Source organism: Oryctolagus cuniculus, chromosome 20 (assembly GCF_051225735.1).
Source record: "Oryctolagus cuniculus isolate XC-2025 breed Fujian yellow rabbit chromosome 20, ASM5122573v1, whole genome shotgun sequence".
Taxonomy (NCBI): Eukaryota; Metazoa; Chordata; class Mammalia; order Lagomorpha; family Leporidae; genus Oryctolagus; species Oryctolagus cuniculus.
Genome location: NC_142886.1, coordinates 19,612,825 through 19,734,720, shown reverse-complemented (window position 1 = coordinate 19,734,720; position 121,896 = coordinate 19,612,825). Strand labels below are relative to the sequence as shown.

Below are 121,896 nucleotides of genomic sequence, written 5' to 3'. Positions count from 1 at the left end.
GGGTGCAGGGCCCAAGCACCTGGGCCATCCTCCACTGCACTCCCTGGCCATAGCAGAGAGCTGGCCTGGAAGAGGGGCAACCAGGACAGAATCCGGCGCCCCAACCGGGACTAGAACCCGGTGTGCCGGCGCCGCAAGGTGGAGGATTAGCCTATTGAGCCACGGCGCCGGCAAAAATAAAATTTAAAAAGGATAGCACACATGTCCCATGAGCCCTTTGAAGCCCCCTTGTATGATCACTAACAAAAGCAAAAATCCCACCTCATCAGGGGAGGTGACACCTGTCAGTTTCCAGCGGAGATTCTAGAACTAGCAGGTCATAGGTGTCCTTTGAGCTCTGTCCTGTGGTCCGTGCCCTCCTCAGAAGAAATTCCAGCTGACTGTCCTCGCTACGTGGGAACAGCCAGGACCTCAGGGCGGGAGCGCAGATTTTTCAGTTAATTAAAGAAGCCGCGTACAGGCGGTGTCTCGGTGGGGAGTCCCCTCTGCGGAGCAGGCAGGCTGGGCAGTGCAGCCGGCGAGGCAACAATCCCACATTTAGCCTGCAGGGGGCAGCAGCTCTCTAGCAATAACTGCACTGCGTACTAACAAAATACTGCAGGAAACATTTAATTGGCTAAGAAATAAGAGTTTATTTAACAAATTTAAAAAGAAAATCAGGCGCATATATTTCCAGGAAGCAATCTCCACCCCTACCTATTTTCACATAGAGGTGCTGCTATTTTTCTATTCACTGTGCTACATATTTAGTAAGCTTTTAACAAATAAACACTTCTGGATTGAGCCATTGGCTGACGGTAACCCAGATTTGCGTGAGGTATGGAAAGTGCAGGGTGAGAATAGGAGGAAGGAGAGGAAGGGGGAACTGGTGCATCCGCATGGAACTGTACCGCTATGGTTTGAATGCTTGTCCGCTCCCAAACTCGTGTTAAGATCGAACTGTCATTATAATAGCATTAAGAGGTGGGACTGTGTAAGGAGTGATGAGGACTCTGCCCTCATCAGTGGGTTAGTGCTGTTAGCACAGGAGTGGGTCCATTATTGCAGGAATGGGTCCTCTCACAGCCTTTGCCTTCCCGCTGTGCGGTGATGAGGCAAGAAGGCCCTCCCAGGGCCCACGCTATGGCTTAGCAGGTAAAGCTGCCACCTGTGGTGCCGGCATCCCCTATGGGTGCCAGTTCAAGTCCCAGCTGCTCCACTTCCGATCCAGCTCTCTGCAATGGCCTGGGAAAGCAGTGGAGGATGGCCCAAGTGCTTGGGCCCCTGCACCCATGTAGGAGACGTGGAATAAGCTCCTGGCTTCAGATCGGTCCAGCTCCAGCTGTTGTGGCTATTTGGGGAGTGGACCAGTAGATGGAGGTTCTCTCTCTCTCTGCCTCTGCTTGTCTGTAACTCTGCTTGTCACATGAATAAATAAATCTTTAAACAAACAGACAGACAGAACGGCCCTCCTTAGATGCCAGCACCTCGGTCTTGGATGTCCCAGCTTCCACAGCCATGAGCCAGTGCATTCCTGTCCTCCACAAGTGACCCAGTGTCAGGTGCAGCAGCACCAACCAGACCAAGATGTGCACTTTCCCTTCCCGGCAAAACACATGCATTGGAAACATTTCCCGAAAGGTCTTTCTCCAGGGGCGAGCCACCATTCATATAATTCTTTGGAAACAAACAAAAACAGGAGCTTGGGTTTGTGAATCTTCCCCCTAGTAGATAAAGTATTCCAGGTTTCTATGTGTTTAAAGCTTTTACATCCAGACAGAGCCCTTTCAAATGCACTGCTGCCCAGGCACCCCAACCCTGCCCCCACCTCGATCCGGCACACTGGCTGAAGCTACCCCTGAGAAGGGGACCTTGGAGCCGAGTGTCACCAAGGAGCCTTGAGCCGGAGCAGGACAGCGTGGCCCGGCCTTGGCGCGTGCACTCTCCCAGGCAGCAGGCACTGCTCTTGCTGCAGGCTCCCCTGGGTGCCTGCTCCTTCCCCTGGGCCCTCCCTGCTGCCACCACCTGTCTATCTCTCAGAACGTCCTGCTTTTCCAAGCGGCGGAGAGTTAGCACCTCAAATGCCACCAGTGTCCCGGAGTGCCCTGGTCCCCAGTGGATCCCTCTTCTGTGAGCCCAGCAGACCCTGGCTTGTCACTGGTCCATCTGCTGGGGTCCGTGGCCTCACCGCTTCAGCAGGGTAAGGCTCGGAGGGACAGGAGGCAGCAAAGCCTCCAAGGAGGGCGCCATCTGCTAGGTCACGCCCAGCAGTGGCCAGAGTGGAGAACGCAGGAGCCAGGGCCGCCTTCTTCCCTCTGAGCTTGTGACTTGTCTTCCAGGCGAGAGACCCCAGTATCCCTGCTGGCCCCAGGGCTCCAGGTGAGTCATCCCACGGCCAGGGCCCAACTCCAGGGAAGGGAGACTGTGGCGAGCCTTGGGGTGTGTGTGTGTGTGCGCCATGAGCCCGAGGCTGCTGCCCCAAGGTCTTCCCCCTACCCTAGCATGTGGTATAAGGGAAGCCCTTGGCTGGGGTGGGGGGAGAGGAGGAATGTCTTTGTGAGGTTAGAGGTCAGAAGCAAAAGGGGAGGGCGTGTCCCAGAAGGTGTGTAGGACCCTCCCTGGGTAAGGGATGCCTTGACCCGTGAGGACCAGGGACCAGGAGGAGCCACAGAGAGCGGCAGGCCCTGCCTGTCGCTGGGATGGACAAACCCAAACCCTGGCCAGCGATATCACTCCACTCCCCCTGCTTGGGCCTGCAAGGGTCCAGTGGAGAAGCCAGGGTAGTGAGCAAGGGTGAGGCTGGCCCCAGGCCAGAGTGGAGAGAAGCCAGGTGGAGCCGGGCCTCCCTCCCTGGGCCACCCCTTCCCCTTCCCCTTCCCCCGAGGCAGGAGAAGAGCCCCAGTCACTTGCCGCCACCACGGGGCACTGAGGGGGCTCCGGGCTGGGTGGCCATGATGTGGTAGATGGATTCCCGGAAGCGCTGGTCCCGGCTGAGCCGCTTGGCCACCTCCTTTAGCTCCTCTATGTTGTTGGCTTCTAGCTGGGACGTCATGAAGGACTGGGACGGCTTCACTGGGGAGACAGGGCCGGGCCAGCCACGTGATGGCCCTCCTTCTGCCCAGGCTGGCCCCGTCCCCACCCCGCCTAGGGGCAGCTGGGCTTCTCCCAGCCTCTCCTTGTCGCACAGGCCTCTGGTCTCTGGGATGCCCCCCTGTCTGCCCAAGGCTGCTTGAGTCAAGTTCACGGCCATGCTCTCCAGCCTTGGAGCTGGGCCTGCTCCTCTCGCTCACCACCTGCCCTCTCCCTGCCTGGTCCCCTTGCCCTCTTCCTGCCTGGTCACCACCAGGCTGGACGGCCCCGCCCCACCAGGCCACCCAGACGGCCGCACTCACTGTCGTTCCAGGACGTGCTGGAGCGGCGCCGGTGGAAGCGGCAGCTCTTGATGCGGCGCGTGGCCGCCTTGTGGATGTACACGGAGTTCTTCATGATGACGGGCATCTTGGCCTCCAGCTCTGCGTTCCGGATGCACTCCTCAAAGAACCCTGCGGGCGAGGCCGGGGAGGCGCGAGTGCCGCCACCTCCTTCGCTCGCTCTCCGCCCATCCCTCCCCTCCCAGAAACCCTGGTGGGGTTGACCCCACCCCTCGAGAGACCAGAGCCACCTGCTGAAGGGGCCCCCTTTGCTCCTTCAGCCATCTCGGGGGGGCCGGGTCTGCCGAGGCCAGAGCTCTGAGCCTTTGCAGGCTACCCCCTCCCACGACCCCGACCACCAGCGAAAAGGAAGCAGTGCCAAATGCCCGTAGGCAGGGTCTGCGGGAGACATCCCATCAAGACCCATGGATGCCGCCTGCATCCCCGGGCCCAGCGTGGAGCTCTGGGCCTCGGCTCCAGCCGGAGCGGAGCTGCCGGGCTGGGGCGTCTCCAGGGCCAGTCCAGGAGGGCGGGGCTTACTCTTCAGATGGCTCACGTCTGCCCGCATCCTCTCCTCCTTCTCCTTGTTCCGCACCTTGGAGTTGAGCCCCTGTTCCAGGCTCCGCAAGGCGCCCTCCGCCTCCCGCAGGCGCTTCTCCAGGTCCATACGGACCTTCACCTCCGCCTGAGTGCACAGCGAGGCAACGGGGAGGGTTGGGTCCCTGGAAGCCTCCCTCGATCACCCCTGGCTCAGTGGGGTTGGATGGAAGTTACTAGAACCATCCTCTGTGTCTGAGCCCTGAACCGGCAGCACTGGGCAGCAGATTGACTGGCTGGCTGTCCCCCACCCCCACCCCGTGGCTCCATCTCCTGGATCTGAGCCTCCGGCCAGGTGAGCCCAGGTGGTTCGGGCAGCCCACCTGTGAGGTGCAAGTCCCCGGGGAGGGCAGGGCCCTGCACGCACCCTCAGCTCCTGCTCTGCCTGCTGCTTCTCGGCCGTGAGCTCCTGCAGTGAGTTCTGCAGCGCCTGGGACTGGCTCGAGTAGAACTCCCGCTCCTCCTCCAGGGCCCGCGAGCGCGCCTCGTTCTCCTTCATCCTGCGGGGGCGGACCAGGCGCTGACCGGAAGCTCACTCCCCGCAGCGGGAGGCCGACGGGAGGGCGGCCCCTCCCAGACAACCGGCTGCCGAGCCACCCCGAGGCCTTTCTGGGCTGTCACCCAGGTGAGGGGAGGGATGGCAGGGCCCGTGATCGGGAGCCCTCGGGGTAGCCTGAGGGCCCAGGCCTTGCCATCTCGGACCTCAGAAAAGCTCTCTGGGGCTGTTCCCTCCTAGGCACCAGGGGCTGGGAGACCCCGCCCCGCCTGCCAGGGTAACGAAGTGACCCGTGTGGACAGTGAGAACCCGAGCGCAGAGGGCCGCTCCCGGCCCCGGAGCTGGCCGCGGCCCGGGGCTGCGGGCTCCTCACCGCTTCTCGGCCAGGAGCTTCTCCTCCCAGAGCTGCCGCATCTTCTCCTCGATCTGCCGCAGGTTGTTCTGAAGCCCCGCGCTGGGCGGCGGCGGCTGGTTCTCGGTCTCCTCCAGCATCTCCAGCGTCTTCTTCTTCTCTATGGACAGCTCCTGCACGGAGGACGGAGAAGGGCAGGAGAAGGAGCGCGAGTGAGAGTCTCCGACCCCCGCACGCCGCGGCTGCCCCCACCTTCCTCCCGCGCCCTGCTTCCTGGGAGGGGCCGTCTCCTCTCCATCTCCCTGATGGGCACCTAAAATGTTTCCTCCTCCTGAGGTACAAGGTCAAGGGCTTCCTCACCAGGAGACACGGCTCCTCCTCCATCACAAGTGTCAGGGAGGTCACTCTTCACTCTTGTGTCCAGCTTCCGGCAAGATGGCACTGCTACGTTCTCATAGTGTTGTTGTTTTTTTTTTTAATTGTGTGTGTTTTAGATTTATTTATTTATTTGAAAGGCAGAGTTACAGAGAGAAAGGGAGAAACAGAGATATTCCATCAGCTGGTTCATTCCTCAAATGGCCGCAACAGCCAGACCAAACTGAAGCCAGGAGCCAGGAGCTTCTTCTGGGTCTCCCATGCAGGTGCAAGGGCCCAAGGACTTGGGCCAACTTCTGCTGCTTTCCCAGGTGCATTAGTAGGGAGCTGAATTGGAAGAGGAGCAGCTGGGACTTGAACCGGCGCCCATATGGGATGCTGGCGCTGCTGCAGGCGGCAGCTTTACAGGCTGTGCCACAGAGCCGGCCCCAGTCTCAGATGGCTTGAGTGTCTGCCAAGGTTTCACGTGTTGAAATCGAATCCCCGCTCCTCATTGTCATAAGGTATTAATAGGATGGGTCCTGTATGGGAGTGCCTGGGTTCAATCCCTGGCTCTGGCTCTACCTCCAGCTTCCTACCAGTGTAGACCCTGGAGGCAGCAGTTACAGCTCAAGTAGTTGGGTTCCTGCCACCCACGTGGGAGATCTGGGTTGAGTTCCTTGCTTCAGCCAGCCCAGCCTTGACTGTTGCAGTCATTTGAGGAGTAGGCCAATGAATGGAGGTTCTCTCTCTCTCTCTCCGTCTCTCAAATAAACAATTAATAAATATATTTTTAAAACGACAAGACTGGCACTGTGGAGAAAAAGAACCTACATAGTAGGTTAAGCCTCTGCCTGTGGCACCGGCATCCCATATGGGCACTGGTTCAAGTCCTGGCTGCTCCTCTTCTGATTCGGCTCTGTGCTATGGCCTGGGAAAGCAGTGGAAGATGGCCCAAGTACTTGGGCTCCTGTATCCATATGGGAGACCTAGAAGAAGCTCCTGGTTCCTGGCTTCGGATTCGTTCAGCTCCAGCCATTGCAGCCATTTGAGGAGTGAACCAGCGGATGGAAGATCTGTCTCTCCTTCTCTCTGTAACTCTGACTCTCAAATACATAAATAAATACTTTAAAAAAAAGAGGGTGGAGGGGCAGATGTTGTGGTGCAGTGGGTTAAGCTGCCTCTGGGGATGCATGCGTCCCCTATAGGAGTGCTGGTTCAAATCCCAGCTGCTCCACTTTCCATCCAGCTCCCTGCTAATGAAGCTTGGAAGGCAGCAGATGATGGCTCAAGTGCGTGGGCCTCTGCCACCCATGTGGGAGACCTGGATGGAGTTCTGAGCTCTTGGTTTCAGCTGTTGCAGATACTTGGAAGATTTTTCTGTTCTCTTTCTCTCTCTCTGTCTCTGTGTCTGTCTCTCTGTCACTTTGCTTTCCAAGTAGTTGAAAATAAATAATCTTACATTTAAGAAAATCAATAAAGTGGAAACTTAACTTGTGATGCTTAGAAGTGGGGCCTTTGGGATTAGATGGAGTGGTTAGGGTGGCACCCCCATGACCGAATCCTGGGGCTTTGTAAGAAGAGGGAGAGAGCAGACAGACACACATACGCATGTGTGCTCCCTGTTGCTTGCCATGCAATGCCTGGCACCACCTGGGGACTAAGCCGGCACCAAGGCCACCACTAGATGCAGCCCCAAGACCTTGCACCTCCACAATCATGAGCCACAGTAAACCTCTCTTCTTTATAATGTTTCCCAGCCTCAGTTGTTTTGTTGGAGTCACCAGAAAGTGGACTAATGTGGCCTCCTCCTAGGTCCCAAAGGCAGCGTGACTTTCTGAGGTCCTTGTTCCCCCAAGAGGGAGCCAGGTGTTTGTGAAGCCACCCAACAGGTGGCAGCCCCAGGCAGATTCTTGGGGACCACCTCCTATGACGTGAAGATAAGCACACAGAGGCACCCCACACAATGCTCCCATCAATCAAGCAAGGCTGGAAAGCTGCTTAGTCTTCAAGGCAATGGATGGGTTCAGTAACATGCACAGGTCACGTACCACGCCCCGGGCACTCTCCAGGTGCTGGGCTTAGAGAGAGCATCCAGATACAGTCTAGTCAAGTTCACCGACTGAACAACACAACCTAGACTGTGAAGTCTCACAACAGATGTACAAAATGCTGTGGCAGCCCTGAGCTCAGAGCAAACACCTGCACCCAACAACCAGAGAAGCTCGACGAAGGAGATATTTGAGCGGCCCTTAGAAGGATGAATAGGAGTTCTCCAGGCAGAGACGAGGTGGAAAGGATCTGATGCATAAAGCCACAGTATGAGCAAGGCTAGGGAGGCCGAAAGCGCTTGGCTTCCTCACGGCATGAGTTCTGTGGCTGGAGCAGGGTAGCATCGCTGCACAGGGAGAGGAGGGGGAGTGGGGCGGTAGGGGCAGAGCTGGGGCTGCGGTTTACACTTTGTCCTTGACACACGCCACCTCCTCTGCCCCTCCTGGTTTCTGGGGTATCAGAGGCAGGTGACCTGGCAGCTGATTTCCCATCATGCTCCATTTCACTCAACAGCAGCTAAAGTAAATGAGCCACAAGAAGGAAGCAGGTGGCTCCACAGCCTACCCTAACCAGTCCTCTGTCAGGTGTGCAAATATCAGCCCCGAAGAAGGTGGATTTCCTGAGGTCACGGTCACGGTGAGGGCAAGCTGAGATTTGCCCCCAGGGTCTGAGATCAACCAGTGCCTACTGGCTGGGATTCCCATGATCGATCGATTGATGGCAGAGGAGACAGCCTTTCGCTCAGCACCCCTTGGTGTCATCTGCCTTGCAGATAACCCTTGGGGAAGCACCGTTAGAAAACCAGCGGCACGCGGCCCAACCAAGCAGCCACACAGGCCTGGCGGCCGCTCTCACCTCCAGTGTGTGTTGCAAGGACTCCGTGAGCTGCCTCAGTTCCTTCTTCTCCTGCTCCACACCTTTGAGGCATCTTGCAGTCAGTTCTAGCTCCCTGTGGGGCAGAGGGCTGGGTAAAGCTGTGCCCACCTCCCTCCAACCTCCTCTGCTTCCATGTCTCCTCCCAACATGGCCCACAAGTGTCCTTGGATGGCCAGCCCCAACAACAGAAATGAGGAAGCCCCAGCCAGGTGGGGTTGGAGTCACTTGCTCCAGGTGTGCATACACCTGTCAGTGTGATAAACCTGAGGCTACTCCCTAGGCAGAGAGAGGCATTTGAGAACAAAGCGGGTCCCGGCCGCAGCCCCAAGTTCCCTGGACAGCACATGTAATATTCAGACACATTCTGACATTGGACATGGCCAAGGCCCCTCTCTTGGCTAACAAACCCCATGTTGCCTTCCTAACAAGCCTTGGTTATCTCAGCTTCTCACGCCAGTTTCCCGCCTTCTGCTTGGAAGGTTTTTCCTTTTCTTACCCAATTTTCCAAAGCCCTTTCAACTTTCCAGGCCCAGCTCAATCTAACATCTATTTATGGGCAGAGGGTCATGCACAAATCTTAATCCCTGCACCAGGGAGGAGCTGCACTGTGCCTTCGAGCACCTGTTACATAGTGTTGCACTGACATTTCCCGAGACAGCCTGGTTTCCCCAACCAGACCATGTGATCCTCAGGGGATTTATCATCTATTTCAGGGTCTGGCACGATTCTGAGAGCTATTTATGTAGGAAGATCCTCTGTGCTTTTCCCTCTCCAAAATACATGTCTAATTGACTCCCTTTTATGAGGCTGTTGCAAGAAAAATTTTCATCATTGATTGATGAAAAATAGTGATGATGATGATGATGGTGATGGTTTTAATGACATTGATGTGGTAATAGTAATGATGGTATGGTGATGATGGTGATGGTGATGATAGTGGTGATGGTGGTGATGGCAGTGATGGTGATGGTGATTATGGTGGTGATGGTGATGGTGGTGATGGTGGTGATGGCGGTGATGGCGGTGATGGTGGTGATGGTGATGATGGTGGTGATGGTGATGATGGTGGTGATGGTGATGAATGTGATGATGGTGGTGATGATGATGGTGGTGATGGCGGTGATGGTGATGATGGTGGTAATGGTGATGATGGTGGTGATAGTGATGTGGTGATGGTGATGAATGTGATGATGGTGGTGGTGATGATGGTGGTGATGATGATGGTGATGATGGTGATGCTGGTGGTGATGGTAATGATGGTGGTATGGTGATGGTGATGATGGTGGTGATGGTGATGATGGTGGTGATGGTGATGACCATCAATACCACCTAACGCAATATTCATTGAATTCCTGGGTAGACTGCCTCAGAATCACCTGGGATGCATTTTTAAAAATATTGATTACTGGGCACCATCTTCAAGAGGTTCAAATTCAGTAGATGATTATAACAGGTAGCCCCAAGGGGACTTCAAAAGTTCATGGAAAGTGCTTGTTATAGAGAAATGGAAAAAACATCTTTTAATTCCATTTTCCAAGAACTTTTTGAAGTACAGTTGCAGGCTTGCAAATGACAAGGTGTGAAAGACTGTGCAAGAAAAACAGAGAAGTAGGGGTTGGCTTGGCGAACGGCACCCCTGCGCCAGCCTGCTCCCATCTGGCCCCAGGAAGGTGCGAGGGGTTTGTCGCTCAGAGGGAAGGATGTCTGCACTCCCCCACGCCACAAGCTCTAGGGGGCAGTAATGACCCATTTGTTGGGGAGGGAGCCTATCCCTTCTTCTGGGCACCCCAAAAGCCCAAGCACTGGAAAGATAGACCCAATCTGGTGGTAACTCCTGGGTGGAAGCCTCTCCCGACTGGGGGCTCCAGGTGCCCTAACTCGGACACACCTCTCCCTGCACCCCTCCCAGGCACCACTGGCACCTCTTGATCTGCTCCTGTTCCATCCGCAGCTCCTGCACCACCTCCTCAAACTGCTGCTTCTCAGCCTCCAGCACCTGGTTCAGGCGCTCCAGCTCCTGCAGAGAACCAGAGAGGAAGAGTCACGGGCAGCCATGGCCCTGAGATCAGGACCCCCGGGACCCTCTGCACTCGATCACCATCTGGGGCACTGGCTGGCCCACACTGGCCATGAAGTCCTGAGGAGCCCAGGCACCACGCACAGACACAGTCTTCACAAACCCGAAGTCTGCAGTGAACTTGGCTGGCATAAAGGGCATGCAGCATGCTGAAGGCAGGACTTAGAAATGCTCCCCATGGTGTTTCCTGTGGCTGGATATGATTGCAATGCCAGATGTCTACTCTACTGCGGGCTCCGGTCTAACATCCTAGCAGCTAAGGCGGACTGGCTGGCCCTGCAGCCTACAGAAGAAAAAGAGGACAACCTGTATTTCCATGAAGCATCCCTCTGTTAGAAGTGGCAGACAAAAGGGGCCGGCGCTGTGGCTCAGCGGGTTAATGCCCTGGCCTGAAGTGCTGGCATCCCATATGGATGCCGGTTCTAGTCCCAGCTGCTTCTCTTCTGATCCAGCTCTCTGCTGTGGCCTGGGATAGCAGTAGAAGATGGCCCAAGTCCTTGGGCCCCTGTACCCGCATGGGAGACCTGGAAGAAGCTCTTGGCTCCTGGCTTTGGATCAGTGCAGCTCCGGCCTTTGCGGCCAATTGGGGAGTGAACCATTGGATGGAAGACTTCTCTCTCTGCCTCTCCTCTCTCTGTGTGTAATTCTGACTTTCAAATAAAAAATAAATAAATCCTAAAAAAAAAAAAAAAAAGAAGTGTCAGACAGAAACCATTCCCAACCTAGAAGTCGGAGAATAATGACTTTTTTCCCCAAGGCCTCTGGCAGGCAATGAGTGTGAGTGGTTGTACTTTTCCTCCGTTCAGTCCTAAGAGTGGGGAAGGGCCAGAAAGCCCAGGACAGGCCCCACGGCGCAAGCCCAGTGTTACCCAGCTGGGCTGTGCCCTTTTTTTTCTGGGCTTTGATAGGAGGTCCACTTCCTGGGAGGTTTGGCTTAAAGCATTTTTAGGACAACAGCTTTGTTTCTCCACATTTCACATGGGGAGGGGGGCACTGTTCCTACATCTGCTTTCTCACTTTGAGCTCCAAAATGCACTTTCATTCTCAGGGGGGCCTTTGTGCCCAAGTATAATGGAGACCAGCCAGGGAGCAGGGCTGCCATTGGCACGAGATGCAGAGGAGGCATAAAAAACGAAGGAGAGGAGAGTCTGATTTGAACCCCTTGCCCCTGACCTCCGCCCCTAAACTTCTTGCCCTAACAGCCACCATTCCCTTCCCTTCTGACCATTATTAGCATTTTGGGCATGGCTCATGCAGTATGAACTGGTCTCAGTTTGCCAAATGTGGTCATCACCAAAGATGCTCACTGGCATTTTGGAAATACCATACACAGATTTCGAATCCTTTTGTGCCAAGAAAAAAATACCTCATCTTTTCATTCCATTTTCCACAAACTTTCTGAAGTGTGTTCATAGCCGGAGGCTGTAGCTGGACGCACTGCATGGCCACCGTGCACCTGCTAATGTTGGGTGGGCCAGGGGACTGTCTGAGGCCAGTGGAATGTAAGCAGACGTGTAGTAGTCCCACTAGATGCCTTTAGAAGACAGTGAGTGGGACTGGTGCTGTGGTGTAGTGGGTAAAGCTGCCACCTGTGATGCCAGCATCCCCTATGGGCATGAGTTCAAGCCCCAGCTACTCCACTTCCACTCCAGGTCTCTGCAAATGCACCTGGGAAAGCAGCAAAAGATGGTCCAAGTCCTTGGGCCCCTGCACCCATGTGGGAGATCTGGAAGAAGCTCCTGGCTCCTGGCTCCAGATCGGCTTGGGCCACCGAATAGTGGAAGATCCAGGAGGGTGGCATTCTCGTATCTTTTCCCCACACCCTGCCCTCTGCATCTCTGCCCCTGTGTGCTCTGATGTCCTTGATAATACGCTGAGACGTGCATTTCCCTGAGGGCTATAAGCCACCCTGGCAAATTAATCACACCCAAGGAGGGGGTCAGGGATGCCCAAGTTTTGGCAGAATGTCTCAACACCCAGACCTGCTGCTGGGAGGTGGGGTGGCCTTGTAGAGCAGAGTCTGTGACCGTAACAAGTGCATCTCCCATTCCTTTTTGCACATTTGCACTAACAAAAGCTAGCCACCTCCTACCTGTGTCTTATGATGTATCCTGTGGCTGGTCTGGGGACGTAAGAGTTTGCCTAGAAATTTCAGGATGCACTGTCTTCCCTGAGCCCCCATGACTACCCTTTCTCCTTTAAGAGAAGTGTGAACAGGAGAGAGCATGTTTGGGACCTGGAGGCCCCTCTAACAAAGGTATTGTCTGCCTCCATCACCTCTCTTCTCTGTGTGTGGCCTGTCCAGCGTCCAGGTCAGCCTGGTCCTAGCTCAGTTCTGGTACCAAGCCCTCAAGCTGCAGGGCCCAGGTAGACTGTGCCAGAATGGATAGAACGCGGGACCACCCCGCTGCTGTCCTCTGCTGCAGCTTTGCTTGCTTCATGGGTGGGGAAGCCCACGTCACGGGTGTCAAAGGAGGTTGGGAGAGTTTCTCGCTTATGTGAGTCTGGTTCTTCCTGAGTCCTCAGAGTCGCCTTACTCCCCCTGGTGGCCTCTGCCTGCTGTGGCAGAGCTGTTTAGGGGCTTGCAAACCTCCCTAGGCTGGGACCTGGAAAACCACAAAGGCACCTGGTCTCAGAGGCCCCCAGGCTTCTGCTGCTTTTGAAACGAACACCCAGGAGCCAGCTGGAGGACCCCACCCACCTCCTCCGCTGCTGCCCCCCTGGGAAACGCCTACTCCAGTGCCCCAACTTGCAATCATTTCTCTCGGCTTAACAGGACCTTGGGCTATCTTTATGTGGACGAAGGTAGGAAAGAGTTAATGATGAATGTGCCTTCTCTGGCCAGCATTTATGAGGGTACTTCAAATAGTTTGTGGAAAAATGGAATTCAACAATAAGTTTATTTCAGTGCAAAAAATTTTTGGAATCCATGTATAGCTTTTTCATAATATGCATTTTTCATGAACTTTTAAAAGACTCCTCTTATGCATTGATTTAATTATTTGTCACCAAAATAAACTTCTTCAGTTCCATTTTCTACAAATTTTCTCTTCTTTTTATTTATTTCTCTTTCTGTGTTTTTTTTTTTTTTTAAAGAGATTGACTTATTTGAGGTGCTGGCGTCACTGTGTAGCAGGTAAAGCCACTGCCTGTGATTCTAGCATCTCGTGTGGACACAAGTTCATGTCCCAGCTGCTTCGCTTCTGATCCACCTCCCTGTTGATGGTCTGGAAAAAACAGCGAAAGATGGCCCAAATACTTGGGTCCCTACCGCTCATGTGAGACCTGGAAGAAGCTCCTGGCTCCTGGCTTTGGCCTGGTCCAGCCCCATCTGGTGCGGCTATCTGGGGAGTGAACCAGTAGATAAAAGATTCTCTCTCTCTCTCTCTTTCTCTCTCTCTGCCTCTCTCTCTCTGTAACTCTGACTTTCAAAATAAATAAATAAATCTTTTTAAAAATCTTAGCACTACTTAAAAAAAAAAAAAGGTTTACTCATTTGAAAGAATTAGAGAGAGAGAAAGAGAGAGACAGAGACAGAGAGAGAAATCTTCCATCTGCTGGTCACTCTCCAAACAGCAGCAACAGCCAGGGCTGGGCCAGGCTGAAGGCAGGAGCAGGAATTCTATTCAAGTCTCCCACATGGGTTACAGGGGCCCCAGCACCTGCCATCCCCTGCTGCCTTCCCAAGTACATTACCAGGGAGGTGCAGAAGAAGTGGAACAGCCGGGACTCTGAACTCCCACATGGGAAGCCGTGGTCGCAAGCAACAGCTTAATCCACTGCACCACAACGCCAGCCCCTTAAAGTCCCCTTCTGTGTGTTTCACGATGCCAGCAGGTCTCTACAAAGCCCCTAAGTACAAGAAAGGGAAGCCAGTCCACCTGGAAGCAATCAGATGGCCTCTCTTCTCCCCTCTCTCCCTCCAGCCAGGCGCATTCACAAAGGTGCATTTTCTGCCCAAGTCAGCAGCTGCGTGACGCCTGTTGCATGAAAGAGGCAGAGGAACAAGTGCCGGTGACTCAGAGCCCTCCATGGTCAAAGGCACTTGAAAGGCAATTCTGCCTTCATCAGACGCTTGCGCTCCCTGCGTGGTTTTCCTGCCAAGAGACTGCCCGAACTCTGCGTGAAAGGCTCTTGGGAAATTCTCTTAAGACAGCCCATTTCACTCTGAACAGCTGGTTACAAAACTGCCAGAGCAAGCACTTGGTGGGGGGTTAAGATGCCGCCTGGGACGCCTGCATCCCATTTCAGAGCGCCTGGTCCTCGGCCAGCTTTTCCACGTCAAATTCCAGCTTCCTGCTAACGTGCACCGGGGAGGCGGCGGGTGATGGCTCCCTCCGTCGCATCCCTGCCATCCACACGCGCGATTCCGATAGAGTTCTAGGCGCCTGGCTTTAGCCTGGGCCAGCCTTGATGGTGTGGAGAATTTGGAGAGCGAACCAGTGGATAGAAGATCTCGCTCTCTCTGTCTATCTGCCTTTCAAATAAAAATAAATAACAACAACAATGGAAGTCCCCCTTACAGGCTCAACGCCCTGCCAGGCTCAGCGCTGTCAGTCTCCGAAAGCCGTAAGTACAAACGCAGGGATGGGACGGAAGAGTGGGGTGAAGCTTGTGGGGCTCCCATCAGAGGGAGCAGCCCTCCCTTCCCAAGCCCGCTAAGACATCTCTGTCCTTTACTCAAACTTTCTCTCCCTTCAGCAGCTGCCTCTCGCCCCGGGCCTTTCTCTCAGTCTCGGCCACAACTTTCTGTGTAGCCCCCTCCTCAGCTGTGAAGCCTGTGCCACCCCCTCCCCCTGTCTGCAAAAGCAGAGCCAGAAAACAGCTCCTAGCCAGAGGGAAGACTGGCAAAGCCAAGACAGCAGCCCACACCTGGCCACTTCTCTCTCTCTCTATATATATATACATATATTTTATATATATATACATATATATATATTTGAGAGGCAGAGTCACAGACAGAGAGAGGCAGAGACAGAGAGAGAGCTTGTCCATCTGTTGGTTCACTCCCCAAGTGGCTGCAACAGCTGGAGTTGGGTCGATCTGAAGCCAGGAGCCAGGAGCTTGTTTAAGGTCTCCACGTGGGTGCAGGGGCCCAAGCACTTGGGCCATCCTCTACTGCTTTCCCAGGCCATCATTAGTCAGGGAGCAGGATCGGAAGTGGAGTGCCTGGAACCCAAACTGGCGCCCACACAGGATGCTGGCGCTGCAGGCGGAAGCTGAACCTATCACAGCCGCAACGCCAGCCCCTCTTCACATGCATTGCCTCATTTAATCCTTGCAACAACTTCAAGTACGGCCTCACTTTGCAGATGGGAAAACCACCGGTGTGTCAAGGGCAAGTCACTTGTTCAGGTCACATAGCCAGGAACGATGAAGGAGGGACTCAACACACAGACGGTGAGAGATAAACCAGGATGGAAAGCCCTGGGCACCGCTGGTGGGAGTGTCAACTGGTACAAGTATTCCGGAAAGCAATTCGGCAACTGGATCAGGCATCTGGAAAGTTCTTACTGAGTGAGGCGGGCCTTGGGGCAGCAGCTAAGTCGCTGTTTGAGACGCAAGCATCCCACGTTAGAGTGTCTGGTGCGAGTCCCTTCCAATTCAGCTTCCCGCTAATGTGCATCCTGGGATCCAGCAGATGGCGGATGGCTCCAGTGCTTGGGCCCCTGCCACCCATGTGGACAAGTCTGGGAGGTAACAACTCCGGGGGTCCCAGCCTTGGGGTGCTCCTCACACATGTGTGAGTTCTACCTTTAGGGGTCCTTTCGGGTTCTCCCAGTGAATATCAGAGAAAAGCCCCTCCCATTCTGGCTGGAGATGTAACCATTTTAAACACACAGGACACTCTGTTCTTAGCAAGCCTGCCATGACCAGAAACTGCTTGACCAGAGACTAGTCTACTTGGAAGAAGGAGGGTGCCCAACGCCAGCCCCCTCAAGCTATCCTGTCCCACCCAAGCCAGGGAGAACACTGACAAGCATTAGTGAAGTTCACAGTCAAGGGGCCAGGCTCAGGAAAAGACCGAGACAAGGGCGGCATCTGGCGCATTTGGTGCAGCCGTTAAAACACAGCTTGAGCCAGCGCCGTGGCTCACTAGGCTAATCCTCCACCTAGCGGCACCGGCACACCGGGTTCTAGTCCTGGTCGGGGCACCGGATTCTGTCCCGGTTGCCCCTCTTCTAGGCCAGCTCTCTGCTGTGGCCAGGGAGTGCAGTGGAGGATGGCCCAAGTGCTTGGGCCCTGCACCCCATGGGAGACCAGGAGAAGTACCTGGCTCCTGCCATCGGATCAGCGCGGTGCGCTAGCCACAGTGGCCACTGGGGAGTGAACCAACGGAAAAGGAAGACCTTTCTCTCTGTCTCTCTCACTGTCCACTCTGCCTGTAAAACAAACAAACAAACAAACAAAACCCACAGCTTGAGACACCCACATCCGATATCTGGGTGCCTGGCTGGAGTCCCAGCTGCACCCTCAATTCCACCTTCCCGCTAATGTGCACCCTGCAGGGAGAGGGTAGGAAAGAGATCACTCAGGTAGTTGTGTTGCTGCCACCCACGTGGGGACCAGGACTGAGTGCCTGCTCCTGGCTCCCACCTGGCCCATCCCTGGCTGTGCTGGGCATTTGGGAAGTGGGACTGCAGATGGAAGATCAGCCTGTCTGTCTGTCTCTATTTCTGTGCTTCTCAAATAAATGAAGTGCGTTTCTGTTTTTTGTTTGTTTGTTTGATTTTGTTTGTTTATTTTAGAGAGATGGAGAAATGTTAAAAGAAACTTCAGGGAGAAAAAAAAAAAGAATACAGGTCAGAAACTTAGATCCAGGGGCCAGCACCATGGCGCAGTAGGTTAATCCTCCGCCTGTGGAGCCAGCATCCCATATGGGCGCTGGTTCAAGACCTGGCTGCTCCACTTCCAACCCAGCTCTCTGCTATGGTCTGGGAAAGCAGTAGAAGATGGCCCATCTGCTGGTTCACTCCCCAGTTGGCCACAATGGCCGGAGCTGAGCTGCGCCGATCGGAAGCCAGGAGCCAGGAGCTTCCTCTGGGTCTCCCACGCAGGTGCAGGGGCCCAAGCACTGAGACCATCTTCTAATGCTTTCCCAGGCCATGGTGGCACAGTGGGATAAGCCACCGCTTGCAACATTGGTATTGGAGTATTGATTTGAGTCCCAGATGTTCTACTTTCAATCCAGCTCCCTGCTAATGCACCGGGGAGGCAGCAGAAAATGGTCCAAGTACTTGGGTCCCTGCCACCCATGTGGGAGATCAGGATGGAGTTCTTCGCTCATGGCTTTGCTTGACATGACCTGGCCATTGTAGGCATTCAGGGATGAACCAGCAGTTGAAAGAACTCTCTCTCTCCCTCTTTCTCCATCTCAATATCACTATCTCTCTCTCTCTGTCTAGTTCTGCCTTTCAAATAAATAATCTTTTTTTAAAAATACACAAAAGTCAGAAAATGTGAGGAAGACAAAAATTAAAAAAAGAACAAGTACAAGCATAGAAAACAGTAATAAATTGGTAGCAATCAACCCAACTATAGTTAAAATAGCCATTTTAAATGTCAATGATCTGGGGCGAGCGCTGTGGCACAGTGGGTAAAGCCACCGCCTGCAGTGCCGGCATCCCATATAGGAGCCAGTTCAAGTCTCTACTTCTGATCCAGCTCTCTGTTGTGGCCTGGGAAAGCAGTGGAAGATGGGCCAAGTGCTTGGGCCCCTTTACCCTCATGGGAGACCTGGAGGAAACTCCTGGATCCTGGCTTTGGATCGGTGTAGCCCCGGCCATTGCGGCCATCTAGGGAGTGAACCAGCAGATGGAAGACTTCTGTCTCTCTGTCTCTGTAACTCTGCCTTTCAAATAAATAATTAAATCTTAAAAAAAATAATTGGGTGGGGATACAAATATTTTTTTAAAAAGTCAATGGTCTAAAAAATACACCAATTAAAAGAGTTTAAAGGGGCCAGTGCTGTGGCGCAGTGGGTTAAAGCCCTGGCCTGAAGCGCCAGCATCCCATATGGGTGCCGGTTCTAGTCCCAGCTTCTCCTCTTCCAATCCAGCTCTCTGCTATGGCCTGGGAAAGCAGTAGAGATGGCCCAAGTCCTTGGGCCCCTGTACCCGCATGGGAGACACAGAAGAAGCTCCTGGCTTCTGACTTCAGATCGGCGCAGCTCTGGCCGTTGTGGCCAATTGGGGAGTGAACCAGCAGATGGAAGACCTCTCTCTCTATCTCTACCTCTCTCTGTAACTCTTTCAAGTAAATAAAATAAATCTAAAAAAAAAAAAAAAAAAGCTTATAGATCCAAAGCCAAGACCAGATCAAAGTGAATCAAAAAAATAAGACCTGTCCCGGTTGCCCCTCTTCCAGGCCAGCTCTCTGCTGTGGCCCGGGAGTGCAGTGGAGGATGGCCCAAGTGCTTGGGCCCTGCACCCCATGGGAGACCAGGAGAAGCACCTGGCTCCTGCCATCGGATCAGCGCGGTGCGCCGGCCGCAGCACGCAGGCCGCGGTGGCCATTGGAGGGTGAAGCAACGGCAAAGGAAGACCTTTCTCTCTGTCTCTCTCTCACTGTCCACTCTGCCTGTCAAAAAAAAAAAAAAAAAAAAAAGACCTAATTATGTGTTGTCTACAAGGGAACCACTTTAAATATAAAGATATTTAGATTAAAAGTAAAGAGGAAAGCAAGATGAGCCACACTGACACTGACGGAAAGAGGAGGTAGCTCTGTGAGTTTCAGAGGAGGCTGACTTTAGGTCAAAGTATGTTATCAGGGATGGAGAGAAGCATTACATTGGGATATAAATTGCATTGCCAAAAAAGGTATTTTCTAAAGATTTATTTTTATTTATTTGAAAGGCAGTTACAGAGGGGAAAAGAGAGAGAGAGAGAGAGAGAGAGAGAGAGAGAGAATGCGCTCTTCCATCCCCTGGTTCACCTTCCAAATGGCCCATGGGGGAGGTGAGAGATGAGGCCACAGTGGGGACCCTGGGTGCCCTGTACCTGAGGAAGGGCGCCCTGGGCGGATGAGTCCAGGACGGCTCGCCCCGTACCCTCTGCCCACGCCTGCAGAGGGCTGGCCCTTCCCTGCTCACAGGGAATGCCAGGGCTGCAGCATCGCAAGGCACACAGGCCTTGCCAGTGCCCCAAACGCTTCCCTGCGCTCTACGGCATTGAGCCGCACGGTAACCCAGGAGCAGGGCGGGAACAAGCTGGGCTTTGCTCACACACCACAGACGGAGAGACTGAGGCCCAGGGAAGTCAACCGCTATGACCAAGTTCACACCACCAGGGACAAGGCGGAAACACTGGCACAGGGGATGAGAGCCAGGGAGCAATTTTCTGCCCTCTGCCTACCCAGCAAGGCCTCCACTCCAGGCACCAGCTGGGCTGCAGCCTCACTCGTATTCTGTACCAAAAAAAAAAAAAAAAAAAAGAAAAGAGAAAGCTCACAACTGACGGCTTCCTCCTTCCACGGGCTGCGGCATTAAGTGAGGCCTGTGCGTAGTGGGTGTCCGCTGTCCTAATTTCCTGGCTAAAGACCTAGATAAAGTGTCTAAATTTTCCTCCAGCCGAACAGCTGCCCCAGATTTGGCCTCTCCGATGGATAAGCCTATCCGCCTCCTCACTGGTGCCCGGGTCTGCCACTCAGTCCACCCCCGGACTTCCAGGAGCACCTGTCTTTGGGTTGCTGAGCCTACAAAAGGAGTCCCACGGGAAATGCATAGCCTGCATGAAGAAAACCCCAGAACTGGGATGTGGGACCTGGATGACAGACAGGGAGGCTCACCCTGGGGCAGGGGGAGGACGACACTCCATGGCAGCTCAGTGCCAATCCTCAAATCCAGGCCTCCAAATACAAATCCTCAATATTTGTTTTTTTTTTTCCCCCTTCATAATCAACAGAAGGATTCAGAAGCCCAGCCAGAAGAATAAATGGGCACGAATCACTGACAGTATCTGGGAAGAAGGAAAATGAGGGTGGATCATTCCACCAGATTAAAACCAGGAGGTAATGTGTTACGAGAACCACACCTGTGTGCTGGGGCTGGCTTTTAGCCTAGCAATGAAGACGCCTGTCTCCTGGCTCAGGGTCCCGACTCCAGCTTCCTGCTAAATGCAGACCGAGGGAGGTAGTGGTGATGGCTCAAGTCATTGGGTCCCTACAACCCACATGGGACACCTGCATTGAGTCCCTGGCTCCCAGATTTGACCCTGCGCCTAGCCGCAGCCAATGTGAGCACTTGGGGATTGAACTAGGAGATGAGAGTTCTCTCTCTCACTCTCTCTCTCTTTCTCTTTACACACTGATTCATTCCACAAACATTGCTCAAGCATGCATCTTGGGTGCTGTGCCAGGCCCCAGAAGTGTTTGGGGTGTGGAGGGGACATGATGCCTCTTGGCTCTTCAGAGCCCAGTGAGGGGTGGATGGGAGGGTGAGGGGTTCTTGAGAGACAAAGTCACAGTCAGGCGCTGAGCCAAGGCTGGTAGCCCCTGCCCTGTGGCTAGCAATGAGGAGGACAAGGACAAGTGAGTGGGCAAAGAGCAGTAGACTGAATCAGGCCCTCCTTCTGTGCACTCCTCCAAACAGATCCATCATTAATGATAACAGGATCAGAACACTAACAAACGTATTCATTAAGCGCCATCCTGTGCCCCATGCACTTCTTATATGCAATGTCGCATGGATCCTGCACATCATTGGTTCCGTTTTCCAGATGAGAATATAGATCTTCAGAGAGGTTAAGTAACTTGCCCGAGGTTGAGGCTAGCATTGTGGTACAGTGGATGAAGTGGCAGCCTGTGACGCCAGCATCCCATATCAGACCACCAGTTCAAGTCCTAGCTGCTCTACTTCCAATCCAGCTCCCTGCTAATGTGCCTTGGAAAGTAGCAGAGGATGGCTCGAGTGCTTGGGACCCTACCACCCACATGGGAAACCCAGATGGAATTTCAGGCTCCTGACTTTGGCCTGGCCCAACCCTGGCTGTTTTGGCCATTTGGGGACTGACCAACAGATGAAGATCTCTTTGTCTCTCAGTATCTTCATCTCTCTGTCGCTCTGCCTATCAAATAAAGTCAATCGTTTTTTTAAAAAAAATATATATATATTATTCATTTGATAGGCAGAGCAACAGAGAAGCAGAGGCAAAAATACAGAGAGAGAGAGAGAGAGAGAGAGGGAGAGAGAGAGAGAGATCTTATATCCACTGGTTTACTCCCTAATTGGCCACAATGGCTGGGGTTGGGCCAGACGGAAACCAGGAACCAGGAGCTTCTTCCAGGTCTCCCACGTGGCTGCAGGGACCCCAGCACTTGGGTCACCCTCTGTTGCTTTCCCAGGTGCCTTAGTAGGGAGCTGGGTGGGAAGTGGAGCAACTGGGACTCCAACTGGTGCCCATACAGGATGCCGGCACTGCTGGTGGTGGCTTTACCCACTACATCACAGTGCTGGCCTAAGTCAATCTTTTTTTAACAATGCAAAAAAAAAAAAAAACCCACAAACCACACACACAAAACCTTGCCCAAGGTCACACAGTGAGAGGCGGTGAAGGTCAAACACAAACAGAGGCAGCCTTGCTGCAGAGCAGGAAGGCTAACCACTGCGGCCCCCTGCCCTTCAGGAGTGGCAATGATGCCTCAGGGCAGACAAGGCCACACTGTGCACAGATCCAAAGGGAAGAGCGCCACAGCGGTTCTCCACCTTCAGGGGAGGGAAGTCTCCTGACCCACACGGGCGCCCTAGGCCAACATGTGGCCTGCTCGGGACTTGCATTCCTGATGTTGACACCGACAGAAGCAAAGCATGTCTGAGATCATCAAACCAGATCAGCCACGCTTATGGTCCAGAAGCCCCTCCGTGGGCAAAGGCCAGCACAGCCCCCTGTGACCACCACTGACAACCAGCTCCCTGCCTCTTGACACCGCCGATGACATTTTTGGGTGGCTTTCTCTAAAAGGTAGTCATCCAACCTTTGTACTCTCTTCCCAGGGGCTGGCTTCTCTCCAGGAAGTGACAGGAAGTCCCAAGCAATGTCTGCTTCCTTGGTCCCCTGCTCTGTCCCATCTGATTTTCCAGCAAGTCCTCCAAAGCCCCAGCTCCCGCAAGCTCAACACCTGAATGCTAGGAACACAAGCAGGAACAGCATGGCCGTAACGAAAGGGCGCAGGCGGGGAGGCAGCCGTCCTGGGGGTTCACGGGGCACACCTACCTCTCTCTGCTCCCTCTGAAGGCACAGTTCTTCCGTCTCTTCCATCAGTTTGTCTGCCAAGGCAAGTGCACACACACGTTCATGAAGGGTTCGTTCCAGAGCTGGGGTCCTGAGATGGCAGGGGCAGCTCTGGGTGATAGGAGCAGCCTCGCTGGCCTCCTCTGCTTCCTTCCCTTCCCATCAGTGTGCCTGCTTTGGGTATTGGCAGGGTTTTGGCAGCCCCCGATACTGCAGCTGCTGGGCTGGTCCCCAGCTGTCTGCCAGCCAAACTCGTGTCTGGCCAGTGTGGGAAGGCAGAGTCCTGGAGTGGGGTGAGAGGTGCCCAGAGCTGGGCCCCAGGGGTCTAAGCAGGCAGAAGCAGAGAGGGTCCCAGGCAGAGGGGCACAGCCCAGCCTCAGCACCTTCTGTCCCCACCGAGAAGGTTTACCAGCCAGCCAGGGGCACAGGGACTTGTAGCCCTGGGGCCAGGTTGACGGTGGTCTGGGGGTGTGGCTGGAGGCAAGTGCAGGACCTGGGAGCCCAGGGCAGGATGACCTCAGCTCCATTTATGGAGCCCTTACTGTGTGCGGCACACAAGCTCTTACAGGGGTTTTCTCATTTAGCGGATCCCTGCACCACCTCTAAAAGCTATGGGCTATTTTTATCTCCATTTTAAGGAGGAGGAAATTTAGGCTTATAGACGCTGAGCTGCCTAAAGACACATACACACCCTGACACATCAGTGACCAGGCTGCGTCCAAAGCCCAGGCTCCTAACCACTGGGCTCTCCTGCCCCCAGCCACCCTGGCAGAAAAGGACATTTATGGCACCATAACGCCCTCCAGGCATTGCCCTGGTCCCTGGCTCTTTGCAGCTGGCTAGGCCCTGCCCCATCCCCACTGGGAACCTCCATCAAGCCCCTGGCTGCAGCCCCAGCCCCAGTCCAGTCCTCCAGCCAACCTAAATACTCCTGCTTTTCCTTAGCCAACTGCAGCCCCTGGGCCTCCAGGCTTTTGATCATGGCTTCTCCCAGCTGGGCGTTCTTCCAAGTCCTGGGGAGGGGAGACAGATGGGACAGAAGAGAGAAGAGGAAGAAACACAAAATCATTGAAATCAAAGGATGCACCTGCTCTGTACTCATCCATCCTTTTTTTAAGGCCTGAACCTCGGTTTGCACTGTCTCGGGCACTCAGGGGTCTGGGCACAGCACCAGCATCGATCACTTACGGTAACTGGAGGTTGGCCCTGGCTGCAAAGTGGGCCACGAGCACTTGCAGAGCAGGGAAGAGACGTCTGTCTGCACAGCTGAATGCCCCCACCTAGCACAAGGCCAGGCACAGGGCACAGAGCCAGCACGCAGTCTATTTGTTGGATGAACAGCATGACCCTGCTAGAATCTGCAGGTGTGGGGACAGGGCCAGGGTTTTCCGTGATCTGGACCCTAATTTGTAAAGTGTAGCTCAGGCCTCTGCTCCAGTTACTTTGGGGCCCTGGGCGGTGCCAAATCGAGCTTGTCACACTGGAGTCACCCCCAGTGGGGTCCACGTCTGCCACCTGTGGCTTTAGACGGTCCAGGTTCACTTAGGCGACCCTCGCAGATGCTCAAACCCTGGCTTCACTCTGTGCCCACCAGGATCCCAGGCAGGGGGCAGGGAGTTCAAGGGCAACCAAGCCCATCCCCCTTCCCTCTCCCCCCACCCCGCCCACATACTTACACCTTCCCAGATTCCTGCAGCATCTCCAGCCACTGCGTCTGCTCAAACTCGGACTCGGCCGCCAGCAGGATGTTCCCCTGCCAAGGAGAGGAGCCGTGGCCATGACTGAGCGGTCCAGCCCTGCTCTCCCAGCCACGGGCACTGCACCCCTCCCAGCCCAGGCTGCCCAGGGGGCTTTCCTAGGGCAACTCTGTGCCCACTGAACACAGCTCCACTCACGTGGAAGTCCTGATGGGAGATCTTCATGGCGTAGGGCATGCTGGGCTCCTCCTTGGCTTCCACCAGGCAGCCCCCCAGGGGGATGACACCCTGAGAAAGACCCAGAACACACAGTCCCCACCCCCATCCAGTCAGGTCACTCAGGGCAGAGCCAGGTCTTGTCAAGGGCCCCAGACCGGAAGTCAGCCTCTGCAGCCACAGAGAGCCCACACGTACCCAGTCCCCTGCCGTCCCCCAAAGGCCCCATCGGGCTCTCCCCACTGTGGCCCAGGGGAGGGCTGCCTCACCTTGGGGTGGATATTGAAGTATTTATTGCTCTCAAAGCTCTTCTTTTCACTCTCAGAGTAGTAGAGCAGAAAGCTCTCTTTGATGATGAAAAACCTACAGCGGGGGGTGGGGAAGGAGCGAGTGAGGTTTCTTCAGACAAGAAGGACACCCTCGGGGCCCTGGACTCTCGCTGGAGCCCACAGGGACACTGGTTCTTGCTTCTGCATCAGCTCACATCCCACAGCTGCAGCCAGCCGTGGCCTCACACCAGGTGGCGAAGTGGGAGACCCAGGGCCAGCTTCTGGGTCTGGCTGCCTCCTTCCCTCCCCACTGCCCCGGAGCTATCACCTTGGGCGCAGCTGGGCACGGGTGGCCCTCTTCTCGGGGACCTCCAGCCCCTCGAGCTAGCACCTTCAGTATCTTAGGGTCTCTCGCAGGTAGAAGGGGCAAGAAGCAGGACTGCAAGTGCGGTCTTTTTTAAGATTCTGTATTTATTTGAGAGGTAGAGTTACAGACAGTGAGAGAGGGAGACAGAGAGAAAGGTCTTTCGTCTGCTGGTTCACTCCCAAATGGGCTGAATGGCTAGAGCTAGGCTGATCCAAAGCCAGGAGTCAGGAGCTTCTTCCGAGTCTTCCATGCAGGTGTAGGGGCCCAAGCTTGGGCCATCTTCTACTGCTTTCCCAGGCCATAGCAGAGAGCCAGATCGGAAGCGGAGCAGCCGGGTCTCGAACCAGCGCCCATATGGGATGCCGGCGCTGCAGGTGGAGGATTAGCCTTCTGCAACGGCCCCTACAAATTGGGCCTTTTGGTGCAATCACGAAGGCTTTGCTACCAAAGAGCACTGGGTCCCAGGCTGGCGAGGTCAGGACTGCGGGGCGACAGGGTGACCCCGGAATCCTGCTGTGCCCCACAGTGCTTCACAGCCCTGGGACTCAGGTCTCTGCGACTTCAGGTTTGTGACATCCTTGATATCAACAGCTGGGGCACTTGGCCGGCTCTAGGGACTCTCACCAGGCTGATGACTGGTGCTGACCATGATGAGAAACCACACGGCCTCCGGGAGCGTCCACACCAGAGAGCTCAGGGAACACCTGGAGTGGCCGTCTCCTTCTTCCAGGGCCCCTGCTAGTGCCACACTGAGGAGGGGGCAGGGTGTGGAGTTCAAAGCAAGATGTTTTGGAGCCAGCCAGGGTGGGCTCACGAGGGCCAACGGTGTGAACCTCTCCCCTGCCCCGCCTTCAGTGCCAAGGCTCAGTAACTTGCTATTGGCCACGGTGGGAGGATTTTCCTCATGAAAATCAAATTCTACAAAACAAGGGCCAGTTGGCAAACGTTTGCCAGGATACTGCATTGAACGGCCCTCTTGGGAGGGGAAAAGTCCTGAAGCCAGAGACTCCCTAAAGACCCCCCACCCCCACGTCATCTTCCCCAAGGCCACAGCTGCAGGCCTGGGGCCCCGACAGCTGCCTTCTCTCCTCTGCTCAGCTCTGTGCTTTGGTCTGAGCCTCATGCCCACCTACTGTCTTCATTGGCCCCGACCCTCTCTGCCCAGGCACACAGCAAATGCAGCCCCGTGGACCCCACTTGGGGGTGACACCCTGCGAATGCGAACTCCTCTGCCGGCCTTTCGGCCCCAGGTGGTCAGAGCATTTGAAGTCCACCTGCTGCAGAGCTACCGTGGCATTCCAGGTCCTCGGGGACCTGTCCTCTGCCCACCCGCCAGGGTGGCCGCTCCCGCCCCTCAGTGTGTCTGAGCTCCAAGCATGTGCTGGGCTCGCTGCCTCCCCCCACCATGTATGCAGGGCCCAGCAAATGGAGACTGGGCTGCTCCATCTGCAACAGCCTCCCTCCCGCTCTCGGTCTGGCTGAACCCTGCTCGCCCTTGGCCACCAGCCCAGCCCCAGGACATCTGAGCTCCTCCTGCACAGGCCAGTGGGTCTGGACACTTGGCACCAGGCACCACTGCCACACCTTGTGTGCTTGTGTCCTCCTGAAGAGGTGCTAAGCTTCTAGGGGGCGGGGCCTGTGCCACTTCAGTGACGCGGGCTGAGCTGGGTGGCCCCTGCCTTCCCCGTGGAGCTATGGTAGAGCTCGGAGCACAGGCTTCGGTGCCAGGCAGACCTGCCATTTCTAGCGGAGGGGACCTTGGACCCGCCAGCTCACCTCTGTGTGCCTCGGTTTCTTCACCAGTGGAGGCGGGGGGGGTGACAGCACCCGCCGTCACTAGGCAGCGTGAGGACCAAGTACGACTTTCTCATCACTCCACCAGTTGCCAGACAGGGCTGCACAGGCCACTCCCACACCTTGCCCACGGGAAAGGGCTAGGGAACAAGGACGGGCATCACGGGGCTGCCTCCTGGGCCCTCCTCGGCCCCTCCGTGGCTTCTGAAATCCTGCTGTGGGCTGAACTGTGCCCCCCCGAATGCATACATACATCCATGCCTCATCCCCAAATGGGACTGTGCTGGAGAGAGGACTTTGGGGGGCCATGTTAGAGGGGAGCATCATCCGACAGGGCTGCGTCTCTCTACTTCTCTCCCTTCCCCTCCTTCTCTCTTCTGCTCTGTCTCCCCACCTCCCCCTGCCTCGTGAGGACATACCATGATGGCTGCTGTCTGCATGCTGGGAAGAGAGCCTGCACCAGAACAATCTCAGACTCCCAGCCTCAGAACTGGGAGAAATACACGTGTGCGGTATCCTGGCGCCTGAGACAGACACCTGCCTGGCTTCTTGCCACTTCTGGAGCCCCTCCACACTCAGCGGAGCAGCGGCGATCCGTACCCACACGGGCAGGGAGGAGCCCAGCCCCTCATGCTGCAGCTGCAGGTGCACGCCCAGGTTCGCAGAGCCTTCCCTTGCCTCTGTAAGACAGGGGCACCGATGACCTGGGAGGTGCTTTGATTGACTCCCCAAATCATCATGGAGCTGCCACTCTGCACCAGGCGCTGCTCTCGGTGCTGGAACGTGGGTGTGGGCATGAGATAAAAGCCCCAATCTGCATATAGCTGACACTGTAGTGTGTACTGGGGGTCGGAGAGTAAATGCATAAGAGTGAGAGGGCCTGTGCCAGGTGTTCATAGATGCCATGGAGGAAAACAAAGCAGGAGTGGGGATGGGGAGCAATGAGTTAGGGGTCTGACATGGGACAGGGTGGTCAGGGAGAGCCTGGTTAAGAAGATAGCCTTTGAAGAGAGGGGTGCTGTTCCAGGCAGAGGAGCCACAGGCGCAAAGGTCCTGGGGTAGGAAGTGTGCTTGTCTCTAGAAGGAACTGCAAAGCTGGCAGCTGCTGGCCCGGTCACGTCAGGCCCTGTGACGGTTGCAATACCAGTAACAACAAGGCTCACTTTTATCTAGCGCTGCCCACAAGCCATGCTTCATTCCATTAATGCAGCTAATGCATTTGACACTCACAAGGGACATTAAGGGCTCTCTACATTTTATACAGGCAAAATGAAGCAGGGCAGTGGCATGTCTTGCCCGAAGTCCCACTGCTAGTTGGTCGATGCTGGCTTCTTCTGAGTTAGGGAGGAGCCACAAGGGGCCGGCAGCAGGAGTGACATGACCTGACTTGCATTACAAAAGGCTCATCCTGGCCGCTGCAGTGAGAACAGATTGTCGGGTCAATGGCAAGGCAGAAGAGGCGATTCCTTGTGAGCTAGAGGAGCAAGAGACGAGCCGGTGGGTGGAGGCGTGTGAAGGCCTCAGCACTTGCCTGCACACAGGATGTGTCCCCAGATGCCACACCCTTGCATCTCCTCTTGTCCTCTGAAGGGCAGTACAGAGAGAGGCCAGGGGAGATGGACATCTGGGGGCAGTCTTGCTCTGTGCCAGCAGTAGGGACCACTGAGGGCTGCAGGGAGTGGATGGACCTGCCCGCCACACACAGCGTGCACACCACACCTGGACCCAGTTCCAGCTACACTCAGCTTGGCTTGGGTGAAGTGGGGGTGAACAGAGGGGGCTTGCACGGACCTGGAGGAGGGCCCAGAGGGCCAGTGTGGCTTAAAAACCTGTCTCTGTCTTCCTTGCAGTGGGGAACCCAGGACCAGAGACCCTGCCCAGAGCGAAACTTGTCTTCACACCCCTTCCTCCAAAGCTCCCTTCTCTCTCTCTCTCTCTCTTTTTAGAGAGACAGTGAGTTAGACAGTGAGAGAAAGAGAGACAGAGAGAAAGGTCTTCCTTCTGTTGGTTCACCCCCCAAGCAGCCGCTACGGCTGGCACGCTGCGCTGATCCGAAGCCAGGAGCCAGGTGCTTCCTCCTGGTCTCCCATCCGGGTGCAGGGCCCAAGCACTTGGGCCATCCTCCACAGCCTTCCCAGGCCACAGCAGAGAGCTGGACTGGAAGAGGAACAACAGGGACAGAATCCAGTGCCCCGACCGGGACTAGAACCTGGGGTGCCAGCGCCGCAGGCAGAGGATTAGCCTAGTGAGCTGCAGCACCGGCCCAAAGCTCCCTTCTTCCCAGCTACTCTCATTCTGACTATAAGCCAGGGGCCACTCCTTCTGAGCCCGGCACAGTTGGGCTGGATGTGCAAAGGGCTGGGATGGGTTTTTTCTTTTAATTTTTTCCTATTTCTCGGGGGAGGAAAATGAGGCATGGAGAGATTAAGCAGCTAGGAAGTGGTAAAGGGTGGAACTCAGCAATCTCCGCAGGCAAAGCCCAAGTTCTCAACAGCTGTGTGCCGGGCAGCCAATTGGAAAGCACCGGGATTCGGGGCAACGCTGCAGGGCACCACGGGCACGCACTGTGACGTTGTGAGGCACCAGCAAGTATTGGAATGTTGTGCATTTGTACGAGGCACCCGAAGGAATGACGGCGGGACGAGTGGTTTAGAGATCAGCCAAAGACATTCTCTGACAGGAGGGGACAGCTGAGTGAGGTTTTGAAGAATGGATAGGAGTATTTTGGGAATTTGGAAGGGAGTGGAAGGGAGAGATGTATTCCAGACAGTGGGAACAGCATATGTGAAGTATAGCATGTTCGAGATTATGAAGATACAACAGTTTACTGCTGACAAGTGCAAGAGGGGTGGTCAATATGCAGGGGGAGGGGGCATGAGGGGCGGGTTAAGGCCGGAGAGCAAAGCAGGGACCAGCGCAGGGCAGAGGGAGGTCTTTGCAAAGAGGCTGGGTTTCTTCTGGAGGGGTCAGGTGGGGTGGGGTGGGGGAGCTATTGGTGGGTTTTAAACAGGGCACGTGTGAGGTCAAATCATAGCTGTAGATGGGGGGAGGGGGAAGAAGGGCCTGAAGGGTCCATCAAACAAAGGGGCAAATTATAGCTATTGGGAGGTAAAAGTCAGCAGGCTTTATGGAATAATTAGACAAGGGCAAGGTGAGCAGTCTGGGATGACACGATGGCCAAGTCTCTGGCCTGGGTGACAGGATGGACACGAGTGGTCTCCAACAAGAGTTAAAGACCCCCTGGGATTCTTAACCTTGGCCCCCACATTTTTCTCTGCACCATTATTGTTGTGTGTGTGTGTGTGTTTAGAGATTTATTAATTTATTTGAAAGGCAGAGTGACACAGAGAGAAAGATATCGGCCATCTGCTAGTTCGAATGGCTGCAACAGCCAGAGCTGGGATAGCCTGAAGCCAGGAGCCAGGAATTCTCTCTGGTCTCCCACATGGGTGGCAAGGGTCCAGGCCATCTTGCCCTGTCTTCCCAGGTGCATTAGCAGGGAGCTGGATTGGGAGTAGAGCAGCCAGGACTCGAACTGGTACTCTGATATGGGATGTGGGCATCACAAGCGGCGGCTTAACCCACTGCACCACAATGCCAGTCCTCTCCCCCATTACTGTGCTGAAGGCAATGAGGGCTCAACCAGGGCTTGATGGTCGGCACTGGCCTCGTGACAGATCCAGCCCCAGGGAGATGCCACTGGGCTGTGGGCAGGTCGTGTTGGAGAAAGGCCTTTCATGTTTGCAGATGCAAATGCCGAACCTGGGAGTGGGAGCTGGGAAGGGCTTGGCATAACAGTGAGAGAAACTTGAAGTTGACGGAAATTCTGGAGGGCCATGGTGTGCAGAGGAGGGACGATGCTGGGAAGAGGTAAGAGTCTGGGTCCCGGGGCCGGCGCTGTGGTGTGGCAGGTAAAACCGCCACCGCCTGCGGTCCCAACATCCCATATGGGTGCTGGTTCGAGTCCTCGCTGTGCCTCTTCTGATCCAGCTCTCTGCTGTGGCCTAGGAAGGCAGTAGAAAATGGCCCAAGTGCTTGGGCCCCTGCACCCATGTGGAAGACCTGGAAGAAGCTCCAGGCTCCTGGCTTCGGATCAGACCAGCTCTGGCCGTTGCAGTCATATGGGGAGTGAACCAGCGAATGGAAGACTTATCTCATTCTTTCTCTCTACCTCTGCCTCTCTGTCACTCTGCTTTTCAAACAAATAAATCTTAAAAAAAAAAAAAAAGAGTCTAAGTCCCAACTGCATCATCATCTCCAGGGCCTGGAAAGCTTGGGAGGCCAGGGAGCTGAGGCTCAGTTTGAACGTGTTTGTGCACAACCTGCTGAGACTTGGCCATCTAAAGGCACCTCTGTGCCCCCTTTGCCCTCTTCCCTGGAGGTGAGCGATGGCGGTGAGCCCACCGGGGGCAGTGCAACAAGGCCGGCCTGCATGGACAGCAGGTCCATGCATAAAGGAGGCGCCAGAGCTCAGGACCGCCTGGGGACTGGCGGAAACCCCACGTTACCATCCAACTTTCTCGGGTAGGAGAACTGGTCTTGAGACTGAATGCCTCTCATCCCAGGAGGGCAGCAAGGACACAGAGGGTGTGTGAATTTCTCCCAGGTCACCCAGCCTGGCCCAGCTCAGCACCCCGTCTCCCGGATCTCTGAGTCCATCCTGTCAGGTGGTGAATGGGTGGGTGGGGTTGGTGCTGGGGCAGGACAGCTTATCAGATGTGTCCTTTTCAGTGGAGGCAGAAGGAAAGCAGAAACAATAGCCCACTGTGTTCCTGGAGCCCCAGTGTGTGTCCCCTTTTGTCAGTTCAGCCTGGCCCATGCTATGTGTCTGGCCCCAGGTCTGAAATGGGTAGGACAGCAGGATGGCCACCAGTGAAACACATGAGCTCACAGAGAGATTATCAAGCCCAAGAGGGTTAAAAAATTTTTTTTTGTTAGCAGAATTCCTCAAACAATATGGCAAAGACAACAGCACAGAAGTACTGGTAGACACACAGCTGAATCTCTTGGAGTTGCACAACCTGATGTCCACTGCCTGGTGGTACACTCAAGACCCTTCTAGAATTATCTGGTTAGAAACCACAATTCAATCCACATCAACCCTGTTTTGCAAGTGAGACTCCGCAAGCCAGTGAAGGGACCTGGTGTAACCTGGGTCCTGCAGCTGGCAGGGCCAGACCTTGGACTTGGAGCACCTGCCTGTAAGCCTAGGCTCATTTTGCCCATACCCACAGCTGCTCTCAAAAGATCGCTTACTTTTTAAAAAAAAAATTATTTGTTTTCAGTTTATTTGAAAGATAGATGGCCAGCACCGTGGCTCACTTGGCTAATCTTCCGCCTGTGGCACCGGCACCCCGGGTTCTAGTCCCAGTTGGGGCGCTGGATTCTGTCCTGGTTGCTCCTCTTCCAGTCCAGCTCTCTGCTGTGGCCCAGGAGTGCAGTGGAGGATGGCCCAAGTCCTTGGGTCCCTGCAAACGCATGGGAGACCAGGAGGAAGCAACTGGCTCCTGGCTTTGGATCAGCACAGCACGCCGGCCGTAGCGGCCATTTGGGGGGTGAACCAACGGAAGGAAGACCTTTCTCTGTCTCTCTCTCTCTCTCATTGTCTAAATCTGCCTGTCAAAAAAAATTTAAAAAAAAGAAAGATAAAAAGACAGAGATGGAGAAAAATCTTCGTTCCATTGATTCAAACCCTGAATGCCTGCTACAGCCGGGGCTGGCCCAGGCCAAAGCCAGGAGCTGAATCTGGGTCTCCCATGTGGGTGGCAGGGACCCAACACTTGAGCCATCACTTGCTACCTCCCAGGGTGCGCATTAGCAGGAAGCTGGAGTCAGGAGCAGAGCATCAGACCCAGGCCCTCTGGTGTGGGGCGCAGATATCTTAACTGTGAAGCCAAATGCCTGCCACAGGGGTTCTTTCTTTTGAGTCCTGGCCATGAGGAATCTGGACTGCTCACAAGCTTGAAGCCTGGGGCACACACGCAGCTGAGACTCATTTTCAAACAGGACGTGGACAGCTCTGGGGAAGGGGAGAGGAAAGACAAGTGGCTCGTTCGCACAGTTCACTCACTTGACTTTGGCAGACCTCGGTCTGGGCAAATCACCCTGTGAGCCTGATTTCATTTGGTGCCGGTGTGATCCAGACATCCTGGCCACCTCCTTTGCCCAAGGACTCCTGTGTAACCGGTGCCACCACCTCAGAGAGCAGAGGGCTCTGGGAAGACCCAGACAAGACCCTTCCCGCCTGCTTCTGTGCCCTGTTTTCTAGCATCTGGGTGCGTGGGGGAAGCTCTGGAACAGGAGAAGGTAGAGCTGGAGTGAGAAACACCACGCAATTTGCAGAGGTCAATTTGCAGAACAAAGTACCTTGGTCACTACTTATTTCCTGGGGGCAGAGACACTGGGCCCTGAATTCCTCCTGGAGTCACCGTGGAAAGAGTGTCCCCAACCCCACCTTCCCATACACACTCGCAGGACAGTCCCTGCCCCTGGGCTGCTACCTGGCCTACTGCCATTCTGGTAGAAGCGTGGGAAACACATTTCCCCAGTCTGGCAGGTGGGTGATTTAGCCACTGCCATGTCCGTGGGACACCTCATAAGCCAGCTGTGGGGATGCCACAGGAGCCAGAAAGGGAGACAACGCCCCCGCGTCACGAGGGCAAGGTTGAGCCTGGTGTCGGAGCTGATGTGCTAGGCTTCTCCCTGTGGGAAGCCTGGTGTAACCCATGATCTCTGAGAAGTGGTGTTCACAGCCTAAGACAAAACCCTGACCCCAAGCCCCTTTGGGAAGAAAGCCCTCCCACAACCCTTTCGGCACAGCGACAACCATCTGCACAGGCACTCAGCCTGTGCAGGTTGAGTTTGGGAGTACGTGGCTGCTGTCTCCATGGCTCTCTGGGCACCTGCTGGACATTGTGAATCTTAGGGACCCACCAGCATTCTGCAGGAAGGAACTGCTGCTGGGTGGAGCTCAGGGGCCAATGGCCATGGCACCTGGTGGGGAAGAGGGCGGGTAAGGACCTCAGGTGTCCTTGACGGAGGAAGGACTTGGCTGGGCCCCTGTTGTCAGGGGCTGTGACCTTGGAAGGTGTTCGGCAGTGGTTTTGGAAGTGGCTAGAGCCCAGAAAGTATTGGCCCTCAGGAGAGAGTTAGCCTGGCCCCGCTGGCTTCATCCCCTAAATGGCCGCTATGGCCAGCGCACTGTGCCGATCTGAAGCCAGGAACCAGGTGCTTCTCCTGGTCTACCATGCGGGTGCAGGGCCCAAGCACCTGGGCCATCCTCCACTGCCTTCCCGGGCCATAGCAGAGAGCTGGACTGGAAGAGGAGCAACCGGGACAGAATCCGGCGCCCCGACCAACCGGGACTAGAACCTGGGGTGCCGGTGCTGCAGGCAGAGGATTAGCCTAGTGAGCCGAGGTGCCGGCCTTGAATAGGGTTTTGCCAGGGCTTTGAACCTGCATCTCCATTGTTTTCAGAGGAGTCATCAACCCGGCCCCTGCATCCCTCTCCCCAGTTCTCTCACCTCTGCTAATCAATGCTTCCGATTCCCCTCCCCTTTGGCTGCCCTTGGTCAGAAATACTGCTCTGCTGGGAGCAGAAGCATCTTCAGCCTTCCCAGCCCTGGGCGGGGGGGGGGGGGGGGGGAAGGCTGGAGGCAGATGTCCTAAGACAGACCCTGAGGGGAGGAGGTTTTATGGAACCCAGCTGGCCGCAGTCGGTTCTATCCTGCCGGCTGGCTATTTATGCAGCACTGAGCGTTTCCTGGCCCCCTCGCCTGGGCCACCCCAGCCAGGCATCGATCGCCCTAATGGTGAGGCTCTGCAGTGGCGGGCCGGAGCTGTCCTGTCCCCAGGCTTTCCTGTGGCTCTCATTAGCTGAGGTCCAGAGACTCCTCTTCACAGATGGGCAACTGGGGCCCAGGGGGCCCTGCTGGGAAGCAAGAGGGGGCTGAACTGAGCATGGGTCTCCCTGCCACACCTGCCGGAGCCTCTCTGGCTTGCTCTGATGGTGTGTGTGTGTGTGTGCGCGCATGTGTGTGTTCCCAGAATTGGGGATATGGACACAGGCCTAGAGTGGCCATGTGTGATGTCACTTCTTTCCCGAGCCCCAGGGAACAGGGTGGGGGGAGTCACTGCCCAGGGACAGCTCCAGAGTCCCCATAAAGGAGGGGAAGTAGGAGACACAGTCTTTGGGAGGGGGCTGTGAGACTGGGCTTGCAGCTGTGTTTGCAAGCAAGCACACTGCTGATGCTGGATGGTTTCCGGGGTAACTGTGGGGACCCCTGATGGAGATTCCTGGGCTGGAGGGGGGTCCTAAAGCTCTCCAAACTCCCTCACCTCCACCTGTGTGCCTTCAGCTGGGAGGGGTTACCCTGACACTTCCCAGCCCTGGAATCAACGGTGGGTGCTGGGCCAGGTTCCCACTGTGCCTGCATGGTGGGGGAAGGCAGGAGGGGTACGCTGAGGGCCACTTAGCAATCAAGTGAAAATGCCTGGAAAGAGAAGCCTTTGAGGACAGGATCCAGAGGCGATGCCAGCGACGGCAGCCCGGCCCAGTGGAGAAGGAGCTCTGGCTGCCTGGGGCAGCCAGGGCAGGAGGAGGGCAGATATTCTGCTGGAGCTCCTCTAGCCTACAGGTCTAATGGCTGCCTTCCCACTCCTGCGGAGGGTCCTGATGATAGACAGAGGCGAGGCTGGCCCTGACAGACAGGGATGAGGCTGGCCCTGGCCCTGGAGGTTGCAGCTCTGCGAGCACAACCCCGCATGCCCCTCATGGGCTCCTCACGCTGCTCCGGCCTCCGTGGAAAAGGTCAGAGCCAAGCTTAACTTGGGAGGCACCCAGGGAATCTGTATCCCATTAAATCCCAGCGAGAAAGCTGTCGGAAGCAACAAAAGCACACGCGCCCGGCTGTGTAAAATCTGAAACGCAATCCACAGCTCCATTTGTCCTGCGGTCTCACAGAAATAGTCAATTATTCATCAGAACAGAAGTAACCGCTCCCACTCCCACATGATCTTAAGACCCCACCCCACCCCCACCCCCACTCAGGGCCAGACTCACGGTGTGGGTAGGACGGGGAACTTGGGGCATCTACCTGAATCCCTGGTTTCCTGGATGAGTTGGGAGGCAGGGACAGGGGCTGGGCTCCCGAGGCCAGCCTTTGAACAGCCAGGAGACGGCAGAGGGCCCCCGAAGCTGGCCTTGGCCGCTTCCCACAAGTCTGGGGTCTGTGTGCTCCCTCTCCTCCAACACCTTGCAGACTCAGCCCTTACTGACTGCTTGAGAGTCTCCGCAGAGTTGGGGACCAGGAAGCTGGTGGTGAACGGCGGGGGCTGCTCTGACTCCCCCCACCCCCACTCCCACCACCTTCCAAGGAGCCATCCTTGACAGGACCAGTGTGTCCCCTCCCCCACGCTCTCGGTATTCCTCCGCCCCAAGTGCTGAAATCTCTGTTCTCTTGGCCCACATTACAAGCATACATATAGGCAGGCACATTTGGGTGGCTGGGACACCCTCATCCCACACTGGAGTGTCAGGGCTCCAGTCCCAGCCCCACACCCAACCCCAGCTTCCTGCTCATGGGCACCCTAGGAGCCAGCAGGCCATGGCTCCAGTGCTGGGGTCCCTGCCACCCATGTGGGAGACGGGGATGAAAGTCCTGGCTTCAGTCTGTCCCAGCCCTGGCTGTTCAGGCTTTTGGGGAGTGAACCAGTAGATGGAAGACCTCTGCCATTCAACTAACATCAATAAGCCAGTAATTATACATATGGATTACATATAACCTGTAATTACATGTACATATACTTATTTATTTATATTATTTATTTCAGCGGAAGCATGGACCCTTCCTGGGCCCCGGGAACGGAGCCTTGCGAAAGGACAAGCCCAGGGCTGGCTCTGGGTGGGGAAGGAAGCCAGCTTCTGCGGTTGGGGGAGGGGGCCTTGGGAGAGGGTGCACTTGGCAGTGGGTGTCCCAGGAGGATCCCATCTTTGGAAGATGGGACTTCTCCCGCCGTGGCGGACTCTGGCCCGGCCTGGCCCGGGTGGGCCCCAGTCACAGCCACCCTCTTGTCTTCAGCTCTCCCGAGCTGCCCATGCAACCCAAGTTCATTCTCCAGGTCAGTGGCCTCCACCCCGCGCCTCCCAGCCCTCGAGCAAAGATGACCCCAGCCCAGACTAAGATCCACATCTTCAGGGACAGCCAGCCGGGAGCGAGGTCAAGGTCACGGGGGAAGGCAGAGGCAGCGCGAGGACCGGAGGGCGTTGGAGGGGTGCTCGGGCCCGGGCCCCTTCCCCGAGGCCCTCTCAGCAGCGGGGCGCACACTCACCGCCGGGACCACTTGGCCGACGGCCTCCCGAAGGGCCGCTTCCACAGCACCCCGTAGAGCTGCACTTTGGTGCTGATGTCCAGTGCGTCCGAGTCGGCCTGCTCCAGGGACGGCGACGGCGACACCGAGTTGGACTTGGAGGTGAACATCCTGCCTCAGCGGGGCTGCCCCCGGCGCCGCCCGCCCCCTCGCTAGGGCCGGCTGGTGGCAGTGGGAAGGCGGCTTCTGCAGGGGCTTCCGGGCGCCGTCGGGGGCGCGTCCCAGAGAGCTGAGGCGCCGCGCGGCCCCGGCCCGGAGCCGCTGCATCAAAGCGCGCGGGGCGGCGAGCGCGCTCGAGGGGGCGCGGGGCGCGCAGCCGGCGGCTCGGACTCAGGGTGGAGATTGCGGCGGGCCCGGCGGGAACTCGCAGGGGAGGGCGGCTCAGCCTCGGGCGGGCAGCATCTCTCCCTCCCTTCACTCCCCCACCCCCCATGACAGCCCCAATTCTGGTGGCCCCGATTGGCTGGGAGTGGCAGGTGAGCCGGCGGGAGGCCGGCCTCAAGCGCCAATCAGGGCGGGCGCCGGCTGCGGGGCCGGGCTCCGCGCGCCCGGAAGGTCCCGGCGGGTCCCCCCGGCCCGGGGATTTGGCCACAGGCCTCCCCGCCCCCACCCCGGGCGTCCCGCCCTACCCCCGGGTTCCTTCTGGTCGTGCGGCGCCCACTTGGGGACGGAGGACGCGTCTGCTGGGTCGTGGGCGGGAGTCATTCCTGCAGATCCCGACTCGCCGATGGGCCGGGGGTAGGAGGGCGCAAGGGTGTGGGGTCGGAGCACTAGGCTTGGAATCCCAGCTCGGTGCCCGCATAGCTCCTTGGTTTTCTCACCGGTGGAAGTGGAGCTGCCCTGTGGCCCCTGGAGCGGGCGGGGACCTCGGGTAGACTTGGGTAAGTGCCCATATGCCGCCCCAAGGAGAGGCTCCATCCGTCAAGGTAGCGGCCCCTCCCCGCGCCTGGCCGGGATCGGATTTCTTTTCCTGGAACTTGACTTGACTGTCGGCATTTGGCACTCGGTGCCAATCTGCAACTGTCACTGCGGTTTGTGCTCCTGATCTGTGCTCTGCGCGCCTGGGCCACGCTCCGCGGCGCTGGGGGCTTCGTCCCCTTCGGCTCCCTGCCTCTCTCTTGGGTTGGGGTCTGCCGACCGGCCCACGTTCAAATCCCTGGGGACCTCCCTCACCTCTGCAGTTTGGAAGCGCCAGGTTAGCCCCGCGGCGCTCGCCCGTTCCGGAGGCGAGAGACCGCCTACGGGAAGGGAGCACGCTGCAGTCACCCGGTTCCGAAGCCGGGAGCCGCAGGCGGTCGCTGGCTGCAGTGACGCACCTGTGCCCTTGGGGCAGCCACTTGAAATCAGACTGGCGCTGAAGCTGGCGAACAGGTAGCCCGGTCACTTTATTCTCTTGTCCCAAGTAAGAGAACTGAGGTGTACTTTCTACACTACTGCAAAAAGTTCCCGGAAAATAATTAAAAGTTACATTTATTTTGGTGCAAAAATGTTTTGAAAACATGCATACAAGGTTTTCTTCAATGCACGTATGAAAAATGCATGTTATGAACACACTGTGCGAGACAGCCTGCTGTCTAACCTGTCTGGCTCCTCCCCACAGGCCTTAGGGTTTGACCCCCTCCCTGGGGGCCACCCAAGGTCTCACAGTTATGAATGTAGTTAAGAAGGGGGCCTCCCCGGGGGCTTCCTTTGTCACCGCCCTGGCAGCCTTGCCTTCTGCTGGCTCCTCACCACTCAGAGGAGCCCACCTGCCTTCCCTGGGCTTCTAGAACACCTCAGGTCTCAGCTGTGCACAGGGCCCAGGGCCGGGAGCATCAGGTGGGAGGAGTCAGGAGCAGGAAGGTGATGATGATGAGGGCCCAGGGGTAGAATACAAAGAGGATATTGCATGTTTTTGCCTGTTTTTGACACATGTTCTAATGCTTAGAAAGTTCCCAGTCTTGCTTTTTCCAAGATGGAAGCTAAAATCTGTTAGAAGTGATGCAAAAACAATTCTCCAGGGTGGTGGGGAGGGGGGCAGGCCCTTGGCCTTGCAGGTAAATCCCTGCTGGGGACACCCACAGGCCACGTCGGAGTCCTGGATTCAGGTCCCAGCTCCACTCTGGATTCAGCTTCCTGCTCATGCACACCCTGGCAGGTGGCAGGCGATGGCTCAAGTGCTGGGGTTCCTGCCACCCACATGGGAGACCTGGATGGAGTTCCCAGCTCCTGGCTTTGGCCTGGCCCATGCCTGGCTGTCAGTGGTATCTGGGGAGTAACTCAGGGGGTGGGGAGATCTCTTGCTATCTCTCTGCCTCTCAAATAAATGTGTGTGTGTGTGTGTGTGTGTGTGTATTTGGATTCTGACTTGTGATGGAGAGGAAGACAGAGGATTTAATCAGTTTACAGCTGTGGGCCAAACCGGAAGAACTATTTCACATTTCTGAACGTATGCAGACACCAAACCCAGGCAGCCCCCACATCCCAGTTACAGTCCCAGTCAATCCAGAGTGCACGTGTTTCTCTAGGGACTGTACCCACCCCCACCCCCCAGCCCCCGCCTTCCCAGAGCCCCCTCTCACCATTCTAATCCAGAGCCAGTGTAGCATGAATGTAAACAGCTAATGCTTTCCTTACCCCGAGTTTCCTTATTATACACGCTCTTGGCTTATAGGGCACGTGCTGTAGCCTTGCTGCTCGTAGCTGCGGGAACTTGTCTGGGGACTTGGCCCTTAACTGGATAGCATCTCTGTGAGCTCAATAAACCCTTCTAGTTCAGAGCCCCTGGGTCTCCGGAGCTTGGGCCTGTGGGGTGGAGTTTTCTCATCATGGACACGGGGACAGTACTGAGTCCTAGGTGACAGCATGAGCAAAGCCCAGGTGCGAGCAGGTGCTTTCCAAGGGAAGGCGGTGGCAAAGGCATCCGACTTGCTTTGGGCCTCAGCCGAGGCTGCAAGGTTGTGTTCCTGGTGCAGTGGCAGCCCTGGCTCCGGCTGCGGTGTCGCCACACGGAGGCGGGCTCCCGCAGCCCAGGAACGGCAGCAGGAAGTGCCCGGTGGCAGCTGCCGCTTCCTGCTCAGGCCACCTCTGCAGCTTGCTCTTGGGCGTCATTGCTGGAAGCTTCATTGCAGGCCTGCACCCCCCCCCCCCCGCCGCCGCCCCATCCTTTTAAGTAAATTCATTCCTTTCCTGCTGAATCAGGTCAGTAGCAGCTTGGGCTGCTCGTGGTGAGAACTAGCAATGAGCATAGACCTGTGGGGAAAACGGGAGGAGAGGGAGGGTACCCGCCGTCATCCGTAAGAAGTCCTTGCCGGGGGGACGGAGCGAGTGAGCACACCTGACCCCAGGAAAGGCTGGGGGCCTCCAATGGCGGAAATGGGCAAGGGATTTTCTCCAGTGGCAATGAGGTCCCAATCCTTGCCTGCCCCCTCCACGTGCTGGACGCCTGAACAGACCCTGGTACCCGAGGTTAAGGCCGGCTGGAAAGACCGCCCTGGGGTCAGCAGTGCGAGTCTGATGGGCACTTGGGTGCCTTTTGTCCCCCTCTATGAAACATTCTGGGTGGCGCCAGGTCAGCCCTGGGAGAAGCCGCTTCTGCGTCCCCTGTGTTCTCCACCAGGCTGGTGGGAGTGCTGAATGTCTGGCTGATAGATCTGCAGGAGACCAAACAACAGGGCGCTAACCCAGGGCCCCGATCAAGTGGCTCAGCGCCACCCAGTCTTATGAGAGCAGTCAGCCCAGGCTGGAGCCACACTGGCAGCCCCTGCTATGGTGTGGCCCCCAGAGGCCCCTGGGTTTGAGTTTTCGTTCTCCATGTGGGGTGGGACCCTTAAGAGGTGGGCCTAGGAAGAGCTCCTTAGTTCACTGGGGGAGCTGCCCCAGGAAGGGATTCAGGCAGCTTTCGTGGGAACCCGGAGTCCTTGTGAGATCGAGCTGGTGCTCAAGCTTGAGCCTGAGCCCTGAGGTGGCGTGGCCTCCTGTCTGCTGGACATGATCCCTCCCTGTGATGCTCCTGCCCTTGTCACCTGCCACGAGGGACACAGCCGGGGGAGGGGCTTGCCAGGGCCTGCGCCATGCTGCTTGGATTTTCAGGATCCCAAACAGGGAGTTAAATGAACCCAGAAAGCTGGGCTGCCTCCAGCATTGTTACAGTAGCAAGAAATAGATCAATAAGGCCCCAGGTGAGACGGCTCTTCTCTCCACTTGGGCTCCCTTGCACTGGACTAGATACAAGGGGACTTCAAAAAGCGGGTGGAATAATGGAATTAAAAGACTTTATTTTGCTGCAAAATTTTGTTTAAATCCATGTCTAGTGTTTGCATAATATGCATTTCCCGTGAACTTTTGGAAGACCCCTACTAGGTTCTGTTCTCATCAGCAGGGTCAGCCTTTTGCTGGGCTTCTACCCTCTCCCTGCCCAACTGCTCACACCCAAGGCTGCAGGTGTTTCTGGGGCTGACAAGAGGACATTCCTGGCCTGCCACCTGCCAGCCACCAGCCACTTCACGGCACTGATGTGGGCTCTTGGTGTCCGCAAAGCTGTGAGCAGCCCAGGGCTCGGACACTCGGAAGGCTCTGTGCGCCCTCTTGTGGGGGATGCGTGCATTAAAACAGATACCTTAATTTGGCTTCTAGCAGCAAGTGCAGTTATCTATTTGGGGTGGGAGACAGAAGCGCTGAATCTGGCCCATAAAGCCATAGCCATTTATTGCTCCAGTGTCACACACCCTCCTACAACAGCTACTGGAGAGCCAGGGTGCTGGCCCTCACCCAGGACAGAAGTGCAATTCGTGGAATCAGGTGCCAAAGGCTGGGGATGAGCACTCTCTCCATTTCCGCTCAGTGAAAAGGCTATGGACTTTGAAACTCTTGTGGCTTCCAACTCTGTATTATTTTGGAATATTTCTTCCAGCCTCAATAGCACATTTTTGTTTTTATTTTTCTGGTTTTTTTTTTTTTTAATTTATTTGACAGCTAGAGTTAGACAGTGAGAGAGACAGAGAGAAAGGTCTTCCTTTTTCCGTTGGTTCACCCCCAAAGTGGTCGCTACGGCTGGCACTGCACCAATCTGAAGCCAGGAGCCAGGTGTTTCCTCCTGGTCTCCCACGCAGGTACAGGGACCCAAGCACTTGGGCCATCCTCCACTGCCTTCCTGGGCCACAGCAGAGAGCTGGCCTGGAAGAGGAGCAGCCGGGTCTAGAACCCGGCGCCCATATGGGATGCTGGCGCCACAGGTGGAGGATTAACCAAGTGAGCCACAGTGCCGGCCCTCTGGTTTTTCTAAGTACCGAGCAGGATGAACAAGAGCCAGAAGAGAAAATGTAACACAAGTTCTACTCCTGCTGCACCCTTGGCCCTGGGGCAAAATGCAATTCCGACAGAAGGAAACACAGGTGGGAGCGGAGGCTTTGGGGAGATAGTGGTGGAGGCCGAAGTGTCGGAAGGTGGTGGGCAGGGACACTTTCCCATTCCAAGGTGTGTTCCCTTAAGCCAGGGAGCAGAGGGTACAGGAATGCTGGGAGAGAGAACCAAAGGATGGGAGGTAGGGTGGGCACCTCTCCAGGCCGAGGCTGGTCCTCTGTACATAACAACACAGATGTCCAGGGTGGGATGAGGGGCCTCAGGCCCCAACCAAAAAGTGGGGGAGATAAGTGAGGTCACAACATCCTCCCCCAGGGCTGCCTCTATAATTCCTCCCGCAGGGGCCAGGAGGCCAGTGGTGTAGCGCAGTGGGTTAAACCACAGCTTGAGACATCTGCGTCCCACATTGGAGCGCCAGTTTGAGTCCCAGTTGCTCCACTTCCAATCCAGCTTCTGCAAATGTGCCTGGGAAAGCAGCAGTAGATGGCCCAGGTACTTTGGGCCTCTGCCACCCAGGTGGGAGACCAGGATGGAGTTCCTGGCTTCTAGTTTCAGCCCGGCCCAGGCTGGGCTGTTGCAGCCATTTGGGGTGTGAACCAGTGGATGCAGGTTCTCTTTTTCTCTGTTTCTCTCCCTCTGACACACTTTCAAACAAACAAATAATTTTTTTATTTTGAAAAATTTATTTATTTAAGTATTTATTTAAAGACTTATTTATTTATTTGAAAGGCAGAGTTACACAGAGAAGGAGAGGCAGAGAGAGTGAGGTCTTCCATTCATTGGTTCACTCCCCAGTTGGCCGCAATGGCCAGAGCTGCCAGGAGCCAGGAGCTTCTTCCAGGTCTCCCACACGGGTGCAGGGGCCCAAGCACTTGGGACATCTTCTAGTGCTTTCCCAGGACATAGCAGAGAGCTGGAGCTGGATGGGAAGTGGAGCAGCTGGGACTTGAACCAGCACCCATATGGGATGCTGGCACTGCAGGTGGCAGCTTTACCCACTATGCCACAGCACTGGCCCCTGTATTATTTATTTGAAAGGCAGAGTAACAGAGCGGCAGAGGCAGAGAGATCCTCCATCAACTGGCTCACCCCCCAAATGGTTGCAACAGCCAGAGCTGGGCTGATCTGAAGCCAGGAGCCAGGAGCTTCTTCCAGGTCTCCTGCATGGTTGCAGAGCTGGGCTGATCTGAAGCCAGGAGCCAGGAGCTTCTTCCAAGTCTCCTGCGTGGTTGCAGGGACCCAAGCACTTGGGCCATCTTCTACTGCTTTCCCAGGCCACAGCAGAGAGCTGGATCAGAAGTGGAGCAGCTGGATCCCAAACCTGTGCCCATATGAGATGCCAGCACTGCAGCGCCAGCCCCAAAATAAATAAATCTGTAAAAGAAAAACAAAAACACTCCTCCTCTTCCTCCCATGGCCAGCAACCTGAAAATTGCTATTGTAGCAAAACCACCTTTGGGAGGCACCAGCTGAAAATATCCGGCAAGGGTACTGACCACATCCTGTGATGACCTATATCCCACCATGATACCATTATAGCAAAATCACCATGGCTGACACTCCTACTCCCATCATGCACTTCCTACCATGACACTTCAGAGACTTCCTAAAAGGCCAGAAAATGGGAAGTCACCAAATTCCTGGAAACCCCACCCAAAGCAGCACCCATGCCTCCAGATCGCATAAAGGCATGACCCCAAGCTTCACAGGTGGCAGCCCACTTCTGAGCCTGCCTGCATTTCCTCTGTGTGTACTTTTGCTTTGCTAATAAATCTTACTCCCCTGCTACTGCTCACCTTTACATCTCATCCCTGAATTCTTTCATGTGCCAGAGAGAACCTGGAATCCTTGGCCCAACGAGCCAGCTCCACCTTAGGACTTGGAGCCTGCTGATCCTCATATCCTTGAGTCACCTGTGCTATGACAGAACTTGGGCCAGCCAGGACCATAGCTGAGAAGTGACGCTGGTCAGAGCTGCGGCAGGGATTACAAAGACCGTGGCTAGATCCAATGAGCTGAATCCGAAAGCTTAGAAGTCATCCAAGGAACTGACACGACTCATGTCTGCCTCTAGTCCACCTGCTGCAGCCAGCGGCATCGCCTGCGCAGAGCCCATGTTCCTGGGAGCCACTAGGCCTTAGCCCATGAAGGGTCTCCTGCCCACTGGGCTCAAAGCCCCCTGGACATGCATTGAGTCCCCTACCCCACACAGCCTGTGGGGCCCTGAGCTGGCCTGTCTTGGCGCTTTGCTCACTGGCGTGCACTGTGTTTTTCCTGTGAATCCTTGAGCCACCAGCTCCTTGAGGGCTGTTAGTGACTTACTCACCACCTGACAGCCGGGTCCCTAAAAGGACTCGCTGAGCCCTGCTGAATGAAACGGAGGAGGCACGGGACACAGCCTCCAGCCCCGACCACCCCTGGACAATGTGGGACCTCGGTTATCAAGTCCTGCCCCAGTCTTCCAGTCACAGGCAAGCAATCCAGTTCCTTCCAACCTCATTCACCCCCCTCGCCCTGGGGGCTTTCTCTTCTCAAGGCTTCTGAATTTGTCAGGATTCCCCTCTTGAGTGTGGCAGCCAGAGTGAGTTGAGACACATGTTTTCCTCACATTCCATCCAAAAACTGTAAAACTGGGCAATGCTAATGCTGCAACAGAAACCAGCAGCTGAGCCAAAAATGGGATCCAGGTCTTCCAATGCCCGAATCAGTCCAACACGACCTAAGGGCAGTTAATAGTAGATTAGGAACCTGAACCCAGTTAATTTCCCACCTGGACCTTCATTCCCCAGATGGCTGTGGTGGCTGGGGCAGGGCCAGGTGGCAGCCAGGAGCCTGGAACTCCCACATGGGTGCAGGAGCCCAGGCACTTGGGCCATCATCCACTGCTTTCCCAGGTGTATTAACAAGGAGCTGGGTCAGAAGCAGAGCAGCCGGGACCAAACTGACATCCTGACACGGGACGCCAGCATCGCCAGTGGTGACTGACCCGCTGTGCCACAGCACCGCCTCCCCCGTTGACTTCTCTGTTGTCCGTTTCCATAGCCAACTCGCGAGTGCGAGGCCAAGGCAGAGCTCCACGAGAGGCCAGCGGGCGTTTCTGCCGGGGGTCAGGGCAGCAGCTGAGGAAAGGCGAGGTAGAAATGAGAAAGTGCCCCGCAGAGCGGACCAAATCATTTAACAACATGGGTTCAGAACCTCTCTGCCTGCAGCTGATACCCTAGAGGGGAAGAGGAATAAAGTAAAAAACATGGGGCAAGTGGAGCAACTGACGGGGACACCCACACACCACTGCAGAGTGCCTGGTTCTAGCCTCAGCCACTCTGCACCGCTGATCCAGCTTCCTGATAATATGCCTGGGACGCAGCAGGTGATGGTTCACATCCTTGGGTTCCTGCTATCCCCATGGGAAACCTGGATGGAGTTCCTGGCCCTTGGCTTCGGCCCATCCTAGCTCTGACTGATGCAGGCATTTGGGGAGTGAATCAGTGGATGGAAGATCTTTCTGTCTCTGTCACTCTGCCTTTCAAGCAAAAAAAAAAAAAAAAAAAAAAAAAAAAAAAATTAAAGATGTATTTATTTATTTGAAAGGCAGAGTGACAGACAGGCAGAGGCAGAGAGAGAGAGAAAGAGAGGTCTTCCATCCGCTGGTTCACTCCCCAGATGGCTGAAATGGCCGAAGCTGCGCTGATCTGAAGCCAGGAGCCAGGAGCTTCTTCCGGGTCTCCCATGTGGGTGCAGGGGCCCAAGGACTTGGGCCATCTTCTACTGCTTTCCCAGGCCACAGCAGAGAGTTGATTAGAAGTGGAGCAGCCAGCACTCCAACTGGCACCCATATGAGATGCCGGCACTGCAGGTGGCAGCTTTACCTGCTACATCACAGCGCCGGCCCCTCAAATAAAATCTTAAATGAAAGTAATCAACACTACAGAAAAAGAACCACAACAGCGTAAGGAGCAGGAGGGTGGAGGTTACAGGATTAGAGTTTCAAGCAGGGTGGCCACAGCAGGCCTAACTCGAGCAGACCTTGGATCCAGACCTGAAGGAGGTGAGGAGGCAGCGGAAGAGCAAGCCAGATACAGGGACAACGCAGACACAGGGCTGCTTGCGTCTAACGCTACAAAAGCAACACAAAGTGAAGAACCGCTGCAACCCTAGTGAAGCCCTTTCTCCCACCCCTATTAAATGTTTCCACATTATTTGAAAAAGGCAAAGATCTTCCACTCACCTGTTCACTCCCCACATGTCTGCAGAAGCTGGGGCTGGGTCAGGAGGAAGCCAGAGCCGGGAAGTCAATCCGGGTGTCCCATGAGGGTGGCAGGGACCCTCTAGTTGAGTCATCACCTGTTTCCTAGTGTGTGCATTAGCAGGAAGCTGGAATTGGAAGAGGAGCGGGTACTCGAACCCAGAACCTCTGGGCTGAATGCCCGTGATCACTCTGATCTCAGGGCAGCAGTGTGAACAGGCACAATGTGGACTTCCTGAGATGTCAGAGCCCACTGCTCCAGGCAGAAGAGGGAGGCAGCATTTTGCTGGAAGGCTTCTGAGGAGATGGCAGGAATCATACATACCATTACTCCTTTGCTGGTTTGCTCCATGAAGCGAGGTTTTCAAGCAAGATGTAATGCCCAGGGCAGGATATATAACCAACTGTAGCATGTGTGTTGACATACAGAAAAGTGGCATAAAGCAGGCCAGTAATAATTCATGAAATCTAATGACTGAGGGGCCGGCACTGTGGCATAGTGGGTAAAACTGCTGTCTGAGTGCCGGCATCCCATATGGGCGCCAGTTCAAGTCCTGGCTGCTCCACTTCCGATCCAGCTCTCTGCTATGGCCTGGGAAAACAGTAGAAGATGGCCCAAGCCCTTGGGCCCCTGCACCCGCATGGGAAGACCTGGAGAAAGTTCCTGGCTCCTGATTCCAACCGTTGCAGCCAACTGGGGAGTCAAACAGCGGATGGAAGACTCTCTCTCTGACTCTGCTCTCTCTGTGTAACTCTTTCAAGTAAATAAATAAATCTTTTAAAAAAATCTGATGACTGAACCTAAAAATTACCTGTTTCTATGACACACTGTCACATCTAGCATGTATTATATTTAAGTAGAAAGGGGCCCCAGCACTAAAGTCCACACTGGGAGAAAACATTTATCAAATTCACAACTTATACTTCTATTTAAATCTCTGTGTCCAAGGTCGGCTGTTCACAGCATTTATAAAGACATAGATAGCTCTGCCCTTTCAAGTGAACCCACTTTGATTGGCATATGCTGCTTGTCTTTTCTGGGGGAGCTACTTTCATAAATAGTATGTGCTAACAACAATGGCCAGGGGGCAGGCATCACGGTGCAGCAGGTTAAGCTGCCACCCGGGACACACGCATACCGTGTCAGAGTGCCTGGCTCAAGTCCCAGCTACTCTGTGCTGGAAGCGTCCTGCTTACACGCCCGAGAGGCAGCAGATGGTTCCTGCCAACCACATGGCAGACCTACCTGGAGTCCCTGGCTCCTGGTTTTGACCTGGCCCAGCTCTGGCTGTTGCAGCCATTTGTGGAGTGAACTAGCAGATGGAACTCTCTCTCTCTCTCTGCCTTCCAGTTAATAATTATTGTTTTAAAATGGCAAGGTAGGGGGCTGGCACTGTGGCATAGTGGGTAAAGCTGCTGCCTCTATATAACATCCCATATGGGCTCCAGTTCAAGTCCCGGCTGCTCCACTTCTGATCCAGCTCTCTGCTATGGCCTGGGAAAGCAGTAGAAGATGGCCCAAGTCCTTGGGCCCCTGCACCCACGTGGGAGACCTGGAAGAGGCTCCTGGTTTCAGATCAGTGCAGCTCCGGCCATTGTAGCCATCTGGGGAGTAAACCAGCAGATGAAAGATCTCTCTCTCTCTACATAACTCTGCCTGTCAAATAAATAAACCTTTAAAAAAATATGCCAAGGTAAAACCCAAGACAATGACCTGTGTCTTCTGGGGACAGATGCTGTATTGCATCCTTAAATTTTCCTTCCCTGCTTCCCTCCTCTCTCCCCGAAGGATGTGCGTGTAGTAGAAACATCTTTTCGCCTCCACAGCGTTTCACTACCTTGTATAATGTTCAAAGGTAGGTCCAGTCTGGTCTTCAAACAGAAAAACTGGATAAGTAATACGCCAGTCACATAAGGTATGCACTAATAAAAATTTAATATCATAAAACAAATCAGAAAACAGCAATTTTTTTAACCATTCACAATTAAAGTGGAAAGAGACAAAATTATAAGGCAGCCATCCATGGAATGATTTCATGTTTACAAAGGATCCAGAAAAAGGGACATTTAGAACCACTGCCCAGGCCACTGAGCCAGGGGAACTGCAGTGTTATCCCGCTATCCCACGAGACTCCAACTTGTTGGAAGATGCCATCAGAAAAAAGGCCAATGCGTCTCCCGTGTGAGCAACTGCGTTAGGCTAAGCCCACGCAGAGATCTCCTAATGCTTGTCTAGTCCTTTCTCACAAGCCACAACTTCCCGTCAGGTCTCCCAGGTAACTCTGGGAGTCTCTGGTAAAAACAGGTTACATCCTGAGTCTTCATTTCACAGCAACTCCACCAGTGCTTGTGGGTGACGTGGGCCATTCTATACTGAGCAGAAAGTTTGTGACGTGAGGAAGCTCCCCCCGCAGAGCATCTGAGGAGGGCTCTCTCCTCGAACTGCAGCAGTGGAGGGTGAATCTGGTCATTATTCTCAGTCTCTCCAAGGGGTCCGAAAGGCAGAACATTCTTTGGGGGCTTGTGCTGTTGACATAGAGTTCCCATGTTCAGTACCTAGCTACCGTGTGTCAGGGGCTTAATACACTCCAGTGCTGGTGTGTCCTCCTAGTTCTACACCTTGAAAAGGAGAAAAATTGGATAGAAAACACTAAGAAGTAGGCTGCTACCAAAAAATTACACTTTCCTTTCTACAAAGAAATGGCACCTCCAAACAGCCCCTCTCTTTTTCTAATGATTCACAATGCTCCAACAGGGCGGACTCAGCTACTCTGAACTGGGAAATAAAAAGGCGAGGGAGGGGGAGAACACACAGCCTCTCAGGTAGTACCATTCCCAACATTATGTTTTGGTGCAGAAACTTTGCCTACAACACAGAAAGCTGACAACAGCATGCACAGGAAAACCGAATCAAACCTGGAACATCACTGCTTTGCTGAGACGGAGACCGAGCTGCAGCGAGGGGAACGGGTTAACACGGCTCTACTTCATTCGCCTGCAGGAGAGCACTCGGAACCTGAAAACTCTCTACCAGGAAGAGGGAGCGGAACTGCAACTCATTAACTTTGGTTCTGAGGAAGGACCATGCTTTTCACCACCAACTGCGATTCTTTGGTAGCCAATAATTCCTTCTGTAATCACGGCAGCGACTTCTGTTTTGCCAGTGTCTTCCAGTGTGTTGGGACGTTAAGGCATCCACATCTCAGGAGGCAGTTTGAAACCGGAGGAAGGAACCGGAACGTGCCCGAGTGAACACGGATGTGGCCTCTTGTGCACGAGCGGGTGCTCCCTCCAGGAAGGCGGCCTCGGCCGTGCTGCTGGCCTCCTGGCTGCCTGCAGCTGCATGTGAGCCCTGTAGATTTATATGGCTATTTCTGCCTGCTGCCCAGGACAGAAAATGAGTAGTTCCTGGGGCAGCAGCTACAAAATCGGGGAAAGCCCATAGCTTCTGAGAGCTGAAAGGGCCTTGAAAGGTTTGCTTGTTAATAGTAAGGTCCACAGGGGAAGGCAAATTTGTAAGTCAGATGTTTTAATTCTTGCAAGATACTCTAGCCAAACTTTTAAGCAGGATGGCAAGGCACTGCTGCGGGAGGCTTTGGCCAGCAGAACAAACTTCTGACCATTGCACACGTCAATATTATAGAAAACACTACTATTCGAACCAAACCAGACACTAAAATTTGCGATTATGTGACAAAGTCAGTTTCCAGAGAGAATCAAGGCACCCGTGGCGGAACCTAGATGGGACCCCAAGCCTCTCATAAGCCAGCTGTGGCCATCTACACAGGAGAGTCACTGAGACTTTCCACACTGTCCCTCTTGATTTGAAAACTTTGTGCAGTGGTTGCCAGACACTAGGTAGAACCACAACCTATTTATGCTGCTTCCTCCACTGCAGCCAGCAGGGGGCTCACAAGTTTTATTTCCACAGCTGCTGACTCAGTGACAAATCTACAAAAGAACAAAAAGCAATCACAGGCATGCTGGCTTCTGCATCACATTTTATAAAACATTTTTACAAATGACTAAATTCACTGCCCTGAAGAAATTAGTCTTGGTTCCCTCTTGATGCGATGTGTTTTGAAATGGTACAGAAAATCAAAATAAATTAATAATACAATATTATACACTTATTTGACAAAACAGAGCTTAGGCATATTTTGGCAAATATGAAAAAAATCACCCTAGCTTGTTAAACATTTTTGCTATCTCAGCTGTTTGAATAGGTGACTGAGTCAACTCACACACCAGGGGGTGATATCTTAAGGGGTTAACAAAGCTGCACTTGACACAAAGGTAACTTCTTTGAACGGAACAGAGATAGAGACACTGTTATCTTCATCATCACAGTTCAAGAAGTGGTTGTCCTCAGAGAACTCCTCTCACACAAGTATTAACATCACCACCGCCAATAAGCAGCAAAGTGTGAGGAGGAGGGGCTGGAGGGAAAAGTCAGGAGAGAAGCACGAAGAGAAGAAGGGACAAGAGACATGATTTCAACAAGCTTTAAATCAACAGGCCAACACTTCCCACTATGACACACAGAGACCTGCTTCACTGCTACAGGTGCTGATGTGAGCAGACACAGCGCACCCCAAGCTGACCAAGTATTTAGCCAGAGGGAAAAACATGTAAAAGAAACAGCCACAGCAAAAATCCCACGAATTTTGGTAGTCTTATTTTAAAAAGATTACTACAAAGATGTCAATAACCACCCAAGTTCACTTAAAATTTATCCCTTCATTTCCAAAGATACTTTGTGATCTAACTGTTGAAAGGAAGCCTAGGCCTGAGCCTACTAGAACTTGGCTCCTCTAAGAATGTGTTGGGGGCAGGTATTCTGCGAAGGAAAACTTGAATAGAAATGCTACAAAGGCCTCCTCACCTCCTCAGAAGCTGGTCCTACCCGTTTGGAGGCCAGCTGCTCCCGCACCGGAATGGCAGGCCGTGAGAAGCCCATGCAGAGAGAGCTCTTTCTGTCCCTGCAGACGTCCCTTTCCAGGGCACAAAGTCACCGTCAGTGTGGCCTGCATAATTTTCCCGACTCCAGCCCCCAGTGGACTGCAGTCACTGTGAGCATCGAGGAAGAGTGGGTGCTGTGACCTTCTATCAAGGCATGTGGCACGGATGCTAGAGCACCAGGCTTACATGGCGAGAGCCATGTCACACACCAATGGGCAAGGTGCCAGAGCCTCTACACTAACAACGAGGGTCAGTTCAATTACAGAATACTGTATTTTCATAATTACTATTTCATTGTGAGTATGACGTTCTCCACTTTTCTTTAAAACTAAATTCCATCTTCCCTGAGAATAGGGTTAAGAGAAACATCAAAACTCAAAATGCCAAGGGCCCTTTAAAAGACAACACAGTGGAATGTCTACACCTAATTGTAATGTGTTGTTTCTACTCTAAAAGCATTCCCATGTCTCCAGGTTTTCATCTCACCTCCCTCTGGACTCTAGGAATACAGGTGGAGATGGGCAAGGCCAGACAAGACTGAGGAGGCGAGCAGCTGTCACGTGCCGGGCTGTTCTCACTGGACGGCAAGGAACCCCTGGCCGGGGCTGCCGCCTGAACACTTAGTGCTGGTGTCCTACTGACAGGATGAGTGGGATGAGGCAACCCAGAACCAGGGCTGCCACTTCCAGGCGGCTGAGGCCTCTCCCTCCGCTGGTGTCCGGTTTGTGGCTGTGCCCCATTCCGCCCACTTCGGGGAGGACGTGTACTGTGGCCACGTAAAGAAAGGTCCCGGCAGAGAAAAGCATGGCCACTCCAGTGGCATTGACCTCTGAAAGGGCTTCTTTACTGCTCTGTGAATTACAAGAGAGAAAGAGACACACTGAATCAATGAGTTCAGGGAGGAAGTCTCAATGAAACACACCCGACACTCACACCTGGGGCGCCTGGGACACTGTGGGGCTCCTGGATTCACAGTGATTTTATGTTACTGGTAAGAAGCTTCCAAATAAGGGTTGGAGAATATTAGTGCTTTTTAACATTTTGCATGTAAACTGACAATGTATCATTGTGTATATGGGGTATTTATGGGGTATACAAAGTAATATTATGACTTGTGAATACAATGTAGAATTAAATCAACCTAATTAACAAACCTATCACCTCAAATATGTACCCTTTTTTTGTGATGAAAACATTTGAAATTTATTCTTTCTGCAATTTTGAAGTGTGTAATAATATACCATTATGAACCATTTTTACCGCAACTGTCTTTTAAAACAAACTTCAAGGGCTAGTCGAACAGGTTTGGCCTGCATGACGCTGGAGAGGGAATCAGCAACATACTAATGTGGATGTTATATTTCAGACACGAATTCATTCATGCTTACAGTTAACGAACATTCCCTACGCACCAGCCTCTAGGCCAGGTGCTTGAGACACAGCGGCAACCAAGACATAGTAACTGCTCTCACACAGCTGAAATGTACTTCATAGGGTAATCTTCATCCAACTAATTTCAACTTTTCCTCTTAAATAAGTGGACTTATGGATATGATGACTGATTAAAATTTAAGAGAAGAACATGCAAAAAGGTTGTTTAGCCTAGAGGTTAAGGACTCCTGTGAGCAACATTGGACTGTGTGGGTTCAACCCAGCTCTGGCTCCTGATTCCAGCTTCCTACTACTATGCAGATCCCAGGAGGCAGCAGTGATGGCTCAACTAACTGGGTCCATTCCCCACCTCCCAAGCTTCGGGCTTCTAACCACTATGGGCATTTGGGGAGTGAACCAGTAGATGGGACCTGTCTCTCCTTGACTGCCTTTCAGAAAGTAGAGGGGCGTGGGTGGGTGGGTGTGCTGGCACTGTGGTATAGTGGGTTAAGCTGCTGCCAGTGACTGGTTTGTCCTGGCTGCTCCACTTCTGATCCAGCTCCCTGATAATGTGCCTGGGAAAGCACTGGAGGACGGCTCAAGTGCTTGGGGCCCTGCACCCATGTGGGGGACCTGGAAGACACTCCTGGCTTTGGCCTGGCCTTGTCCTGGCTGTTGCAGCCAAATTTGGGAGTGAACCAACAGATGGAAGATCTCTCTCTGTTAACTGTCTTTCAAGTAAATAAATAAATATTTAAAAAAAAGTTCTAAAAACTTACATTGATCTATGAAATGATAGAGTAATACATTTTTAAAATCATCTTTTTTTTTTCCTAAAAGGATTTATTTATTTGAAAGATAGTCACAGAGAGGGAGAAAGTCTTCTCTTTGCTGGTTCACTCCCCAAATGGTCACAATGGTTGGGGCTGTGCAATGGGTACCCTAGGGGTCCAAAGACTTGAGCCATCTTCCTTTGCTTTCCCAGGTACATTAGCAGGGAGCTGGATTGGAAGTGGCATAGCTGGGACTCAAACAGGCACCCATGTGGAATGCCCAGCACTGAAGGCAGCAGCTTAACCCACTACACCATAACGCCAGGCCCCAGGGTAATATTTTACACTTGATCTTAGCCAAAGGGCTGAGAAGCAATGACAGTAATATTTTATTTTAAAGATTTATTGATTTATTTATTTGAAAGGCAGATTATAGAGAGGCAGAGGCCGAGGCAGGGAGAAGAGAGAGGTGGTTCACTCCCAAGTTGGCTGCAATGGCTGGAGCTGCACCGATCCAAAGCCAGGAGCCAGGAGCTTCTTTCAGGTCTCCCATGTGGGTGCAGGGGCCCAAGGACTTGGCCTATTATTCATTGCTTTCCCAAGCCATAGCAGAGAGCAGCTTTACCCACCACGCCACAGCACCAGCCCCAGAAGTTTTTTTTTCTTTTATTTATTTATTTGACAGGTAGAGTTATAGACAGTGAGAGAGAGAGAGACAGAAAGGTCTTCCCTCTGTTGGTTCACTCCCCAAATGGCCGCTACGGCCGGTGCTGCGCCGATCCGAAGCCAGGAGCCAGGTGCAGGGGCCCAAGCACTTGGGCCATCCTCCACTGCCCTCCTGGGCCACAGCAGAGAGCTGGACTGGAAGAGGAGCAACTGGGACGGAATCAGGCACCCATATGGGATGCCAGCGCCGCAGGCGGAGGATTAACCATGGCACTGGTCCCCTCCCTAGTAATATTTTAAAAGGAACTATATAATGCTCTTTGATTGACAGATGGCAGAGCACTTGTGAATGGAAACGGGTTTCATCGCAACTCATTTGTTAGCAACTGAGATCAACAACCCCTTGATTAACAGGAAATTAACCATCTCCTGTGTCATATATCCTTTTTAATGCAAGTTTTATTTTATCAAATACTGAACTGCTTTGACACTCAGAGGTCGATGACCTTCAGAAAGGACATGTGGAAATACAGTTCTCAGTGTGGTTCTAAGATTTTCCTGCCAGGTGACCTTAAGGCAAAAATGGGCAGGGCTACTGCTACACAGCAGCCCAGGTAGACAGAATTACCGGACATGGAAAGGCCCTTCTTAGAAACAACAGATCACCCAGCCTCTGTGCTGTCAAATGACACAGGTCACACCAGGTCTGCAGCTAGGTTCAGGACAATGATAAAGAACTGCACATTTGATGTTCAACGATGGGAGAGCTGGCAGAGCAACCTGGGTCTTAGCTGAATGCCACCGTCTGCTCATGCCCGACCTCCTGCCACTCACGCTTTATGTGCCCACCTCAATCAGCAATAAGCATGGATGGTTGTGACTTACACATGTGTCAAATAAAATGAACAAAACTGGATAAGTTATGTATTAAGTACTGAAATATTATCACGTATTTGTATATTCTTGGAAATGATAAGGAAGAAATTTTCTAATAAAAAATAAGGAAATGCTAAATTTTAATCAAAAGAATTGACTTGGAATGAAAACACATACCTCACAGAGGTTTCACTTTGATGCTTTAAGAGGGTAATTTTGTTCAAAAAGTCCACACTCAGAGATCACAGGCCTAGCAGTTAAGACACCTTTGTTGTCCCTCACTGGAATGCCTGGACTCAATTCCTGGTTTCAGCTCTCCACTCCAGCTTCCCACCAGTGCAGACCCTGGGAGGCAGGACTGACAGCTTCAATTAACCAGGTTCCTGCCTCCCACATGGGAAACCCGGATTAGGTTCTTGGTTCCTAGTTCTGGCCCCACCCCAGCCCTTGCTGTTGTGGGTATTGAGGGAGTGACCCAGCGGATGGGAGGTCTCTGTCTACTCTCTCTGCCCTACAAATAAATAATTTAAAGGAAATCATCAAGTTCCCATAGACCACAGAATGAAGCAGAAGCTCGCCTAGAAAGGCTGGGGATGCTCAGGCTTACCTTACTGAGTCCTAAGTACGTCACCATGGACATGACCGGCGCTGCCAGCGCGAAGACCAGCAGGTGCTTTCTGATTCGATTCCGCTCCAGGCCAGCATGCATTAAGAAGGAAACCAGCCCAAAAGCAGCTGGTGCCTGGAAATTAAAAAGAAAGAAAGAAATTATCCCTTATTATCATCCTAGAAATATGGGTTGTTTCTATATCAAGAGGAACATGTCGGGGCTGGTGTTGTGGCGTAGTGCCGGTTTGAGTTCAGGCTGCTCCATTTCCGATCCAGCTCTCTGCTATGGCCTGGAAAACCGTGGAAGATGGCCCAAGTGCTTGGGCCCCTGCACCCACTTGAGAGACCTGGGAGAAGCTCCTGGCTCTGGCCTGTCCCAGCCCTGGCGGCTGCGGCCATTTGGGGAGTGAACCAGCAGATGGAAGATCTCTGTCTTTCTCTCTCTCTCTCTCTGTATCTCTGTCTTTCAAATAAATAAATCTTACAAAAAAGGGAAAAAAAAGAAATCCTGTCATCTAGCTAGAAGACATTACAAATGAGTAGAGTGAGTAGCATATCCAAGGAAGAAATTCAATTTCACAAACAGTAAGTTACAAAAAAAAAAGGGGGGGGGGGGAGGGAGTGCTGGCACTGTGGTGTACAAGGTTAAACATCTGCCTGCAGTGTTGGCATCCCATATAGGCACTGGTTTGAGTCCCGGCTGCTCCACTTCTGGTCCAGCTCCCAGTTGAGGGCCTGGGAAAGCAGTAGAAGATGGCCCAAGTGGTTGGGCCCCTGCACCTGTGTGCGAGACCCAAAAGAAGCTCCTGGCTCCTGGCTTCGGCCCAGCTCCTGCAATTGCAGCCATTTGGGGAGTGAACCAGCAGATGGAAGACCTCTCTCTCTCTAACTCTACCTCTCAAGTAAATAAATAAATCTTTAAAAAAGAGAGGAACAGGGGCTGGCACTATGGTGTTAACAGGTAAAGCCACTGCCTGGAGTGCTGGCATCCCATATAGGCGCCGGTTTGAGACCTGGCTGCTTCACTTCTGATCCAGCTCTCTGCTGTGGCCTGGGAAAGCAGTAGAAGATGGCCCAAGCCCTTGGGCCCCTGCACCTGTGTAGGAGACCCGGAAGAGGCTCCTGGCTCCTGGCTCCAGATCAACCCAGCTCTGGCCGTTGCAGCCAACTGGGGAGTGAACCACTGGATAGAAGACCTCTCTCTCTCTCTCTCTGCCTCCCCTCTCTCTGTGTAACTCTGACTTTCAAATAAATAAATCTTAAAAAAAAAAAAAAAAAGAAGAGGTTTAGTCAGTTCACCAAAATGAAAGCAATTACAAAACTATTTTTCCCATCTAGAAAAACATTAAAGACCAAGAGAAGTTTTAATTATGAACAAATTAATTTAATAAATTTTCCACCGAATTCTGCTTACCTTATGTAGCATTATTGCCACAAACACGATTAACTGGACACTAGTCTGTGAAGTAGAAGCTGCTGCTCCCAAAGCAACACCATCGGCTGAATTTAGAAAAAAAAGAAACATAAAATACTGTAAATAACAACAGTGTAGTGGCTGCATGTGCAGGCTTAGGGTCAGGTACAGCTGGATTTGACTCTGGAAAGCTGGGTTCAACAAAGCTATGAATTTCTTAGGGTTTTCATGAGGGTTAAATGAGGTCTCATATGTAAAGAGCTCAGCCCTGACCCAGAGTTTCCCATATGTTATTTTTGTGTCATTAACAGAAAAAGTATGATGCTCAAAAATCCATGGCTAAATTGTAATAACACAAATGCCAAAGAAGAATTTCAAAGGCAGCATCTCTTCATGATACAGATGAGACAAAATAAAAACTGAAGGACCCTACAAAGATGATCCCTACACAGTGAGTAGATACTGGTTGAATGGGAGAAGTTGACTGGGAAAGCGTGCTACTCTACAAGTCAGCACACCAGTGTGCCACCTTTCACACGCCTTTGCTTGTCACTCACTGAGACAGTCTTTCTCCTGGGACTAGGTTTCAAGTTAAATTCTGAATTGTGCCCCATCAGCGACGCTGAGACTTCTCCATTTTATAGACCTCATATGCTTAAACTGCAGCTTCAGGCATGCACTGGGCAGCAAGACTGCTCAGCACTGAAGTGCCAAGAATCTCGTCTCCATGAGGTTCTAGAGCAGAGTCAGCACACTTTTTCTTGAAGGGTCAGACAGTAAATATTTTAGGCTGTGTGAGGCTGCTTGGTCGCTTGCAGCTAACCTCTGCTGTTGCTGCACAAAAGCAGCCACAATGCAGACATTTGGCCTGTGGGTAAGTTCCTGCCACAAACCAGAGTGCCAGTGTTCAGTTCCCCTCTTGGGCTGCTGATGCCTACTATCCACATGGGAGACCTGGATCGACTTCTCAATTCCTGGTTTTGGCCCCAGCCCAGCCCCAGCCATCATGGACATTTGGGGATGAGCCAAAGAATACATTGTTTCTAAACAATACACAAACATGTGGACCTAGCTGCATTCCAATAAAACTAATTATTGAATTATGAAACAGTCTTTTTTTTTTTTTAAATTAACCATTAGAAATAATAGAAACCATTCTTAGCTTGCAAACTCTGACACTGAGTACACAGGGTTTGTGCTGGAGGACTTCATTAAGCAACCTTTCCCAAGGTCAGCCCAAGAGCATTCACTGCGGATCGTCCTTGTGACACAAACACAAGCCTTCTCCGGGTGACCAAAACCCACAAGGTTTCACTGTAATTCAACCCTACCTGCAGCATGGACGACCAGACCCAGAGTGGTGGTGATTTTGGAATTGCTAGGCCTTGGGGTTTCTGGATCTGGAGTGAAAATGAGAAGAACAGCAATAATGTGAGACAGAAACTGAACGTCGGTCTGGAAGGTGGAAGAATTTTCTGAAAGCTCTTAAAGTAGATTATTACTTTCCTTACTGCTGTCTCTTTCCTTTCTCTTTCAAACACTTAGATATCTCCCCTGCTCTGAAGAGGAGGGCAAGAGGAAACTCATTTGACCCAAACTTCCTTTAGCAAATAAACTCATGAGATGCATAACCCAGCTGCCAACTCCCTCACACCGTGGGTCTCCTCCCTCTCCAGTGAAGGTGCTCTGTGGCCTCAGACCACTTCTCGTCAACCAATCTAGTCGTCAGTCTACATCTTTGTCTTTTCCAGTCTCCCGAAACTTTTATTCTAAAATCTGTCATATTTGCCTTTCTTCTTGTGATTGCCACCATCCTAACCTAAATTTTCATCAACTCAAACCTAAATTAGCAGTAGGCTCCCCTGGGTTTCCTCTTATTTTTCCCTAATCTAATTCATCCTACATGTCCCTGTCACATGCATCTTTCAGAGCCCCACTCTTGTGATGTGTCAGTTAACTAGTTAAGAATCTGCTGCTGGGGCTGGCGCTGTGGCACAGCAAGTTAATGCCCTGGCCTGAAGCGCCAGCATCCCATATGGTTGCCGGTTCGAGTCCCGGCTGCTCCACTTCCTGTTCAGCTCTCTGCTATGGCCTGGGAAAGCAGTAGAGGATGGCCCAAATCCTTGGGCTCCTGCACCCACGTGGGAGACCCGGAAAAAGCTCCTGGCTCCTGGCTTTGGGCTGACGCAGCTCCGGCCGTTGTGGCCATCTGGGGAGTGAACCATCGAATGGAAGACCTCTCTCTTTCTGCCTCTCTTCTCTCTGTATAACTCTGACTTTCAAAGAAATAAATAAACCTTTAAAACAAACAAACAAACAAACAGCAGAATCTGCTGCTTTTCAAATTCAGTCCCAACTGCTCTACTAGGTAGGTTCTTAAGCCCTTTATCAATTCATTTCATCTTGCTTTTCACTACCCAGTCCAGTTAAACCAGTTTAACACCTTCTTAGAAAACAATCTCACTTTCCTTTTCCCAAATCGCCTCACCCCTAATTCTTGGCATTTACTCAGTGTTCCATCTGGTAGATCCAAAACCTAGACATTGTTCCCAGTCTAATCCTAGGACCACCATCCCTAAGACAGAATCAAAGATTAATCCCAACTCAGAACAACTCCCCTTGAGATGATGGTTCAGTGTAGCACTTAAGATGCTGCTTGGGGAGCCAGTACTGTGGCACTCGTAGTAGCTAAGCCACCTACAGCACTGGCATCCCATATGTGCACCTGTTCGAGTCCCAGCTGCTCCCCTTCTGATCCAGCTCTCTGCTATGGCCTGGGAAAGCAGTAGATGGCCCGTGTGTGTGGGCCCCTGAGCTCGTGTGGGAGACCCAGAGGAAACTCCTGGCTCCTAGCTTTGGATTGGCCCAGCTCTGGCCATTGCAGTCATTTAGGGAGTAAACCAGCAAATGGAAGACCTTTTTCTTTGTCTCTCCCTCTCTCTCTCTCTGTGACTCTGCCTCTCAAATAAGTAAATAAAACCTTAAAAAAAAAAAATGCTGCTTGGGAGACCTGCATCCCATTCTGGAGGGTCTAGGTTCCAGTTGCAGCTCTGCATTCAATCCCAGCTTCCTGTCAATGCACATCACAGAAGGTAGCAGATAACAGCCACGTACTGGGTCCCAGCCACCCATGTAGGAAATCCCGACACAGTTCCAGGCTCCTGGCTTTAGCTTGGCCCAGCAGCGGTTTGTTGCAGGCATTTGAGGGGAGTGAACTAATGAATGAAATATTTCTCTCTGTGTGTTTCAAACAAAACAAAAATAAATTTTAAAAATGAAAAACAACTCCCCCCTGCCAACGCTCTGTGCAGTCCAATGGTTCTTCTTTATCACCATCATTTCTACTTCAATATGTCTTAGATTCCTAGATTGACTGTACTTTTCTTTCCAACATGTCTTACAGAATATAGCACAGTACGGAGCACCCAAAAACGCTGCTTACTAAATCTTTGTTGGAGGGTACAAAGATTTAATATTTATAAGTATCACATGAAGATTTTAATAAGCAAGTAAATAATACACATATGATGTAATGTGAAATGAAGGGGACATCAGGTCAAACGACAGATGGGCATTAGTCAAATAAATTCCAGGGGATTTAATCCTTTTTTATTCCCTTTTTAAAATTTTTTTTCCAGGTCCGGCGCTGTGGCGCAGTGGGTTAATGCCCTGGCCTGAAGCGCCAGCATCCCATATGGTTGCCGGTTCGAGACCTGGCTGTTCCACTTCCTGTCCAGCTCTCTGCTATGGCCTGGGAAAGCAGTAGAAGATGGACCCAAGCCCTCGGGCCCCTGAACCCACATGGGAGACCGGGAAGAAGCTCCTGGCTCCTGGCTTCGGATCGGCACAGCTCCGGCCGTTACGGCCATCTGGGGAGTGAACCATTCGATGGAAGACCTCTCTCTGCCTCTCCTCTCTGTGTAACTCTGACTTTCAAATAAATAATCTTTAAAAAAAAATTTTTTTTTCTTTTTTTTGTTTTGTTTATTTGTATTTCATCTTCTTGAATAGCCTAGTATACTGAAAGAAAGGTTTATAATGGAAAAGGTAGATAAGTAAAGTAATATGCCACATTTTATTAATAAAGTTTATCTTCCTATTAGTTAAAGGCCCTGATTGCCCTAAGCCAACAAATATTTCAATCTCATTCTGAACTGAGAGGAACATATTTCTTACTATATGACAAGCTTGTTTTGGCCTTTCTTTTTACATAGCCTGTGATCTAGTTAATAAGTAGCATCTTAAATAAAAATTAAAAGCTTTGGAATGAAAACATTTTTCATGTCTATAGGAAGAGACTACTTCAGCGTAAGTTTACCACATGAATTAACTTTTACTAATATTTGGTAATACATAAAACCCTTTAGAGAAGAGGCAAACCATCAACAGACACAGGAAAGTCAGCAAAAACAGTGACCTCGGAGTTGAATCAGGAGGAAGAATAGCGAACACATGCTACATTTAATTATTTGTATAGGATAACAGGGCACTCCTGGGCCTATACATGTTAAATTGAAATAGACAAGAATCACAAGAAAAATGTCACAGAGGCCACTGTGGGCAACTAAGTAATGGAGCTGGAGTGAGACACCATCCAACAGAAGGTTTTTCTCATTTGCTATCTGGACTAAAATACATGAATAAAACCATTCATTCCTAACTCAAGTCTCCTAGGTCAGACTTAATTTAAAAGCTGATGGAAAACTTTATTAAGTGAATGAAGGGATGTTGGGCCTGTGTTGTGACCAAGTGAGTTAAGCTTCTGCCTGCAATGTTGGCATCCCAGATGAATGCCAGCAAAAGCCTGGCTGCTCCCTGCCAATGCTCAGGAAAGCAGCAAAGATGGCACAAGTGCCTGGGTTCCTGCTACCCACGTGGGAGACTGAGATGGAGTTCCAGGTTGTTACATTTCCTTTGTCATCTCTGATTTTACTGATTTCGGTCTTTTTTCTCTCTCTCTCTGGTTAGTTGGGCCAATAGTATATCAATTTTATTTTTCAAGACCAGCTCTTCATTTCACTGATCTTCTGTATTGCTTATTTTGGTTTCAATCTGTGCCGTAGTGAGTAAGCCTGCAGTTTGCGATGCTGGCACTCCATATGGGCACCAGTTCGAGTCCTGGCTGCTCCACTTCCAATCCTGCTCTCTGCTAACGCACCTGGCAGGGCAGCAGAGGATGGTCTGAAGTCCTTGGGCCCCTATACCCATGTGGGAGGCCTGGATGAAGTTTCTGGCTCCTGGCTTCAGTCTGGCCCACTTCTGGCTATTGTGGCCATTTGGGGAGTGAACCAGCAGATGAAAGATCTCTTTCTCTACCTCTCTCTCTGTAACTCTTTCAAATAAATAAAGTAAATTTTAAAAAAGAGAGAGAGGGCTGGCGCCACGGCTCACTAGGCTAATCCTCCACCTGTGGTGCCAGCACCCCAGGTTCTAGTCCCGGTCGGGGTGCCAGATTCTGGCCTGGTTGCTCCTCTTCCAGTCCAGCTCTCTGCTGTGGCCCAGGAGTGCAGTGGAGGATGGCCCAAGTGCTTGGGCCCCTGCACCCCATGGGAGACCAGGAGGAAGCACCTGGCTCCTGGTGCGCAACACACTGGCCGTAGCAGCCACCTGGGGGTTGTGAACCAATGGAAAAAGGAAGACCTTTCTCTCTGTCTCTCTCTCTCTCAAACTATGAGGGAGAGAGAGAGATGCTCATTAAGATGCCCAACATCCTACCTACATCAGAGAATCATGCTTAACTCTAAGCTCTGACTCCTGATTGTAGCTTCCTGCTAATCCAAACCCTGGGAGGTAGTGGCGAGAGCTCAGAGCTGGGTTCCTGGCTCCTAGCACTGCCCTCAGCTGGTGAAGGTATTTGGGGAGTGACTCAGTGGACAGGAACTCTGTTTCTTAAATAGAGAACAGCAACAAAAACAAAAACAAAAAACCAAAAAACAAAAACTTTCTAGACTAAGGTTACTTCTGTTTCGTTTAAACTTGATCCTACAACTTTTTTTTTTTTTTTTTAAGGTTTATTTGACAGGCAGAGCCAGAGGGGGTGGGGCAGATATTCTATCTGCTGGTTCACTCCCCAAATGGCCGAAACAACGAGGGCCCAACCAGGTTAAAGCCAGGAGCCAGAGGCTTCTTGGGGGTCTCCCACTGGGGGTGCAGTAGCCCAAATACTTGTGTCATCTTCCACTGCTTTCTCAGGTGGATTAGCAGGGAGCTGGATTGGAAGTGGAGCAGCTGGGACTTGAACCAGGTGGCTTTACCTCCTATGCAATAATGCTAGCCCCATCCTACAACTTCTAAAAACTTCATTTGGAAATAATTTCAAGTCTTCAGAAAAGTTGTAAGGATAGTTTGAAATGTCATGTACCTTTTTCTCAGACTGAAATATTTTCTAACATATTGCCCCACTTGTTTTTATACCCATGCTTTTTTAAAATCAAAGAAATTGTTTTTAAATTTATTTGAAAGGCAGATACAGAGACTGACTGAGTTCCCATCTGCTGGTTTAGTCCCCAAATGCCTGCAATAGCCAGGGTTGGGCCAGGTGGAAGCCTGGAGATTAGATGGTATCAGGGATGGTATCAGGGACCTAAGTCCTTGAGCCATCACCTGCTGCCTCCCAGGGTGTGCATTACCAAGAAGCTGCAATCAGGGGTAGAGCTGGACTCAAACCAAGGCACTACCAAGTACATGCTCTCTCTTTCTCTATACACAAATGTTTGTTTTCAGGGCCCGGCGTTGTAGCATAGCGGGTAAAGCTGCCGCCTGCACTGCCAGCATCCCATATGGGTGCTGGTTTGTGTCCTGGCTGCTCCACCTCCGAGCAAGCTCCCTGCCAATGCACCTGGGAAAGCAGCAGAAGATGGCTCAAGTACTGGGCACCCTGCTACCCACATGGGAGATCTGGAGCAAGCTGCTGGCCCCTGGCTTCGGCCTGGCTCAGCCCTGGCCATTGTGGCCATCTGGGGAGTGAATTAAGGGATGGAAGGTATCTTCCTATCTCCCTCTCTCTTTCTTCCTTTCTGTAACTCTTTCAAATAAATAAATAATTTATCTTTAAAAAAAAAAAAAGTGCTCGCTTCGGCAGCACATATACTAAAATTGGAACGATACAGAGAAGATTAGCATGGCCCCTGCGCAAGGATGACATGCAAATTCGTGAAGCGTTCCATATTTTTGCCCCTCTTCCAGGCCAGCTCTCTGCTGTGGCCCGGGAGTGCAGTGGAGGATGGCCCAGGTGCTTGGGCCCTGCACCCCATGGGAGACCAGGAAAAGCACCTGGCTCCTGGCTCCTGCCATCGGATCAGCGCGGCGGCCATTGGAGGGTGAACCAACGGCAAAGGAAGACCTTTCTCTCTGTCTCTCTCTCTCACTGTCCACTCTGCCTGTCAAAAAAAAAAATAAAATAAAATAAAATAAAAAAATAAAAAAAATAAAAAAGGTGTTTCCCTGTACCACTAAAGAGTAAGTTGCATGCTTCACAACCTTTAACCCTATATACTCAAAAGTGTACTTCCCTAAGAGAAAGGCTATTTTCTTACATAATCACAGTATAATTATCAACTTCAGTGACCTGAACACTGACACTTCTCCTATTTCCTCTCATATATTCTATCAATTGCTCAATAATGTCTTTCAGAGCAGCTTTCTTTTCCAGGAAGAATCCAGTTTAAGATCACATATTGCGCCGGCGCCGTGGCTCAATAGGCTAATCCTCCACCTTGCGGCGCCGGCACACCGGGTTCTAGTCCCGGTCGGGGCGCCGGATTCTGTCCCGGTTGCCCCTCTTCCAGGCCAGCTCTCTGCTATGGCCAGGGAGTGCAGTGGAGGATGGCCCAGGTGCTTGGGCCCTGCACCCCATGGGAGACCAGGAAAAGCACCTGGCTCCTGGCTCCTGCCATCGGATCAGCGCGGTGCGCCGGCTGCAGCGGCGGCCATTGGAGGGTGAACCAACGGCAAAGGAAGACCTTTCTCTCTGTCTCTCTCTCTCACTGTCCACTCTGCCTGTCAAAAAAAAAAAAAAAAAAAAAAAAAAAATCACATATTGCACTTGGAGGTAACTCTTTAGTATTCTTTAATATGGAACATTTCCTTTGATTTCAACTTTTTTTTTTTTTTTTTTTTAAGATTGATTGATTGATTTGAAAGAGAGAGAGAGAGAGAGAGAGACAGCTTTAGGTCATTCTCCAACATTGTTAGGTTGGATGATTTTTGCCAGAGACAGTCTTCATTTGGGAGCTGTAAAAATGAGGGTTTCCTAACGAGTATTCTTTTCACATTCACCCACTGGCCTTTGGGATTCCACTGTGACAAGTGCTCTCCCTCCCTTTATCTATCCTCCATCTCTCTCCACCCATCGTTCACCTACCTGACGGTTGTACTCATGGAATTCCACTTTCTCAATGGCTGGTAACTCTATTACTGTTCATTGTTTTGAACCCAGATTTGATCAGTGGGAGTCTCTTTAAGTTGGCTCCTTTCTCTTGTGAACAGTTCCTATCTTCTTCCCTCGTTTTTTTGAGTACCAGATGCTCAAGGTCACTTCTACGCCCCCTGCCCCTGTCCCAGAATCACACATTTCTCTAAGAGTCCCAGTCTGCTCATGCTACTGGAGTGTCTGTACTTGGAGGCCCTGTCTACACAGAGCTAGGACATACAGCTGTGTGGACACAAACACACACATAGGTAGTACAGCTATATGTACATACATCTACATTCTAGAAATCCTGCGCCCAAAACCTCCAACTCCAATCCAGCCCTACAGGAGTTCTTTCTTGCCTTTCTCCATTCCATACTCCCATGTTCCTTCTTCCACACAGAGAACGCTGCCTTCACCAACATCAACACATTTACTCATTTGCTCAACCTTGTAATACACCTAAAACTGTTTCAGAATTGTTTTGCCCATACCATTACAAAAAGCAAATCTACTAGAAAAGAGCAGCATTTGTTTATAGTTCTCTCCAAACCCTACCCAAGACTAAAAGTATAGAAGTACTACATTCCTAAGTTACTTGAATTACTTGTTTTTTAAATCCCTGCAGTGTAACTGTGTTATTCATTTGAAATACAGTTCATCTCTTTCAGTTTGCTTTCCTATCCTTGTTGACTTCATTCTGTCTTATGAGTAAGTAGAATAAGAACATGTCTCCAAAAGTCAAAACGATACCCAAAAGGCATGCTCTGGGGAGTGTCACGCCCTCCAGCCTACCCCGTCCAGGGAAGCAAATGTCTCTGTTTCCCAGCTGACCCTGCTGTGGTCTTGGTTTCTTGTAATGATAAGCAGATCCATGTTTATTTTCTCCATACAAAACACAGTATGAATATACACCAGACGCTCACTCCATGTTTCATTTTTTTCCACTTAACAATACCTCTGGAAACTGGTTCCTATCCATTAAGACCTATGATTCTTCATTCTTCTTTAAGCTACATAATGGAATACCATTATGTGTACATACCATGGTTCATTCAACCAGTCCAGGACTCTGGTTGAACTTGAGAGAAGCAAGCTACTATTATGTTTTAGTACATTTGTTAAAAAATACCTTTGTAAATCAGGATATTCTATATTACATTAGTAACCATTTAAAACACACACACATATAAATCAACTGGATGTTCACCTTGGCATAAACTTTTGCCTTGTTAACGATAACCTCATAATTTAATGTTCATAATCCTGCTAAGCAATAATAGCGATCAAACTGATGCCATAAAAACACAGTTCAACTCTGGCTTGCTTAAGGACTTAAATGTATTATCTCGTCACTTAATGCACTGATAAAGAAGACATACATCACTGTATTACAAATTTATTCTAATGTTTTGGCAAATATATGTCAACGTAATTGTTTTCTTTGTAATCATATTAATCATGCTTTATGAACTGAAAAACAATATTCCAATAAAAGATCCACAGGCTTTAGACTTCCTAAGGGCTGCACAGCCCCTAAACAGGTTAAGAATCTCTGCCCTCCCGTCACAAACAAGCAGAGTAATAAATCAATAAACACTTCCTTGTGCCACATCCACGCCTCACTAGCTCCCCCTGCTGAAAAAAAAAGTGCACAGGAGCCTTAGGAAAACAAAGTTTTATCACTCAATAAGGTCGCTGACACAGCCTGAATTATTCACTTCCCTGTAATGTTCTAAACTACACGTGCACTGCCTTGCCCAGCGAGGTCTGGAGCCACTCACCATCAGTAGAATGCATGTGGGAGCTGCCAATCTGATCCACCAGCAACATGAACACGAAGCCCAGGACGAGGGAAACACCGATGTAGGCATGGAGCTGTGTGTGGTCGTGGCTATGCTCATGTTCATGCACAACTGGTATTTCTGCTGCTTTGTCTGACGCAATCACATTCTGTGTTTCGCTTGCTTGGTGGTGTTTTCCTGAAGCAGAACAAACCATAAAGAGAACCTTTGTCTTTCCTCTTAAAACATGTAAGAAGCATCACTCTTCTGTATTTCAAGCTCTACTTACTTAACTGTAAAGATACCCATTTTCTAAACTGTAATCTGGACAACTATAAACTCCTCCAGCTTAAATTTCAAAATGAAAAAAGTTTCCAAGTGTCTTCTGCTTTTGGCAAGCAAGACCTTCTGACTGCTTATTGTTCTCAAAACCTGGGAAGTTGGCCGGCGTTGTGGCTCACTAGGCTAATCCTCTGCCTGCGGCGCCGGCACCCCGGGTTCTAGTCCCGGTTGCGGTGCCGGATTCTGTCCTGGTTGCTCCTCTTCCAGGCCAGCTCTCTGCTGTGGCCCGGGAAAGCAGTGGAGGATGGCCCAGGTGTTTGGACCCTGCACCCCCTGGGAGACCAGGAGGAAGCACCTGGTTCCTGGCTTCAGATCGGCACAGTGCGCCAGCCGTGGCGGCCACTTGGGGGGTGAACCAACGGAAGGAAGACCTTTCTCTCTGTCTCTCTCTCTCACTGTCTAACTCTGTCTGTTCAAAACAAAACAAAACAAAACAAACAAACAAAAAAAAACACACCTGGGAAGTGGAAGCAAATCACCATGCAAGAAAGCAGTCACATTCCCAGAAGCACTTCATTCCCAAACCCCTTTCTGTCTGAGAAATTCATGCCAATCTCATCAGAAACTCAGTAAGTTTTATTCTGATGAAAATAGATGAATGAAGAGCCGTAATAATGAACAGAATTAAAATCAAACTAATCTAACTTAATATCTAGGTTGGTATAAAAATTTCAAATAAAGAACAAACTGAGCATAACATTTTCAGCTTTAAAAATATTGGAGGGCAGTCACTAACAAGAAATCAAAAGAGCTGGGCAGCTTGAGCAATACACCCTTCAGTCTAAATTCAGTTCCAGAAACAGAGATGGTTAGGAAACTGAATGTTTCAGTAAATGACCTCTGACCAAATTATACCTCTACTCTATATTCACTTATTTGACCCTGAAACATAAATGATTCAAGGCAAAAATCTTTATCTCTGCAGTATTTCATGAAGAGGCTAACACACTACACATTTATCATTTACAATTAGATAAATCAGCTTAACCTTTTGATTAGAGAAACCACATAGGGATCGATGCTCTGGTGTAGTGGGTAAAGCCACCTCCTGCAGCACCGGCATTCCATATGGGTGCCGGTTCGAATCCCAACTGCTCCACTTCTGATCCAGGTCTCTGCTATGGCCTGGGAAAGCAGCAGAAGATGGCTCAAGTCCTTGCCCCCCTGTACCCGTGTGGGAGACCCGGAAGAAGCTCCTGGCTCCTGGCTTCAGATTAGCACAGCTCCAGCGACAGCGACCATTTGGAGAGTGAACCAGCAGTTGGAAGATCTGTCTCTCTCTGCCTCAGCCTCTCCCTAACTCTGCCTTTCAAATAAATAAATCTTAAAAAAAAAAAAAAGAAAGAAAGAAAAGAAAAAAAGAAACCACATAGACCTGTTTTAATATTTTAGAACCTATCTTACTGTTAAAATACGTTTTGAGGGGCACAAAGCAAATGTTACCTGAGGATAATAAAAATCTACTTCCTGGAAAATGCTTTTGCTTTGTTTCCATAGCTATTTTTTTTTCTTTTTAACATTTATTTATTTATTTGAAAGTCAGAGTTACACAGAGAGAGGAGCGGCAGAGAGGGAGAGAGAGGTCTCCCATCCCCTGGTTCACTCCCCAGTTGACTGCAACGGCCGGAGCCAGGAGCCAGGAGCTTCTTCCGGGTCTCCCACATGGGTGCAGGGTCCCAAGGACTTGGGCCATCTTCTACTGCTTTCCCAGGCCATAGCAGAGAGCTGGATTGGAAGTGGAGCAGCCGGGTCCCCAATTGGCGCCCCTATGGGATGCTGGAGCCTCAGGCCAGAGTGTTAACCTGCTACACCACAGCTCCGGCCCCTTTCTTATCTTAAAATAATAAAAAACACATATTTTAGTATTTACCATTTTAACCATTTTCAAGTAAATGGTTTAATAGCACTAAGTTCATTTACATCATTTTGTAACCATCACCAGAACCTTTCCACCCCTGAGAATTTTAATAAGAAAATTTTTTTTTCTAACAGAAATGTCATTTAACTTATTCCTAAATTAAATGCCCAAGTTTTTCTTTTTAAAGATATCAACTTCACTGGAGCATAATTTACATACAATAAAACAGAGTGAGTATCCACAAGTTTAAAAACTCCAGGAACTACCACCAAGGTGGAAACCGAGAACATTTAACTTATCCCCACAAGTTCCCTTGCATTGCTCTGCAGTCAGTATGCTACTCCTGGCACCAGGAAAGCACTGATCTGCTTTCTGTCCTGACAAAGTTTTCCCTGCTATAGGATCTCCTATAAATGGCACCATGCGGCAGACATTTTGTGTCAGGCTCCTTTTGCTAAGCATTTTCTTTTCAGGCACATTCATGCTTTGTATGCACAGTAGTTCATATGTCTGTTTTTTTCTAAGTAGTGTGGCTTCATGTGGACATATCACAATCTGTTTATCCATTCACCTGCTGATGGACATTTGGGCTATTTCTAGTTTTAGTCTATTATCAATAAAGCTGATATTCAGGTGTAAGTCTGTGTGGACATTTTTCTTTTTCCTTGGGTAAACACCTAAAAGCAGAACAGACAGCTGATGTATATGTGTGGCTCAACAGGTTAAGCCTCAGCCTGTGACGCTGCCAACCCACACACGCATTGGTTCAAGTCTTGGCTGCGCCACTTCTAATCCAGCCCCCTGCTAACGTGCCTGAGAAAGCATCAGAAGATGGCCCAAATGCATGGGGCCCTGCACCTACGTGAAACCCAGATGGAATTCCAGGCTCCTGGCGCCATTGCAGCCATTTAGGGAGTAAACCACTAGATGGAAGACCTCCCTCTCTCTCTGCCCCTCTCTGTAACTCTGCCCTTCAAATAAATAAATCTTAAACAAAATTGTCAAACTGTTTTGTACAGTGGTTTTTTAAATTAAATAATCCATTAATTTGAGAAAGAAAGCCTCTAATCACTGGGGTTGAAGCCAGGTGAAGAAAGGCCATCTAGGTCTCTCGTGTCGGGGGAAGGAATCCAATCCGGGAACCATCACTGCTGTCTCCTAGGGTCTGCATTAGCAGGGAGCAGGGAGCAGGAGTCAGGAGCCAGAGCTGGAGCCAGAGATGAAGCTGAGGAATAAACCCAGGTCTTCCAATGTAGGACTCAGTAATCTTAACTGGTTCAACGCTAGCTCAATGCCAAATGCATGCCTCTGGCTGTACTATTTAACATATCTAGCAGCAATTTATGAAAGTTCTGGTTACTCCATACCACTGTCACATTGCCAGGTTTCCAACTTTTAACCATTTTTATATACTTATCATGTCAACTGCAAAAAGATAGTTTTAATTATTTTTCTAGTCTTTATGCCTTTTACTTCCTTATTTGGCCTTATTGCAGGCTAGAATCTGGTTAGGATGTGAAATACAATGTTAAGTGTAAGAGGCTGAGAGGAGATAGCCTTGCTCTGTTCCCAGTGAAATCTGCAGGGTTTTCATATTTTCTCAAACTAAAAAGTTTCTTTTCTAGTTTGCTGAGAATGTTTTCATGAATGGAATCTTGATTTTGTCAAATGCTCTTCTGTACTAGTCCTCCACTGCCTACCCGGGCCACAGCAGAGAGCTGGACTGGAAGAGGAGCAACTGGGACAGAATCCAGCGCCCCGACTGGGACTAGAACCCAGGGTGCTGGCGCCGCAGGCGGAGGATTAGCCTAGTGAGCTGCGGCGCCAGCCTACTATGCTGCTTTGATTACAATAGCTTCAATGTCTCCGATTTTGTTCTTATTCAAAACTGCATTGGCTTACATGGTCTTTTGTGGCTACTTAAGAATTTTATGATTTTTTTCCTATTCTGTGAAAAATACCATTGGAATTTTGATAGGGATTGTGCTGAATTTTTAAACTGCTTTGGATGGCATAAATATCTTAATATTAATTCTTTCAGAGGCCGGTGCCGTGGCGCAGCGGGTTAAAGCCCTGGCCTGAAGCACTGGCATCCCATATGGGCGCCAGTTCTAGTCCCAGCTGTTCCTCTTCCAATCCAGCTCTCTGCTGTGGCCTGGGAAAGCAGTAGAAGATGGCCCAAGTCCTTGGGCCCCAGCACCCACATGGGAGACCTAGAAGAAGCTCCTGGCTCCTGGCTTCGGATTGGCATAGCTCTGGTCATTGCGGCCATCTGGGTAATAAACAAGTGGATGGAAGATCTCTCTCTCTCTCTCTACCTCTCTCTGTAACTCTATCTTTTAAGTAAATAAAATAAATCTTTAAAAAATATTAATTCTTTCAATTCATGAATATTGGGTATCTTATCTGTGCCTTCTTCAATTTCTTTCATTCATATATACAGTTTTCAGTATATAAATCTTTCACCTAGTTGGTTAAATTTATGCCTAAGCATTTTATTATTTTGATGCTATTATAAATGGATTGCTTTTTTTAATTTGTCAGTTCACTGTCAGTACATAGAAACAAAAATGATTTTTGTATATATGTTGATTTTGTATCCTGCAACTTTATTGAATTTGTTTATTTGTCCTAACAGTTGTTTGATGGAGTCCTTAGAGTTTATAAGATCATCTCTTCTACTAACACAGACAATTTTACTTCATCCTATTTGATTTGGAAGCCTTTTATCTTTTTCTTGCCAGTTGCTATAACTAGGGCCCCCTTTTAATTAAACATATAGTAAAATAACAGAAGAATCCATAGATAATTGTACTTAAAAGAAATCCGACATGCGGCACTTGTAGAGAAACAGTAAAAATTTGTGAAAGAATCCACATTAAATTACTTTTAATTAAAGGTTTACTTATTTGAAAGGCAGAGTTACAGAGAGAGAGTGGGAGACAGAGACAGAGACAGAGAGAGAGAGACCCTCCACCTGCTGGTTCACTTCCCAAATGGCCACAACAGCCAGGGCTAGGCCAGTTTGAAGCCAGGACTTATGAGCCAAGAGCTTCATCGAGGCCTCCCACTTGGGTACAGGGGCCCAGGCACTTGGGCCATCTTTCACTGCTTTCCCAGGGACATTAGGAGGGAGCTGGATTGGAAATGGAGCAGCTGGGACTTGAACCAGTGCCCACATGGGATGCTGGCATCATAGGCGGCAGCTTTACCATGCCACAATGCCGGGCCCCACAATGAACTATTTCTATAGTTTTGACAATTATCCAAACAGTTATGAATATGTCACATTCATATTTAGGTCTTTGACCCAGTAGTCTGCCTTTCCAAACACACAAATTCCAATAGTCCAAGGCATTATGATGGTCTCAAATTTTAGCTCCACCAAAACAAGCACTACATTAGTCAATACAAAAATTCTTAAAACCTGTTTCTACAGAAAGACAATTTTTTCAGATGAAAAATGATAATCATCTAATGATTTCAGAGCTATAATTATGAAAGTATGTGAGAGGTTCCTTTTCACATAAATCATATTTAATGCTTATTAAAAGCATCATAGTACTTAGTGAACATGGTATACCGAGCTCTGACTAAACACCTGCTAATTATCATAATTATAAGGTCCAGAAAAAGAGAAATCACAGGTTACAGTGACATGTAAACAAACTCCCTGAAGTTTGGATAAGTCAGTTTGACTTACAATAAAGAAAAGAGAAGAGAGGAGGAGTCTCTGGGTCTTCTGATTCATTGCTGTTTCCCTCTAAAGCTGCTCAGTCTACAGCCCCTGTGTTGTTTTGCAGACTCCTACAACTGTCATATGGAACCTGTACCACCACTCCCTGGCCGCCAAACACCACCACACCCATGTTCACACCTGAGGCTTAAGAATAAAAACATTCTGGGGGCCGGCGCTGTGGAACAGTGGTTTAACACCCTGGACCGAAGCACCCGCATTCTATATGGGCACCGGTTCGAGACCCAGCTGCTCCACTTCCAATCCAGCTCTCTGCTATGGCCTGGGAAAGCAGTAGAAGATGGCCCAAGTCCTTGGGCCCCTGCACCCACATGGGAGACCCGGAAGAAGCTCCTGCCTCCTGGCTCCGGATCAGCACCGTTCTGGCCACTGCTGCCAATTGGGGAGTGAACCATTGGATGGAAGACCTCTCTCTCTCTCTCTCTCTCTCTGCCTCTCCTTCACTCTCTATGTAACTCTGACTTTCAAATAAAAAATAAATAAATCTTAAAAAAAAATAAACATTCTGGATAAAGCACAGTTCTTTTGTTCTAACAAGAGCTGGGAAATATTTATTTTTTGTATCTAGTAAGAGATGTGGACAGTGCCTACCTCAATACTATTCTTAACGTCCAGTATACTTGACATTTTAGAATTTGGCTCACTGCCAGTTGTGAATTCAGCCCCGTTGTGGATTGTATCCTTCAGATAACTAAAGTTTCATCACATGTAATAATCTGATTTTGCTGAGTTCTTTGGTTTGGATGTTGAATGTCCCCCAAAAGCCCATGTGTTAAAGGCCTGGTTCCCAAGGTGTAGCTATTGGAAGGTGGTAGAAGCTTTGGGAGGTGAGGTCTAGTGGGAGGTCCCTAGGTCACTGGGGGTATGCCTTCTGAGAGGAGTTCTCATTGGAGGGTTGTCATAAAAAACCTAACTTTGGCCCCAAACTGTCTTTCTCTGCTTCTTGGCTTGCCATGTGATCCTTGCTCTCTGTATGCTCCACCCCTAGCCATTCTCCACCAGCCCTGGATATCTTGCAGAGGCAAAGCCTGCACCATGATGCCTGTACTCTGAACCTCCAAAACTGTGAGTTAAATAAATCTCTTTATCAGTAGTTTCTCTCAGGTGATTCACTACAGTGAGGAAAAGCTAATATGCCGAGTCACACATGTGGCTCAAGCATGTTTTCAAGCTGGCATGAAGGACCACATTACTCAGATGGTGAGCTGACGACTGAGTATCTATTCTCACACCAATACACTATTCTCTATGCTTGTTGTTATTTATTTATTTATTTTGACAGGCAGAGTGGACAGAGAGAGAGAGAGACAGAGAGAAAGGTCTTCCTTTTTGCCGTTGGTTCACCCTCTAATGGCCGCTGCGGCCAGCGTGCTGCAGCCGGCGCACCGCGCTGATCCGATGGCAGGAGCCAGGTACTTATCCTGGTCTCCCATGGGTTGCAGGGCCCAAGCACTTGGGACATTCTCCACTGCACTCCAGGGCCACAGCAGAGAGCTGGCTTGGAAGGGGGGCAACCGGGACTAGAACCCGGTGCGCCTGCGCCGCAAGGCGGAGGATTAGCCTAGTGAGCCGCGGCGCCGGCCAGCTTGTTGTTATTAAGGTCAGGAGACATCTCTTTGAATGTTTTAGTCCTTTACTGCATGGGTCCCTATGAAATTACAAAATTTACTATAAAGGGTCCTTGAATCCAAATGTTTATAGTTACACATTTTTTTTATTTTATTTATTTATTTTTTTTGACAGGCAGAGTTAGACAGTGAGAGAGAGAGACAGAGAGAAAGGTCTTCCTTTCCCGTTGGTTCACCCTCCAATGGCCGCCATGGCCAGCGCGCTGCGGCCGGCACACCGTGCTGATCCGATGGCAGGAGCCAGGTGCTTCTTCTGGTCTCCCATGGGGTGCAGGGCCCAAGCACTTGGGCCATCCTCCACTGCACTCCCTGGCCACAGCAGAGAGCTGGCCTGGAAGAGGGGCAACCGGGACAGAATCCGGCGCCCCAACCAGGACTAGAACCTGGGGTGCCAGCGTCGCTAGGCGGAGGATTAGCCTATTGAGCCGCGGCGCCGGCCACACATTTTATTAAGAACACTAAAAATACAACCACAATCATGTGGGATTTAGGAAGTTTTTGAGTGGGAATTTTAAAAAGAACTTACATACCAAAAGTGACTATAATCACTCTTTCCTGCAAATAAACATTAAAGTGTTCTTCATGAATTGGGGCATTCAATTCACAAACTGCTAAAGGTATATCTAATGGCAAATACATGAAAAGATTTCTCTTAAGAACTCTTCTCAAGGTAGAATTCCATGGAAGATAGGAACTGTTCCGAAAAGCAACCTCTAAGCTTATCCTGCCAACCCTCCAAGTCAAATGCATATCTCAGGTAAGCCTGCTTTCTTACCCTCAAGGACGTCTTCATACAGTGCATGGACCCCTTCCGGCACGATGACCGCCAGGGCAGTTCCACAGAGAAGGCCGGCACCCAAAACAGTCACCAACTTCAGTCGCTCCTGGAAAGAAATAAAGGGAATTACTAAAAAGACTGATCAATGAATGGGACAAAGTTGCTGAAATATCTGTCATCAAGACTGAGCTGCTCATGTGTGGGACCACCATCCACACTAGCCAGTGAATATGAAAAACGGTCAGCTTCATTAATAATTAATGCCAATGTAAATAAGGAGATACCATCTTTTAATTGACCAGTTGGCAATGATGTGAGAAAACATCTATCCCTGATGGGGAGAAACTCGTCTGGCAGGAATGTGAATTGCTTCAACCTATCTGGACCACAATCTGGCAATACAGATTTAATGCCTCAAAAATGTGGATTCTTCGACTCACAAATTTTGCTTTTAGAAATCATTCTAAGAAAGAGTTGTGGGCCGGCGCCGCGGCTCACTAGGCTAATCCTCCGCCTAGCGACGCCGGCACACCGGCTTCTAGTCCCAGTTGGGGCGCCAGATTCTGTCCCGGTTGCCCCTCTTCCAGGCCAGCTCTCTGCTGTGGCCAGGGAGTGCAGTGGAGGATGGCCCAAGTCCTTGGGCCCTGCACCCCATGGGAGACCAGGATAAGCACCTGGCTCCTGCCATCGGATCAGCGCGGTGCGCCGGCTGCAGCGCGCTGGCCGTGGCGGCCATTGGAGGGTGAACCAACGGCAAAGGAAGACCTTTCTTTCTCTGTCTCTCTCTCTCACTGTCTAACTCTGCCTGTCAAAAAAAAAAAAAAAAAAAAAAAGAATTGTGAAAGACAACCACTGTACTTATCACAAGTGCAAACCTGAAAATAACCTAAATGTCTAACAAAACAGATCGGTTAAATAAACTACCCATCTAATACTTCATCACAGCACTACAACACTCGGTCATTAACAGGATGATGTAAAACCACTCATGGCCATAGAAAACCATAATACACGGCTATGAGGAAAGAGCTTATGTCAGACAATATATTGATAATCTCATATTTATAAAAATAAGAATATATACAAAGTAGAACAGGTATACATTAAAAATTAACAGAATTCATTATAGTTTACAACATATGTAATTATAGTTTATAATTTACAAAATATTTACCTACAATGAATATGTATTTCATATTTCTCATATAATGAAAAAAATGTAAATGATAATAATAAAATTGTTCTTTGGCTTTAATCCAACTTAATCTCAATTGTTTTCTTTTTACCCGAGTTTCTTTGAGAGAATGTCTCCTGTTACACAAAATATGGACATCAGGTTTCAAAGTATCTTGAAACAGTAGTGTACCCTAGAATGGCATTCTGGGATCAAACAAGAATGAAAAATTATCTTAAAAACTACAGAGGGGCCGCCTCTGTGGCGCAGTGGGTTAAAGCCCTGGACTGAAGAGCTGACATCCAATATGAGCGCCAGTTCTAGTCCTGGCTGCTCCTCTTCCGATCCAGCTCTCTGCTGTGGCCTGGGAAAGCAGTAGAAGATGGGCCAACTCCTTGGGCCCCTGCACCCACGTGGGAGACCCGGAGGAAGCTCCTGATTTCAGATTGGCGCAGCTCTGGCCACTGACCTCTCTCTCTAACTCTGTTTTTCAAATAAACAAAATAAACCTTTAATAAAAATATAAAAAACTACAGGGAGGTAGTTATATATGTTGATTATGGAAATGTTTCAATAATTTAACGGTAGATCATATACTTCATCTTCCTATTTTGGTTTCTTTTTTGAGGTTAGCAAGAGTAACAGTGGTTCTATTACCTCTGATACATTACTGAACTCCCAGCTGCGAAGCCTGGGGCTAACTAACTTCAACGAATTCTGTCTCTGTGGGGAAAAAGACAAACAGCTGAAAGGCTGGCTGCAACATCATGCCCTCTTCATCTGGGGGTTGGGGAGGAAGGAAGCCATATCTCACTGTACCTCTACTGAAAAAGGGAGAACTACATCGGTAATGTCAGCACGGACTAACGTTTGCTTCAGAGCAAGGGAGGAGTCCCAGGGTGCCCAGCACAGTGGCCAGCCATTAGCTATGCATGAACTCAGCGTATCCTGAGTGCACCCAGGGTCTAGGGAGACAGAACTGAGTCATGACCCCATCCATTAACAACTCAGTACCTCAAGTTTTCTTCTGCGAAATCAAAGTATTTCTATCTTCTTGCGGACAGATAGGGGGCAACAGAGGACAAAATTTAAGCCTTCTGGAAAAATGGCACCAAACAACCATTGTTCCTATTTCATCTTTCAATACTGAGCCATTTGTCTTTTCCAAGTTACCAAACACTCCCTGAACACCGCCACTCACAGCATTCATTTGAGATAAACCATCAGATTAGGGGGAACACAACATGAAAGACAGCTCTATTCTGGCAGAAGGTGACATGGTAGTTAGTCTTTTCCTAAGGCTCTCTGAACAATTCATAAAAGTCTTAAAAATTCATGGATGCCTTTCTCTCTGTCTTTCCCTCTCTCTCTCAAATAAATAAACTTTTAAAATTTGTGGACATAAAGTACCACTCCTAAGAACAGACAAAATCCAGGACACAACTGAACTGAACTGAGTATACTATTTCCTTTCAGGGACTTGTTTCATAACTTGACAATTCAAACTACTGAACAAACTGTTGAGGAAGAAAACTGTCAACATTTTTTTATAAAGATTTATTTATGGGGCTGGCGCTGTGGCATAGATGGTAAAGCTGCTGCCTGCAGTGCAGGCATCCAAAACAGGCACTGGTTCGAGTCCCAGCAGCTCCACTTCCAATCCAGCTCCCTGCTAATGTGCCTGGGAAAGCAGCAGAAGATGGCCCAAGTCTTTGGGCCCCTGCACCCAAGTGGGAGACCCAGAAGAAGCTCCAGGCTCCCAGCTTCCGATCCACCCTGCTATGGCCTTTGTGGCAATTTGGGGAGTGAACCAGCGGACAGAAGACCTCTCTCTGCCTCTGTCTTTCAAATAATAGATAAATACATCTTAAAAAAAGAAAAAAGATCTATTTATTTATGTGAAAGTCAGAGTTACAAAGAAAAAAGGATGGAGAGAGACAGGGAGAGATCTTCCATCCTCTGGTTCACTCCCCAGATGGTCACAATGGCCAGTTTTGGGCCAAGCCAAAGCCAAAGCCAAAGCCAAAGCCAGGAGCCAGGAGTTTCTTTCAGGTCTCCTGTGTGGGTCTTGGGCCATCCTCTGCTGCTTTTCCAGGCCATGAGCAGGGAGCTGGATAGGAAATGGAACAGCTGGGACACTAACCAGTGCCCATATGGGATGTCGGTATCAAAAGTGGTAGCTTTAGGCTGGTGCCGTGGCTCACTTGGTTAATTCTCAGCCTGCAGTGCCAGCATCCCATATGGGCACCGGGTTCTAGTCCCGGTTGCTCCTCTTCCAGTCCAGCTCTCTGCTGTGGCCTGGGAGGGTAGAGGAGGATGGCCCAAGTGTTTGGGCTCCTGCACCTGCAAGACCTCTCTCTCTGTCTCTCTCTCTCAATGTAACTCTACATGTCAAAAAAAAAAAAAAGTGGTAGCTTTTACTGGTTACACTACAATGCTGGCACCAAACATTTTCATTTAACTATATTTTATTTGAGAGACAGAGAGATAGAGATCTTCTACCTGCCGGTTTATGCCGCAAATGTCCACAACAGTCAAGGCTTGGCCAGACCAAAGCCAGGAGCTACAAACTAAATTCAGGTCATGGGTGGTAGGGACCCAAGTACTTGAACAATCACCTGTTGCTTCCCAGGGTGAGTATTAACTAGAAGCGAGAATGGTAAGTGGAGCCAAGACTTAAACCTAGGCACTCTCACTTTTTTAAGTTATTCTTTTTTTTTTTAAAGTTTATTTATTTGAGAAGTACAGTTAGAGACAATGAGAGGGAGATGCAGAGAGAAAGGTCTTCCTTCTGTTGGTTCACTCCCCAAATGGTTCCAACGGTTGGAGCTGCGCCGATCTGAAGCCAGGAGCCAGGTGCTTCTTCCTGGTCTCCCATGGGGGTGCAGGGGCCCAAGCACTTAGGTCATCTTCTACTGCTTTTCCCAGGCCACAACACAGAGCTGGATTGGAAGAGGAGCAGCCAGGACTAGAACCAGCACCTATATAGGATGCTGGCGCCACAGGCAGAGGATTAACCTACTGCGCCATGGCGCTGGACCCTTTTCTTTTTCAAAGATTTATTTTTTTTATTTGAGAGGCGAGCTACAGACAGAGGGAAGGAGAGACAGAGATAGAGGTCTTCCATCCACTAGTTCACTCCCCAAATGGCCACATGACCAGAGCTGGGCCGATCTGAAGCCAGGAGCCAGGAGCTTCTTCCAGGTCTACCACGTGGGTGCAGGGGCCCAAGCACCTGGGCCATCTTTCACTGTTTTCCCAGGCCATAAGCAGAGAGCTGGATTGGAAGAGGAGCAGCCAGGATATGAACCAGCACCCATATGAGGTGTTGGCATCAAAAGCGGTGGCTTTTACCTACTACATCACAGTGCACAGCCCCAGAACCCAGGCACTCTGGTATGGGATCTGAGCATCCCAAGCAGCGTCTTAATCGCTGCACCAAACACTGACCCTGTCCTATTGGTATTTCACTCATGCTCTACTCTTGGAAAGAAAAATCAAAGAGGCTTTTGCTTTGGAAATTAACAGAAGATAAGAAATTATGATATGGATGTACCTGTGAATGAGCTGATGGCTCTTAAAAATTATTTGGGGGTAGCTCACATCACACACAAAAATTAATTTTGATAGGTTATGCACCTAAACATAAAACCTAAAATTCAAAAGCTTCTCAAAGAAAATGTAGGGTATCTGTAATCTTGGGATTGGCAAAGACTTCTTGGCAAGTGTAAGGCCGCCACAAAACACACCAAACACTGGAGTAAGGGAAAGAGTTTATTGGGGGAAACCCGACAGACTGGAAGGAAGGGGTGAAGCAGGAAAAGAGGGAGATGGAGAGCGTGAGAGAAACAGACACAGAGACAGAGTTCAGGAGAAGGAAAGAGAGAGAGAGAAAAACATGTGTTCAGGAGCAGGTGCTTTAAAAACTTTGCTGGGGGGCGGGCAGGGTAGTAGGAGCAGCAAATACCATTAGGATGGGGGTGGAGCTTGACATTGGTAGTTGGGCCCTGTGGCCACCTGGCTTCCAGCAATGGCGGCAGGGGCTACAGCCTAGGATGGTGTCAGGGTGTAGATCGTGCCATAGATAAGCCTGAGCCATTTCACTAACAGCAAGGATTCAAAAAACCTAAACTATAAAAGAAAAAAGTTTAACAACAAAACTTAAAACAGGCGCTGTGGCGTAGTGGGTAGAGCTGTTGCCTGCAGTGCCAGCATCCTGTATGGGCACCAGTTCAAGACCCAGCTGCTCTACTTCCGATCCACCTCTCTGCTGTGGCCTGGGAAAGCAGAGGAGGATGGCTTGAGTCCTTGGGCCCCTGCACCCATGTAGGGGACCCAGAGAAGGCTGCTGGCTCCTGGCTCCTGGCTTTGGATCGGCAGAGTTCCAGCCATTGCAGCCAATTAGGGAGTGAACCGGAGGATGGAGGATCTTTCTCTCTCTGCTTTTCCTTCTCTTTCTCTGTGTAACTCTGACTTTCAAATAAATAAATAAATCTTTAAAAAAAAACAACACCTTAAAACATTTGTTGAACCACTAAGAAAACGACATGGTACAAACAAGAGTGGGAGAAAATATTCACAACACACATATCTATGGGGAATGCTGGGGTTAACAATGTCCACTTCAACCTCCTTCAGCTTGGAGACATCTGTTTCCCTGGCTGCTGGGCGTGTTGCCTACCCATGGCTCACAGCCGAGACACTCTGTGGTGCTGACCTTGGGCCAAAGACAAATGACCACCCTGAAGCTAGATCCTCCCCTGCAGGGCAGTCCACATCCGGTAACTAGACCACTGGGGCCGTGTGAAGGGAAGTGTGAAGCCCACTGCTTCAGCCTTCATTCGGGATGCTGGAAGGGGTATCGGTTTCAGAGCCCATTGTGGGTGAATGCAGGTCTCTACTGCAACTGAATCACATTTGAATTTTCCCCTATGCTTACTCCTACTAATTCTCTCATAGGTGTTACTCCCAAGAGCATTTCCCAATGAAAGGTCTCCCATGCACATCTCAGAGTGGATCTTCAAGGGAATCCACCCTAAGACACTGACAAAAGACTTGTGTTTGAACTACAAAACTTCCACAACTCAATAATAAGGGGCAAACAGAACAATAGGATATGGGTAAAACACTGAACAGATGATTTACAAAAGATATATGAATGGCCAATAAGCCCATAAAAAGGCACTCAACATCATTCAGTGACCAGAAAAATGCAAATCAAAACTATGCAAGGTATCTTTTCACCCCTACTCAAATGGTCAAAATTAAAGACGGATGACACTAATTATGACAAGGACACAGAGCAAGCAGAACTCTCAAATGGTACAACCACTTTGGAAAACTAGCAGCCTCTCACAAATTAAACCAGCACTCCATTTCATAGTTTTACTCAAGAGAAATGAAAACTCATAGCCACAGAAAAACTTGCACAAGAATGTCCACAGATGCTTTATCAGTAGTAGCCACAACCTGGATCAGAGGTCCACTGACAGAACTGTAGACTACTTACACAATGGAATACTACTCAGCAATCAAAAGCAGTACTACCTGACATCAGGGAATCTCAGAAATATTTTTCTGATGTCTGAATGAAACAAGTCTTTCCCAAAATGAGGATATACTGTATGAGTCCTTTTATATGAAGTTTTAAAACAGTCCCAAGTAATCTATGGTAAAAGAAGTCAGAACAGTAGCTGCCTCTGGAGCATGGATGGTAGCAATGTGAACCTAGAAAGCCCTGACCCAAAGCCATGCACAAGATTATAATTCTTTCAGAATTTAGAAACAAAGAATTATTTTTTAGATTTTAAAAAAAGATTTATTTGAAAGTCAGAGTTACAGAGAGAGAGCAATTGGGGGGGGGGGGGCGGAGAATCTTCCATATGCTGGTTCACTCCCCAGATGGTCGCGATAACCAGCGCTGGGCCAGGCCAAAGCCAGAAGCCCAGAGATTCTTCCAGCTCTCTCATGTGTGTGACAGGGGCCCAAGCACTTGGGCCATTTTCCGCTGCTTTTCCCAGGCCATTAGCAAGGAGCAGGATCAGAAGTAGAGCAGCCAGGACACAAATCAGCAACTACATGGGATACCAGTTGCTGCAGGGGCAGCTTAACCAATACGTCACAACACTGGCCCCAAGATTTATTTATTTATTTATTTGACAGATGGAGTGCCAGAAAAATCTTCCATCCTCTGGTTTGCTTCCCAAATGACCACAACAGCCATGGCTGGTCCAGTCTAAAGCCCGGAGCCTGGAATTCCATCTGGGTCTCCCACATGGGTGGTAGGAACCCAAGTGATTGGTCCATCTCCCACTGCCTTCCCAGGCCCATCAGCATGAAGCTGGATGGGAAGAGGAGGAGTCAGGTCTCAGGACTCGAGCTGGCACTCTGACATGAGATGCAGATGTCCCAAGCAGCAGCTTAGCCTGCTGTGCCACGATGCCTGCCCCAGAATTTGAGAGTCCGAAGGAAGGACGAGCAAGGTAAACTTGTGTGAATTACCTAGTTTTACAATAATTCCTTGGAAGACAGGCAGTGAGGTATAATTACTGTATTATACTTTCAGTTCAGTTTGAAAGTAAGTAAAGCACATTAATTTAAGAAAGGAAGCTAAACTTCTATGGAACACTATGAAGTTTTTTGGTCTTTGTAGCCCTTTTCCCCCAAAGCTGTAAGTTCTGTCAAGGCAAGGACTTCTGTTTTTAATTTACTACTGAAGTCTCAGTTTATAGCACATAGCAGCTTCTCCCTAAATATTTAATCAAAGAATGAATTAAATACCTGGCACTAGGAGGCAGGCATTTGGCCTGGGGGTTAAGACGCCTACATTCCTTGGGGCCAGTAGGTTAAGTCTTTGCCAGTTGGAGTCCCAACTGCTCCACTTCCAACCTAGCTCTCTGCTAATGTGCCTGGGAAAGCAGTGGAAAATGACCCAAGTCCTTGGGCCCCTGTACTTGCGTGGAGAACCTGAAGAAACTCCCGGCTCCTGACTTCAGATTGGCCCAGCTCCGGCTACTGCAGCCATTTGGGGAGTGAACCAGCGGATGGAAAATTTCTGTCTCTCTCTGCCTCTGCTTTTCAAATTAAAAGAAAAATTCTTAAAACAAAACAAAATGCCTACATTCCATGCCCAGGTTGCATATCGGAGTGCCTGGATTGAGTCATGGCTCTGCTCCTGATTCCAACTTCCTACTACTGTAGACACTTGGAGGCAGCAGGTGATGTCTCAAGTAGCTGGGCACCTGCCCCCCCCCCCACCATGGGATATCTGGACTGACTACCCAGCTTCCAGCTTTGGCCTGGTCCAGCTTATGGCTGGTGTGGGTATTTGGAGAGTGAACCAGTGGATGGGAACTCTCTCTCTGTCTCTCTCAAATAACAAACAAAAAAGAAAACAACCTAGCACCATGCAGCATACTGGGGACTTGGTACCTGATACTTCACCATCTTGATAAAAGTAAACAAATATAAGAATACAGTGACATTTCTCTTTTGCTGAGAAATACTTTTGCTGGAAAATAGCCCTAACATATTTCTTACAACTGTAACTATATTCTTAAATGTTAGAATTTTCAATGATTGATTCAGAATTTGTAACTTGGCTCAAGAGTACACAAATATATTTTTAATATGGTACCTAATAGGACTCCATCACAGTAAATGTGCCATTAGACTGCCATTTGTCTCATTAATGAAAACATCTTTAACAATACCGATTTTTCCCCAAGGAGTTAAAAATCTTGTTCAGTTCTTTTTTCAATCGTCAGCAGAGCAATATCAAGATTGTCCTACAAAACCTTCATCAGCTTGATAAGCATCAACAGCCTTTTCAAGGTGACCACTTATGGAAGCAATACTCTTTTTTTTTTAAGATGTATTTTATTTATTTGAAAGGCAGAGTTACTGACAGAGAGGGAGAAACAGAGAGAGAGAGAAATCTTTCATCTGCAGGTTCGCTCCACAAATGGTCCCAATGGCCGGAGCTGGGCCAGGCAGAAGTCAAGCGCCTGGAACTCCATCTGGACCTCCCACATGGAGCACTTGGGCCATCATCTGCTGCTTTTCTAGGCACATTAGCAGGGAGCTGGGTTGGAAGTGGGGCCAATAGACACACATCAGCACCTTTATGGGATGCCGGCATCACCGACAGTGGCTTAACCCACTGCACCACAACATGGTCCCCCAGAAGCAATACTTTTGAGGAAAAAAAGAACCAGTAGTTCAAAAAATAAAATCACTGCTCAGGCTGCAGTTTCAATTTTTATTTTAGAAAAATTTCTTAAGTACTTGAATCCTCTCAGATTCAATCTGACTTATTTCAAGCACTAGAAATATAACTGTTATTGGGATGGCTATGTTCTTTCACACAACTTCACAACTTGGGGTTCAATCTGCAATTGGGTAACTATCATGTGTATAAAACAAAGTTAATAAAACAACAGCTCCTCTCCTTTGCTACGGTAAATCACTGATGGTATTTAAATGAAGCACAAATTCCAAGTACAGTTCAAGATGAGAAGAAAATTCCAAAGCAATAGTTTCTGTCAGAGAAATGAAGTGTTTGCCCAGGACGGTCACGAACTGTGCAATGCCCTTGGTTTTATATGATCTCATTTTAGAATTTCACAGTTGTAATCCTGACTGAGCCAAAGGATCGACCAGATGTATTAATTAAAACAACAGCTTGTACTCAACGCCATTAAGTATCAGCACAAAGCTTTGAAGTCAGTTTAATTTTCTTGGCAGATACTAAGGTAGTAAATGATCTTTCTTTTCCTGCTCATACAAACAGCCAAAAAGTTATTTAGCTTAACTAAATACAAACCAACAATTTTAAAAGCTTTTGATATGAAAACAGTTTATTTTAATCCTCATACCATGCCCATGTTAGCAGTCAAAGCATCAGTTAGTCTCCTTAAAAAAATAATCAAAAGTGCATCTCTTATTAAAAAAGACCAATCCCTTCAAAGTTCTAGGGACTAAAGAGACGGACAGTGTGGAGGAATTCTTGTTGAGGCAACAAAGGTTTCTTCATATTCTGAAAAACAAGCCTACTTCAGGGAGGTACCTCCAGAAGTCACTTGCGGTATCACATCAGCTGCTGCAGAGGCACAGGAGAAAACACATATGTGAATCTTGTTCTTCCGGGCCTTGTAACCGAAACAAGGTGCCCCCCCAGAATCCTGGCTCTGCAGCAGCTGTGTGAAGCACAGCCTCTTCTCCAAGCTTCTGGTGCCTCAGTGCTGGTCCTTCCTAGAAGGAAGCGCTACTCCCACTGTGACCGAGGGTGTGAGCACACTGCAGGGAGCAGCTGTCAGTGCTTATCCTCCACACCATCAGCAGTGAGCACAGAAGGCCGCCAGACACCTCCACAGCAGGGTAACCAAACAAAAGCTCAAGTGAACAACACCATATTGGCCGTTTTGCCAGTGGTATACAAGCTCCCCCTTTCCTGGTTTACTTCACATAGAACTTGCTTAACATCTTCTAGGAAGTAATAACAAGCAAGTGCTTTATTAATGCCACTTCCTCCAATCCTGGAAAACAAAAGTCCTTTCTAAACATAAAAAACTAAACATAAATGGACATCTCACAGTGAGACTCTTCAATATGACTACAAAAAAAAAAAAACCACCAAGAAACATTGACAATAAATATTTATCATTAATGAGTCCAACTGATCTGAACAAACTAAAATAATAAGAATTTATTTTTCTCTAACAATACTAAAGTTTTAAAGATAAACAATGATTATACTCAAGGTTTGTGAGCAGACAGGCTCATTTGTAGGAAAAATGCACTTTCAAAAACTGATAACACAGATTGAGAATCTTCTTCTGAATATTTAGGTCTTTTGACCATGTGATTCTACCCCTGAGGAAATGATCTGAGATACAGTCCTAGGTTTAGACACAAAAATATACACTCAACACTATTATCACAGGAAAAACTTGGAAACATACTAAATGCATAAGAATTTCGGTACAGGGGCCAGTGTTGTGTGGCACAGCAGGTAAAGCTGCCACCTGTAGTGCCGGCATCCCATGTGGGTGCTGGTTTGGGTCCCGGCTGCCCCACTTCCGACCCAGCTCTCTGTTATGGCCTGGGAAAGCAGTGGAGGATGACCCAAGTCCTCAGGCCCCTGCACCTGGTGTGGGAGGCCCGTTGGAAGCTCCCAGCTCCTGGCTTCAGATTGGTGCGACTCCAGCCACTGCTGCCATCTGGGGAGTGAAACAGCAGGCGGAAGACCTCTCTCTCTTTCTGCCCCTGCTTCTCTGTAACTCTGCCTTTCAAATCAATAAATAAATCTTAAAAAAAAAAAAAAAAAAGAGAGAGAGAGAGAAAGAATTTCAGTACATAGGGGCTGCATCGTGGCATAGTGGGCAAAGCTGCCACTTAAGACATCAGCATTCCATATGGGTTCAAGACCCGGCTCCCTGTTAATGGCCTGGGAAAAATAATAGAAGATAGCCCATGTGGGAAACTGGAAGAAGCTTCTGGGGCTCCTGGCTTCTGCCTGGCCCAGCCCCAGCTGTTGTGGCCATCTAGTGAATGAACCAGCAGTTATCTCTCTTTCTCTTAACTCGTTCAAATAAGCAATTAAATCTAAAAAGAAAAGTTTTGTACATCAAAAATGTAATAAAGACATTAAACAATGCCTAGAGAAAATGTTTAGCAATAAAAAGGAAATGCTTATGATAGACAACAAAGTTAAAAAGGGAGAGTTTAAAATTATGTGTATACCACCTAATCAATCATGTTAGAAGTGCAAATAAATAGAAGAAGGGAACAGAACAAAAATGTTGGTAGTATTTTTAACTGGACAATAGGAAAATAATAATTTCATTTTCCTTTTTACTTTGTCATACTTTCTAAAGTTTCCACTAATTGCCTCTATCATAAAGGGTCCTTAAACATTTGTTGTTAATTTAATCAGAGACTAGGTAAGTTATGGCTTTGTACTCACTAAACTTGAAGCTTTTTCCTCATTTACAAACATGGTAAAAACTCCCTTTCAACAAAGGTTACTGGTAATATCAACATAGAACATGAGACGTAAGTTGACGTTATTATTGTGCTATGCACAATGTCTCCTGTGAACAGAGATGTTTCTCCCTTTATGAAGTGGTTCTAAACAACTGTGCTGTGAGGTTTTGTAATAATTTGCCATTGTTTTTCAGTCCCTTTCCTTCTGGCTGTCACACTGTGACTTATTTCCTCACCCAAGTCTCTCTAGTTTGCTTTTTCTTTTTTCTTAAAGATTTTATTTAATTTATTTATTGAGAGGTAGAGTTACAGAGAGAAGGAGAGACAGAGCGAAGAGCCCTCTATCCGCTGGTTCACTCCCCAAATGGCCACAAAGGCCGGAGCTGAGCTGATCCGAAGCCAGGAGCCAGGAGCTTCTTCCAGGTCTCCCACACAGGTGCAGGGACCCAGGCACCTGGGCCATCCTCCACTGCTTTCCCAGGCCACAGCAGAGAGCTGGATCAGAAGAGCAGCCAGGACACAAACTGGTGCTCATATGGATGTCAGCGCTACAGGCGGAGGCCCAGCCTACTAAGCCACAGCGCTGGTCCCTCTAGTTTGGTTTCTCAAGTGCACAGAGGGCTTAGGAATCAGACAGTTCAAAACCCTGGTCTGGACTCACAAACATGAGTTGCTTGGCCCACACAGTGATGTAATGATACTGGAATTAGTAGCCAAAGAGTAAAATTCAGGAGATTTCACACAAACATCCAGAGTTCCAGCTTTGGAAAACTAGGAAGGAATGGAAACACCAGGGCTGGGTTGTCAAAGGCACTTCAGCTGACCGTAATTCCCACTGCTGCCTGACACCTCCTAGGCCATGACACTGAAGGTTCGCTACCACACATGATTTAACACTCGGACCCTCTTACGCTACACCAGGCCTGATTAACGCCTCCGCAACTGTTAGACTTCCTGACCCACTTCCTAGCTGCCTCAGTCGGGGTCCAATCAGGGAAGAGAAGTCATACATTTAATAGGGAAACCTTAATATAAAGAGTAACTGTAACAGAACTAGAGACATAAAGAATTCCCTAGTAAGAACTTGAAAGAATGCAAGACATAGGAATAGCTACTACTGTAGGACTGAGATAAGAGTGCTCAAAGAAGAATCCCCACAAACACTGAGATACAAACTTACTGAAGAGGCCGGCTCAATGAATGGCAGTGGCACACCGCTAGAACCTGCAGGAAATCTGCATCCCAGGATGTCGGGGAAAGCCTCACAGGACAGACTCCACTACGGACTTGCCCACTGGTGGTGCCAGCAGAAGCCACTGCCTGCTAGGTGCTGGGGCAGCTGTGTGTGTGGCAGGAGCCAGACGCTGAGCCTGGGAGAAGCCACACACACTGCATGAGCCTCCCCCGAGGAAGCGGGGGGCACTGCAGACCTGGACACCAGCGAGGCTGCCTGGGCTACAGGACTGGGTGCCAGAGAAGCCACCTAGAAGCCTGTTGAACAAGCACACCAGCACGAAGTAGGAAAACCCCTTTGTCTGACAATTTCTCTCCATTACCCTCTATTGACAAGGCTTACCACTGTGCCAGCTGGCAGGGGAAAAATATTTATCCGTTTTGTAGAGCAGTCAATGAGGGTGAATCTGGAGCTGAACAGCAAAAATAAACTGGTAACTGGCACACTGGCCTGTCTGAATCACAGAAGAGATACTACACAGGAGCCAAGTGAAGACCAGGAGCAGCAAAGAGCAAACAAAATGTTTACTCTTCAGGCTGCTTGATTAATCAGAGACTTTAGAGTCATTTGGTTTCTGCACAGCCAAGTTCCACACTGAGGGGTGCTACCAGTGCCTTCCTCCTCCACCACTGTTAGGGTAACTAACACTTCCCGAGAGCTTACTATGCCAGGCACACTCGGCTACCTCACTTTGCACGTGTTAGCTCATTTAATCCTCACCACAATCCCATGAGGTAGGTCCTTCTATCGCCCACTTCACAGATGAGGAGGCAGAAGCAGGGTGCAAGGAACTTGCGAGGCTCCCCCAGCCAGTAAACAGGGGAGACACATTCTCACCCTGTGTTGTCTGACAGATGCATAAAGAATGAAAGGAACATACAGTAAGGCGTAGCTGCTGTGGTACAATATTTTGGTTAATAGAAAACTGACTCCCAGATAAATACAGGGTTTGTAATACACCATTTTTTGTTGGCATTATCTAACGGTTAACTCCAAGATCCTGTTACTTAAAAATCCATCTTAGGCTGGCACCGTGGCTCACTAGGCTAATCCTCCGCCTGCGGCGCTGGCACCCCAGGTTCTAGTCCCGGTTGGAGCACCCGTTCTGTCCCGGTTGCTCCTCTTCCAGTCCAGCTCTCTGCTGTGGCCTGGGAAGGCAGTGGAGGATGGCCCAAGTGCTTGGGTCCTGCACCCGCATGGGAGACCAGGAGGAAGTACCTGGCTCCTGGCTTCGGATCGGCGCAGTGCGCCAGCTGTAACAGCCATTTAGGGGGTGAACCAATGGAAGGAAGACCTTTCTCTCTCTGTCTGTCTCTCTCTCTCTAACTCTGCCTGTCAAAAAAAAAAAAAAATCTATCATCTATCTAATTAGGACAGAGAATTTCCATCCTAGGTAACATCTATTTTTATTTTATTTCATAAACATAGAAATTGAAAACCAGTATTCAAGGAGGACTGAGATTTTGCTAATCCTATCCCAGGTTTTAAGAAAGCCAGTACTGGGGCAGGCACTGTAGCACAGGAGATTAAGCTGCTGTTTTGGATGCCCACATCTGATCAGAGTGCCCGGGACAGGGTCCTGCCTCTGTTTTTAATCCACCTTCCTGTTCACGTACACCCTGGGAGGCAGCAGGGTGATGGTGCAAGAAATTGGGTCTCTGCCAGCCATGTGAGAGACCAGGATGGAGTTTCTGGCTCCTGACTTTGGCCTGGTCCAGTCCTGGCTGTTGTTGGCATCTGGGCAGTGAACCAGTGATGGAACGTCTCGATAACTCTCTCTCTCTCTGTCTGGCTCTGCCTTTCAAATAAGTAAATAGACTTAAAAAAATACTAGAATTCATATCTGCTTATATTTGGTCCTACTATTTGTTAGCCAGAATTCCAAACTGGGCTGTAGGGAAACATAAATTTCACTATGATTGAACCAAAGTCTTATCTCTAAATTCTTCACTTCATAAGACTGTCATATATGAATCCATTTCACATCCTCTTCCTTCAGAAAGGTTGCCACTTCTTAAATAGCACAATTTAAGATCGCCTACACTGTGAAGATGACAAGTGTGAAATTAATCCAAACAGGAACTACTTCAGATTCCAGTTCAGCAGGGGCTGATTTAAAGGGCATCCAAGATGTACTCAGTTCTTTCCTGTAGGTTTCATGGTAGTTGCAGACTGTTTATCTCTGGAGTTTCCAGTGCTGCTACTCTAAGCACACGGCATGGATTTACTGTGGAAGGTAAAATGTGTGTGGTGTTAAATGTGTTTCTAATTAGGATAACTTAAGGAACCTGTTCAAATGATCAAATTCGTTATACAAATTGTATAACTCCTGTTATATACAGTGTCCATTTGGAAAGTCAGTATTATTTAGTGGTCAAGTGCTTTAGTGTTGGGAATCAAAACGACTTAGTTTCAAGTTCCGCTTCTATAAAAGTTCACAACCTCCATGCCTGAATTTTCTCATCTGAAAAGTTAAAGGGTCTCTCAAAGTTTCATCCTGGAGATTAAAGAAGATACTACACATCCTGGTATGCAGAAAGAGCTCAACAAACTTTATTCCTCATATTATTATGTAGATAATTCTTCATTATGTTTATCCATGCAGCACCCAAGGGAAAACAAAGTTTTTCAGGAAAATATACTGAACCAGATATGTAGCCAGATTTTATTTGATCCAAACTTAGTTTCATCAACCAAAGATTTTTTGATGAGGAAAAAAATATATATTTTCAAGATTTTTTTATTTGAAAGTGAGAGAGAGATTGCTCTTGCATCCACTGTTCATACCCCAAATGGGTGCAACAGCAGAGGCTGGGCCAAGCCAAAATGAAAAGCTGAGTTCCATCTTGGTCTCTCACATGAGTGGCAGGGGCCCAAGCACTTGGGCCATCTGTTGCTGCTTCCCAGACACATTAGCAGGGAGCTGGATTGGAAGCAGAGCAGCAGGGACTTGAACCAGCACTTATGTGAGACGCCAGCTTTGCTGGCTGTGGCTTAGCTCACTGACACACGCTGGCCCCAACAAGAGATTCTTATGAGACAGCAATCTGTGGTTCAATCTGAATAAAAACAAGTTAACAATGTGCTTTACAGATATGAGTACATTTACCAAGTTGCAAAGGTTACCAATTATAAAAACCCACTGCATTACTAGAGAATAAAAACACACAATACAAAAATCCTTAAAAATGCTACAAAGACAGCCAATTGTCAAAGAAAAAGCATACTGAACAAATCCTTCTTCACATACAATAAACCTTTGATTTGGTGGCAACTCAACCCCCAAAAATACTTGTCATGAATGAGTTATTATAATCAGACACAAAATAAAACCTTAAAACATAAAAGAACAAGACAAAGCCTAAAATGAGATTAAATAACAAAGAAAAGAAAGCTAAATACTAAGAAAAATATCACAAACCAAGAAGACTAGAGGAAAACTGGCCTCTACAAGGCACAACACTCACAGTGGCTGGGAATGGCCACCCCAGAACAAGACCTTTGGATTTCAAACAAATCACCAGGAAGTGGGGAGGACAGGAGCTTGGCCACCATCACAAGTCTGTTCTCAAATACACAAGGGTCTTCAAAAAGCACATGAGAAATGCATACTATGGAAACACCATACCTGGATTTCAAAAATTTTTGCACCAAAATAAATGTAATCTTTAATTCTATTTTCCAATGCATTTTTTGAAGTGCCCTAGAAAAGGCTTAAAAACAGTAAATCAAGGGCCAGAGCTGTGGTGTAAAGCTGCCACCTGCAGTGCTGGCATCCCATATGGGTGCCAGTTCAAATCCCAACTGCTTCACTTCCAATCCAACTCCCTGCTATTGCACCTGGGAAAGCAGCAGAAGACGACCCAAGTCCTTGGGCCCTTCCACCCATGTGAGAGAGCGGGAAGAAGCTCCTGGCTCCTGGCTTCGGAAATGGCCGAGCTCTGGCCATTGTAACCATTTGGGGAGTGAACCAGTGGACAGAAGACCTCTCTGCCACTGCCTCTCTTTACCTCTACCTTTCAAATAAAAAATCTCTTTTTAAAAAATGGTAAATCAGAACAGTTATAAAAATGAACAACTTGAAAATTCAGTTTTTGTAATCATTACTGAGACTCCTCATCATTTTCAAGTTATTATGTTCTAGACATAATGGTAAGCCCTGTGCTAATAGTATCCCATTTCATCCTCACAATAATCCCATAAGTCTATTAAAGAGATGTTAAATAGCTTGCTCAGGTAATGACAATGATTTCTGAACTTCACTGTATCAGACGATTCCTTTTGAAATTGGTGCACTATTAATCATATTAAACTCCGAAATCATCTTAAGAGAAGCATGCCTTTCATGTGCCTACTCAGGGATTTATGCTGCTGTAATACATGAAAAAATGTGCCATTTTACCCCAAAATGTTCTGCTGCAAGAAAAGTAGGTAAGCTGAGAGAACGCCTTCAGAAATGCTTATAGCAATATGATTATTACAATTTTACAAGTAATTTTACATCTGTTGGATCTAATAACAATATGTGCAGGCTTGTCTTTGGTGTCCCTTTTTTCCACTACATTTTCCTAGTACTTCATTTTTACAAATTGAAATTAAAATTTTAAAACAAAAACCAGTCTGGAGCAGATAATTTGAGGAGCACTGCTCTGGTGCTCTGGTGCAAACCCAGCCTGCTCTCTTTACCAGCTCTGTGGCAGAGAGAGACATGCCAGGTAAACACTGAACAATCCTTACGCGATCAGCAGAAAATCCCACTCTGGCCATCTCTCTGCATCTTCACCCTAAGCGTCAGTGCTACTGCTAAGACGAGCTTCTAATAGGTAAGACAGGTTCTCAACCTGTTTATGTAGCATCGGTGTTCAGAGCCAAAGAAAACTGCTCATTAGCAACTGAATCTAGAACACATGCAGCTAACCAGTCCGTCCAATTCCTTTCCCAGACAGGAGCGTCTGCGTAAAGCGGGTGTCGGCCTCCCTTACACGCTTGGTTCTCCTCCTTTCCATAGGCTAAAAAAACCTGGCATTCTGATTACTGTCGTTATTTATATTTGCTTTTGCCTTTGTTTATAAACCAGTAGGCATGAAGCTACAGTTGCCAGGTAAGGCCTGGGAGTTCACAACAGTATATATAGAGAGAGGGCTTTGGGGTAAGGAACGTTGGTGACATGAAAGAGAAATCAACACCCTTAAGCCTCTGGCTGGTCACGGAGTGGCAGGTGGACCCTGCTACGGCAGGTTTCAGACAAGTTGACATTGACTTCTTTCTAAATACTAATCTTGCCATACCCAGTGATTGAACTGGTCATCTGGCTTTTACTCCTCAAAGAAAAAGAATGCACAGCGAAGCATTAGCAAGATTAAGAACATGAATAAAAAGGTTACCTTTTCATGTAAATGGGAAAGTAAAATAAGTAAGTTTACCTGGCTCTTTTATTTGTAACACTAGTCCCTAGGAAAAGCCAGCGTTCTTGAAAAAGGAAAGTCATTTAGCCAAGGTAGGAGTTTGGGGAGCTAGTTTCTAAGGATAGAGACTGTACACCCAGCTCTCCATGAATGAAGTATATTTCTACTCATTTATCACCAGTTTCACAATACATCCATCCATCCTGATAGCATACTCTGTCTAGAAAACATGCTGAGTTCTTGGGGAAAGAAAACATCAGCTGTATTTTAAGTTGTACTTTGTTATATTTAACTTCTTACTGTGTTACACCCTTGGACACAGGTGAACTACTTTATACAAGTCATGTACCTTTTTTTTATGTTTATTTGTTTTCATCTACTTGAAAGGTGAGGGTGGGGGGTGGAATATCTTCTGCCCACAAGAGCCAGGGCTGGGCCAGGCTGAAGCAGGAGCTTTGAACTCCATCCAGGTCTCCTATGTGGGTGGCAGGGGCCCAGACATTTGGGCCATTTTCTGTTGTCTCTCGGGATGCGTCAGCAGGGAGCGAGATCAGAAAGAGCCAGGACTCTGATATATGGGATGTGGGCATCCCAATAGTGGCTTAAACCTCTGTGCCACAACACAGGTCCCAGGTACCATGTACCTTTGCCTCAGTGAGCAGAGTGGCTAAGAACTGCTGAGACAGAAGCAGAGATTTTTAAAACAGCTCTAAACGCAGTATACTGCATGAACTTGCTCAGCTCACACGATCTGAGTCTGTTTCCTCATCGAGTATTAAAATGAAGTCAGGTAATGCACATCATAAAAATAAAACGTTATCATTAGATGCTGAGGGGTGCAGCAAAAAAGGAAAACAGAAAAGGAACGGTAACGCCTGCAGCCTCCCTTCCATCTGGCTGCGAACTTCCAGCACTTCGCCCCAGCTACTCCGCCAGTGGGCTGCTTTTCCCTCCTCACCGTCTTCAAGTCCGCCTGGCACCTCACCCCGGTTCCCTGTCCTCGCCTCTCTAGGGCCCTCTGCTCTCCCCTTCCCTCTGAGGGCACTTTCAGGACACGCGTCACTGAGGCAGGACAAACTCACAAGAACCTACTACTTCTGAATCACCATTTCTCTCCCTACCCTCTCACCGCCGGCACATTCGACAATATCAAGAATCCACGTGCATTCGCACTGAGCAACGCTCTCATCTATCCTCTTCCCCTGCTAATGTGTATTCCACGAATGACAACCAAATTAACCAAAATGTGACAACACATTAACCAAAAATGCATTTCAAAGCAAACAGGGGTGAAAACTTCAGAACAGAATTTCAATGCTTTTCTTTAAAAGGAAATGTAACTTAAAAACCACTTGTGTTTTTTTCCCCCTTACATTCACAGGGATCTAAAAAAAAAAAGAAAGAAAAAGAAAAAACAGAAAAACAAACAAAACCTCCGATTTTCTCAACAAAATATTTCACTTTCTCAAGAAGAGAAGTCATCACATTGATTTGAACACATATGGACAAACAACATTCTCCATTTATCTTCTCGCTAACAATCTAGAGCCTGATTCCTTGAAACTTCTGGGAATCTTTATAAGCGGTTTCAGAATATCCCAAGATCTTCCGTGGAGTACCCACCCACCCAAGACGAAGAATTCTGGCTCTATCTAAGGTTTGGTTCTATTACTTAAATGCTACCCATCTTTTCTTCCTTGATGGGGCCGTGAGCTCGGAGACGAACCAGGAAGCAGCTCCCCCTTGCCACTGTCACTACCGGCCAGGAGCCATCCTGACAGCGGACACAAAACGCAGAATCTCTTACCTCTGAGAAATTAACAGCCAGGGGAATGATGCCAGCCACGTAACATCCCACCAACATAGCCAGAGAGAGCAAGCTAATGGAGAGGAAATCATCCATTCTGCCCTCGTTCATCCAACCACCACCACCAGACCACAAAATTCCAGTGGCTCCAATGGGTGCTTAGCTTCTTGACACACGTGCCGCGGTTCCAAGAGAACAAGTGCGCTCGCCAGTCCTTGCGACCTCCCCACCTGCGGCTGTGTCCACGAGGCACCTTTCTCTCGCACGTACCTGCCAAGAGCCCCTTTTTGCTGATATTAGCACCAGAGAGAACTTTTCAGCAATCCTGGGCCCCTGCCAATGCCTGTCACTGGGTTCTCGGGGGGTAAATAGCACTGGGGAAATGGGCGAACGAGCGACTTCTTCGATCTTCGGAATGAGGGTGCACAACGGCACCCCCCCACCCCCCAGACAACGTCCCAGGCGGCAGCAGGAAAGGCAGCACAGTCCAAGCGAACCCGCGCGTCGTGGCGGCGACCCTGGTTTCCCTGAGGCCGGCCCCGCGGGTGATCCGCCCCCCAGGGATGGGACCAGCCCACCAGTCCCAGCAAACTCTCTGCCAAGTCTGGACGAGGGAAATGAGTCCTGTAGGTCTCTAACGAAGAGTCCTAGAGGTTCAGCAGCGAAGCTGACATAAAGCTGTCTCTGCCCTACACCCGGCGCTGCCCATGCTATTCCACTCCGCCGGGCCTTGACTCGAAGTCACGGATACTACAGCTGCCATGGCCGCCAAGTGGCACCTCTTCATTACATCCACTTCCGGATTGCCTCACTGGCCCCGGCTTCAGAAAAGCACTTCCGGGTTACAACCGACCTATGGCCCGGGCTACTTATGCGGCCGCCATTTTTGAGTAGGGCTGATGAAAAAATGACCGATGTCCTTGTCTATACCGGCCATCATTCTAGTCGTACTTCTAATAAAAAGGGTACGGGAAATAGAGTCTTGAAAAAAAGCGTTCTTTCTAAAGCGCCGAAGCTTTCCCTACGTAGTTCTTCGCCCTTATCCAAGATGGCTGAAGCCGAGTCAGTATCTGCTCTAGCTGCCGGAAGCGTGTGCGTCTCTATGGTACGAAGGTTCTCTTCGCGTCGCGCTCCCGACGATTTCCGGCGGCTCCTCTCGCGGGGATTGGCTGTTGGCGGCGTTGCGGCTAAGCTCGTGTGCGGCGGCGGTGTCGGCAGCGGCTGCAAAGAGAAGAGTTTGGCGCGATGGTGAGAAAGGCCCTTGCGGCTCCCCGAGGCCCCCGTTTTGCAAGCGACCTCAGTCCCGTACATCTCCCCAGCCTCTTGCCCTGACTCTCCCAGCGCGCGCGCTTGCAGCTCCCCGTCCCTGCAGCTCGTGGCTCGACCCTTCCCCTTCCCGCCGCGGGGACGCGGGGCCTGGCTGTAGGCCCCGGAGCCCGGGTCCGCCCTACGGTTGCGCGCCCGCCTGCTGGCTCGAGCGAGGCGTGCCGTGGGTCTGCGGATACGCTCGCTCTCGTTGGCCGCTGGGTGGAGGGAGGCGTGAGGGTGCTGCTCCTTCCCTCCAAGCATGCTGCTGTAGGAACAATGGCCGAGAGACGTCTGACAAACCCCTTCCCGAAACTGACAGAATCGCCGGCTTCCTGGAGCCAGCCTGTGAGCCCAGAGCGGTCGTGTTGGCTCCGAAGGGGGCTTCCTCAGCCGTTCCCTTTTGTTTTCCAGCGCCCTGCCTGCCCCCCACCCCTTATTTTTTACCTCCTTTTTCGCCTTCTCTGAGACTCCTAGGTGCCTCATTGGGCTTCTGCCTCCGCCTTCAGTCTTGTTCTTAGCCCTTCTTAAGTCCCTGGGGACCAGAGGCAGACAAGGTGGGGTCCCGGGCCGGGCCTCCCGACGCCTGTGAGCGGGGCGGCGGGGCGATGGGTGGGCTTTTGTCTCTAGATCAAGAGAGAGGAATCGGGGCTGCCTCCACACGTAGACTTTCCTTTTCTGGTTGCCGCGGAGGTTAGCAAGGAACTTCTCCAGGTGTGCTTTGCTGAGTTGAGCTGCTTCATTGTTTGGCCCAACATGGTCTCCCGAAGAGGACTGAGTTAGACCATCTTTCCGGTTCCATAACCAGCAGTGTGACCTTGGGCAAGTCGTTGGACCTCTGAGTTTCCTTCCCTGGCTTTATGTCACCATGTGGTACTGTGTCCGAATGCTTAGATTGAAACCTGAGAAAGTCCCAGTAACAGGTCCATCCCGCGTCGGATGGATGTGGGCAACAGTTACTTATCGAAGTAGGCTGAGGATCAGAACTTGTAAGTGTCCCTTCCTTCCTTCTGTAGCATCCCACCGACATAGCCAGGGACAGAAGACCAGGGGGAATGCCAGACTTTGTCCCTCCCTCCCTCCCCTTCCCTGGTAGTTTTGGGGGAAAGCATTTGAAGCTAATTGACGTATTGTGGCATTTCAGCAGTAGCAGACTGACCTCTTAGAGTTCATGTTTGGGGGGCGGTTACCCTTTCATCCGAGTGAATCGCTACTGCTTGGTAACCAAAGAATAAGGATTTTATTAAGGAAATGGGTTTTCACAGTCTTCTTATTGTGTAGATAGAAGATCATAGATGTATATGCTATAAACTAGATTTATAAGAGGAAAAGCACTCCCCTGAGAAAGGACCATAGAAAGCAAGGACCAAATCTGTCCAGAAGGGAAAAGAGTGATAAGGCAAATATGTTTGGATTTCTAATAAAGCCGAAGTGTTCTAAAAAGAGCTCCCAAGAAGAAAGTGGAAGGGTATAGTGATCCTTAAAGACTTGGTAACAGGGAAGCACTGCCACTTAAAAATGGCAGCCATCTTGAGTGCAGTTTTTAGAATTTAGCCAGGTTCCACTCTTAGTAGTTTTAAATCCTTATCTTTGGGCAGCAGTATTGAAAAGCCCCAGGGGAACCAGCGCTGTGGCACAGTAGGTTAGTCCTCTGGTTCGAGTCCCAACTGCTCCTCTTCCGACCCAGCTCTCTGTTGTGGCCTGGGATAGCAGAAGATGACCCAAGTCCTTGGACCCCTGCACCCGCGTGGGAGGCGGGAGGAAGCTCCTGGCTGGTGCAGCTCTGGCCATTGCAGCCATGTGGGGAGTGAACCAGCGCCAGGTTCATTTTAAGGCTAGATGTTTTGGCCAGGAAAAATACGGTGTTGCAAAAGAGAAGAAAAAACAAGAGTGCGTTGATTGGGGATTGAGTTTATGGTGGAGTTGCATCACACTAGCATCTAACTAATGAACCTTAGGTGGCAGGTAATTGGGCAGGCTCAGTCTCAGTGGAGAGCGATGCACAGCTGAGGGAGATTCCCCGTCTTCACTCCCGCCTGTAGGGGGCATTTGGCAATGTCTGGGTATATTTTTGGTTGTCACAGCTTTGGCAGGAGGGAGGGTTAGAGTTTGCAGAAGCAGTCATGCAGGACTGGGAGGCTGAGGGACTTAGGAATCCAGTCTCTGATCCACACTTGGGCAGAGACATAATTACTGTTGGGAGGGGAGGGACTGGGCATTTGTGGCTTAGTGGGGGGATGTCCACATCCCATATCAGAGTGCAGGTTCCCAACTACTCCAACTTCTGTTCCAACTCCCTTGTAATGTACCTGGGGAGCAGCAGATGATGGCTGAGAGCGCTTGAGTTGCTGCCGGCTGCGTAAGCAGATCTGGATGGAGTTCCTAGCTCCTGGCTGTTGCGGCCACTTAGGGAGTGAGCCAGTGGATAAAAGATTGAGGTTCTCTCTCTATCGACCTTTCAAATAAATAAAACTGTCAGATGAAGACACTATGTTTTAATATAATGATTATGTCATGAATAAGGATTGTATACGATACTGTGGATTTCTCCAGTAGAAACTTAGACACTTACATTGAAATCACTTCTTCCCTTGCAGTCTCATACCATTTTGCTGGTACAGCCTACCAAGAGGCCAGAAGGCAGAACTTACGCTGACTATGAATCTGTGAATGAATGCATGGAAGGTGAGCTTAACACCCATCGGGGGCAGAAATCTTTGAGGTTTTTGTATTCCCCACTGAAACTTACTATTAAAATGTGTTTTGTTTAGAAACTGGGTTTGTTTTTCTCCATAGATTTCTGAATGTATTACTTTGTTAGGGAAAAGTAGATACTTAGGATAGACCATACTTGTTGAATATTTCAAACATGAACTATGCACACGGTCTTTTCCTGCTGCAAGTATGCATTTCAAACCCAAGCCCTGTATATAACAAATAACTTCCCAAGGCTTCTCACTGTTTTCTGAGTACATTGCTGATTGTTACTTGGTCGTGCTGCAGACATCCGTAGATAGCCCCGTACGTTCTCGTTAGAACTAGCACTGGAGTTGCTAAGCCGCTAGGGACAGCTTCTGAATTTTAGATTGCTTATTATACATAGAAACGTTAAGAGCATTGAGATTTAGTTACAGCCCATCAGAGTGTTGTTAGAAATTAAAGCTTAGCGGGGCCAGTGCTGTGGCGTGGTAGGTTAAGCCTCTGGTGCTGGCATCCCATATGGATGTTGGTTCAAGTCCTGGCTGCTCCTCTTCCAATCCAACTCCTTGATAATGACTTGGGAAAACAGTGGAAAATGGTCCAAGTGCTTGGGCCCCTGTACCCGTGTGGGTACCTGGGTACAGGTAGAAGCTCCTGGCTTCAGATCAGCCCAGCTCCAGCTGTTGTGGCCATCTGGGGAGAAAACCAGCAGATAAAAGACCTCTCTCTGTCTGTAACTTTGTCAAATAAATCAATCTTAAAAAACAAAAACACTGAGGTCAGAAAAAACAAATGGAACCAAATCAGTATAATGTGCCGTGCATTAGATGAGCTGACACCACCCTGAAGGGAACCGTTAGTCCTTACTGTTTCTTAGTAGTTGCTTTGGTTTTGCTGCTGTGTATGTCCTTGAATCTGTTGATTATTCAAATTAACTAAGTTAGACTTAAAATCTGTCCATGTTAAGCCAGCAGTAGTGAGCGACTGTTTGTAATAATCAGAGGTTCTGGGTAGCTGGTGCCATTCTTTCTAGCCTGCTATCAAATTCTGTTCAAGAGCAAGGTAGTCTCCTGGTCTGTCTTCATTTCCTTCATCTGCTTCATCCTTGCTAACCTTTGAGGTGGACTTTGTTTATATGCTCCTACGTCAGGTTGCCTATAATAATGGTGCTTGGCCTTTGATCCCACAATAACATTTGCTAACCTTTACTGATTTCAACAAAGCCTAACTTTATATGTGTGTAAACATGCATAGAAACATGTACGTACGTGTGTGTGTGTTAGCAAGTCTGTATATCTTAATATACAGTCTTAGGTTTCATTAAAAACTACACAGAAAGTAGAGTTTCTATATTACTCCTTCCTAGCTCTTCACATTTCCCCCATTATTAATGTCTGTTCTAGTGATGTGCTAGGTTTGTTACAGTGATTTAGTATTGACAAATCTTTATTAACTAAAGGCCACAGTTTGCATTAGAATTTATTCTTTGTGCTGTATAGTTCTGTGGATTTTGCTTTTCAGACTGGCTTCTTTGTAATATGCATTTAAGGTTCTTCCATGTCTCTTCATGACTTAGAAGAGTTGGGGTTTTGTTTTATGTTATAAATGGTGATTTATTAAAAGATTAAAACAAAAATGTTAGGTAGAATTATTGAATCAGTTCCCACGTGGTGGTTACCAAATGGTGGTTTTCTTGCTCTGTTTTTCTTTCTGGTAGTAGTTCATAGTTACTTGTAAGTAGAGCTTTTCTTCCCTAAGCCCCTCGCTCCTTTTTAAAAAATTAATAGACTGCTATTTTAGAGCAGTTTTAGGAAAATTGATCAACTAGTACAGGTTCTAGCATCTCCCTTCCCAATTTCCCCTGTTACCACGTCTTTCCTTGGGTGATAAATTTGTTGCAATTGAAGAACCAATATTGAGATATTAGTAAGTAAAGTTCAGAGTTGATATTAGGGCTGCTGGCTTTGAGCTTCCTCTGAGTTTCGACAGATGTGTGCTGATAAGTATTTACCATCAGTAGGTCACATGAATGGCCTGAAAATCTCTTCAACTCTTCTACTCCCTCCTTCCCCGCCCCTCCTCCCAGGCCTCCAGCAACCACTGGGTTTTTTCCTACTGCCTCTAGTTGTGCCATTTGCAGAATGTCATGTTGGAACTGCACGACTGTAGCATTTCCACATTGGCTTCTTTGAGCTAGCACAACGCTTCGAATGTCCTTTGAAACACAATCATTTTTAATTTTCATGAAGTCCAACTGTTTCTTGATGTTGCTTGTGTTTTTGTTGTCATATCTAAGAAATCATTTCTTTGAGATGACAAAGGTTAATGCCTGTGTTTTTTACTGAGCGTTTCATCATGTGAGTTCTTTTATTTATTTTAAATGTTTGATTTTTTTTTTAATTTAATTTTTATTTTCATTTTATTTGGAGAACAGAGATCTTTGATCCCCTGGTTCACTTTCCAGATGCCTGCAACAATCAGGCCTGGCTCAGGCTGAAGCCAAGCATCTGGAGCTCAGTCTGAGGCTCCCCCTGGGTGCCAGGGACTCAGCACTGGAGCCACTGCTGTTGCCTCCCAGGGTGTACATTAGCAGAAAGTGGGTTGGAAGCAAAGGCATTCTGATAGGGAATGTGGGCATCCTAAGTAGAGGTGCCAGACACCTGCCCCGGCTCTTTCCGGTTTCCCTCTGCTCCCACTTCTTGTTTGTTTATTTTAATTTGAAAGGCAGAGTGACAGAGCTCATGAGCTTCCATCCACTAACTCATTCCCAGATGCCCGCAACAGCTAGGGCTGGGCTGGACTGAAGCCAGGAGCCAGGAACTCCATCTAGGTGTACCATGTGGGTGACAGGACCCAAGCACTTGAGCCATCATCTGTTCCTTCCCAGGGTTCACAAAGCAGAAAGCTGAGCTGGAAACAGGCAGGAATCCATCCCAGGCATTTTCTGATCCATCTTCATGTTTTGTTTTGTTTTGTTTTTTCACGTTGTGTGATTTATGGGTCCAACTTCATTTGGTTGCGTCTAATTATCAAGTTGTCTTAGTACCATTTGTTGAGAAGACTAATCATTTTTTCTTATTTTTTTAGCTTCTTTTTTTTAAAAAAAAGATTATTTATTTGCAAGTCAGTTATACAGAGAGAGAGAGGTCTTCCATGGCTTACTCCCCAGTTAGCTGTAACAGCTGGAGCTGCACCAGTCAGAAACCAGGAGCCAGGAGCTTCTTCTGGGTCTCCCACACGGAGGCAGGGTCCAAGGACTTGGGCCGTCTTCTACCGTTTTCCCAGTCCATAGCAGAGAGCTGGATTAGAAGTGGAGCAGCCAGGTCTCGAACCGGCGCCCATATGGGACACCAGCACTTCAGGCCAGGGCATTAACCCGCTGTGCCACAGCACCAGTCCAAGACTAATCTTTTTTCATTGAATTGTTTGGCACCCTTGTGGAAAAGCAGTTGACCATAAGTCTGAGGTTTTATTTTTGGACCAATTTTATTCCATTGATGTATTATAATCCTTATGCAAGTACTACACTATCTTGATTGTAGTAAGGTTTTTTTTTTTTTTTTTTTTTTTTTTTTTTTTTTTTTTTTTGACAGGCAGAGTGGACAGTGAGAGACAGAAAGGTCTTCCTTTTGCCGTTGGTTCACCCTCCAATGGCCGCTGGCCGGCGCATCACGCTGATCTGAAGCCAGGAGCCAGGTGCTTATCCTGGTCTCCCATGCAGGTGCAGGGCCCAAGGACTTGGGCCATCCTCCACTGCACTCCCTGGCCACAGCAGAGAGCTGGCCTGGAAGAGGGGCAACCGGGACAGAATCCGGTGCCCCGACCGGGACTAGAACCTGGGGTGCCGGTGCCGCAAGGCAGAGGATTAGCCTATTGAGCCATGGCGCCGGCCTGTAGTAAGGTTTTAAATGTTTTCTGGTCCATGAACATAGGACGTGTTTCCATTTGTTTAAGTGTTTACTTTCAATGGCATTTTTGTAGTTTTCAGTGTACAGATAATGTGCTTTTTTTGTTAAATTTATCCACAAGGATTTTATTTTTTTATGCTGTTGTAAATAGTTATTTTCTTCATTTTAGATTGTTTACCGTTAAGAGTATTGAAATATTGATTTTTTAAATAAGATTTACTTATTTATTTGAGAGTTACAGACAGAAAGGGGGAGGCTCTGGTCTTCCATCTGCTGGTGCACTCCCAAAATGACTGCAACAGCTGGAGCTGGACCGATCTGAAACCAGGAGTCAGGAACTTCTTCCAGGTCTCCTACTCGGGTACAGGGGCCCATGCACGTGGACCATATTCCGCTGCTTTTCCAGGCCATCAGCAGGAAGTTGGATCAGAAGCTGGGATGCGACTCAGTGCCCATATGGGATGCTGGCACCGCAGGTGGAGGTTTAGCCCACTACGCCACAGCACTGGCCTCAATAGAATTGATTTCTGTATAGTAATTGTGTATCCTGCCACTGTTGCACTCGTTCATCCTAATAATTTTTCCGTGGTTTTCTTAGCGCTTTCCACTGTGGAATCGAGTCATCTGCAAATACAGACAATTGTACTTCCTTTCTGATCTGGATACCTGTTCCTGCTTTTCTTGCCTAATTGTCCTGCCAGGAACCTCCTGCTATGTTGAAGGGAAGTGGCAAGAGTAACTATTCCAGTCTTCCTAATCTTAGCAGAAAAGCATCAGTTTCTCACATTAAGTATGATGGTAGCTTGTTGGTCAATGCTTTTTTAAGGTGAACAATGAATGTATTTGTCTAATTTTTTTATTTCCTGTTTGTCAGGTAAGGTTCATGAAGTGGAGTCACTTGCCTCAGTTTCACAATTAATAAGGGCAGAGCTGGAATTCCGGTCTGTCCAAATCCATAGTCCAGGATCTTAATCACCTGTGAGGATAACCCCTTCACTTGTTTCTTTCCTCTGGTTTTAGAAAGATTTACTGGAAAGAATTGCTCCGTCAGATGCAGTGTTACTATTAGCTTGAATCATTAGAGGACAAGTCTTTTAAAGTCCTTTTACCACCCGTGGTTTGAAGTTTTTTTATGTTAGGGCACCAAACCATTACCAACATCCTGGTGAATTTCTTTTTGTTCATATCACTAATTAAGAAAAAGTGATCAACCTACTGTTGTTTTTCCAGCCCAACTCTTAGCAGAATAAATATGATCTCGATACACAACACTGCTCATCTGAAAGTTTGTGATTGTAAGATCTTGATTTTTTAGTAAGTAAACTTAAAAAAAAAAAACTTTGTTTTTTTTTTCTTTCTCTCTTCTCCTAGGTGTTTGTAAAATGTATGAGGAACATCTGAAAAGAATGAATCCCAACAGTCCGTCTATCACATACGATATCAGTCAGTTGTTTGATTTTATTGATGATCTGGCAGACCTCAGCTGCCTTGTGTAAGTATTAGCCCCCTATCTCCTGTGTTTCCTCTTCTGTCCAGCTGTTTGAGATGATTGCTGGTAGCCGAGTAACTAGGATTTCTTAGAGATGGATTGTTAATCGAATACATAAAGCCAAAAACACAGGACAGTTTGAAGAACTTTACTGACTGATGCAGTTACTCTGCAGAGGGTGCTGGTAGAGAAGTTTCATGTCTTGGTGCTTTTCCCTCCCCACCCCCTTTTTCATTACCACTATTACCAGGGAGCATAAAATACTATATCATTCACCCCCTTAAATTATTTCTAATTTATTTGAGAGACAGAGAGAGAGTGCTCCCATGTACAGGTTCACATCCCAAATGCCTGCAACTGCTGGGACTGGGTGAAGCCAAAGCTGAGAGTGAGGCAATCCATCCAGGTCTCTCACATCGGTGACGTGAACCCAGCACTCTGATGTGGGACATGGGTCTTCTTACCTGTTAGGTCAAATGCCTGCCCTGAGTTGTTTTATGTGTCTCTTCATTGTTACAGCTGTTTTACTTTGCTTACTCAGAATGTTCAAGTTGTCTAGTTTTGGTCTTTAACGAAAGGTGTTAATTAGAAAGTTTTAATTATTATTTTTAAATATAACTCAGAAAGCTATGAGAATAGTAGAGCTGCAGATACTTTGCTGGGTTAATCTGCAGTTGGTCTGCATGTCTTCTGACACATGTCCTCTCACAGAGACACAGACATGTTCAGTCAGCAAATATTTGAGTGCTGCTTACCAGGTGTGGTCCCTCAGTATTTGTGGGGGATTGGTAGCAAGGTCCCCAAATCTCAAACTCCCAACATAAACTGGCAATGTAACTACACATCCTCCTGTGTATTTTAAATACAATGTAACGCTGTGTACATAGTTGTACCATATTGTTTAGGGAGTTGTGAGGAGAAGAAAGGTTTGTACCTGTTTGGAACAGATGCAGTTTTTTTGTTTTTGTTTTCCAAATATTTCTGACCCACAGTTGGTTTAATCCTGTGATGCAGAACCTGGGGATATGGAGGGCCAAGTGTATGTTCTGGGTACTGGGAATTCAGCAGTGGATAGAACAGATGAAACATCTCCGTTCCTACGAAGCTTGCATTCTGATAGGGAGAGACATAACCTAATAGACAGGTAGATTAAAAATAAAGGCGTTAAGTCCCTCTTTAAAACTAGAGACAAACAGATCAGGGAAGGGAAAGTGGTAAGGAGGGTCTGGAGGTGGTTGCAATGTTGCTGGGCGGCTGGAAAATAACCGGGTCACTGAAGGGTGATGTTTGAGCACCGGCTCATGGGAGAGAGGAGGCCAGGCACAGGTGGTGTACGAGTCACAGGGCAGGAGTGTGCCTGGTGTGTTTGAAGTCCCTGAGGAAGCCTGGGAGGGGCAGGGGGCAGGGACGTCCTAGGAGCTACTGCAGAAGCGTTTCATAGTAGCGAAAGGTCAAGCACATGAGAGCTGAGAAGCTGAGAAGTCTCTGGTAGAATCATGGGAGTAAAGTCTTTACGGATTTCAGTAAGTTTAAGGGAATCAGAAGTGGGGATTTTAGGCAGTTAATACGGATGACTTGTTTGAAGAATTTTGCTTGAAAGAGTGCAGAAGCAAATATAGCCAGAGAAGGAGACTGTCCCCCCTTTCCATGGGAGAAAATGCTGGCAAGTGGCAGGCTGATCTGGTGAGGAAGGGAGAGGTGAATGGCTTTAGTAGGATCTTGACAGGCCATTGGTGGGAAAGTAGGAAGGGCAGACAAACGTGCTGGTGGTTTTCTGGTTGTGCTTCCGTTACCTCAGGTAAATAGGAAGCAAAGACCCTCTTTGAAATTGAGGGTGAAAGAGGAGATGTTGCAGGTTTGCAGATAATCTTGGAGGGTGTAGGGCTAGGGATATGTGTGATTTCTGGGATGCACTAAGTGTCCTCTGGGGTACTTGTTAATGCATTTAAAGTGAATTCAAGCTGAGGTCCTAGATTTTCTAGTCACTCTTAAACTGGATGGCTGCAAGTGAGGAGGTGGAGAGTTAGTGAAGATTTTGCTAAATGTAGGAGGTATGTACAAGGGATTGAGTGACCCATGTCAGAGTTACAGAGAGAGACAAAGCTCTTCCATCTGCTGATTCACTTCCCAAATAGCCACAACTGCCAAAGCTGGGCCAGGCTGAAGTCAGGAGTGAGGAATTCCATATGGATCTCCCACATGGGTGATAAAGGCCCAAACATTTGGTCCATCCTCAGGACTGCTTTTCCAGGCACATTACAGGGAACTAGATCAGAAGTAGAGCAGCCAGAACATGAACTGGTCCCCATATGGGGTGCTGATACTGCAGGCAGCAGCCTAACCCGCTGCGCCACAATGCTGGCCCCAAAGGGTTTGTTTTTAATTACAACTAGTATCTAAAACTTGCTATGAGCAGAATGGTAAGAATATAAATTTTCATGAGATTAATTATATTATCAACCAGTGAAAAGGTATTTTGGCTTTTGTGACTGGGAATATTATACAAAGTAAAACAGTGGTAATGAGGGACATACCACAAGTATGTAACTATTAAATATAAACCAGAAACCACATATAATATGCTAAAATAAGGAAAAAAAGGAAAGACTTACTTAATTTTTCCCTGGATAATTCTTTCCAACTTGTTCAGGTAATACAGAAGAAAAATTAACGATAATTTATGGTTTTTAATTGTCTAATTATCTATCTGAAAAGCTCTAAGAAGTAGGGTTTTTGTTTTACTTTTGCTTTATTTTGTTTTAATCACTTATATTCATCTACTTGGGAAAGAGAAAGGTTCACTCCCCAAATGCCCATAACTCAGGGCTGGGCCAGGCAGAAGCCAAGAGCCTGGAACTCCATCCGGTCTCCCATGTAGGTGCCAGGGGCCAAGCACTTGAGTCAGCACTTTCTGCCTCCAGGATGCACTAACAGGAGGCTGAATCAGAAGCAGAGTAGCCACCCAGGCACTCAGTATGGGTTTGGGTGTCCCGAGTGGCAACCTGACTTGCTACACACAGCACCCACCGTATGTTTCTGTTTTTAACATTGAAAATCATTTGGCCTCTGAAAGCTTTGAGAATTGAATTTAGAACTATTTTTCTCACATGATTTTGGTTATATTCCATTAGGCAAGAAAAATAAGATGTTTCCAAAGAGGTCACATACTGCTGTAGGCTCCTGAGCTTGCTCACCCTGCTGCTTTCCTTGGTCAGGGAACAGAATTTGAGCTGTTAACTTCCCAAGCCAGGGATGAGTCTGTTTGTAAATTGTGACCTTGTGGCTTCTGTTAAATGTATATGATAGTGACCCTTGGACCTTTGTGTTTTTGTTTTTTTGTTTGTTTGTTTGTTTGTTTGTTTGTAAGAAAACACATATGAGGAAATGGAATAGGTTCTACCTGGCAACATAACTAACCCAGGGCAAACCAACCATGTATTAGTAATATAATCGGAGAATTTGCATTTTGTGTACTTAGAGTCAGAGTATGGATTGTTTTCACAGCTTTCTGATCTTTGATTTTTAAGATGACTGAAACAGCCTTTTAAATATGCAGGCTCTCCTTGTTTGCTTAGACAAAAGGTTTCTGTGATGAGATGGGTCTCCTGTCGGGGGATAGTTTGCTGTTGTGAATACTCTGCTGAGTTCAGTGTGCAGACCACAGCTTCTGCTGCTGTCTCAGCCTGCATTCACTGATAGCAGAGCAGTAGGCTAGAAAAGTCATCCCAGCCAACAGCGAGGCGTTTTATTAATGTACTCAGCATTTCATTGTCTCATTTTCTCAAGTGCCGGTTAGCAGCCATCAACACACAGCTTTCCATAAAGAAGACATTACTTCTGTGAGTTGGAAAACAGCGTGCAAGCTGATGAGTTACCAAATGCTTACAAGCCATGATGATTAGATTTGCGAGAAGGAATGGACGGGGAATAAGGCTTTCCCACCCAGAAATGATAGTTCTGAGAAATTCTGTTCCTTTTCTTGCTCTTGTCCATTGCTATTACAAATATTGTAGTCTACCCTGCCACATCTTAAAGTATGCTAGATTAGCACTTATTTAATTATGAAGCATGAACAGAAGATAGAGAAAATTACTTTACTTCTTAGAATATTGCTTATTTTAAAAAGGACATTAGTAAAAAAGCATTTTGTAAAAGCGCATTTTTAATAAACCCGAGGCTGATTTTATCCTTCAAAGGAAGACTATGATGTTGCCGTGGGAAGCATTTCTTCTTCAGAATCTGTTTCCTTGGCCAAAAATTGAGAGTGTCGATTTCTGGCTTGGTGTTCAGTGAGGTCCAAGGAGAGAGGAGTGTTTAAACTCTACCAGTCGTCCAGGGTCACTTATAGGTTGCTTCTTGAACCTTGGTGTCCTCATTTGTAACAGATTATAATTGTGCCTACTTGCAGGGTTACAGAGTGCTTAAAGCAGTTCCTAGTGTTTGATAACATCTAAATAGGTACCTGTGAATGTCGTTTGTCTGGCTAAAACAGGACAGTAATTGAAACCCAGTTACTTTGTTTTCCTGAGATGTGTCTAGGCAGGCAGACTGCCGCCTCCCTCCTGGCTGTGCGCGGTGCTCCCAGCAGGTGGTGCCCGCAGCTCTGAGATGCTGCATGCACTCTCTGTGATGGCTGTCGCTGGTTGCGTGCGGTTTCCTTTTTATGCTATGGCTTTAGTTTGGCTCCAGAAGTGGGTTTGTTACTTATCCCACAGAATTTCAGTTGTAGGTCAACTGGGATGTTTTTTCTGTTTTTGGTTTTTGTCTTTGAGTCCTGGAGGGATTTCTCAGGCTCCTGAAGCACTTGGAGGCCTGTGGGAGTTTACTGCTAATGCTGGGCGTGTTCTCTGCCCTTCTTTTCTGAGAAGAGACGTTTTTAGAGTTTGCTTTGTCTTCTGATAATTCCCCTCCAAAGACCTCTAGCAAATTTAAATTTATTTTAAAAAGCAAGTTCTAAAATACAGACTATGGGGTTTCTTTCTCTTAGTACTTCACAAGGGAAAAAACAGCAAGAAATCTTGGCAGTAACATGTTGTGAAAGTTTCTTAGTTAATTCAGAGTAAACTTAGCAAATCTAAAGTTTGTACCAGTGTTTGGTTTATGTCTTGTAATCACTAAAGTAACTATAAAAGTAGAAGCTACGTGGGAGAAAGAGCACAGGGTTCTGGCCAAACTGTGTCAGCAAGTAGAGAGGTAACATACTGAGCACGTAACTGGACTTCCCGGTCTTAGTTGCTTTTTCCACTGTGCAGTTGTACTAGGTGATCTGAAGTTTGTGTTCCTTAAAATTCAGCAGCCACGGAAGCATCTTTCACCTCCTCCTTAAGCTGATGTGTGGGAATGTGCACACCCATGTCCCGCCGGGCAGTTAAGATTTGGGGCTTTGAATGCATGCCAGTAAGTGACCGCTGTAACTCTGCTTGTTACCTTTCTCTTCCTCAGTTACCGGGCTGATACCCAGACATACCAGCCTTATAACAAAGACTGGATCAAAGAGAAGATCTACGTGCTCCTCCGCCGGCAGGCCCAACAGGCGGGAAAATAATGGAGTGGAAGCAGTAGGGGGATGGGGGTGGGCTTGGAACACAGGTGTGTACAGCGTGCTGTAGTGGGAGTTTTGTATTATAGTGATCCTGTTTCCACTTGGTACACTCTAGCCAGATTGAATGTATCAGATGAAGTGTGAGAATGTTGTTCAATCTGAAACCCCCATTGCCCCTTTTTTCTTTTCTTTTTCTTCCCTTTTTTTTTTTTTACTTAAACATTTTTATGAGGATTTAGATGGAATTTTTTTGTCAGTTAATGTTGGTTCCAGAGCTTCAGACTGTTGAGATCTGCTTTATAACAGTCACTGTACTAACCCTTGGAGATGGGGTGGGGGGTGGCTCAGTTTAGTTACATCCTCAAGGCAAACTCTTAGTGGAAAATAAATGTTCTTTAGTTATATTTTTCTCTGAGTGATGGTGTTTGTTTGGTCTCTGAACATTTAATTTGCTTGCAAAGTGTCAGTTTCAAAACCAATAGGCTACTACACAGAGAATTTGAAGAAAATTTGTATATGTGCTGGATATGCTTTGCGGTGGTTTATATAAAGCTAATAAACTTCTACTTCATTTTTCCAGAGTCATTAAATGAATCTCAATGGTAGCCCCAAGGTTTGTGCCCACCATTGATGCCTGCATTATACAGATGCTCCTGGATTTACCATGGGGTACCATCCCAGTGAACTCACCATACATTGAACACATCCTAAGTCAAACACATTTGATACGGGTCACTCAATGAGCATCCTCACTCAACAGCACTGTATACTGCAGAGTCTGGGTTGTTGGCTCTCCTAGTGGGGAATTGTCCCTGCTGTGTCCAGCTTCAGAAAGAATATCAAACCACGTGTTGCTGGCTCAGGAAAATATGTAAAATGAAAGTGTGGTTTCTCCTGTGCCACTCAGCCCCAGCGTGCGTCCGTGGCCGGCTCTGGAGGCTCTCTAGGGACAGGGCCTGTCTGCAGCAGCAGCCGGCTGAGCCCCTCAGCTTTGACAAAGGGCCCGTTGGGGAAGTCCTTGGACCATTTGGGAGATGACTCTGTCCTGGATGGAAGCTATACGGGAAGGGGAAAACTACAAGAAGTACAGGATAATCTTGCTTTTAATGTACACATGGGCTTGTGACCTGAAGGCACACAAAATAGGGGGTTGAAGAATGCTTTCATACATGAATTTCAAAAAAATTTAGCACCAAAATGAACCTGGCTTTTTAGTATTGTCTTTCCACGACTATTTTGAAGTACCTGTGTGTTATACTTTGAGTCATCAAGTATGTGGACACTCCTGATTTTGCTGTTGTCGCTTCACCAATAACCGGTAATGTCTATGCATTGTAAGATTGCCAGTTTTTTGGAGAGACTCATGGCTGGGCTAGTATTCCCCCTGCTGATCCCCAGTTACTCATTCTGGCCTTAACCATATTTCTTTCTTTTCATGCAGAGCCAAATTCTGGGTTAATATTTAAATATGCCAAATTTTTCTGTAGAATAATTTCATTAATGAAATGCCATCACTGTACCAGTTAATAAAATTAGGTACTTGACAAAAATGAATATAGCTATAGTTAATGTTCCACTTGTGAATCAACCAAATTTTGTTTTTTTTTTTTAAAGATTTATTTTATTTATTTGAAAGAATTACAGAGAGAGGTCTTCCATCCGCTGGTTCACTCCCCAAGTGGCCGCAATGGCCAGAGCTATGCCAATCCGAAGCCAGGAGCCAGGAGCTGCTTCTGGGCCTCCCACGTGGGTACAGGAGTCTAAGGACCTGGGCCATCTTCTGCTTTCCCAGGCCAAAGCAAAGAGCTGGATTGGAAAAGGTACAGCCGGAACTAAAACCAACGCCCACATGGGATGCAGGCGCTTCAGGCCAGGGCTTTAACCCACTGCGCCACAGCGCCTGCCACCAAATTTTATTTTTAAAAGATGTTTTGAGTAGTGTGGCACAGTGAGCTAAGCTGCTATATGTGATGTGGCATCCCATATGAGCACTGGTTCCAGTCCTGGCTGCTCAGTTTCTGATTTGGCTCCTTGCTAATGCACCTGGGAAAGCAACAGAAAATGGCCCAAGTGCTTGGGCCCTGCCACCCATGTGGGAGATCTGTGTGGAACTGTGGGCTTTTGGCTTTCGCTTGGCCAAGCTCTGGCCATTGTTGCCATTTTGGGAGTGAACCAGTGGATGGAAGATTTCCTTCCTTCTCTTTCTTTAACTGCCTTTCAAATATATAAGTCTTAAAAAACAAACAAACAAAAACGGCACTGTGAAGTAGAGGGCCACGCCACCTCCTGCATCTGGCACACACTCTGGCATCCCACACGGGTGCCATCCAGGCTGCTCTGCTTCTGCTCCAGCTCCCAGTTCCCTGCAGATGTGCCTGGGCCCCTGCACCCATATGGGGGATGTGGATGAAGCTCCTGGCTCCTGGCTTCAGTCTGACCCAGCCCAGGCCATTGCAGTCATCTGAGGAGTGAACCAGCGGTTAGAAGATCTGTCCCTCTCTCTAATTCTGCCTTTCAAATAAAATCTTTAAAAAAAATTGTTGTTGTTTATTTTAAAAGATCTTCCATCTGCTAGTTCACTTTCCAAATGGCTACAGCAGCCAAGATTAGGCCAAACTGAATTCAGGAGCCAGGAACTTCACCCAGGTCTCCCTTAAGTGTGGCAGGAATTTGAGTACTTGCTATCTACTGCTTCCCAGGTGTATGGGCATGGAGCTACATCAGAAGCACAGCAACCAGAACTCAAATCAATACTCCAATAGGGGTGTCCCAGGCAGGGCTTAACTCACTGTGCCACGACAGTGTCTGCTACCCTTTAGCCAAATTTTAAAACTAAAATATCCTCACAGATAAATAGATGCAAAAATCAGATTGTCCTGTTTTTCATTTGGCCTGGCTTGCTAATACAGTTCAATCTTGTCTTCATTTTTTGGGAAAATATTCAAGAGCAGATCTGTTGGGAATGGGATCCATTGGCTCTGGGGCCCAGTGGTTTCTGGTGCTGGGCTTGCAGGGGAAGATAGGACTCCCTGTAGGGTTTATGTGAGAAGACATCTGGGTCCTAGATGCTGGCTGGCCAGAGCAGAAAGGAGGAGGGCAGTATTCTGAATCCTACCAGCAACCTGAGGAGGAGCAGGACTGGAGTAGCCACAGAGGAGCCATTCCATCTGCGTGCAGAATTCTACAGGAGAGGGACCCAGATAGTCATGTGGCAGTGGAGTCTGTGATGAGTGGTTTGGCCCAGATAGAACCTCTGTCCCCATGATAGAGCTGGCTTCTGCTAATTAAGTGATACTCTCTACTGCTACCTAAAAGTGAAACCTATCAGGCAAATTGCTAAATTGCCAGTTCTCTAATCCACCTTCTCTTATAAACCTGGGGATTGATTGATAATGGCTGCTTCTGCCCTTCTGTGCTTGACCTAAGAGGTCCCAGGAGTATAATGGAGATTTTGACTGACTCCACTTCCAGTTTTCTGGCTTAAAACACAAGCAATGTATCTTCTTCTCCTTGTTTGGCAGGTGGTAAGCTGTTGGATTGCGTTCAGTGAGGGGTGATTTAAGGTATGAACAGACAATGTTCTCTCCTAAAAGCAGATCAGACTTTGGGGCTGGAGGAAAGAGTTGAAGGCAGTTCTTAAGCTTGACATCAGTTTTACATCAGGATGACCCTCCTTTATCAAGTCATTTTTATTATCTGAAGATTGAAATGAAACCCAGGATTACCATATGAACTGCTTGAATAGATATTTATTTGTAAGGGCACTTCTGGAAGGGAAGTACGGATGGTACTAGTGTTAGCACTCAGGCCTAGCATTTTACCTCTTAGGAAATATTTTCTCATCCTCATTACCGCAACCTTTGGAGGCAGGAAGTAGTTAATATCTCCACTAATGGGGGAAAAAGGAGATTCAGATTTTCCAAGTGATTCACCAGATGGCATAACAGATTCTGCCAGATGAAAAAGATCTAAGGTTTTAGCCTCGGATCTTGAGGGAGGGAGGTGGAAGAACCCCTCAAAGTGAACTGCGCCAAGATAAACAGTGGGTCTCTGATGCCTTTCAAAGGAGTCATTTTAGACCGAGTGTGTGAAGTTAGGGACCTGAAGAGGTCACACACCAGTTTACTCAGTGTACAAGACACAGAACAGCTTGTCCATGGGGTCATCAAATGTGTCTCTTGTGGGTGGAGTTCTGCGGCAGTGACAGCCATCCAAGAATTAGCGTCGGAACACACAGGTGCGAGAACCATCCTGGCGCAGAAGCCTCGCACACAAGAGCCACCTTCTCTGGTCTACAGATGCAGTTTCTGGGGCCCCGCAGGAGACATGCCCAATTCCGAGAGTTACTCCATCCAGAGAAGCACAAGGCCACGTCTTCCCAGTCTAGGTATAATTTACCAATTAGCATCATTTTTGCTGTAAGCAGCCTTGCCTAGTAATAAGTTACCCCATTACGTTTCCTCGGGGCAGAGCTAGACAGTTCGCCCAGGCTTCTCCATGCACAGGAAGTTCTGTTAACCCTTTACAGATAACAAGTAAGATGACTTGGCGCACTTAGCAGCCTTCCTGAGGGAGGACTTTGAAGGCAGAAAAATAGGGCAGAGGTAATAAGATTGGGGTGGGCAGTTGGTGGAATAATTAAGATATCACTTGGGATGCCCACATCCCATATCGAAGCGCCTTGTTCAAATCCAGGCTCCTGTGCTTGCAATCCAGCTTCATACTAATGTTATCTTTCAATAGCTCAAGTACTCGGATCCCTGCCACCCACCTGGGAGACCTGGATTGAGTTCTAGAGTCCTGGCTTCAGCCTAGCCCAGCCCTGGCTGTTGCAGGCATCTGGAGAGTGAACCACTGGACAGCAGATCAGCCTGCTTCTGTGTGTTGGCTTTCTGCCTATGAAATAAAGTGAAAATGAGGATTTTTTTTTTTAAATAGAGATAGTGAAACTTTGGTAGTATTTGAAGACCAGCAAGTAAACTCATGGTTGGCATAAGGGAGTATTTAGGAGAGATGGGGGAAAGTCAGGAAAGCTTTGATCGGAGTGCCTGGAGCATCAAGCTGAGGGTTTAAATTTGATTCTGCAGGCTGCAGGTAGCCTTAAAGATGTTTGAGCCCTCACCTGTTAAATCTCTGCATTAGGAGAATTAAAGACCGCTCTTTGTAGACTGGGTTGGAAAGCCAGAGAATATAATACCCCAGAAGCCAAGCCCAGGAAGTGTTTCTGTGAGAAAAGTAGGGTAAGAAATTTTAAAGAGCTTGCGATTTGGATTCTCGGAGGTCTCTTCAGTAGTGCATTAGGAGACAAATAGCAGGTTGCAGGAAAGAGTAAGGGAAATGGTGGCGCAAAAGAGAAAGCAAAGTTCTTTTGGAAACTTGAAAGAAAAGATGGTGGGAGGGGCAGGCGTTGTGGTGCAGGAGGTTAAGCCACTGCTTGGGACACCCGCTTCCCATATCAGAGTGCCTGGGATCCAGTCCCGCTGCTGCTTCCCATCCAGCTTCCTGCCAGTGCCTCTGGGAGGCAGCAGCTGATGGCCCAAGTACGTGGGCTCCCACCACCCAAGTGGGAGACCAGTTGGAGCTCCTGGCTTCAGCCTGGCTGAGCCCTGGCTGTTAAAGGGCATTTGGGGAGAGAACCAGGCTATGAAAATTTCTCTCTCCCCTCTGCATCATTCTGCCTTTGAAATAGATACAAAAGAAAAGGTTGTGGTAACACGGAATGATAAGGTGAGGAGAATGGATTCTCTAAGTAGAGACAATTTATGCATATATTTGTAAGTAGAGGAAGGGTCCATGCTTTTTAAAAGTAATTAGAATTGATTGAAAGATTGCATTATGTCACTTGAAAAGGATATATGTCCAGTTGTACGTGGAAAGCTGAGAGTGTGTGTGTTAGGTGATCCTGACCCATTTAAATAGGTAAAATAGGTTACTGGGAGAAAAGGAGGAATAGGTGTATCCAAGGCCTTGGGGATAGAGGGAAAAGTTTGCAACAGAGGTGGGGAGATGCACACGTTTTTAGTAGAACGTGTGTGCCCACCGTGGCTTTCAACCAATGAGCAGAAGGAGGACATTAGGTGTTGAATGCTTTTTATTCAGTGTACCTAAGATTAATCATTGACAGCCTACACTGTATCACATATAGATACTTTACCTGAATACCTTCCTCATTCCTGCACGGCTGTTCTCATTTTACAACTGAAGAAAAACAAAAATTTTTGTTCGTCATTTGTTTTTTTGAAGAAACAGATTTAAGAGCGGTTATCCAAGGTCATGAAGGAAAACGCAACCTAAATCTTTCTGGCTCCAAAGATCACTTTTTTTTTTTTTTTTAGATTCATTTACTTACTTGAGAGAGTTACAGAGAAGGGCAGGCAGAGGCAGAGAGAGAGAGGTCTTCCATCTGCTGGTTCACTCCCCAGTTGGCTGCAATGGCCAGGACTGGGCCAAGCTGAAGCCAGGAGCCAGAGCTGCTTCTGGGCCTCCCACATGGATGCAGGGGCTCAAGCACTTGGGCCATCTTCTCCTGCTTTCCCAGGTGCATTAGCAGGGAGTTGGATTGGAAGTGGAGCAGCCAAGACTTGAACTTGTACCATATGGGATGCCGGCTCTGCCTATGGCAGATTAACCTGCTGTACCACACCACCAGCACCTAAAGATTGCATTCTTTCTACCATGCTAATGGATCCCAGATACTGGTACACCAACTGGCACTGAGATATCTGCAATGCAGAATCACTGGACCCTTTTTAAAAACCAGGTTCTTGGGGCCAGCATTGTGATGCAGCAGGTTAAACCACTGACCGCATCCCTGGCATCCTATATCAGAGCGCTGCGGTTTAAGTCCTGGCTGCTCCACTTCCAATCCAGCTCCCTGCCAGTGCACCTGGAAAGCAGCAAGAGGTGGCAAGTACTTGAGTCCCTGCACCCACTTGGGAAACCCGGTTGGAGTTCCTGGTTCCTGTCTTTGGCCTGGCCCAGAAGGAGAGGAAGGAAGGAAGAAAATGGCCCTTTAAATTAGGAGTCGGCCACCATTTTCTTTAAAGGACCAATAGTAAATGTCTTGGTCTCTCGCACGCATTCATCTTTGCAAATTTTTTACTATCTTTTAAAAATACAAAAGCTATTCTTAGCCTGCCAGCCATACCAAAACAAACTTGGATGTGGCTTGTGCGCTAGAGTTGACCGACCTCTGCTCTAGGAAATTTGATCCGGTCACTGTGGGTCGGGCTCTGGGAAAAGAAGGATTTTTAAAAGGCTCCCCGACAGACTTCTACTCCTCATTATAGAGTAACAAGGACCAGACTTCACAGCCAGGCAGCTGGGCTAAGTAAGTGAACAGACTGCCTTCCAGACACCAGCCAGCAGCCCGCACAGGGCCGTGAGCCTGAGTGAAGGGAAACAAGTGGAAGGCCCTACGCTTGGGCCCGGGGCAGGCACAGACACAAGGCCTTGTGGAATGGAGGAGACAGACTAGGGTCTGAGGGAGGCAGAGGCAGCTGGGAATTGTAGGGCCAAGTTCTGGAAAGGAGGGAGCTCCACAGAAAAAGAGCTGACTGTGTGCGGGTCCCCTGACATCTTGAGTACCAGGCTGGGCAAAGAATGGCAGAAAAGAAAACACTTCTCAGAGCTCATTTAGGACACACAAGTTCTGACCCAGCCAGAAGGGAATCCTGAATGAGTAACCGGCCGTGCTTGAAGACCCCAGGGATGTTACACTTTCACGATACTGATCTGTCGGGGTCAGTGATGTGCAGCAGGTTAACCTGCCGCCTGTGATGCCCACATCCCATATGAGCGCCTGCTGGAGTCCTGGCTGCTCCATTTCCAATCCAGCGGGCCCCTGCCACCCACATGGGAGACCCAAATGGAGTTCCAGGCTTCTGGCTTCGGCCTGGACCAGCTCAAGCCATTGCAGTCATTTGGGGAGTAAATCAGTGGATGGAAAATTTCTGTCTCTCCCTCTCTCTGTAACTCTGCCTTTTGAATAAAATAAGTCTTAAAGGGGGGATGGGGGGAGGCAGTGCTGTGGTGTAGTGGGTAAAGCTGCCGCCTGCAGTGCCGGCGTCCCATATGGGCACCAGTTCAAGTCCCGGCTGCTCCACTTCCAATCCAGCTCTCTGCTATGGCCTGGGAAAGCAGTGCACCCACGTGGAAGACCCAGAGGAAGCTCCTGGCTGCTGGCTTCAAGTCGGCCCAGCTCTGGCCGTTGGAAGCATTTGGGGAGTGAGCCAGCAGATCGAGGACTTTCTCTGTCTTTTCTCTCTCTGCCTCTGTCTCTCTGTAACTCTGCCTTTCAAATAAATAAATCTTTAAAAAAAAAAAAAAAGACTGAAGTATCCCTCGAGCATGGCCACTATAGATATTCCCTAGCAAAGTTCAAAACTAGATCTCAAGCCGGCGCCGTGGCTCAATAGGCTAATCCTCCACCTTGCGGCGCCGGCACACCGGGTTCTAGTCCCAGTTGGGGCGCCGGATTCTGTCCCGGTTGCCCCTCTTCCAGGCCAGCTCTCTGCTATGGCCAGGGAGTGCAGTGGAGGATGGCCCAGGTGCTTGGGCCCTGCACCCCATGGGAGACCAGGAAAAGCACCTGGCTCCTGGCTCCTGCCAGGATCAGCGCGGTGCGCCGGCTGCAGCGGCGGCCATTGGAGGGTGAACCAACGGCAAAGGAAGACCTTTCTCTCTCTGTCTCTCTCTCTCACTGTCCACTCTGCCTGTCAAAAAAAAAAAAAAAAAAAAACTAGATCTCACTGCTCTGCAGGTAACTTAATTGCATGCCAAAATAAAGTCCAGCACTCATTAATGGGCAATAGCAGTAGCCAAACGCAGAATGAAGTGACGTTCACAATTGTCCAGCTTTAACTTACTGGACCCGGAAAGAAGCAGAGAAATCTGACTCATAGCCGGAGACTCCATCAATAGAAGCCAACCAAGAAATGGCAGGAGGTGACGGAACTGTCAGACACAGGCCTTAAAACAGATACCTTAAATATGTAGGAATATTTAAAGGAACACGTGAATATATTGAAGAAAAATAGAAGATACTTTAAGGAAAAATGTTTTTTTTTGATTTTTTAAAGGTTTGTATTTATTTGAGAGGTAGAGTTACACACAGTGAGAGGCAGAGAAATAAAGGTCTTCCATCTGCTGGTTCACTCCGCAATTGGCCACAATAGCCGGAGCAGCGCTGATCCGAAGCCAGGAACCAGGTGCTTCTTCCTAGTCTCCCATGCGGGTTCAGGGGCCTGAGGACCTGGGCCATCCTCCACTGCTTTCCCAGGCCACAGCAGAGAGCTGGATTGGAAGAGGAGCAGCCAGAAATAGAACCAGCGCCCACGTGGGATGCCGGCGCCGCCGGCGGAGGAGTAACCCAGTGCGCCACGGCACCGGCAAGGAAGAGTATTTTTGAGGAACTGCCACACTGTTCTTCACAGCAGCTGCAGCATTTTACGTTCCCACCCACAGTGAATGGTGGTGGTTCCAGGTTTTCCACATCCTCACCAACACTTGTTTTTCAGAATTAATTAATTAATTTGAAAGGCAGAGTTGGAGTTGGCCAGTCTGAAGCCAGGAGCCAGGAAATCCATCTGGGTCTCCTATGTGGATGGTAGGGGCCCAAGTACATGGGCCATCTTTTTTTTTTTTTTTTAAGATTTGTTTTTATTTATTTGAAAGAGTTACAGAGAGAGAGAGAGCGAGGTCTTCCATTCTGCTGGTTCATTCCCCAGACGACTACAACGGCCAGAGCTGAGCTAGTTCGAAGCCACCTGTATCGCCGGCATCCTATATACGGGCTCTGGTTCAAGTCCCAGCTGCTCCACTTCCAATTCAACTCCCTTTCATGGCAGCAGAAGATGTCTCAAGTGCTTGGGCCCCTGCCACCCACTTAGGAGACGCAGAAGTTTCAGCGGGCCCAGCCTTGGCCATTATGGTTATCTGGGGGGTGAACAAGTGAATGGAAGACCTCTCTCTGTGTCTTTCTGTAGCTGACTTTCAAATAAATAAATAAATCTGTTTTAAAAAGTTTAAGACGCATCAGAGGAAGGGAGAGCATGCAGACGCTTCCCCCTCCCGATTCACTCCCCAGTGCCCACAGCAGGCAAGGCAGAGAAGGGTCAAAGCCAAGAGCTGGGAACTCTGTGCAGGTTGCCCATGTGGAGGCAGGGATGGAGCCATCACTGCTGCCTCCCTGGGTCTGTGTTAGCAGGAAGCTGGAGTCAGGAGCTGGAGCCAGGAATTGAACCAGATAATGGAGTATGAGTGTCCTAAGCAGCATCTTAGCTGCTAAGCCAAACATACTAGGCCCGCCCACCCAGCAGTCAGCTTTCTCAGATTTTGTTTAGCTGAGGAATCTTTTAAAAGTGTATTATTTTAAAAATATTAACAAAAAAATATATATTTTTA

At 49.2% G+C, this 121,896-nt stretch overlaps 3 protein-coding genes, 2 long non-coding RNA genes and 1 other non-coding gene across 8 annotated transcripts; 3 read left to right on the top strand and 3 right to left on the bottom strand.

Annotated features, from left to right (window-relative positions):
• Window positions 1-612: 612 nt before the first annotated feature.
• PLEKHD1 (pleckstrin homology and coiled-coil domain containing D1) lies at window positions 613-37,384 on the bottom strand. The gene is made up of 13 exons (XM_008248580.5): window positions 37,093-37,384; window positions 24,603-24,696; window positions 24,316-24,405; window positions 24,097-24,173; window positions 23,342-23,433; window positions 22,403-22,455; window positions 10,039-10,133; window positions 8,096-8,189; window positions 4,856-5,007; window positions 4,354-4,486; window positions 3,930-4,074; window positions 3,372-3,521; window positions 613-3,051 (listed from the first exon to the last, which is right to left on the bottom strand). Exons 1-13 carry the CDS (start codon window positions 37,239-37,241, stop codon window positions 2,882-2,884), a joined length of 1,494 nt encoding a protein of 497 aa, XP_008246802.5. The 5' UTR covers window positions 37,242-37,384; the 3' UTR covers window positions 613-2,881.
• A 274-nt stretch (window positions 37,385-37,658) lies between these two features.
• On the top strand, window positions 37,659-61,344 carry LOC138847205 (uncharacterized). The gene is made up of 3 exons (XR_016226524.1): window positions 37,659-38,012; window positions 57,697-57,836; window positions 61,024-61,344. It is a non-coding gene; the product is annotated as an uncharacterized LOC138847205 (long non-coding RNA).
• Window positions 43,135-46,026, bottom strand: LOC149120083 (uncharacterized). The gene is made up of 2 exons (XR_016226525.1): window positions 45,458-46,026; window positions 43,135-45,190 (listed from the first exon to the last, which is right to left on the bottom strand). It is a non-coding gene; the product is annotated as an uncharacterized LOC149120083 (long non-coding RNA).
• On the bottom strand, window positions 48,634-97,367 carry SLC39A9 (solute carrier family 39 member 9). 3 transcript variants are annotated; one of them, XM_002721664.6, is made up of 7 exons: window positions 96,549-97,367; window positions 75,940-76,048; window positions 67,580-67,777; window positions 58,717-58,785; window positions 57,386-57,471; window positions 55,970-56,104; window positions 48,634-52,527 (listed from the first exon to the last, which is right to left on the bottom strand). In XM_002721664.6, the coding sequence occupies exons 1-7, from the start codon at window positions 96,657-96,659 to the stop codon at window positions 52,297-52,299; spliced, it is 939 nt and encodes a 312-aa protein (XP_002721710.3). In that variant the 5' UTR covers window positions 96,660-97,367; the 3' UTR covers window positions 48,634-52,296. The 3 variants fall into 3 exon arrangements, with proteins under 3 accessions (XP_002721710.3, XP_017193191.2, XP_051682278.2); XM_017337702.4 differs by having other exon boundaries at window positions 96,819-97,344; XM_051826318.3 differs by having other exon boundaries at window positions 48,637-52,522; window positions 55,975-56,104.
• Window positions 64,451-64,557, top strand: LOC149120082 (U6 spliceosomal RNA). Its single transcript, XR_016226925.1, has one exon. It is a non-coding gene; the product is annotated as a U6 spliceosomal RNA (small nuclear RNA).
• Window positions 97,368-97,715: 348 nt separating the features above from the next.
• On the top strand, window positions 97,716-112,077 carry ERH (ERH mRNA splicing and mitosis factor). Its single transcript, XM_002721665.6, has 4 exons — window positions 97,716-97,796; window positions 100,451-100,538; window positions 105,833-105,953; window positions 111,393-112,077. Exons 1-4 carry the CDS (start codon window positions 97,794-97,796, stop codon window positions 111,493-111,495), a joined length of 315 nt encoding a protein of 104 aa, XP_002721711.1. The 5' UTR covers window positions 97,716-97,793; the 3' UTR covers window positions 111,496-112,077.
• Window positions 112,078-121,896: the final 9,819 nt, after the last annotated feature.

Bases quoted from the DNA above. Each gene is read 5' to 3' on its own strand.
- PLEKHD1 (XM_008248580.5), bottom strand. From the start codon at position 37,241: ATGTTCACCTCCAAGTCCAACTCGGTGTCGCCGTCGCCGTCCCTGGAG. The intron at 23,434-24,096 runs GTAAGTATGTGG...TCCCCTCCCCAG, and splicing joins CTGCAGGAATCTGGGAAGGT to GACTTGGAAGAACGCCCAGC. The intron at 8,190-10,038 runs GTGCCAGTGGTG...TCTGCCCCACAG, and splicing joins GAACAGGAGCAGATCAAGAG to GGAGCTAGAACTGACTGCAA.
- SLC39A9 (XM_002721664.6), bottom strand. From the start codon at position 96,659: ATGAACGAGGGCAGAATGGATGATTTCCTCTCCATTAGCTTGCTCTCT. The intron at 67,778-75,939 runs GTAAGAAAGCAG...GTTCTGCTTCAG, and splicing joins GTATGAAGACGTCCTTGAGG to GAAAACACCACCAAGCAAGC. The intron at 57,472-58,716 runs GTAGGGTTGAAT...TTCTAAATTCAG, and splicing joins TCTGGTCGTCCATGCTGCAG to CCGATGGTGTTGCTTTGGGA.
- ERH (XM_002721665.6), top strand. The intron at 100,539-105,832 runs GTGAGCTTAACA...CTCTTCTCCTAG, and splicing joins TGTGAATGAATGCATGGAAG to GTGTTTGTAAAATGTATGAG. The intron at 105,954-111,392 runs GTAAGTATTAGC...TCTCTTCCTCAG, and splicing joins GCAGACCTCAGCTGCCTTGT to TTACCGGGCTGATACCCAGA.